This window comes from Geotrypetes seraphini, chromosome 6, assembly GCF_902459505.1.
Source record: "Geotrypetes seraphini chromosome 6, aGeoSer1.1, whole genome shotgun sequence".
Lineage (NCBI taxonomy): Eukaryota > Metazoa > Chordata > Amphibia > Gymnophiona > Dermophiidae > Geotrypetes > Geotrypetes seraphini.
The window spans coordinates 226,431,011-226,542,552 of NC_047089.1; the positions used below are offsets into that span (position 1 = coordinate 226,431,011).

At 43.2% G+C, this 111,542-nt stretch overlaps 1 protein-coding gene across 2 annotated transcripts; it reads left to right on the plus strand.

Moving 5' to 3' along the window:
* The first annotated feature begins 18,568 nt into the window (after window positions 1-18,568).
* On the plus strand, window positions 18,569-81,607 carry LOC117362699 (P2Y purinoceptor 8-like). 2 transcript variants are annotated; one of them, XM_033949518.1, is made up of 4 exons: window positions 18,569-18,657; window positions 71,493-71,575; window positions 73,466-73,589; window positions 79,519-81,607. In XM_033949518.1, exon 4 carries the CDS (start codon window positions 79,564-79,566, stop codon window positions 80,638-80,640), a length of 1,077 nt encoding a protein of 358 aa, XP_033805409.1. In that variant the 5' UTR covers window positions 18,569-18,657; window positions 71,493-71,575; window positions 73,466-73,589; window positions 79,519-79,563; the 3' UTR covers window positions 80,641-81,607. The 2 variants fall into 2 exon arrangements, with proteins under 2 accessions (XP_033805409.1, XP_033805408.1); XM_033949517.1 differs by lacking the exons at window positions 18,569-18,657; window positions 71,493-71,575 and adding an exon at window positions 73,110-73,276.
* Window positions 81,608-111,542: the final 29,935 nt, after the last annotated feature.

Genomic DNA, 111,542 nt, shown 5'->3' on the forward strand with positions numbered 1-111,542 from the left:
TATGAGACCAATGACGATTAGGGATACCAATCTTCTGTATGAACTAAAAGTTTAGCGGCATACAGACGGAATCACTGAGGTCTGTGAGCTATAAAGTATTAAGATAAGTCTATATGAGATCTTCCTATTGCTATGGATGTTGGTTAGAAACATAGAAACATAGAAAGATGACGGCAGAAAAGGGCCATAGCCCATCAAGTCTGCCCACTCTATTGACCCACCCCATTAAGTCTGAATGCTAATGACCTAGTTCCTTAACTCGACCCTCGTAGGGATCCCACGTGGATGTCCCATTTATTCTTAAAGTCGAGCACGCTGGTGGCCTTGATCACCTGCACCGGAAGTCTGTTCCAGTGATCTACCACCCTTTCTGTGAAGAAATACTTCCTGGTGTCACCACTAAATTTCCCTCCTCTGAGTTTGAGCGGGTGCCCCCTTGTGACCGAGGGTCCTTTGGGAAAGAATATATCGTTTTCCACCTCGACACGACCCGTGACGTACTTAAATGTCTCAATCATGTCACCCCTTTCCCTGCGCTCCTCTAGGGTATAGTTAGATTGTAAGTGTGCTTTACAGCATTTGAACTTTATTCAAATCCTTATTTGTGACGTTCACTCTGAGAAGTCTTTTCTTTTTGTGCTACACGTGTTCATTTTGACCTCTCAGCTCTTAAAAATTTCTTTTGAACAATCATCCTCACCTTTACCTATTTTTGACTTAGCCTACATTTTAATGTACATCGCCTAGAATCCTTGATAGGTGATTAATCGAATCGTTAAAAAACTTGAATAGTGTTTTTCCTTTCTTTATCTAATAAACACCTATAGCATCCACAAAGCAACAGCCACTAAACAAATTTGTGCCCTTTTGTGAATTTTTAGCAGCGTGTTATCCTCCTGTATTACCTAAGTAGAGTCAGGATACAGCATAAGTGTTCCATCCAAATCTACATAGAGTTGGTGGCATTACAAACAAGAGAAAAATCCAACAGGGAGCTACAGCAAAACCAAGCGAAAAGCAAAAACCAAAAACAACTGCAGACTATGTACAAGATACAGGCACTGTTTATTTCAAACTCTAATGGTATATACAACGTTATTACCAACCAAGGGACCCGACACGGTCCGTGTTTCGGACAACAAAACCTTCCTCAGGGGTCCGTGGTAGATAAGGTTTTGCAACAAACAGCATTAAAGGAAAAAAAATCTCCATTGAGATTGCAATGCTTTTTACAATCCAGCACTACATTCGTTCGGGCACTTAAGGTTTTGCAACAAACAGCATTAAAGGAAAAAACAAGTGCCCGAACGAGTGTAGTGCTGAGATTTTTTTTTCCTTTAATGCTGTTTGTTGCAAAACCTTATCTACCACGGACCCCTGAGGAAGGTTTTGTTGTCCGAAACACGGACTGTGTTGATCCCTTGGTGGGTAATAAGGTTGTATATAACATTAGAGTTTGAAATAAACAGTGCCTGCATCTTGTACATAGTCTGCAATTGTTTTTCGACATGCAAATTACAGCACAGAGACACTACTAGGACACAGCTAGACAACACCTCAGCACAGGCAGAAAAATGTTGATTATACAACTGGATCTCACCGCAGTATCTGACCTGGTGGACCATGACATCCTACTACAAGTATTAGATTCAATAGGAATCACATGTAAAGTACACACATGGTTTCAAGGATTCCTACAATCCAGGACATACAGAGTAAAGACAAAAAAAAAAAATCAGAGCCATGCGGCGCACCCCAAGGATCACCTTTATCCCCAACACTCTTCAACCTCGACATTGCATCCCTCGGCACTTGCCGAGACTAATTAGGCTTATCCTCTCCTTTCTTTTGATCAACCAACGCCCTCCATGACAGACACACTACACAAAACACTAAAAATAGTAGCAATATGCAGGGCAGGATTAATTCGTCGAGGGCCCCTAGGCACACAATTACACTAGGCCCCTGCCCCACCCCACCCCACCATGCGCCCAGGCGGAAACAGGAAGCTGCGTCAGAGGGAAGCTTTGGGCAAGCAGCACCGTTTGCACAATTACAGTTCCCATTACCTTTCTTACCTGCGTTGCTTGCTTGTCTTACTTTCCGTCGATGGGGGGGCCGCGTAGCCGATCGGGGTGGGGCCCGCGTTGCCGATCGATGCTGGAGGGGCCCATCGCTGTTTGGAAAAAACAATGTTGATGCCCTCCTTCATCGTGCCCCCCTGACCATTTTGGGCCCTAGGCACGTGCCTACCTGGCCTATGGGTTAATCCTGCCCTGGCAATATGGATAAAGATCACAAACTGAAACTGAATCCAGACAAAACAAAATTCATACTGCTCGAAAATAACAAATCCCCAACCATAACAAACCTAGCAATAAACTCTATCACTTACCCCATTCAACCCACTCTAAAACTTCTGGAAATGATGAAAGACAGATGCTGTGCCATGCAGCCACGAATTAATAAAACAATACAGAAATCATTCACAGTCATGAGAAACCGAAGGCAAGTTCGAAAATTTTTCGACAGAACACAATTCCAGCTCTTGGCCCAGTCCCTAGTCCTAGGTCTTCTAGACTACTGCAACATCCTCTATCTCCCCTGCCCTCCAGTGTTCCCGCTAAGCTGCGCTGGCGTGCGCTGGCGCACAAAATGTTACATCGCAGCGCACAAGTTTCACGTCACAGCGCACACTCGAGCGGAGGTGAGAGGAAGCGGCGGCGGTCTGCCCTGATCGCCTAAGATGCAGCAGCGGCGGCATCCCCGTAATTTACGGGGATCATGAAAGGAGCCGCCGCTGCTGCATCTTAGGCGATCAGGGCAGACCGCCGCCGCTTCCTCTCACCTCCGCTCGAGTGTGCGCTGTGACGTGAAACTTGTGCGCTGCGATGTAACATTTTGTGCGCCAGCGCACGCCAGCGCAGCTTAGCGGGAACACTGCCTGCAACCATGATAAAACAACTACAAACAGTACAAAACACAGCTCTGAGACTTATCCATTCACTGAGGAAACACGACCACATCACAGCGGCATACCTAGAATCACACTGGCTCCCAATACAATCAAGAATACTATTCAAATTCTACTGTCTACTATTTAAAACCATTACTGGAGACAGCCCATTTGAAAAACCGCCTAATCCAAGCTACCACTACCAGACATAGGAGAACCCACACACCATTCACGCACCCTCCAATCAGAGACGTCAAACGAAAAAAGCTGTACGATGGCCTTCTAGCCACACAAGCAGCAAAACTAGACTATCAACTCTCCAGTTTACTGATCACGACCCCAGACTACAAAACTTTCAGAAAAGAAATAAAAACCATGTTATTCAAGAAATCCTTAAGAACATAAGAAGTTGCCTCCGCTGAGGCAGACCAGAGGTCCATCTCGCCCAGCGGTCCGCTCTCGCGGCGGCCCATCAGGCCCACTGCCTGAGTAGTGGTCTCTGACTAATTTTACCATTTACCTCTAATCCTATCCCTCTAACCTTACCTCTACTCTTATCTGTACCCCTCAATCCCTTTGTCCTCCAGGTACTTGTCTAGACCTTCTTTGAAGCCCTGTAGCGTGCTCCTGCTTATCACATCCTCCGGTAGCGCGTTCCATGTATCCACCACCCTCTGGGTGAAAAAGAACTTCCTGGCATTTGTTCTAAACCTTTCCCCTCTCAATTTCACTGAGTGCCCCCTTGTACTTGTGGTTCCCCATAGTTCACAAGAATCATCTGAATCCCCTGTAGTAACCGGCTCCACTCTGTAATACCTCTGGAAATATCTAGATAACTTCTTATGTAATCCGCCTTGAATCGCAAGGTAATGACGGAATAGAAATCACTAATGCAATGTAATATAGCCACTGTCCAAATAACTATGCGTTGTAATTATAAAAAAAAAAACAGTCTCCGAAATTAAACTATACAGTTTTATGGATAGCTGATGAATTTTGTGGCACTCCATAGAGCCAGTGCCAGTCATAGTCACTACATATAGTGGTACTGAATATACCGAATGTACTCGTAGTGCTTGTATACTGTATTTAAAAGAAATCACACAAAAAGTGGGGGTTAAAATATTGGACTTTCAATATCAAAAACAGTTTATTAGACAAGACTGCTTGTGCAATATGAGAGTTTTGAGGCTTCATTGATTATTTCATTTAATTTTGTGGTATGATTCCTTTCCACCCAAAGAGTTTCTTCGAACACCATTTATCTGCATAAACATTTGATATACCGCTAAATAAGGCCTAAAAAGACATCTCAGCGGTTTACAAACAATATGAGGGGGTGCTGAAAAGTTCTCAGCCCAGCCAACCAGCTTTCTAAATGCTGAGCGTTATTTTGCCACTGTAGCTGAAAAGAGCATTATTTCATGAAGTGTCAATTTGTAGAAACAAAATTCTATAATTATTATTATTTTTTTTTTTTTACATTGTTTCAGATTATTGATTGAGCCATATCCATGTCATTCTCTTCTTGGTTGGGCCGAGAACTTTTCAGCACCCCCTCATAGTGTGAAGCGTTTCAGTCTCTGGTAACCAGAGCTGAGATTGTGATGTCATAATGCCTCATTCCACCAATAACAGCCAACCTCATCAGTGATGTCACAATGGCTTGATTGCCCTAGACTTGGCTCACTTTTATTACATACCACAGGGATGCTGGAAAGTTCTCAGCCCAAACCGACTTTCTAAATTCTGAGCGTTATTTTGCCACTGTGGCTGAATAGAGGGTTATTTCGTTAAGTGCCAATTTGGGGAAATGAAATTCTAGGTTTCAGATCATTGATGGAACCGTATCCACGTCATTCTTTTCTTGGTCGGGCAGAGAACTTTTCCTCACTCCCTCGTAAAATAGAGAAAAGATGAAAAATGATCATTAAAAATGAACAAGCCCATACACTTATCTCTTCATTAAGGGGGCCATTTAAATATTTAAATATTAGCGTACGCTAAATGCTAATGCGTCCATAGAATATAATGGGCACGTTAGCATTGGTGCTTGCTAATATTTAACGCACACTAAATCGGTTAGCACGCCTTAATAAAAGACCCCGTAAATATATATAGGAACATAAGAACTACCATACTGGGGCAGATCAAAGGCCCATCAAGACCAGTATCCTGTTTCCAACAGTGGCCAACCCAGGTCACAAGGGGAAGGGGTAAAACACGAACCTCGCGGATCTAAAACCACACTATGCAACATAGTAGGTAAAAGCAGTGTGCCTGACAATATGACACAAGACCTACGACAGCTGGAACAGTGGTCGTCAACTTGGCAGTTAAGCTTCAATGCTAAAAAATGTAAAGTGATGCACCTAGGGAAAAAAAATCCACACAGAACTTATACACTAAATGGTGAAACCTTGACCAGGACCATGGTGGAACGTGATCTAGGAGTTATCATCAGTGATGATATGAAGGCTGCCAATCAAGTGAAGAAGGCTTCGTTCAAGGCAAGACAAATGTTGGGCTGCATCCGTAGGGGTTTTGTCAGCAGAAAACCTGAAGTCATAATGCCGCTGTACAGATCCATGGTAAGACCTCATCTGGAGTATTGTGTTCAATTCTGGAGACCACACTACCGGAAAGATGTGCTGAGAATTGAGTCGGTTCAGCGAACGGCTACCAAGATGGTCTTGGGGCTCAGGGATCTCACGTATGAAGAAAGGCTAAAAAAACTGCGGATGTACTCACTGGAGGAACGAAGAGAGAGGGGAGACATGATTGAGACCTTTAAGTATATTACGGGACGTATAGAGGTGAAGGATGATATCTTCTGTCTTACAGGGCCCTCGGTCACCAGAGGGCACTCGCTGAAAGTCAAGGGAGGGAAATTTCATGGTGATGCCAGGAAATACTTCTTCACCGAAAAGGTGGTCGATCATTGGAACGAGCTACCTCAGCAAGTAATTGAGGCCAACAACGTGTCAGATTTTAAGAGAAAATGGGATATCCACGTGGGATCTCTAGGGGAGTAAAAGTCAGGGAGTGGGTCATTGGTATGGGCAGACTTGATGGGCCGCGGCCCTTTTCTGCCATCAATGTCTATGTTTCTATGTTTCTATGTCCTTAAAAAATCTAAGGTCCGCGCCACAATGTCCGCGCTAAAATGTCATAGAGGTCTGTCAGAGCCACGGACCTCAGATTTTTAAATTTACTGGGGCTGCAGGAAACCGGTTTAAAGGATTCATTTTAGAGCCGCTCCAGCACTAGTCTCTGGCTCTGACAGACCTCGATGACAATTTAGCGCTGACGGATCGGTCTCAGCATAGGGGAGGGTAAAGTATTAGGATCCGTCAGCGCTAAAATCTCACCGAGGTCTGTCAGAGCCAGAGACTAGTGCTGGAGCGGCTCTAAAAGGAATCCTTTAAACCGGTTTCCTGCAGCCCCAGTAAATTTAAAAATCTGAGGTCCGCGGCTCTGACAGACCTCCATGACATTTTAGCGCTGACGGATCCTAATACTTTTCCCACCCTATGCTGAGACAGATCCGTCAGCGCTAAATTGACATAGAGGTCTGTCAGACCCAGAAACTAACTACAAGTGGCACGGACCTTAGATTTTTAAGGACGTGCGGTTTTCGATCCGTGAGGTCCGTCAGGTCCATGGGGTCTGCGTTTTACCCCTTCCCGGTCACAAGTACCTAGCTAGATCCCAAGTAGTAAAACAGATTTTATGCTGCTTATCCTAGAAATAAGCAGTGGATTTCCCTAAACCATCTCAATAATGGCCTATGGACTTATCTTTTTTGAAATTATGTAAGCCTTTTTTTAAACCCCGCCAAGCTAACTGATTTCACCACATTCTCTGGCAACGAATGCCAGAGTGTAATTACGTATTGTGTGAAGAAATATTTTCTCCGGTTTGTTTTAAATCTACTACTTAGTAGCTTCATCACATGCCCTCTGGTCCTACTATTTTGGGAAAGAGTGAACAAGCGTTTCAATCAACCCTTTCCACTCCACTCAGTATTTTATAGACCTCTTATCATATCATCCCTGAGCCGTCTCATCTTCAAGCTGAAGAGCCCTTATAGGGAAGGCGTCCCAAATCTTTTATCATTTTCATCACCCTTCTCTATACTTTTCTAATTCTGCAGGCAGGGAAGGAGATGGGCTGGGGACAAGAGAGAGATAAGGAGGTGGGGAAGAGTGGGAGAGGCTGAAATCAAAGAGGGAGGAAAAGAGAGAGAGATGCTGGGACAGGGGAGCTGGAAGAGCAGAGGGAAGAGAGAGAGAGACATAGAGAGATGCTTGCCCTGGGATGTGGGGTGTAGAAGAAGAAAAGGAAAAGAGGGGGGAAACTGGACAGAAGGAGAGGCAGGGCCTCAGGGAGAGGAATGGGGACACAGTGGATGGAAGGGGCAGAGAGAGAGGGCAAATGCATGGAAGGGATAGAGAGGACAGACGCTGGGTGGGAAGAAGAGAGGGAAAAGGATGATTAAAGCAGAAACAACAAAAGATATAAAAAAGAATTTTGTATTACTTTATTGTAGCTGTATTAATAAATGTTTTTAAATAGAAAATGGAAATAAAGTAAACCTTTTTATTAGACTAATTTTAATACATTTTTCACTAATCAGGTCAGGACAGGATACTGTAACAGCAATATGCTGTACTCATCCGAAGAATGAGATTTTGACCTCTGAAAGCTAGGGCTGCTTTTATCAAGCCGCGCATGACATTTCATCACACGCTAACCCCCGCGCTGGCCAAAAACTACCGCCTGCTCAAGAAGAGGCAGTAGCGGCTAGCACGGCCAGTGGTTTAACGCATGCTATTACTCGTGTTAAATCGCTAGCGCGGCTTGATAAAAGGAGCCCCTAATTTTAAAAATGGATTAGTCCAATGAAATGGTATTTTCTTATTTTTCATTTTTGTTTTATTTCTGTTTGTTAATTTGTAAAGTGGTGATTGTTATTTATTTATTTAAAAATGTATATACTGCATACAACTATACGGTTTCCATATCACATACATAAAATCTTGTTTCCCAACGATTATCACATATAACATAGACATGTCTAAACAAAAATCATTAATCATCTCTGTTATTTCTCAGTTTTTCAAATTTACATCCACTTTCTTTATATTTTACACAGTATTAGGGGACATATGTTACTCTTTCTGTGGTGTTGTGTTTGTATGCAGAGTCTGGCTTCTTGGCTGTTTAGTTTAACTTTTGTCTACATATTTCTATCTTTAGCTTATTCCATACTGGGCGAGGGTCTATCTGTGTTCCGTGTGTATGAAAAGGACATGGTTTTCTGTAAGCGTTAACTATGCAGGATCGATCTGTATTCATCTGGCTTGTTTAATTTTATAATAAAAATTGATTCAACATTAAACTGAAAAAGCTTGTGCAATTGAAATTGAATCACATCGAAAAAGTGATTCAATAGGCCAAACCAAATTGAAAACATTTCGCTGAATTGGGCAGCTCTAGTTAGAGCCTGTCCTGCCCAGTTAAATCACTTTGAATATCAATCCCTTAAAAATTACCATTTTATCAAAAGTCAGTAGAAATCCATGGTAGCTTAGGATGAAAGCAGCAGCCTACATTTAGGAACAGAGCTGCAAGAAGACCAGATGAAGAACTCAAGCATGTGCGAGCTGAAGAGGAAGAGGAGAAGCACGCATTCCAAGCCAAGAAGAAAAACCTCAAAGCAGAGGATGAGAATGCCAAGTTCCCCAGTTCCAGGAAGGAGGCTTTTTTGTTTTGCAATTATATCCTGAATCTAAAAAAACCCCGTTCTGATACAATGTGGTATTTGACCTGTCGAAATCAGTGCCAGTGGTCCTATAATGTATCGAGATAGGGTTGTCAGCAGTGGCATAGTGAGGGTGAGAGGCGCCTGGTGCGGTGGCCCTCTCCCCCCACCCCCTTCTCCACCTCCCACCCCCATCCGCTCCTTCCCTTCCCCCATACCTGTGTATCGTTCCTGTGCCAACGTCAGCTCTTTCTCTGACGTGACTTCCTAGGCGCGGGTCCAGGAAGTGATGTCAGAGAAAGAGCCAACGCTTAGGCGAGCAGAAGGTTGGGGTTGCTGTTCGCGCTGGGAACATTGAAGAGATATGGGGAAAGGGTAAGGGGCGTGCATGTGTGGTAGGGGGGGTAGAGAGGAGTAAGGGTGCCAGCACCCCCACCAAGACGGCGCCTGGGGTGGACCACCCCTCCCCCCCCTTACTATGCCACTGGTTGTCAGAAATTCAGGACTAGCCTGAAATCTCATGTCTGGAACTGGGTAACTTGGCAGCTCAGAGAACTTGTCAGCAAAAAGAATCTTATACAGTAAAACCTTGGATTGCAAGTAACTTGGTATGCAAGTATTTTGCCAAACAAGCAAAACATTTGATTAAATTTTAACTTGATATACAAGCAATGTCTTGCAATACAAATACATACAGTATACACATCACAAATGAGCCGATGGTTCTTTTCTCAATGACGCTACAGGAGTGTAGTGACTGTTCTAAACGAGCGAGGTCTTGCAATACGAGTACATGTTAGCATTTTGTATTAAAGTTGAGTTGTGGAACGAATCGTCTGAGTTTCCATTATTTCTTTTGGGGAAATTTGCTTTGATATACGAGTGTTTTGGATTACAAACATGTTTTCGGAACAAATTATGCTCGCAAACCAAGGTTTTACCTGTATTAGAAACTAAAATGCAGATCAAGAAGAACTAAAAACCCAGATCAAGAAGAACTCAGAATTTTTTCACCTTCCCCCCCTCATAATGGTACCCGACGTAAGAAACTTTACGACAGCCTTCTAGCAACTCAGGCAGCGAAAATTGACCCCACCATCACCAAACTGATGATCAAAACAACAGACATCAAAGTGTTTCGGAAAGAAATCAAAACATTTCTTTTCAAAAAACACGTCCTTACTTAATATTCCCCTCCCCAATCGCACATGCACTCTCCCCAGCAAATAACACACTAGTCATCCCCTTGAACCTCATTTACGAAAAATATCCAAACTCCTAAATAAGCATCTCCCTTAGGTATCCACTTAACTGATTCCTTCAAAGTTAGGTTTCTTTCTTCAGTTGCCTATATTGTTTTCCCCACTGAACCTTGTAACTACTTGAACCCTGTCAAGTTATTCTATCGATAAATCCAGATATCTTATACTTGTATTTCTATACCACAACATGTAATTTACTTAAATCGTTGTAATGTAATTCTCTCGGTAATGTCCTGATCTCTTTTAACTGTAATCCGCTTAGAACCGCAAGGCACAGGCAGAATAGAAATCACAAATGTAATGTAATGTAATGTAAATAACTTGAATATAACTGTATTTCCAGGGCCGGATTAATCAATAGGCACACTAGGCACGTACCTAGGGCCCGAAACTGTGAGAGGGGCCCGCTGAAGGAGGACAACTCACCTTGCCATCAACGGCAACGGGCCCCCCCTCCCGGCATGAACGGCAACAGGCCCCCCTCCCAGCATGAACGGCAACGGGCCACCCTCCCGGCATCAATCGCAACGGGCCCCCCTCCTGGCATCAACCGCAATGCAGCCGGATCTGTTACTAGAAGGTCCCGCAATGACTACTTCTGCCGGTCCATCCCCCTCCGACGTCATTTACTTGCTCCAAAAGAAGTGACATCGGAGGGGGATGGACCGGCAGAAGTAGTCATCGCAGGATCTTCTAGTAACAGATCCATCTGCATTGCAGTTGATGTCGGGAGGGAGGCCCATTGCCGTTGCTGCAGGGGGGGCTGTTGCTGTTGCTGCGGGGGGGGGGTACCGTTGCCGTTGCTGCAGGGGGGCCATTGCCATCAGCTGTTATAATGCTGCTTTCGGGCAAAGGAGCTCAGAGGGCAGAATCAGCAGCAATGTTTGGAGGGGGAGAAAGGGGGCAGGGTGGTATGAAAGGGTTGTGAGAAGGATGGTATGGAAGGGTGGTGGAAGAAGAGAAAGGGGCAGGGTGGTATGGAAGGGTGGTGGGAAGGATGGTGGGACAGTGTGGTATGGAAGGGTGGTGGAGGGAGAGAAAGGGGCAGATGCTGATGGAATTGTGTGCAGGGAAAGGGAAGGATACTGGATGGAATTGGGTTGGAGGGAAAGAAAGGGGGCTGATGCTGAGGGAAGTGGGGGGGAAGGGAGAGGAGAGAGTGAAATGCTAGACCATGGGGGTGTGGGAGAGGGAAGGGAAGAAGAGAGGAGAGAGATGCCAGACCATTGGAGGAGGGAATGGAAGAAGATGGATGCCAGACCAATGAGAGTGAAGAGAAAGATGGAAGGGGGAGGTATACAGTTTCTGGAAGTTTCTGGAAGTGGCACAAAAGGACAAAAGATGAAAGGAAGATATTGAGAAGAAGATGAGGAGACCAGAAACCAGATAAGACAAAAGTATAAAAAAATATTTTTTTTTTTTTTTTTGCTGTTTCTGTGGTGTTGCATTGTATGCAGAGTCCAGCTTCTTGGTGGTTTTATTTAATCTTTGTCTACATATTTCTATTTTATCCCCCCTTTTACAAAACTGTAGAGCATTTTTTTAGCACGGGCTGTGGCTAAAAACTATACTACAATTTTGTAAAAGGGGGGAGAGGTTAGTTTGTGAATCCATATTCCATACTAGGTGAAGGTGTTTTCTGTGACCTGTTTGTATGAAAGACATGGTTTTTTGTTAGCGTTGACTAGCCTTGTTTGGCGAAATGCATCAGGCATGGTTCTTGGGAGCACCTTGAATTAACCTGATTTGAATCTCCTTATTTTTTGCCAATCTTCTTTTGTTTCATGTTGGATTCTTTGGTGGACTGCTTGCCTTGTTTCGTTGCAAGTTAACATACATGGAGTGGAACGTATTAGAGGAGTTACAGATTTGGTTGTTTAAACATATGGGTTACAGTTGGTTGATGTAAAGTGAGGCAGTTGAGAGGCGTTGTAAACTTGGTTATTAATATAGACTTATATTTCAGATGGTATTACTGCTTTACAAATATTCGAACACTTTTATATATGCATGGAAAGGGTTCAGAGTTAAAGTCCTGGGTAAGTAGGTGGGAAGGGAAGGAAGGGGGATTTGTTCAGAGATGTTTGGGGGTTGCATAGAAGAAAAACTGTGCACTGGTATGCTAATCTTTCTTTGTTTTGAATTTTAAAAAAAAGAAATACAAGTGGAAATAAAGAAGTAAATAAGAAAACAGATAAATGGGGGCGGGACGTGGGTGAGGTGGGGGCGGGGCATGGGCGGGTTAGGGGCAGGGCTAGGGGGACCCAGTGTACTTGTGTGCCTAGGGACCCTCGAAGAATTAATCCTGCCCTGTGTATTTCCTTCGTCACGATGGTGCTGGGACTGACCAGTTCAGTACACTGTGAATGAAAAGCAGCAACATTCTGAAGAAGGAACAGAGCTGAGCTGCTTCTGATGCCAGACTGGTAAAGGGTTTTGGCAGTGACGGACTGAGACTAACGCACTAGCCTAAATCCAGGCTCTCTAAACTCGAACCCCAGAGCCTAAATCAGCTATGGCTCCTTGAACTGAGCCATGCTGAAAACCCATTCCTTCACTCCTTGGGAGCAGAAATGCTAAGGACTCCTTTTACAAAGGTGTGCTAGGGCTTTTAGCTCACGCACTGGATTAGCGTGCGCTGTAGCACGCGCTAGCCGAAAAACTACCGCCTGCTCAAGAGGAGGCGGTAGCGGCTAGCGCGCAGGGCATTTAAGCGCGCGCTATTACGCACTTTAAGGCCCTAACGCACCTTTGTAAAGACGGTACCCTAAATGCTGCTTTCACATTTGACGGCTATTGCCAGTGATAGAGCAACCTTAAGTCTATAGAAAGCTGCATCTTATTCTTTCAGCCACAAGAGGTCCCTGTACATAGGAGGAATTTACTGCAAAAAAACTAGGAGGTTGCACATGGAAGCTGAGCTCTCTGCAGAAGAAAATACATAAACGAAAGCAAAAGCGCAAACCTGGCCACCATCCCTGGAAGTTTTCCAAGCCCTTGGAACACTTCATCAAGTTCACACCAAACCTTGAAAGGTAACTACAAAAGTGTTTCTCCCACTTATATTCTTATGTCTCTAGGGGTGATTATGCTAATATAGCCTGAGTTGTAGTAAAATGAACTGTCTTCACAGTAACCTATGTGATATCTCCTTTAAATTAATTAAGTAATTCATTTATTTTAGTATTTATATACCACTTATAATTTAAGTGGTTTACATTCCGGTACTCAAGCATTTTCCCCTATCTGTCCTGGTCTATCTAATGTACCTGGGGCAACAGGAGATAGGCCAGGGTCACAAGGAGCAGTGTGGGATTTGAACCCACAACCTCAGGGTGCTGAGATGGTAGCTCTAACCACTGTGCCACTCGCTCCCCTTAATGAATTGGATTGGTGCTCTGGAAGTGAGGAGTGATGGGTAGGGGGGGGGAGGGAGGGTTGAAATGTCTTGTGTTGGTTTCCTCAATCTGTTGCATTACCACCTCTATCTCCCCTCTTCCAGCTCCTTCCCACCAGTCTCGCTCCAATCCCATCTCCCCCAGTCTCTCTTTCCTACCATTCAGTACTCTTTCTTTCCCCAACCATTCTTTGCCCCCAGCCCATCCCAACCAATCAATGTTTTTCTCTCCTTCGGCCTGGTCCATCAGGTCCATCATCCTCTCTCTCTCATTTCAACAGCCTATAGACTTTTTCATCTTTTTGCTGAGCACTGCTGCCTCTTCTCAGCAGTTAGGCAGGTGGTGCAGGATCACAATGCCAATAGAAGGGAAAGGCCATGACCAATCCTGCAATTAGCTCCTGCTGTCTCCCCTCCTTTGCTGGTGGGCCTGTGGCAGTGCAGACTTTGGGACAAACCACACTAATCCCTGGTATCCCCTCTACTTGTATTCTAAACTAATAAATAAACTCAGGTCCCTGGCAGCAGGCCACCAGCAATGCAGGTTTGGCACTGGAACGTAGTAGCAGGCATGATTGGCTATTCCTGGCTTCATTTCTTCAGTCTTGAGCAATAGAGTTTTTTTCTTCAGGCCCAGAAAAGAAGCCCTGTGTTGCTTTTCTCCCCGTCTCCGTATATAACTGCAGGAAACCATCTTTTAGTGTCTATCTCAACCTCAGTCCTTCTACACCAGCATTCTTCAGTGCAAGGCTTGAGAGTCAGTAGTTGTGCCCATTCATACTCTGATTCTTATGTGAGCCAAATATAGGATAATGAAGCCATTGTGACATCACTGATCGAGTTGGCTTTTAGGCATTGGTGGAATGAGGCATTATGACATCACAATCTTAGCTCTGGAATGTTGCTACTCTTTGGGTTTCTGCCAGGTACTTGGGACCTGGGTTGGCCACTGCTGGAAACAGGATACTGGGCTTGCTGGACTTTCAGTCTGCCTTTAGTGTCTCTCTCAATTTCAGTCCTTCTACACCAGCATTCTTCAATGCAAGGCTTGAGGGTCAGTGGCTGTGCCCCCATTCATACTCTGATTTTTCCCTTTCTGTTTAAAGAATGCCACGGGGATTGTTTCTCACGATTAACAATGGGGACAAATTTTGTTCCTGTGTCATTCTCTAGGGTCAGAAAAAATAGACTCCTGCAGAGGGCTTCACACAGTTTTCCTCTTCCTCCATAGACCTTTCTTCAGTGAAGACTCCAGTGAAGACTCAATGGTTGGGAGATAGTGGGGCTGCAATGGTTGGGTGACCCTGGCTTCTTTTTTCTCTGGGTTGGAGTTCTGTGTGCTGACTCTATCAACTCTCCCTTCAAACAAGCATGAGGACCCGTCAGTACACCTGCAACAATATGTCCAGATATTCACCATCATATGTACCGTGGCAGATACAGATGATCAAGGCCCAAATGGTTTCTGGGTCAGTGAACTAGCATGACCTGTCATAGAATTATGCCCTCCTTAGATTCTGTTATGATCTAATCTATTATTCTTTTCTCGCTGTAAGTCGCCCTGAGCCTCTTTAGGTATAGCTCGACGCCCAAATAACAGATTAGAATTACCACCGTCTCCCAGATTCTATAGAGGTGATTGAATTTTGTGCACCCAATTTTGGCAGCAATCCTGAGAAGCACACACAACCCAATTAGGTAATGATCCCGTTAACACCAATTGTTAGCATTAATTGGCAATTATTTGCCATTGTGCATGCTTCTGCCTGTATGCTAGTTTATAAAGTTGCACGCTGACATTGTTTCATGCGCAACACAATAGGGGGTGTGGCAAGGGGAGGGGCATGGGCAGATCAGTGGCATTCCCATAATTTAGTACAAGCAAAGGCAAAGGAGGCATCTTTTCAATCAATGATCAAGTCTTTATTAGAATCAGTGGTTCTAACAAGGATCCCAGTTTCGGCATATAGAAGACGCCTTCCTCAGGGGACACTGGAAAATATACAACATATAAGAGAACATTCAGAAACCGTAAAACATAACATAAATACAAAATGAACTAAAATGGCGCATGAACTGGAGAAACAAGCCCAAGAAAGAAATCAAAATGCTCAGACAATGCAGAACCTAACCACATCATATTCCGGAAGAAACTGAAAACCCGTCTATTTGACACTTCATTGCCTTTATCCTCTCCTTCTCTCCTATTTCCACTTTTTCTCCTTCTTCCCCTATCCCCCTCCTACCTATCCTCTTTCCTCCTCTCTCCTCCTCTCTTCCCGCCCCTCTCCCTCATTTTCCCCTCTCACCTCTCTTTAAGTCGCCTTGAGCCTGCATAGGTATGAGCGACGCACAAATAATAATAATAATAACAATTTATATACCGCAGGACTGTGAAGTTCAATGTGGTTTACAATGATTACAGATTGAGTGGAATAAACAAAGTACAGACTTAGTGATTAACAGTTCTAGAGATCGTTTGTTGAGGACTAAGATTGTATAGGTTGGTTTCCTAAGTATTTCAGGAACAGATGTGTTTTTAGGCGTTTCCTGAATTCCCTATAAATAGACGATTAGATTAGAAATGTGCGGTATCTTGGGCTTGTTTCTCCAGTTCATGCGCACTGTTTTCCGTATTCGTATTTCACTTTGCTTTACCCAATTCAGTCTGCCATCAGCTCCTTTATCATGCTACATGGTTAATTTTAATTTGGCTTTTTTAAATTTATTTTAAAATTTATTTACCGCATACAATTATGCGGTTTCCATATCACATACATAAAATCTTGTTTCCCTACGATTATCACATATAACACAGACATGTCTAAACAACATCATTAATCGTCCCTGTTATAAACAGGAATAGAGTGCAAATTCATCATTTCAGAAATACAAGCAAGCTTTAAATCATACATTGCTGAAAAAAAAAATTCTAAAAGGCGATTATCAACGGAAATATACCTTAGCATAAGAAGGTTATCATAAGAAGGCATTGGAAAATAATTGAGTTTTCAGCATTTTCTTTAAATTCATCCTCCCCATACAAAACTGCAGGATACCAAGCAAGGCATTCCATAGTTCTATGCCAGCCACAGATATCATTGATGCTCTGATCCTAGCATGCATAATTGACATTCTACCCTCCAAACTTAATTTCATCCAATTTACATCCCATTTACATTTTCTGTTCTAAGTTTTATGGCTATCACATGCATTATTCTTCTTATGATGTTATGATTGGTTTTTATGTTTTATGTATAAAGATGTTTGGATATTTTATGATTTTATTTATTTTTTTATGTGTATTGCTATTGCAGTATGTTGTTTGTTATTTGCTGATTTTGCATGTTTACATTGTCCCCCGCCTAGATTTGTAGATAGGCAGGCTACAAATAATTTTAAATAAATAAATATCAAATCTGATCATTTTATGATCACTGTTATCAAGTGGCACCATTACCTCCCTCATCAGTCCATGTGCTCCACTAATAACTAGATCTAGATTTGCTTCACCTCTTGGCGGTTCCTGAACCAGCTGCTCCATAAAGCAGTCCTTGATTTCATCAAGGAATGTTATCTCCCTAGCATGCCCTTATGATACACTTACCCAGTCAATATCGGGGTAGTTGAAATCACCCCCTTTGTTATACCTACATTCTTAGATTTAACCTTTATTCAGATTGAGAGCATGAGGTAACACCTCCCAGCCATATTTGTGTAGTTTTTCTTTTTTTCTTTTTTGTATTTAAGTATTTTTATTGATTTCAATATAATATCAAGTAAAACTTGTACAGAAAGCAAATTTAACCAAGCATATTACAATCATATAAATCCATACTTAAAAAATTAAGCAGTTTACAAGAAAAACTGTTATGGTAAATTTAGCTCAAGTTTGCTTTAGATCCAAGATTTTAATTGCGAGAAAATCAAGAGAAACAATCAGAAAGGAGTACGGTAATAATATATCTATAGATCGGTAAGGGAGTTACTATTTTCTTTTAGAGCTCAAGCTTAAATTTTCTCCTTGTCCAGGCGGGACATAGCCAGAAAATTAGTCAAATGTTGGGGCTAAAAAAATACATATTTAATGGAATGATAACGGACAATGCACTTATAAGGATGTCTTTTAAATAAAAAGTAGCCCCCGGTTTCAAAAGAAGAAAATCACGTCTACGTTTTTGAGTTTCCCTTGAAACATCAGGGATTTGCGTAGTTTTTCAATGATGACATTCCTTATGTGCGGGCGAGCGTTGTGAAGAATGAGTGGCCCGGCCAAGAGCAACTGAGGTCAGACTTTGTGCATTTTTCTGCGCATTTTTTGCAAAAAAAATCACGATAATACACTGCTGTGACACTTCTTCCACATGGAACTTTGTCTGTGATGATGATGCCATCATGATCATAAGCAAAAATCATAATTTGTTTGATTTTTGATTGAGGTCATCAAAATTTTTTGGGTCGTGGGGAAGATGGAGCTCTCCACTCGTTGGACTGTGATTTCAGCTCCGCGAATACGGCTGGGAGTTGTTACCTCATGCTCCCCTACAGTCCAGACATGAGTCCACCAGACTTTGACCTTTTTCCAAAGTCGAAACAAGCTATGCGTGGACATCGTTTTGCATCTCTGGAAGAGCTTTCTTCTGCCGGTACCCGAGCCATTCGGCAACTGAACAAAAACGGTGTCTTGGATGGAATAATGAAGCTTCCCAGACGTTGAGACTCGATCATTTACAAAGCAGGGAGACTATATGGAAGGTTTGTAAAGAAATACTTGAAAAAAAAAATGAAACATGTAAATTAAAAAAATTAGTAACACGTAAATTTTAAAAAATATTTATGAAATGACCCTCGTATATAAATCATGTTAATTTATAACTGTGATTAGGAGAGCAAGAAGCAATGGTTGCATACAGTTGAGCAAGAAGAACCACATCCTTACCTTTGGCTTAGAACAGCTGGGCAGGAAGCATGTTACTGAACTTCCTCATAATAGAGAACACAGCCCAGACACACATATGCCCAGTATGATGTCTAGATCTATGCCAGCTACACACTTAAAACTCTCTGCATGACAACCGCGGCTTGCTCGTAAAGGAAATGGGTTTCAATGGCAGACTAACTGAAAGACAGGCATTAATCTACATAAGAGCCTGAGCAAATTAGGACCTAAACCATGCAGATACAGTTAGGAAACGGTTATGCGTTTCGCAACCAAAGTCCTGACAGCTTGGGTTTCTGCTGTTTGCAAGTTGCAGGTGCCAACGCACTGGAGCAGGTAGGCTTGCACATTTCAAACGTTCTGATTTTTCATGTTTTGCTTGAAATTTGTTCTTTACAACCGAGGTACTCTGAAGCCAATAAATAACTATGCATGCAGTGTTAAATGTAAAAATGTATAGAGCTGGCACAGCATATCGCAAAGGCTGAAGAAGGCACTTTGACATAGCATAGCTTTGTCTTGTGTTCGGGTGCTAAGAAATTGGGGGAAGAGGGAAGTCAAAAATTTCTATAAATTTATTGCTCAGTAATATCAAACAGAAAAACTTTTTCCTGGAGAATAAAATTGAATGTGGAATGTTTTGCTTTAAGGGGGCTCACTGGTAGAGCTGCTGCCTCTGCATTAGAGAATGACACGAGGATAAATTTGTCCCTGTATCCGCAGGAACTCAATTTCTCCATCCCATCCCTGCTAGTTTTGCCGCCGTCCCTGCCTCATTCCTGTAAGCTCTGCCTTAACCGCTCAAGCCTCGAACACTTATGATTTTAAAGTGTTTGCGTCTTGTGCAGATGAGGACGTAGCTTAGGCATTGGTGGAATGAGGCATCACGACATCACAATCTGAGCTCTAGAATGTTGCCACTTATGATTTTAAAGGGTTTGAGGCTTGTCCAGATGAGGACGGAACTTAGGCATTGGTGGAATGAGGCATTATGACATCACAATCTGAGCTCTAGAATGTTGCTGCTTATGATTTTAAAGGGTTTGAGGCTTGTGCAGATGAGGACGGAGCTTAGGCATTGGTGGAATGAGGCATTATGACATCACAATCTGAGCTCTAGAATGTTGCTACTTATGATTTTAAAGTGTTTGAGGCTTGTGCAGATGAGGACGGAGCTTACAGGAATGGGGCTGGGACAGGAAAAGAACTTGTAGGGATGGGACGGGGAGGGAAAATGAATTTCCATGGGGACGGGGAAAAATTTGTCCCCATGTCTTTCTCTACTTGCCACCTACCGAGTTAGGTGCCGTTTATAGAACATAAGAACATAAGAATAGCCTTACTGGGTCAGACCAATGGTCCATCAAGTCCAGTAGCCCATTCTCACGGTGGCCAATCCAGGTCACTAGTACCTGGCTCACGTGCTAACCAGACACTTTGGGGCTGATTCTATAAAGGAAGCCTAACTTAATTGGTAAAATGCCCTTAATAGCCTCAATAATAATTTAAAAATAATAATTGTGCAATAGGCATCTATCGCATGACACTGACGCCTAAGTAGGCGTTTCTAAGGGCAGAGCGTGACTTAGGCATCGCTAAGTGCGATTCTCCAAAAACTTAGGCGCCTGAAATGTAGGCATTTAAAATGCTCACCTACATTTATAGGTGTCTAAGGGCTCCTTTTACAAAGGTGCGCTAGGATCTTAACGCACGCAATAGCGCACGTTAAATTCCTGAGCGTATCTTTGTAAATTCCTAGCGCACCTTTGTAAAAGGAGCCTTATATGTTAATGTTTGATTTTATTTGTTGTATTGAATTATGTATGTAACGATATGTAAACCGTTTAGGTTTAAACGGTATATAATATTTTTAAAATTTTTTTTATTATTTTATAAACTGCAACAGTGTATTACATTTGTTAAAATACAGAACAATTTTTCATTCAATACACCATTTCATACAATTAATATAAAAACCATAACTTTACCCACCCACCCTTCTATCAAACAATGATAATACCAAGTAACTTTATTACAATTAAAATGAAAATTTAATATATTTTTTTTTCAATTACCTCCCGCCCTCTCCCCCTCCCGGATGTGTAATGATAAAATCTTAGAACAACAAAAATTCTTAATGTGAATCAGCAAATAAAGCCAATGGACCCCATATTTTGTTAAATAAAGCACTGTATCCCAAACATTCAACATTCATTTTCTCATATTTGTATGTATTACATACAATTGTCCACCAAAATGTGTAATTTAATCTATCATAATTTTTCCAATTTTTTGTGATCAATTGAACAGCTATTCCAGTAAAGATCAGGAAGAGACGACTTTTATATTTATCGAGGGGAGGTTTAACGTGTAACATAGTACCACATATAATGGCTTCATATGTTAATGAAATATCAGATTCTAATATAATATTTATTTGTCCCCAAATCGACTTCCAGAATTTAAATATCAGTGGACAAAAAAATAACAGATGATCTAAGGTCCCTATGTCAGTATTACACTGCCAGCATCTATTAGATTTGGAACTATCTAATTTTTGCAAACGAACTGGGTCCAAAAAATCCTATGTAATAAAAATAACCATGTTTGCCTCATGGATGCTGACGCTGTATATTTCAACCCCAAGACCAAATTTGTGGCCAATGAGACACAGAAATGTGGAGGGGCATAATCGAAAGGGACATCTAAGTCCGTTTACGTCCATATTGCAAGTCGTCCAAAGTTAAAAAGAGCCTAAGACACATTTTCGAAAGATACGTCCAACTTTTTTTTACTTTCGAAAATCGTCTAATTATACGTCCTGCCGATCTGATCGTCCAAGCCACTAAATCGTCTATCGTTATACCACATTTCTGTCCAACATTCCGTCCAAGTCCAAAACACCTAGAACAAGCCCTGTTGGACGTGGGAGGGGTCTGCAAAGTGATGGACTGCACACCCAGACATGTCACCTAAATAGTGGGGTACCTTACAGGGCACCACTGTGAACTTCACAAAAAGGGTGCCATGGCTTCTCCTCACTACAGCTCCCTTATAGGTGACGGTGAGCCCCCCAAACCACCTCCAGAATCCCCTAGACCCACTTATCTACCACCCCAATAGCCTGTATGGCTGCAGGAGCCACTTATATGCCAGTAAAAAAGGGTTTTGGGGATGTATAGGGCAGTGCACATGTTTCAGTATCAATGCAGTGATTACAGGGGCTTATGGGCATGGGTCCCTAACTCACCCCTAAGACAACTTCAGCTGCCTCTGGGCTGGATGACTAAGCTTTCCTATGCCAGGCGGCCAGGTGATGATGGTCTGGAGACTGAAATTTAAAGTTGTGAATAAAATTTTTATGGGGGGGGGGTTGGTAATCACTGGGGTAGTGTGTGGGGGTCTGTGTTATGTGTTTGCTGTGCTTATCTGGTAAGTTTAGGTGGGTGTTTGTGACTTAGACTATAATTATTTTGTGGACCAGCACCGGTCCGTGGACTAAGTTGTGGGCCAGACCCCACCCATCTCTACCCAATCTCCGCACCAGAGCCCTTCCCCATAATAGTACTAATTGTAACACCATTTTTTCCATTCATTTTTCACAGTCACAATATAATCGTATTAACAACACATAATGGTTAACTCCAAAATTAAAATACACAAAGCACACTGTATGCTTCTCAACATTCATTCCTATCAGAAAACAGATAACCCCATGCAAATGCAGGACCAAAAACTAAAAGTTCTAATATTTACAAACAAACCCTAAGATGCAAGACTCTGCAAGCAGTACAACCCCAGAGAAAAAGAAACAAATGGATTTCTTCCTGAACAGACAGCAGATGTAAATCGATCACCAAATTAAAAAATAAAATCATTCCTCCTACCGTTGTCTCCCTCCCTCCCTCCATGCTGTGCCTTGCCTTCTGGCCTGCTCCATCTTCCTGAGTGCTGCAGTGCACAAAGCTGTGAGAAGAGGCTCCTACATGCGTCCTGCACCTCATCTGGAAGCCTTCCCTCTGATGTTGCGACGTCAGAGAGAAGGCTTCAGGTTCAGGTGCAGGACGCGCCTAGGAGCCTCTTCCCACGGCTTTGTGCACTGTAGCACTCAGGAAGAGGGAGCCGGCCCGAAGACAATGCCGCGTTGATCGCACCATGGACCGGTATCGGAAGAGTACTGAATGAGGCCCGATGCACATGCCGGCCCTGTGGACCGGCAGGAAATTTCTGAGGACTTGCACCGTTCCACGGACCGGTGGTTGAAGAACATTGCCCTAGAATTTTTTTTGCCATTTTCTCATCAACTGCTTTGAGAAATTCTACATTTATTATTTACTCATCACACTTACATATTACTATTAAACAGCATTTACCCCATCCCCCCTTTTACAAAACCGCAAAAGCAGTTTTTAGTGTTAGCTGCATGCTGAATGCTATGCACTGCTCTGACACTCATAGGTGATAGGCTCCGGAGTAATCTAAGAAAATACTTTTTTACAGAAAGGGTGGTAGATGTGTGGAACAGTCTCCCGGAAGAGGTGGTGGAAACAGAGACTGTGTCTGAATTCAAGAGGGCCTGGGATAGGCACGTGGGATCTCTGAGAGAGAAAGGGATAATGGTTCCTGCAGATGGGCAGACTCGATGGGCCATTTGGCCTTAATCTGCCATCATGTTATAATGTTTCTATAACTATAAAGTTCTATGACAGCACAATGCAGGTGTAAAGAGCTTTAGCCTATAGGAAGAGGAGATGCAAATGTTAAGATCCTTAGCCAATAGGGAAAGGAGGAGATAATGATTACTGCGGATGAGCAGACTAGATGGGCCATTTGACCTTTGTCTGCCATCATGTTTCTATGAGCGTTGGAGCAGCGCATGGCATTTAGTGCGCCAGCTGGCGCTAAAAAACGCTTTTGCGGTTTTATAAAAGGGAGAGGGGGGTAATTATCTTAAGCTAGGTTGATGTTACTGACATTTTAGTGTTACTACCTAGCAATTTTTGTACATTAAAAAATGTTTTGAGCTAAAACACAGTAAAATAACATCATTCAAACGATACAGTGTTCTAATCACCCTGAATGCTCAAAGTTTCCATCCCTAACTTTAATATAGGCCTTCAGTTGCTTTGAAGTTTTAACAGCCTTGTCCTTCCGTCCCTGGGGTGGTGCCAGATCATCTGCAGTGCTTTCTTCAGTTTGGCAACTGTTTAAGGCTTTGGGTGGAGCTTGTAATAGGCCTCCAACATTTATTTATTTAAAAAAATTTGTACACCACCTAAATCTAGGCAGTTTACAAATGACAATACATAATATAGGCCTTCTTTTACTAAGCTGTGCTAGAGGATTCTACTGCGGCCCGGGGTATTAGCATCAAATTCTATAAATGACATCCCGATGGTAGATAGTGGTAGGCGTCCTACCACTATCTAACCAGCCAATCGGGACGCACGTTTTCTAAAAAAACAAACAAACCAAAAAAACCCGAGGCAAGCCGCTTACATTATAGGTGTCTTTTGCGAGTGCAGGGAGGTGCCTTGGACCGCTTAAGCTTGCCCAAGGCTGGACGTGGAAGTGGGCGTGGTTTCACCCGGATGTAGCCTTGAGCGAGTTTAAGCAACCCTAGGCGTCTCCCTAGGGCTGCGATAGGTGCCTGAAATGTAGGCCAACAAAAAGCTGATCTACATTTCAAATAGACGAGGCCGCTATGCCAAGCAATGAAATCTCACTGCCACAATCAGCTGAGCGGCCACAGCAGGGAACTCGCCCCCCTCCCCCCCCCCCACATGTAGTCAGCCAGCAGGAAGGATGCCCACTCCCTCCTGCCGCCACCCCCGAACCTCCACCTGACACTGTCTGCGGCAGGAGGGATGCCCACTCCCTCCCACCACCATTCCCGAACCCCCCAACACTGTCCACTGCAAGAGGGATGCCCACTCCCTGCTGCCGCTGACCCCATTGACCTGCCAACCCAATGACACCCCCCCCTCATCCAATTAGCTGGAGGGATGCCCACTCCCTCCTGCCATAGCCCCATCTATCCCTTGAACCCCAGACACTCCCCAATACACCCAGACACCCCTCAACACTCACTCGACACAAGGACTCTATATAGCCCCCCCCCCACACCTAGATATTGTTATAGAATAGTCTTTCACTGCATGGTATTTGGATGCATAAAAGAAAGCGTCCACTTATAGACTGTGCCCCTAGTGGCCAAAATGCCAAGGTCTTATAGGGCCTCAAAGCGAATATGAGAATAATTATAATAGGGAGTTATCCACAAAAGTAGAAGTGACACATTGTTCTAACCACCAAACCATTTCTGGACAGACACAGTTCATCTTTAATCACTGGCTCAAGATGCAGCTATCAGCCTTTATTTACTTACTCACCCAAGGCGTGTACAGCAGGTACAGCCTGACTAAGCTTTTAACAGCATAACAAGAGTAACATGCACGAATACAAGCAATGAGGTAAACTTGGACATAGATTGAACCCTAACGATAGGATAAATATGATACTGCAGTATCAGAAACAGTGGCGTAGTAAGGGGGTTGGGGGGGGTGGAACGCCCAGGCGCCGTCTTCACGGGGGATGCCGGTGTCACCCTTCTCCCGCACACCTCCTTAAAACATTAACCAGTGCGATTATCATCTTGCACTTGCTGCTTGTTCCTGCCTCGGCTCTGTTCTGACGTCACTTCCTGATCGAAGAAGCTTTGCATGACCACGAATAAGCGAAAATGCCCATGAATAGTGAAAATCTGCACCCAAATTTGGATTCCCAGCTTTGGATAACTTACATAGAATCCGGTGGGTTAAAACAGCACAGTTGAACAATGATATAACAGAAATATGATCAATGTCAGCAGGGTACTAATGTTATATTATAACAGGGAGCACCAGTGGCATACCTAACATATGTATATCTATAAACAACTCAGATGTATTGAAAACCAATGTATGTATAAACTACACTTCCAATAGGAGACTGGTGTGGTCATAAGATGTTATAGCAATAAAAATGTACTGCAGAAGCTCTGAGAAACCAATATCAATTCTTTATTGCTCAAAAAGAAGGAAAAAGCCTCAGAAAAGGCTCTCCCACCTCCACAATAGTGGATCTCAAAGGTGGTTAAGCGGTAACCTCATAGGCAAAACCTTCTTACAAAAGTGAGCAATTGAATCAAAAACTGTGCTTCACATAAATAATGAATTAAAGATAGAAGCAAAAAAACCACTTATCTTAGAGCTGATCGGCACACCGACGGAGGCCAGCGTTTCACCGACAGGCTACATCAGGGTGTGACCCGACCGATCAGTCTGCAAAGAGAAGAAAAAACATAGGAACTTAGCAGTTTCACAATGAGTTTACTTCTTACTATAACAAAGCAAAAACGTACCTAAACAAGAGCGAATACCAACGCTTCAAAAAGTCCAAAAAATGGCTCCCCTGGGGCGGCTCCGGGATTTCGGTTTTTAAAATCTTCCCGGTTGGACACGTCACCAACCGGAAGTGAATGAAAGGATAACGTGACAGCTGAGAGAAATCTAACAAAAACAATAACAATCTTCTCCACTCCAACAAAAATAAATGTAAAAGTAAATGTAAAAATGAAAATAGAAATGAGAATAAAAATAAAAATAGATATAAAAATGAAAAATATGTAATTCAAAATGAAAAATGTTAAGTGTGTGAAAATTTTTTATTTTTTATTTTTTTCTTTGTTCTTTTTCTATTTTCTTCCTTCTGGTTTTAATTTAGATGTTGTACTGAAATCTTAAAGTACTAATATAACGTACTCCAATCCAGTCTCTGGTTTAGCCCAACAGGCTCTTCACTGTTGAGTAAGTGAATCCAAAATTGCTCTGCTCGCAATAAACGAATAGGGCGATTGTTAGTTCCTTCTTCTATATGATCTATGACAAAACAACGCAGATCTTCAAAGGTGTGATTCTGTTCCAAACAATGTACTACCAGGAGAGCTTGTAACTTGTTATTATGCAGGCAACTCTTATGTTCTGTAATACGCGTGTATTGGGGAGTGTCTGGGGTTCAAGGGATAGATGGGGCTATGGCAGGAGGGAGTGGGCATCCCTCCAGCTAATTGGATGAGGGGGGGGTGTCATTGGGTTGGCAGGTCAATGGGGTCAGCGGCAGCAGGGAGTGGGCATCCCTCTTGCAGTGGACAGTGTTGGGGGGTTCGGGAATGGTGGTGGGAGGGAGTGGGCATCCCTCCTGCCGCAGACAGTGTCAGGTGGAGGTTCGGGGGTGGCGGCAGGAGGGAGTGGGCATCCTTCCTGCTGGCTGACTACATGTGGGGGGGGGGAGGGGGGCGAGTTCCCTGCTGTGGCCGCTCAGCTGATTGTGGCAGTGAGATTTCATTGCTGTGATTGGCATAGTTTGTCCTACGTAGATCTTTAAACAAGGGCAAAAAATAATATATACTACGAACATTGTAGAGCAAGACGTAAGATGTTTGAGCCTGTAGATTTTTCTTGTACCAGGATGTACAAAGTGATCAGCAAACTCCGCAGTGATAGCACATGTTAGACACTTTCCACACTTGAAATGTCCTGTTGATTCAGTGCTTAAACCTTTAATTTGAGATGAAACAAAACTAATGTCAGCAGGACTTAGTAATTCCTTCAGATTTTTCTGTCTGGTGAATGCTATGCGAAGATGAGTTTCGGTATATATGGGATGTACTGCCAACAAATCCCAATGTTTCCTCAAAATCTTGGTAATACCATTCACACTCGGGGAATATTGCAAAATGCATGTGGCTATGTTATCTTCTGTCGTTTTGTCTCTAGGGAGGAACAAAAGGTCCCTGTTTAAATATTTCGCTCGCTTGTAAGCTTTTCTGAGGGTATGCTCTGGATAACCCCTGGTTTTTAACCTGGTGTACAATTTTTATTGCTATAACATCTTATGACCACCCAGTCTCCTATTGGAAGTATACCTAACATATGTGACACCTGGGGCCCATCATTTTTTGGCACCCCCCCCATCTGTACGAAAAACATGATTTTTAGTAACAAGCCACATGTCACACATGAATACCTAGAAAAAGGCAGCATCTTACATATGCAGTGAGCTGTACAACATCAATACACCCATTGTAAAACTAAACAAGCCAGACTAGTACAGATCAATCCTACACCGTCAATCCTAACAGAAAACCATGTCTTTCGAACACACAGAACACAGAAAACACAGATGGAATATGTCATCACAAACTAACCCCTCCCCCTTTTACAAAACTGTAGTGTGGATTTTAGCCACGGTGGTAACAGCTCTGACGCTCATAGAATTCTGGGCATCAGAGCTGCTACCACCACGGCTGGCGCTAAAAAACGCTCCACAGTTTTGTAAAAAGGGGGATAAAATAGAAATACATAGACAAAGGTTAAATTGAACACCACAGAAACAATGACACATGTCTCCTAAAGCAATAAATAAATAGAAATTTTTTTCTACCTTTATCTTCTCTGGTTTCTGCTTTCCTCATCTTCTTGTTACTCTCTTCCTTCCATCCACAGTCTGCCATCTCTCTGTCCCTATATGGCATCTTCTCTCCTTCGATGCCCCTTCCAGAAACTGTATGCCTCCCCCTTCCATCTCTCCTTTCACCCCCATTGGTCTGGCATCTCTCTCCTCTCCTTCCCTCTCCCACACCTCTCTTCTGCAATCCCTTTCTTCCCTCATTTTCCTTTTCAATTTATTTTCTGCATCCATCTAGATTACGTTCTTACTACCATCTCATCAATTTCCTTTTTTACTGTCTACCTACAGCTCGCCACCTCTTTCCCTCAGCCCCTCCAGTATTTCCCTAACTCAATACTTTTATTTATCCCCTCCTTCCATCATTTGCCCTCTTCTCTCTCCTTCTCTCCACTTCCATCATCTGCCCCTTCTCTCTCTTTCCTCCCTCCTTCCATCATCTACCCTCTTCTCTCTCCCCACTTCCATCATCTGCCCCTTCTCTCTCTTTCCCCCCACTTCCATCAGCATCTGCCCCCTTTCGCTCCCTACAACCCAATTCTATGCAGTATCGTTCCTCCTTATGTCTCTTTCCCTGCAATTCCATCAGCATCTGCCCCTTTCTCTCCCTCCACCACGCATCCATACCACCCTGACCCCCTTTCTCACCCTTCATTATGATTCCATACCACCCTGACCCCCTTTCTCACCCTTCACCATGATTCCATACCACCCTGATCCCCCTTTGTCACCCTTCAGCATGATTCCATATCACCCTGACCCCCCTTTGTCACCCTTCAGCATGATTCCATACCACTCTGACCTCCTTTCTTTCTCCATCCCAAAGGTCCCACGATGACTGCTTCTGCTTCTGCTGGAAGAGGTAAGTTACGTCGGAGGGGGTTGGGCCGGCAGACGCAGTTAGTTGCGGCAAGATCCCGCGATGACTGCGGCTGCCGGTCCACCCCCCCCCCCCCCCCGACGTCACTTACCTCTTCCCAGTCATCGTGGGACCTTCTTCACTTCAGCGCGGCTGCCGACTCTGCTCTAAGTACGGCAGCCGCTCAGAAGTGCCGTTTGAAGCAGCACGGGAGGTTCCGTATCCGGCCGGCTGTGCACCCCCTTGGAGCGTGCACCTGGGGTGTACCGCCCCCCCACCCCCATCTTGGTACGCCACTGGGATGCACAGAATAACATTGATATAGCACAGATATAATATTTATGTTATTGGCACAGCACAAATGAAACTCATAATAGACAAAGTATTAGAATGTTCATATGACAGAGATATGGAAACACGATGTCATAACATAAGAATAGCCTTACTGGGTCAGACCAATGCTCCATCTAGCCCAGTATACCCTCTTCATGGTGGTCAATCCAGGTCACAGCATTCTATAAATGACATATCCTGTGGCCTGATCTTCTGAAAGTGTGAAATGTGCTCTGAGCATGCCAGCCTGTGTGATTACTCCTCCCTTCCGTTCTCACCACATATTGCACAAAGGGAGCTACACCACCTCCCAAACTGTCAAAAAAAACCCAAAACAACCCACAAAACCTCACAATGTTACCACTTTAACAGTCTGCAGTTTGGTTTATGACATGACCCCCAAGTCACTTAATTATACCAGTAATGGCAAAGAGATAATTCACAGAATGGTATCAGTCATAAAAAATGAGATGCCTTAATTATAAATAATTAGAGATGCAAATTTAATAGAATACATTTCCTCTGTTAATTCACCTCTAAAAATATAGTGTTTGCAAATTAATTTAATGTGCTCTAACCTAAAATTACCATATATACTCGAATATAAACCCATCCAAATATAACCTGAGGTAATAGAAACTCACAGCAGTCTCACAAGGTTACTGTGGGAGCTCACATCAGCCATTTGGAGCAGTGAGACTTCACAGGGCAGGAGCATAGGAGGATCACTCTTGCCTTGGCTCACCACAAGACCGGTGAACAAATTTGAAAATAGAGTGTCACCACTAGACCAACAGGGCTTAAGGTAGGCTCAGGGAGAGGCCTGCGATGGGTCAGAGAGGGGGAAGACTTGAATATAAACCGAGACCCCCATTTTTGGGTTGTTTGACCCAAAAATAAACTACATTCATATATACCAGTGGTTCCCAAACCTGTCCTGGGGGACCCCCAGCCAGTCAGGTTTTCAAGATATCCCTAATGAATATGCATGAGAGAGATTTGCATATAATGGAAGTGACAGGTATGCAAATCTCTCTCATGCATATTCATTAAGGATATCTTGAAAACCTGACTGGCTGGGGGTCCCCCAGGACAGGTTTGGGAACCACTGATATATACATTCTGAACAGAATGTTACAAAACAAGTTAGTACCTTAGAGCAGGGGTGTCAAAGTCCCTCCTCGAGGGCCGTAATCCAGTCGGGTTTTCAGGATTTCCCCAATGAATATGCATTGAAAGCAGTGCATGCACATAGATCTCATGCATATTCATTGGGGAAATCCTGAAAACCCGACTGGATTCCGGCCCTCGAGGACCGACTTTGACACCTGTGCCTTAGAGCTACAAAAGGCTGTCCGTGTGGACACGTGTTCTGGTTTGAGAAACAGGAAAGAGCTCCTTTCAGAAATATTTTAGAGAAATGCCAGCCTCTGTGGACCTCCATTAAGGGGGCAATGTTTATACTGCCTGCACTGGAGGTAGCAGAATTTGTCACATCCCCATCCCCGCATTTAACCGCAGAAAACCATCCCCATGCCATTCTTTAAGGAGAGAAGGAAGAATCAGAGTATGAATGGGCCCAGCCACTGACCCTCAAGCCTTGCATTGAAGAATGCTGGTGTAGAAGGACTGAGGTTGAGAAAGACACTAAAGAATGATACTGGATGGTTAGAACGTAAGACCATAACCGTTACCATACTGGGACAGACTGAAGGTCCATCAAGCCCAATATCCTGTTTCCAGCAGTGGCCAACCCAGGTCCCAAGTACCTGACAGAAACCCAAAGAGTAGCAACATTCCAGAGCTTAGACTGTGATGTCATAATGCCTCATTCCACCAATGCCTAAGAGCCAGCCTTAGCAGTGATGTCACAATGGCTTCATTATCCTATACTTGGCTCACATAAGAATCAGAGTATGAATGGACACAGCCACTGACCCTTAAGCCTTTCACTGAAGAATGCTGGTGTAGAAAGACCGAGGTTGAGATAGACGCTAAAGAATGACACAGGCTAGTTTCCCGCAATTATCTGTGAGGACAGGGACGGTAACAAATTTTGTCACCATGTCATTCTTTATGTTAGTACCCACTAGAAAAGTGAAAGTAGGAAACATTTAAACAAAACAGTCTTGCACACTTCATACCCCAAAACCACTATTAAAGTAGATCTTGTGGGAATGATTCCAACTGTCCAACTAACTGCTAACTGCCTTGAATGAACCCACTAACTGCTCTTTCTGCCTTATAGTCCCACCAACTGTTCCTTCCACTCTAGAACAACAAACTCCAAAAAAAAATTGCCAACGAAACTTGAAAGAATCCAACAATGAGGCAAAAAATGGTCAAAGGTTCCGTGAGTGATTGCAGAACAGCAAAACCACCGGCATACAAAAAGCTCAAAAGAAATATGTATACTAAGGTAATAATAAGAGTGTAAGGTACCCTCAGTGCGCAGGATAAGCGACGGGAGAAAAACTCCAACGCTTCAAGCGAAAAGGTAGAGGCTAAAAAGCCCCCACCTACACACCATCATGGGGTACCTATAGTGCATTTTGAAATTAAATAACACAATACCAAACAAGTGCACAATGAACACAAGTGAAAAAATGGAATCACAAACTGCAATCACTCAGGGAACCCCCCAGCCAACTCCCAGCAAAAAATCAAAAAAGCAACTTAGCTTGAAGAGTCTTCATTCAACATCCAAGGGTGCGGGAATAGCGTAGATGAAATACCGCAACCAGGTTCAACCAAGCCTGATTTCGGGAACAACGTCCCTTCCTTAGGAACCCATGAATCAAGAATCCAAACGGACCTCAAGGCAGGCTGGAGAGAGAGAGAGGAGCTGAAGGGGGGGCAGCGCAAAAAGGCCTTAAAAGCCATCAAGAATGACATCAGCAGCCAATCCACTCTAGACACATAAATAAAACATATTTGAGACCAGCCTTCTCCAGGGCATCACATTTCAAATTATCCTTCAAACACATCTGCCATAGTTTTATTTTCTGTGACAAAATCCTTGTTTTGTTTAAGAACTATTACAAGCATAGAGATGGTTTCTTTTGTGGCCAAAGAATGAGGTGGTTAAGGTTACTCAGGTCAGGAGAAATGCCTTTTTACAGTTTAGGCGTAAGGTGGTAGCAACCGGAGCCACCTTTTGTTTTCCTTGCAAATGTATCATTCAGTTTACTGGTCGATATTCAAATCGATTTAACTGGGAAGAAGAGCTTTCTGCTTGGTTTAATCACTTGAGCCTACCTAACTGCAGATATTTGGCGGCACTTACCTGGACAGTGAAATTAGCACTAGCCATCACTGCAGTGTTCAGTTAGTGCTGGGGTGGTCTGTGGGCATTACTTAATCCATTAGTGGCAATATTCTGATGACTAGCTAGTTAAGTAACTGACTACAGTTAGCACAGCAAAAAGGCTTGCCTTGTACTCTCTGAGCTAGCTGGGCACTAGTCTAAATATTGGCTTGTTAACTTCAAAGTAGCAGGTTCATAGACAAAACCGCCGAAGACAAAGGCGCGCACCGACAACTGAGCGCAAGATGGAAGCGCGCGCCGAAGAAAAAGGGTGTTTTTAGGGGCTCCGACGGGGGAGTTTTGTTGGGGAACCCCCCCCCACTTTACTTAATACAGATCACAGCGGCGTTGTGTGGGCTTTGGGGGGTTGTAACCCCCCCTCATTATACTGGAAACTTAACCGTTTCCCTGTTTTTTAGGGAAAAAGTGAAGTTTTCAGTAAAATGTGGGGGGTTACAACCCCCCAAACCCCCCACAACGCCCCACAACGTGGCGCGATCTGTGTAAAGTAAAGTGGGGGGGCCCTTTAAAACAGTCATTTTCTTCGGCGCGCGGCTCCGCGTTGCGCTCATTTGTCTGCGCGCGCCTTTGTCCCGGCGCGCTTTTGACCTGACACCAAGTAGCAGCATCATGCATTCCGACGTCCCCCTTCCTCCCCCACGATCCTGAACCTCCTCCCTCCCACCCCTGATGATGAAGACTCTCACCATTCTGTTTTGTCATATAGAATTTTCAAATTTTAATTAAATAATTTCATGGACTGATATCTATATTTAATAGGACTCCTGAGGAAGGTGTTGCCCATGTTGGGTCCTTTGGTTGATAATAAGGTTGTATATTACTGCATTTAAATATTAGAACAATAAATTTTGCCTGCACCTTGTGCATAGCCTGCAGTTTTTGTTTGACTCTGACCGAGTCCCCATCCCTATAGGCCTCCTACCATATCTTGTATATCCCTGGTGGTCTGGGGGGTTCCCTCAGGAGCAGTGATGCCCACTCACTCCAGCTGATCATGGCTTTGGTCACCAAACGGCACCACAGCCCTTACCAGCAGTCTCAAGGTACTTACAAGTACCACAAGACTGCTGCTAGAGGCCACAGCGGCCATTTTGTGACCAGTTTCAAGTTTATTATGGCTTGATATTCCACCTCAATTTCCAAAGCGGTTTGCATTATACAAATTCTAATAAAACTCTTTTTTAAAAAAAATAGGGTGAAGAGATACATGTTAAAAATCTTAATGGACTAGACATGATCAGGTTTATTTAAAATTTGATGCTATCGCTTATAATAATTTCTAAGCAGTATACATAATAAAATCATGGATATAGTAAAACATATATACGGTAACATAGACAAGAACAGCCATGGACTAACCTGCCACATAAGGAATAAGGTTAGAACTACAATAAATGAAGAAAAAGACACAAATAAGGGAGATACAATTGGGAGAGTAAAATATAAAAATGATGCATCCTATATATTAAAGAAAAAATGCTGGATCATGGTAAGTTGAAGAACTGGGATCCAGGTTTAATCTTCAAAAGTGTCCTTATACAAAAAGGACTTTAAAGGGCTCTTGAATCTATCAAGAGCTGATTCCCCTCTTAGAAAAGAAGGCAACTGGGGAGCGTATATTGAAATGATCCCCTTTGCGTCTGGTATTAATTATTTTTAGGGAAGGGATTGTAAATAGGTGGGAAGGATAAGGGAAGTAACCTGAGTAGAGCTCTTGGACTAAATCTCGTATGCATCTTTAAAGAGAGAGGTTTTGAGATTAGACTTGAAATTATTAGAATTAGTTTCCTGTCTCAAAGTTATTGGGAGAGAGTTCCATTATCTAGGTGCTACCACTGAGTAAATGGTTTTTGGTTTTTTATTTTATTTTAATTAATTATGTTTAAATCTATTTTATTAAATTTTCAGTAAACCAGCCAATATACAAACAGTCAAAACAAAGCAATACACAGTATACAAAGCCCCACCTACCCACCCACCAACCACCCCCCCCCCCCCCCCCCCCTCCCCGGGAACAGCCACACCACCAAACAAAGCATGTGAGTAAATCAGTATAACAAGCGATTTCTAGCTGTGGGTGATAAAGTAGAACAGAAAGGCATCCAACAACAAAGAAATAAAGTACCCTGCTTAGAGTCCAGGTCCGGAATAGCCTGGCGTTCATATCCCACCAGATGGATCATATGGGTCCGCCAGTGAGAGACAGTAGGAGTCTGCGGAGTCAACCAACATTGTAAGATAGTCTTTATACCCACAAAAATGGCCCTCTGAACAAAGGCAGTAACACCCGGTTTAACCGGGACCAAAGAAAGCTTCAAAGTAAAAAGAAAAGTCGCTGTAGGGGTCCAGGAGCTATTTTAATTAATTATAATTTTTTCACAAGTATAACAACTTGTTTAAGGAAATACAGAGCCATAATCCAACATGAAAATAAATCTAAATACAAACTGAGAAGTAATAACAATCTTATGGAAATAGCTCTTCCTTAGACCACAAATAGAAGGAAAGGAGGAATCTAAATTACCGAGAGATAAGTTACAGGAAACTATTTAGGAAAAGCCTTAATACGTCAAACTTCCTAGTTACTAATTATTTGAACCAGACACTCCGTCTCTGATAAACCCCTTGAGGTCCAAAAAGGATCTTAGCTGATCGGGCGCATAAAATATACTATATTTCAAACCCATATATTTAATAATACACTTGCAGGGTTAGGTTAGCATAAAGGTAGCACCCAATATCTTTGTCTCATCTCTCATTGCAAGAAATAACTTGCGCCTTTCTTGGGTTAATTTTGTTACATCATGATATAACCACATTTTTTGGCCACAAAATTGTGAAACGGAGCTCTTGAAAAATAATCTCATTATAGAATTAAGATCTTGCTCAAATATAAAACTAACTATCAGTGTAGCTCTCTCTTTAACATCAGAATACGAGCTTTCCAAAACTGCCGTTAAGTTCTGTAAATCAGTGTCAGCAGGTAAACTATCAGATGCAGGTTAATTCATTGGTCTCAAAATTTTTCCTTGATGCAAGCAAATAGAACAATTTATTTATTGGTGGTATCTGGTCAGCCGGAAACTTCAAATTTTCTATAAGAAATTTTTTAAAGAGCTCAGGGTAAATGGTTTTATGAGTTGCGTCGTAGAATAACTGTTGAACGGAGGGAATTGTGAAAAGATGGGCAGGATGAAGTGGGCATCATTCTTGCCCATAGGACCCCTAGAGAGCAGAGAGAGCTCATTTGGGCAACCCCAGCCAGACCACCTTATTTATTTATTGGGATTTATTTTATTTTAACACCTTTCAGCTTAGAATGTCTGGTTGGGATTGGGGTAGCAAGGCATATTTTTAGGGGTGGTACCTGCTTCCCTATGCCACTTCATAGTGACCTCTATGGGTGCAGGACATTTATGTAAATTCATGTCACTGAAAGCCCCTTGAATGGTCCAAAACATTTCTATATATTTAATTTTCTATATTGTTCTCCCAAGGGAACTCAAGATGGTTCACATGAATTTATTCAGGCATTTGAGCATTTTTCCATGTCTATGCTGGTGGTCTCACAATCTATCTAATGTAACTGGGACAATGGGGGGATTGAATGACTTGCCCAGGGTCACATGGAGCAGCGTGGGTTTGAACCCACAAACTCAGAGTGCTGAAGCTTCAATCACTGTGCCACACTCCGCCTCCCTTACCTGCAAGTGTGTGTAAAATGAAGCATACTTCAAAGTCTGGCCTCCGATATCTGTTATCTCATTTGCAAAGATCCAGGTCCAAAGATACAAGCAAACAGGAACTTGCACTTAATCACTGAGTGAACACAATCATTGCAGTTGTACAGTTTACCCACAGATATTGCAACAGAGCCAGCTTTTCAATTAAGCAGACCTAAGCAATCACCTGGCGTGCAGCAATGCTGAGGGCAATCCCAAAAGTTTCAGTATGCATGAGTATACAGTACCTGATGGTACTAAAAGGGCTTAGAAAACATATCTGTTCGTTTGATGTCTCTGCAAAGCACTGATTCTCAATCCAGTTCATTGGACCCACCTAACCAATATGGTTTTCAGGACCCACACCCCCCAATATGCTTAAAACGAGTGCTTACTCATAAATGCTTACTCATTGTAGATATCCTGGAAACCTAGTGGATCCTGAAGACCATGTCTGAGAAACACTGCCGTAATATAGGAGATTATAGTGCAGAAAAATGGTGAGGTGATATCAGGGCCAGCCCAAGGTTATTAACCACAAGGCAAGCCTTAAGTCTTGCAGCCTCCCCATAGACCAGCCTCTCTTCTTCCTACCCTCCCTGCCTCCTTCCCTCCAGCATCTCCCCTTTCCTATCCCCATACCAGATGTCTAGCATCTATTCTTTTTTGTCCAGTATCTCTTCTTTCCCCTTTCTCTTTGTCCAGCATCTCTGTCCCTTTTCTAGTATATCTAGCATCTTTCCTTCCTTCTGCCTTATCCAATGTCTCTCTTCCCCTCCCTCCATGTCTAATCTAATCTAATCTAAACCTTAAGTTTATATACCGCATCATCTCCATGAGAATGGAGCTCGACACAGTTTATAAGAACTTAAAATAGTGGGTAGAGAAGAAGAAAAAGGATTACATGAACTTATGTGTAGAAGGGGGGAGAGAAAGGGGGGAAGGATAGAGCTACAATTTGCTGAAAAGCCAGGTTTTCAGTTGTTTGCGGAATAACTGAAGGGAGCTCAGGTTCTGCAGCGGGGTGGTGAGGTCGTTCCAAAGACCTGTGATTTTGAAGAGAAGGGATTTTCCCAGTTTGCCTGAATAGTGGATGCCGCGTGGAGAGGGGAAGGCTAGTTTAAGCCTTTGGGCAGTTCTGGAGTAGTCGGGACTGGAGGAGTTGAAAGACAGTGGGATAAGAGGAGGCAGGATTCCGTGAATGATCTTGAAAGCCAGGCAGGAACATTTGAAATGGATTCTGGAGATTATTGGGAGCCAATGAAGTTTGGCAAGGAGTGGGGAGGCATGGTCAGACTTGCGTTTTGAGAAGATCAGTTTGGCTGCAGTATTCTGGATTAGCTGGAGTCTTAGAATACTTTTTTTTGATAGATTTAAGTAGATGGCGTTGCAGTAATCTAGTTTGGAGAGGATGATGGATTGGACAAGGATGGCAAAGTGTTGTTGGCTGAAGTAGGATCTAGCTTTCCTCAGCATGTGAAGGCTGAAAAAGCATGATTTTGCCAAGGAGTTGAGGTGGTCATTGAGGGAGAGAGAGGAATCGATAGTGATACCAAGGACCTTGCATGAGAACTCGAGCTGTAGTGTATCGCCTGTGGGTAGTGTGAAAAGTGTGGGCAGGTGTTTGAATTTTGGGCCGAGCCAGAGTAGTTTTGTTTTAGATTCGTTTAGTTTCATCTGTACCGAGAGGGACCAGGCACGGAGTCTCATTATGCAAGCTGTAATGTTTTTGTGGAGGTTGGTGAGGTTCTGGTCAGTTCCAGCATCTCTCCTCCCCAACATCCTTCCTTGCCATGTCCAGCACTAATCACCTTTCCCTTTCTTCTTTTGCCACTGCTACCGTCACCCTGCCTGCACAGCAGTAGGAAACATTGCATGGGGCCTTTAAGTGCACATGCACCGCTCCAAAACGGCAGGATCTTACTCCCTCTGATACCACTTCTGTCAGAGCGGGGATGAGACTGCTGACCTTGATGAGTTTTCATGTCGGCCTGTAGGTGCTGTTCTGTGCCCTTGTCTTGCCACACTGCTTACACAGCTGGCCACTGACTTCTGAATCATGTCAGCCTGTAGGTGCTGTTCTGTACATCCCCCTCCCCCCCAATAGGTGAATACATAAACAATCTAGTGGAGGACTTGGTGATGTTTCTGAAATCTCCACTCTTTCATTGATGGTGCATGATGGTTTGTATTTTGCTTTCTGGGGGGGGTAGGTTGCAGAAGGGTTAATTCTCATGCCTTCACAGTAGTGGCTGTAGCTCTCTGGGGGTAGCCAGATTTGTAAAAGTGTGAGATAAATAAAATGAAATAATCAATAACAAATAATGTCCCCAGCTGGGTTGGGTTGTATATTGTATAGATTCTCAGTCTTACTCAAAAGACTGAAAAAGAAATATCCTCAGTTCATAGCTCAAACCCTACACTTGTTCTAGTCTGGTTTCCAGAGGTCTTTGAACACGATTAAATAGGTGATGTAGTGAAATGTGCTCAGGGAATTTTTAGATTAATTTCTATATTAGCCATGTGACTCAACATATGTGTCCACCATCCCCATTAAGTGGTTGGCTTCTAGAGTACATTCGAAAGCCCGAATTCTATAAACGGCACCGTAAGATAGGTGGCGGTAGGCCTACCACCCCCTAACTTAATTGTTTTAATTGGTGTTAATCGGTGCAGTAATTGACCATGCCATTTAAAACCAATAAAATTGGAGGCACCTGCAAAGAAAGGACACTGTAATTGCGTCTACGGAGATGCCTAAGGGCGTATAAGATCAAAGTAGGGTGGTTTACGCCGGAAATGACCTTTGGTGTCGATAGGTGTAAACGCGATTCTCTTCTAAGATAGGTGCAAGAAATGTAAGCCTCTATAAGCTTGGCCTATAAGTCCGGCGCCTACCTTTTTACGTTGGATGTGATTCTGCAAGCAGCGCTGTAGCGTAACTGACACGCAATTGGTGGCATTTGTGTAGGCGGCCGCAGATGACGGCGTCATTTGCAGAACCTGGCTCACGGTCTCTACTCATAGTGGGCAGAAATATAAGAAAACCAGTTCAGTCAAAACCTCAGATCGGTTGTTCCGGTATTGCCAATTTTGTGTAGCACAAACTTTCATAAACCAGTTTTACTGGTCATTCCCTCGTTAAAAGTTATTAACACGAGGCGTCACACTATTTTTTCAATAACCGCTCCTCAGTCCTGGAATGCCCTCCCATTATATATAAGAGAGGAAAAGAATTTGGACAAATTCAAGATCAAACTTAAGAGTTTTCTCTTTAAAGATGCATTTAGTGAGTAAAACGAAATGCTTTTGTCTCCCTTCACCCAATACTTCATTATAAACTACATTTGTTTCCCCTCCTATTGTTTTTACCCTAAATATATTGAATTAAACACTGATTGTAATTCCTTAATAATTTTCCCTTTTGTTTTGATATCGTATGTATAAGTTATTATATTTAATAGATTTAAACTTTGTATAAGGAATGTTTGTATCTGTTGTTTTAATCTATTTAGATGGTGTCAGGTCAAAAGCGCGCCGGGACAAAGGTGCGCCCAGACAATTGAGCGCAGCGCGCGCCGCCGCGCCACTCTAAATTACTGTTTTTAGCGCTCCGACGGGGGGGAGTGGGGGGGGAATCCCCCCACTTTACTTAATAGACATCGTGCCGCGTTGTGGGGGGTTGTAACCCCCCACATTTTACTGAAAACTTCACTTTTTCCCTGTTTTTAGGGAAAAAGTTCAGTTTACAGTAAAATGTGGAGGGTTACAACCCCCCAAACCCCCCATAACGCCGGCGCGATGTCTATTAAGTAAAGTGGGGGGTTCCCCAACAAAACCCCCCGTCGGAGCCCCTAAAAACTGTAATTTAGAGCGGTGCGGCAGCGCGCGCTTTTGTCTTTCGCGCCGTTGTCTATGAACCATTTAGATTTGTGAGGTTATAAAATTCGCAGATGATACCAAACTGTGCGGCAGAGTTACGACCATGGAGGAGTGTGAGGACCTACAAAGGGACCTGGACAAGCTGGAAGACTGGGCAAACAAATGGCAAATGCGCTTCAACGTGGACAAATGCAAGGTCATGCATATAGGGAAAAAGAACCCGTTGTTCAGCTACAAATTAGGGGGGTATTGTTGGGAGTCAGCAGACTCGAGAGAGACTTGGGTGTGCTGGTGGATGCATCACTGAAGCCATCTGCACAGTGCGCAGCAGCCTCGAAAAAAGCCAACAGGATGCTGGGCATCATAAAGAAGGGCATAACAACCAGAACACGGGAAGTCATCATGCCATTGTATCGAGCGATGGTGCGTCCACATCTGGAATACTGCGTTCAGTATTGGTCGCCGCACCTCAAGAAGGACATGGCGGTACTTGAGAGAGTCCAAAGGAGAGCAACGAAATTGGTAAGAGGGCTGGAACACTGCTCATACGCCGAGAGGCTGGATAGGCTGGGGCTCTTCTCTCTGGAGAAAAGGAGGCTCAGGGGAGATATGATAGAGACCTTCAAGATCATGAGGGGCATAGAGAGGGTGGATAGGGACAGATTCTTCAGGCTGAAGGGGACAGCAAATACGAGGGGACATTCTGAGAAACTGAAGGGAGACAGGTTCAAAACAAATGCAAGGAAGTTTTTTTTCACCCAAAGGGTCGTGGACACTTGGAATGCGCTACCGGAGGAAGTGATCAGGCAGAATACGGTACAAGGATTCAAACAGGGATTGGATGGATTCCTGAGGGATAAAGGGATCGTGGGATACTGAGGGAGGAGCTGGGTAATAACACAAGTATAGGAAGTAAATCAGGTAATGAGTATAAACTAACCTGGTCGTGCATGTGCAAGACCGGAGGGCTAGGACTTAGATAGGAAGGCAGGACTTAAATGGGGAAACCAAGGTGGCAAGGGAGCCCCTTCTGATGATTCAGACAGGTCTTGACCTGTTTTGGGCCGCCGCGGGAGCGGACTGCTGGGCGGGATGGACCTGTGGTCTGACCCAGCGGAGGCACTGCTTATGTTCTTATGTTCTTATGTTCTTATTTATGTTTGTGTGATTTGTTACTCATATCTGTTTATTTTAGTTAATGTACATCGCCTAGAATTTGGAATAGGCGATTAATCAAATTTTATAATAAACTTGAAACTTAATTCTACAAGCTTCCGTAGTGAAAAATGCAGACCAACAATTGTGCAGAGTTATAGCGGCACAGCACAATGCTTCTACCTCTCTCCAATTGTAAAGTGTGATCCAAGATGTCTGCATGCTGAATCCCTCATTAAGCAGGTGGAGGAACTGAATCATCATTAGACAAACTCAAACGCGGCTTGAAAAGCATTCTTCATAAAGATGCATTCAATACATAGATAGAACATTCCAATAAACGCTGTACCTAGTCCTCAAAGAATTAAAAGAACAGGATATCAATATGGAAATTATAAGTGCTTTTATAATCTAATCTTCTTACTTTTCTCTTCTTTTAAAAGGTCATTAACATTAATCTTAGTCTTCTTACTTTTCTCATGCTAAAGGCCTTTTACGCTTAAACTGATCAATCTTTCTCAACATTATCTCTTTTTTTTTTTTCTTTTTTGAACTATTTCAAAATAATTAACGCCTTTCCAATCAATTCTTTTTATATTCTCTCTCAAATGACTCTGTCCTTGTGTGTAAACCTTAAATGTTCCTTTTTTAAAAAAAATTTTATAATTGTATTTCTACCCTTTACCTATTTGTTCCAGTTTGTATCAATAGAACAAAATGATTACTCTGTATAATTATGTCTCATTTGTATTTGTCATCCCTGGCTTTTATTGTATATTAGAATTATGTAATACGCATTGAAATACTGGATATTGCGTACAATCAAAATTTATTAAACTTGAAACTTGTGGCAATGCTGAGAAGCTCCCGTGGCAATGTGAAATACATGTGCTTTGACTAAGGCTCATGAAAAAAATAAAAATGACAAGATTCAAATAAATTGTAGCAGTAGTAGCCGCCGAACGAGCCTGTATTTCCACAGGAACCAAAAGTCAGCGCAAAAGGGAAACCCGTCGTAAAAGCGCTGGGCTTTTATCTGTTTTTACGGCTACAGCCGCACGTGTTGCGTGCCTATGGCGTGTGCATATATTATGCTCCAAAAAGGCATGCACTTGACATGTGTGCTTACGACGTTTTTATTGTGTGGTTACTTTTCCCGGCACATGCACACATTTACGCCTCTTTTGTGGTGTATTCTGCGCATGTGCCGATCGCTATCACCAGCGGCTCATCTCAAGTAAATTTAGCGAACCTCCGCTACTCTCTGCCAACTTCATTTGCAATGGTGTTTTATAAAGAATGACTCACTTTTTTTTTTTTTTTTTACATCGTTACAATAACGGCTGCAACAGCAGCCTGTCAGTTTTTACCGCAAAGTTTTGAGAATCTTCCCCTTAGTCACCGCCAGTGAGAGGGTGAACTGGGAACAATTGCTGCAGCACTCAAATCAGCAAGAAAAGCGGCAGGCAGAAAAAAAAAAATCTAATCTTATCTAATCTAATCTGGCATTTGTGCGTCACGCAATACCTGCATAGGTTCAAGATGACTTACAGCAAAAAAAGAGAACTAAGGACGTATTTAAGATACATATGAACAGGGAGTGTGAGAGGGGGAATTAGCGGAAGAAGGCATAGGACCATATAAACGATGCATCTTCAAAGCCCTGGTCATAACACAAGAGATTCTACCAAAACCCTCCAGCCTACATAGCATCCAAGCTGCTCCCTCTGCTCCAAAGCAGGGAGATCCCTCCGAATGAGTACGGCATACAAAAGATCCTACAGCCATTTCCTACCTCAGCTATGGAACCGACTACCCACACAGATCAGGTCACTAGACTCACTAATGACCTTCTGCAGAGCAGTAAAGACCATCCTCTTCCACCAAGCGGGCCATTAAAAGCTGCCTCCTTAAAATACTTCTCCTAGTACTCTTCGTTATGACCAGTCTGGTGTCTAGAATAAGCTCTGTTATTGTCTACTGTAACCTATTTGTTGTCATGACTAGTCTGTTTTCAAACGATTGTGAATGTCTACTTATAACTCGTTCTGAGCTTCTGGGAGAACGGGATAGAGCATAAGAACATAAAAATTGCCACTGCTGGGTCAGACCAGTAGTCCATTGTGCCCAGCAGTCCACTCATGCGGCGGCCCCTAGGTCAAAGACCAGAGCCCTAACTGAGACCAGCCCTACCTGCGTACGTTCCGGTTCAGCAGGAACTTGTTTAACTTTGTCTTGAATCCCTGGAGGGTGTTTTCCCCTATAACAGCCTCCAGAAGAGGGAGCTATTTCTAAGGAAGGGTAGAGAAGCTGGGTTAGGATTTTGGACTGGAGATAGAAGAATGTTCTCATTGATATTTCGTTTAGCTGTCGAATATCGGCTTGGATGGGAGAAGTGGAGCTCAGGCATCAAAAAGAAGAGTTTTAAGTTTCTTCTGGAATTTGATGTAATTAGGTTCTCTTCTGACAGTTTCTGTGAGGTCGTTCCTACGAGAGAAAAAAAACCCAACTACAGAAAGCGGCACATACTTCAGGACTCACTAGTATACCCAGTAGATGTCACCGCTGACATCAAATCTTAAAGGCAGGGTCTCTCTTCCACCAGCTCTGCCACATGAACAAATGGAAAGTATTGCTTAACCTAGGTAGAGGTTAAGCTTAGGTAGAGGTAAAGGTTGCAGTTTTGAAACCAGGGTCATGTTTCGGTCCCAGTTAAAAAGGAGGCTGAGAGCAGTATTCTGGGTTCCTCGATCTGAAAAGATTTTTATTTCACAACACAGCCTATGACACACAACCTGCCACCATGACTCATGGTTATCAACCACTGTTGGCCATTCTTCAGTAGAGCAACCATTTGTCACTACTTCTGCAATTTAAGGTAGGCCTATTCTTAGCAAGTGGTTTTTCTACTGAAACCTGTATTACTTCTGATTTCCCAAAGAGTGACATGGATAATTAATCAAGATATTAAAATCAGTTCAAAAACCAGTGTGCCTGTTTCATAATGATATGTTTTCATGATGATGTACCGTATTTTCTCGCATATAACGCGCGCGTTATACGTGGTTTTTACAAACCGCGCATACCCTTGCGCGTTATACGCGTGAGCGCGTTGTACAAAATTTTTTTTACATAGTTTCCCCCCCCCCCGACGCCCGATTCATCACCCGGAAGGAGCACTCGCACTCCCACCCCGAAGGACCGTTCGCACCCCCACAGCCTCCCCCCTCCCCCATGGAGAAGCTGTCTACCTTGTTTCCGGATGCCAGCCCAGCTGCTTCCTCTGCCGGCGGTCCTGCCCCTTCTCAGAGCCCTGTGCTGCGCTGCTTCCTCTTCAGGCGGTCCCGCCCTTTCTCTGATGTCAGAGAAAGGGTGGGACCGCCGGAAGAAAAAGCAGTACAGCAGGGCTCAGAGAAGGGGCGGGACCGCCGGCAGAGGAAACAGCTGGGCTCGCTGGCATCCGGAAACAAGGTAGATAGCTTCTCCATGGGGGAGGGGGCGGAGGCTGTGGGGGTGCGAGCGGACCTTCGGGGTGGGAGTGCGAGCGGTCCTTCAGGGTGGGGGTGCGAGCGGTCCTTCAGGGTGGGGGTGCGGGTGCGTGCGAGCGGTCCTTCGGGGTGGGGGTGTGAGCGGTCCTGCGGGGGGGTGAATCGGACGTCGGGGGGGGCATCAAGCTTTCAGGGTAGGGACAGGACTTCAAGGAGGAAAGGAGAGTCGGGGCGGGCGAAAACAGAGTCAGGGTCTCCAGAGGAGAGTCGGGGCGGGCGAAAGGAGAGTCGGGCAGCATGCGCGGTATACAGGTGTGCGTCGTATATAAAAATTTATGTACATAAATATGTGTTTTTTGCGCGCTATACCCATGTGCGCGTTTTACACGGGTGCGCGTTATCTATGTGAAAATACGGTATTTCCCAAAGGGTTTCAAGACATCTATACTTGTCTTCTTGACACACAGCAGTCATTCTGCCTCAGGGCTAGCATTAGAAAGGTGAAAACAGGGCATTTGTCTTGAGCCCTCATGGCTCTGGGGTAGAGAATGACACATGGACAAATTTTTCCTCATACACGCGGGAACTCATTTTTCCCATCCCGTCCCAGTGAGTTCTTTTCCTGTCCCTGCCCCATTCCTGCAAAATCAGTCCTCATCTGCGCAAACCATCAAACACTTTAAAATCATAAGTGTTCAAGGCTTATGCAGTTAAGGCTGAGCTTACAGGAACGGGGTAGGGACCGCGACAAAACTCGCTGACGGGGAAAACTTTGTCCCCGTGTCATTCTCTACTCTGGGGGCCTCCAGTCTGCCTGGAGTTGATGAAAGTGCAGCCTACCAGTTGGCTTTGAGGTTCCCTAAAAAAAATTACTGACCTGGGCTCTACCGTGTTTAATATCAGTACTATTTAACTGTAAGTTATTCCAAATCGTATTCCTGAATTCTTAGCTTCTGCGCATTGCTTCCACGGCTAATTTCTGCTTTCTGGAGAAGAATAAGCCAACCAGTTGTTTTTTTTTTTTGTTTTAATTTGTATTTTTACAGGTTCTTTCTCGTTTGCTTTTTGGTTTGGTTGTTGTGATGGTTCATTGATTAGCACTGTAGGTTTATATTCACGATTTCCCTTCATTTTCTCATTATGTTTGCCAAGTATTTTCAGAGCAGTTGTACAAGCAACTTAAGGGATCCCTTACTAAAGGTTAGCGCATGTTATCTGCAGCAGGGCCCATAGGAATACAGCAGGGCTGTGGAGTCGGAAGATAAATGTTCCGACTCCGACTCCTCAGTTTTTTGTACTTCAGACTCCAACTCCAGGTTCCCGAAATTTCCTCCAACTCCGACTCCTCGACTCCGACTCCACAGCACTGGTTAATTTTCAGATCGTTAAAATGGAATGTCAAGTTGAGAGAAATGAGCATTTTCGACACCACCTTCTTTTTGCTTTTAATCAAGGTTCTAAGGCCGCAGAAGCTGCTCGCAACATTTGTGCTGTGTATATAGTGGGTGCTATAGCTGAAAGAATCGCTCGTGATTGGTATGCCAAGTTCAAAAATGGAGTCGGTAGATAAATGTTCTGACTCCGACTCCTCAGTTTTTTGTATTTCTGACTCCGACTCCGACTCCAGGTACCCGAAATTTCCTCTGACTCCGACTCCACAGCCCTGGAATACAGTGGCAGATAACTTGCATTAATCTTTAGTAAAGTACCCCTTAGTAAGCAAAAACCCAAGGTTTATATATGTAAAAAATGAAAAGGCCCAATTTTCAGCCAGTGCAGTGACAGAATACGTTAAATACCAACAACGGTGTTTAGCTGAATTCATTTATTCAGTGCTGCCATCCATATTGCCCTTTTATATCGCTTCCGAGGCACAGGTCCCAGAAGTGACATCAGACAGAGAACCAATGCCGATGCGGGCAGCAACCTCGCGCCAGGGAAGTAAAAAAGGTACAGGGAAAGGCAAGAGGTATGTGCACGTGGCAAGGAGAGGAGGAGGGGGCTACGTTAAAATGTACGCCTTTCAGCGCTATAGAAATAAGAGCATAAGAATAGCCCTACTGGGTCAGACCAATGGTCCATCAAGCGCAGTAGCCCGTTCTCACGGTGGCCAATCCAGGTCACTAGTACCTGGCCAAAGCCCAAAGAGTAGCAACATCCCATTTAGAATCCTAAAGAATAGCAAGATTCCAGAATCCCAAAGAGTAACAAAAGATTCTGGAGCTCCAAAGAGTAGCAACATTCCATGCTACCGATCCAGGGCAAGCAGTGGCTTCCCCCTTGACTTTCTCAATAACTATGACTTGTCCAAACCTTTCTTTTTTTTTCATTTCATTTTTCAATGACATATCAAGTATCCACTTGTACAGAAAGGTAAAGTCAAGCCAAAAATAAATGTAATACACAATACAATACTAAATAGATTATCTGCTATCTTAATAAGAAATGTATATAAAGCTTAACTTTAACTCAAGTCCTCTAAATAAAGAAAGCAAGATGTAGAATCAGCGAGTAAATATAATATAATATTAGAAAATAAAATGGGTCACGAGCGGAGTTCCACAGGGATCGGTGTTGGGACCGCTCCTGTTCAATATATTTATTAATGACCTGGAGACGGGGACAAACTGTGAGGTCATTAAATTTGCTGATGACATCCTGTTAAAGCTCACTCTAATTTTACATAGAAACATGATGGCAGATAAAGACCAAATGGCCCACTAGTCTGCCCATTAATTTTTCTCATTCTTCATGGTCAGGCTCCAGGTTATATGTTTACTCTTACTGCCACTTGTTTCTCCTAGAAACTATAATATCGAGTCTAGACATTATCTAACTTTGCAATTTCCTATAGTTAAAAATGTTGTATATAAGTGAAGTCTATCCCTATCAGTCTGCGACATGGTGGAATTCCTTACCTGAACGTATAAGATCTGTGTGCAATTATAGAGTATTATTAAAATGACTGAAGACATTTTTGTTTTAGAAATTTAGATATTGTTGAATGTTAGTTTGGTAAATTTTGGAATTCCCTGGGTTTGCTTGGTTTCTTTGTAAATTGCACTGAACTTGAGAGGTTAGTGAAGCTTTTAAGTACCCAATGTAATATAATGTAGCTTCTAGTAATTTCAACATGTGTGCTGCCAGTAGTGATCCTACCTACATCCACAGTAGAGAATGACACGGGGACAATTTTGTTCCCGTCCCTGCAGGAACTCAATTTTCCCATCTCTGTGAGTTTTGTCACTGTCCCATTCCTGTAAGCTCAGCCTTAACCTCACAAGCCTCGAATAGTTATGATTTTAAAGTGTTTGAGGCTTGTGCAGATGAGGACGGAGCTCAGGTATTGGTGGAATGAGGCATTATGACATCACAATCTGAGCTCTAGAATGTTGCTACTTATGATTTTAAAGGGTTTGAGGCTTGTGCAGATGAGGACGGAGCTCAGGTATTGGTGGAATGAGGCATTATGACATCACAAGCTGAGCTCTAGAATGTTGCTACTTATGATTTTAAAGGGTTTGAGGCTTGTGCAGAAGAGGACAGAGCTTAGGCATTGGTGGAATGAGGCATTATGACATCACAATCTGAGCTCTAGAATGTTGCTACTTATGATTTTAAAGGGTTTGAGGCTTGTGCAGATGAGGACGGAGCTCAGGCATTGGTGGAATGAGGCATTATGACATCACAATCTGAGCTCTAGAATGTTGCTGCTTATGATTTTAAAGTGTCTGAGGTGAAGATGGAGCTTACAGGAATGGTGCAGGGACAGGAAAAGGACTCACGGGGACGGGGACGGGAAAATGAGTTCCTGCGGGGCCGGGAAAAAATGTGTCATTCTCTAATCCTCAGTTCTGCCATCACTCAGTCAATCCAATGGCTCTACATGAGCAATTCTATGCCATTTTGGGGTGGGAATGGGGGGTCCTGTTTACACATTTTTGTTCTATTCTTCTGGATATTTGTAGTGGGTTTATTTTTAATCATCTACGCCTTTACGCCTGAAAGAGTTTATACTTACTACATACTATAGAAACCTTTTCTATAAGTGAAATTCAAGTAATTGCTAATTCAGTTATCCTATGGAAGCATTAGCGGTTAGCGCATGCGTTGATGTGGCGTGTGCTAAATCCACGCTAAAACGTTTCATGTGCCTTTGTAAAAGAGGGCCTAAGCCATTCTAGATTATTTATATTCTTCTATATTTATGTACTATTCTTACATTATTGTAAACCTAGTCGAGCACCTTTTGGTTGAAGCCCCGGTCTATAAAATTAAGTTTTGGTTTTAGTTTTCAGTTCAAAGTCATGTGGATGACAGAGTGTGTAGAGTCATAGAGGTTGCAGGATGTTTTGTAGTATCGAGGATTAGTTTTCTGTGGTGAATATGGTGTTTTTGTATTCATGGGAAGTTGGTTGTTTTTTTTAGGGTCCATGATTGAAATCTGGAACTGATAAGTCTCAGACTTAACTCTTTTGATTTCCATCAGTCTCTGAGCAGGTTTCTGAGACCCTTTTTCCTCCTGTGCAGTTAGCATCTATTACATGCTGGTATGCCATTCTTTTGTTTACGTGTAAGGCCTTTGTATTTTACCCTTTACCTTTGCATTTTTTTTCCATTTGATTTGCATAAGGGTTTCTCCCTCGCCCTTGTGGCTATTTTTAAGAACCTTCAGTATAAAAAGCTTAATATACTGCCTAGCCTGACGGGATTCAGGCAGTTTACAATTATATAAATATAAGATAGAATAAAGGAAAGAAATGCCATAAACATAAAAAGGAAAGACCTAAGTCAATGCACGCCAACAGAGAAAGAAAGAAACACACACACACACACATCCCACTTCATATCATAAATAAAATACAGTAAAATCTTGGTTTGTGAGCATAATTCGTTCCAGAAACATGCTTGTAAATCAAAGTACTCGTATATCAAAGTGAATTTCCCCAAAATAAATAATGGAAACTCAGACGATTCATTCCACAACCCAAAAACTTTAATACAAAATACTGTACTATATAAAGTAAAAATATATACAGTAAAACAAATAAGAACACAACACACAAAAATAGCCTTACTGGGTCAGACCAATGGTCCATCAAGCCCAGTAGCCCGTTCTCACAATGGCCAATCCAGGTCACTAATACCTGGCCAAAACCCGAGGGATTGCAACATTCCAGAATCCCCAAAGAGCAGCAAGATTCTGGAATTCCCAGAGTAGCAACATTCCATGCTACCGATTCATGGCAAGCAGTGACTTCCCCCATGTCTTTCTCAATAACAGACTGTGGACTTTTCTTCCAGGAACTTGTCCAAACCTTTCTTAAAACCAGCTACGCTATCTGCTCTTACCACAACCTCTGGCAATGCGTTCCAGAGCTTAGCTATTCTCTGAGTGAAAAAAAATTTCCTCCTATTGTACCTTGAAGTATCTCCCTCAATTATTCTAATATCTGCTTTTTCAGCTCCTGGTCAATAAAGGGCTGGACTTTGTAGCCCAGTAGACTAGCTCCCTTTGAATCAGATATTTAAGGTCACGATGTATTCTACAAAATCTGTACTTGCAAGACCTCGCTACGTCAGAGAGAGAAGAACCATCGGGTCAGCTGTGACACATGGATGCAGTGTGCACTTGTACTGCAAGACCTCGCAGCGTCAGAGAGAGAAGAACCGTCGGTGATGACGTGACGCGCGTATACTGTATGTACTTGTATTGCAAGACCTCGCTCGTTTTAGAACAGTCCACAGCATCAGAGAGAGAACAACCATCGGCTCAGTTGTCATGTGTGTATACAGTAACGTCCTCGAACCGCAAGGCAACGCTCGTTTATCAAGTTAAAATTGAATTAAACGTTTTGCTCTTCTTGCAAAACACTCGCACACCAAGGCACTCGCAATCCAAGGTTTTACAGTACAATCAATATCAAATCCACCTATATCAGGTAGTTGATGTCAGAATTCTACCATAAGTAACAACGGATAAAGTAAAATTCTAATGCCCTGTCCCGGCTAAATTCACCAGATTTTATTTCTTGCGCATACCAGAGCAACAGAACTCAAGTCACTTTGTCAATGCATTCAACAGAAAGATGCCCTTTGAATCTGAAACTGTCATCAACCACACCCTTCCTATTTCTGTTTCATTTTGGGTGAAATCTAGTTTCTACAGATACTGGCATGCGTTTCAGCTTCTCTCTTTTTGTCAGTCCAGGCTGCTCTGATGGTAAAAGGTAGCACACAAAGCGAGGTGACATAGCGTCGGCCTGTTGGCGCAAAGAGAATCCAGTCACCCATTCAAGCCAAGATTCAAGTTCTTGCTGCAGGAAAAGTAGCTTCCTACATTTATTGCAGTTCGTTCTTCTAGTCGTTGTGGGGCTTCTTCCTTGCACAGGTCTTTTGAACTGCTTCAAGAAGGTTTCATGAGTTATATAAAGAAAACAGACTAAAGTGAAGGCCACAAGCTCCAAAAAAGACGAAAAAAACGATGGTGAGTGGTGGTTTCCAATAACTGTTTCTTCAGTTTTCTTGAACCTTGTTGTGCTGCCCGCTAGCATAGTATCTGTTTTGGGTTGGGGTTAAAGGTAACTTCCTCCTAGCTTTCTTTGTGCTCCATAGCCCTCTGAGCTTCTACACTAATATTTTGTTTTTAGTTTCAGATCCTTTTCTTTTTTTAAATGGACAGCTATTACAATGGCCTGGATTCTTTTGTCACATAAATTGCAGTTAAAGTCTTGAGCTAGGAAGCCTGCAAAGTTTACCGACAGACCACACTTGACACCATATTGTACATGGTACACAGGGTCACAGATATGAATCCTGGAAAACCTCACAGCATGCCATCAACAGTCTGTCATATAAAGGTTTTTGGGCATGGGGGAGGGTAAAAGGCTTACCGTGTATCCCCCCAAAATAAGACCTACCCTAAAAATAAGCCCTAGTATGATTTTTAAAGATGTTCCTAATATAAGCCCTACCCCCAAAATAAGCCCTAGTTAAGATCGACCCCGCAGCCCCCCATGAATGTCCATGACACTCCCCGACTCCATTCCTAGTTTAAGAAAAAAATCCAGGCTTCCACTATTTCTGGGCTCCCATCCCCCTGTGCAGCAGAACCCCACCAACCCTGCCACCGTGAGACTGACATACCTCCGAGGCATCCAAAAAAGGCGGCGGCAGCAGCACTCTGAAAGGCCTTCCTCACCAGGGCCTTCCATCTGCCACATCACTGTTGGGTGGGTTTTTGCTGCATAGAGGGATGGGAGGGAGGGATAGAAAGATGCTGCACAAGGGGGAGGGAGGATGGAGAAAGGAAAGAAGAAGAATTGGGGTGGAGGAGAAGAAGGGAAAGATGATTGTTGTGCATGAAAAAAAATAAGACTTCACTGTTGGGTGGGTTTTTGCTGCACAGAGGGATGGGAGGGAGGGATAGAAAGATGCTGCACAAGGGGGAGGGAGGGTGGAGAAAGGAAAGAAGAAGAATTGGGGTGGAGGAGAAGAAGGGAAAGATGATTGTTGTGCATGAAAAAAAATAAGACATCCCTGAAAATAAGCTCTAGTGTGTTTTTTTGACCCAAAATTAATATAAGACACTGTCTTATTTTTGGGGAAACATGGTAATTCTACTACAAAGCTTAGGGTGGCTTTATCGCAATTGATGTGTCTTGGGGGAAGGAAATTCAGCTGTTTTGAACATTTTCTGACGAGATGCTCTGCAACAGGTGTAACGCATGATTATACCAACAACAGGAAGCTAATGAATATATCAGACAAAAAAATTGAGACAGGACGTTTTTCATGCAGAAAAAGCAGACATAACACTGTCTGCACATAACACCACTGTTCCAACAAGAACCCAAAACCTTCTTCTATCTTTCAAACCCCCCCCTTCTCCAGCAAATTCTCCATGTTTTTTGTGATTCAGTTCACTTTCCACATCAATCATAACCTCAGAAACTAAGCATGCAAAAATGCCAGATGTATTGAGGCTTGAAGAACTACAGATGGGCCTTATTGAGAGTACAACAAACACAAGCCATTCATAGTTGTTGTTTTGGTTCCAGGTTTTTTTGGCATGATAGAGGAATGGTTTGCCATTGCCTTCTCCCAGGGCTTGGAGGGTGAAGTGATTTCCCAAGGCCACAAGGAGCTGCTATGGGATTTGAACCCGAGCCTTGTCAGCAACTAGCCTACTGCTCTAACCATTGAGCTATTCTTCTGCTCCTGCAGTCGTTAGCTATGAGAAAAGACATAATTCAGGATAAACTGACAATTACCATTTGATATTCACTGGCCTATTAGAAATAGCAGCTGATACCAAGTTAACTTCCAGGTAGATGGGCATGCATGCCCTGTGGCATAGTGGAGGTGGTAGGCGGTGACACCTCCCATACCTTTTTAATTTCCCCAGCATGAGCAGCATCTCCAACTTGCTGCCCACGCTGGCTTCAGCCCTACCTCTGACATCACTTCCTGGTCCCGTGCAGATCTGCGATTAAAAATGGCTGCCGCAAGTTCCCACGTCAGTCTCGCGAGTTCCCACAGTCTCACTAAACTGCTGCGGTAACTTGAGGGAGCCATTTTTTTAACAGCGGATCTGCGCAGGGCTGGCGCATAGGAAGATCGCCACCGGGGCTTTGAAGTTAAGCTATGGAGGAGTGGGAGGCAGAAGGGAGTCAGGATGGAGTCCCTAAAGTTATTTGCACATTTTTAAGATTCGCAAGGGAGCTGTGCCCCCCTAACCCCACAAATATGGAGGGAGATGTGTACAATGAGTTGCATAGCATTTAGCGTACATTAGTCATTAGCACATGCTAAATCCATTAGCGCACTTTAGTAAAACATAGAAACATAGAGTATGACGGCAGAAAAGGGCCGTCTGCCCACTCGAATAACCCACCCCCCTAAGCACTTCCTCGAAGTGAACCCACATGTTTATCCCATTTATTCTTAAAATCGAGCACGTTGTTGGCCTCTACTACCTGAAGTGGAAGACCATTCCAACGATCAACCACCCTTTCGGTGAAGAAATACTTCCTAATGGATCCTAAAGTGTGCTAAGCATTTGGGGTTAATAATTAAAGTGAGTTGAAGAACTGACTGTCTCCCAGAGTATGCCCAGTGTGTATGAAGTTGACAGATCAAAGCTGCCAGGACGTCCTGGTGCTGATGTTGCTGGACACAAAAGGGAGATCAGAAGCTGTAAAGATATTCTCAACATAGGAACCTGGAAAGTACGAAGCATGAATCATGGACAACTGGAAATTATTTAAGATCAAATGGAAAAAAAATCCAAAATTGATTTGATAGGGATCAGTGAGCTCAAATGGACAAGACAGGGCCATTTTCGGGCAAACGAACATTGGATCTGCTACTCTGGTCATGAAACTCACAAGAAAAAATGGCGTGGCATTCATCCTCAATAATAAGCTTTCAAAGACGGTACTAAAGTACAATGTTATCAGTGATAGAGTCATGTCAATCCATCTGCTGGGAAAGCCAATCAATGTCATCTTAATCCAAGTATATTCTCCAACGAAAGACGCAGAAGATGAGGATGTAGAATTGTTCTATGAACAGCTTCAAAATGTAATAGATCAAACGCCGAAACAAGATCTACTGATCATTCTGGGGGACTTCAATGCAAAAGTAGGAAATACATCTGAAGATGCAGTGGTTGGAAAGCACGGCATAGGAGAAAGAAATGAAGCTGGTGATAACTTTGTACAGTCACGCAAAACAAATCAACTGTCAATCATGATTATGCATTTCCAACACCACAAATGTCACCAGTACACATGGAAAGAATCCAACAAAACTGCAGTGAAATATCGAATCAAAGAACAAAAGGAAAAACTGCAGGAATGGTGTACAAGATGCCAGTACACATGGACCTCTCCAAATGGCATGTATCGAAATCAAATTGACTATAACTGTGTAGGACAGAGAGGGAAATCTGCAGTTTTTACTGCAAGAACTAAACCATGAGCTGATTGTGGAAGTGACCACAAGCTTTTGACATGCAAGATCAAGATGAATCTTTACAAGAAGAAGATCATTAGAGACCTCCCAAAATATGACTTTGAAAAAATTCTATCAGACTATTGGATAAAACTAAACAACATAGAAATATGATGGCAGATAAAAGCCAAATGGCCCATCTAGTATGCCCATCCGCAGTAACCGTTATCTCTTTCTCTCTCCGAGAGATCCCAGGCCCTTTTGAATTCTGACACAGTCTCTGTCTCCACCACCTCTTCTGGGAGACACTTCCATGCATCTACCACCCTTTTTGTAAAAAAGTATTTCCTTAGATTACTACGGAGCATATCACCTCTTAACTTCATCCTATGCCCTCTCATTGCAGAGTTTCCTTTCAAATGAGAGACTCGACTCATGCGCATTTACATTACATAGGTATTTAAACGTCTCTGTCATATCTCCTGCTTCATATAGGAGATAGAGAGCCCAAAGAGTTATGGAATGACATTAAAATTGTAATTAGTGATTAAGCTTTTAAAAAAACAAAATAAAAACACTCCAGAAGAAAAAGAAAGCCAAGAAATCACTGGATCTCAGAAGAAACCAGAAAAGTAGCAGAAGAAAGCAGACAAGCAAAACTATCCAGTGATAGAGAAAAAGTATCACAAATGAACCAAGTGTTTCAACGTCAAGTTTGGCAAGACAAAGAATGCTATCTCAAGGATATTTGTCAGAAAATTGAATCAGGACATGTAAATAGAAAAACCAGATTTGCTTTTCAGAAGATTAAGAGATTGCAGCAGAAATTCCAACCTCAACTGGGGATGCTTAAAGATGCAGATGCGAGTTGTGGGCGCTTGGAATTCTCTGCCGGTGGATGTTGTGGCGGAGACTACTGTTCTGGGTTTCAAGCGCAAGTTGGATGCACACCTTCTTGCAAATCATATTGAGGGATACGGCAATTTCGGGTCTCCAAAAACGAGTACCTAAATGGGCCGCCGCGTGTGCGGATCGCCGGACTAGATGGACCTCGGTCTGATCCGGTGAAGGCATTTCTTATGTTCTTATGATCCAGAAAGCATTAAAAAGAGATGGAAAGAATATACGGAAAATTTATGCAAACAAGGCAACGAGGATAACATTGGGGAAATTGAACTGGAAACTGAAGCCGAAGAAGAACCAGATATTTTAAAAGAAGAAGTCATAGCATCTTCAGAAAAGCAAATTTGGAAGAAGAGAGTGTCGGTTTCAAAGTTGGTGGTCGAAATATAAACAACCTGCGCTCTGCAGATGATACAATGCTCATCGCCACCTACCTACCTACCTTTTAGTTCAGTGGGTTTACACTGAATTTTGTTCCTGCATCAGGAGTACAAATGGTTCATAGTCGCGCGCGACACCAGTGCGCTGACAATTCGGCGCAAGAAAGAAGCACGCCACGGGAAAACTTAGTTTTAAAGAGCTCCGAACCGGGGTGTGAGTAGGGAACCCCCCCCCCCCCACTTTACTGTATAATGTTTGCGCTGCTGTTGGAGGGGTTTGGAACCCTCCATTATAGAGAAAACAGAACTTTTTGCTGGGGGGGAGGTGGGCGGGGGTGCAAAGGGAGAGGCTGCATCTCCAAATGAACTTCCAAAAAATGGCGCCTATGCGGTTTTAAAAACCTACTCACACTGGCACCTATTTTTTTTTTTTTACGCAATCCACTCCCCTCAGCGACAAAACCTGGCTATGAAAATTCTTTAAACCTCCCCCCCCCCAACAATTATAACAACTATGGGCTCCTTTTACTAAAGTACGCTAGCGTTTTTAGCGCATGCAGGAAATTACCGTGTGCTACGCTTCTAGAACTAACGCCAGCTCAATGTAGCGTGCGCTATTCCGTGCGTTAAAGCCCTAACGCGGCTTAGTAAAAGGAGCCCTATGTGTTCTGCCTCACAGCTCACATATACAAAGCTGAACAGGTACTCGATATCCTTTCTTGCAAAATCTCCAGGGATACTCTCCTCCTCTTCCTTGAATTTCTGTGGTCCCTTTGGATGGTTATGTGGCTTTCTGACACCCAGTGGACCCATGTTTATAAATTCGGATTGGCTCTACCAATCGGTCCAAGCTCCAGAAAACTCACATAAAGATTAAAAAAAAATAACTATAAAATAAAATGCCGGTATAATCACGTTATTAAGTTAAATGCATGTATTCTACACTGGCTAAGTAACAGCTCTGGATGTATTGTGAGCCCACTGGGACAGATAGGGAAAATGCTTGAGTACCTGATTTGTAACCCGTTCTGAGCTCCTTTGGGAGGACGGGCTAAAAAAAAAATCAAATAAATATAAGTTATGTTACATTACATTACATTACATTAGGGACTTCTATTCCGCCTATACCTTGCAGTTCAAGGCGGATTACAAAAGAGCTAACTGGACATTTCCAGTGAAGTTACAACAGTTTTGTTTTGGGGGTTTTTTTCGGTTACAAGGGAGGAGAGGTACCTGGATTAATTCTGGAAGAACTTGCAAATTGGATATTAAATTGACTGTACGTTACTGTGTGATATAACAAATAAGATTACATTTCAGGGATCTGAATACTTGGTTGGTGTTTTGGGGAGGAAGAGATTATTTAAGTGGAGGTTTTGGGGGAGAATTTATCTAGGAGGAGGGGGAAGGGTTGGGTTAAGATATCTGGATAAATTTTTTGAAAAGTAGGGTTTTGATTTCTTTTCGAAAAGTTTTGATGTGTTACCATGTAATTGAAAACCACTGAATAGATAATTCCCAGCACCACCTCTGTCCCTCCTCAACCTGCCCTCTTTCTACACAGTTTAGAAAGACTGTTTAGTGATTTAAACAGCTCAATATTAGGGGAAAGGGGGCTTTTATACTGCTTTTTTGTGGCTTTGGCATTCAAAGAATCACAAGAAGCAGCACTGGGATTTGATCTCACAACCTCTGGGTGCAGAGGCAGCGGCTCTACCAGTGAGCCACAGGGGAGTTATGCATTTGTCACCTGCCAGCAAACACATCACTTGATCTGAATATCAAGTACATGTCATGCACCTGTTTCTTCAAATGCTTGAACCTCTTTACTCCTTACTATTTTACATCACAGGACATTTTTGGATTTTAGGATAAAGCACCGGTTGGACAGCTCTCTCCCCCTTTTCTCATGGCTGGGTACCACTTGATACGCACCTGGTACATACTACTCCCGCAAAGGTCTTCATTCACTCATAGAACTCAGATTCAGGTCCTCTCTTCCCATAAGAGGAAGAAGGGGAAAACCGACAGTAGACCAAGAGAGAGAGTCGATGGTTCGGGAACCGATATACCCGGCGGATGCCGTGCAGGAAGATAGAGGGGAAGACTCAACGGATCACAGGCAAGACAGACCGAAAGGGACACAAAAGGGAAGGAAATGCAAGAAAGGAACAGGCCCCAAACTCAAGTGAATGTACACGAACGCAAGGAGCCTTAGGAATAAGATGGGTGAATTAGAAGCTGTGGCACAAAAAGATAACGTTGACATCATCAGCATCATGGAAACATAGTAGACTGAGGAAAATGTCTGGGACACTGTGCTATAGGGATACAAACTATACCGCAGAGACAGAATGGCTCAAAAAGGTGGGGGCATTGCCATATACATCAAAGAGGGAATTGAATCTACTGGAGAGAACATGCCACCAACGACAGACAAGTTAGAGTCCCTATGGGTCAAAATTCTGGGAACAAATGGACTTGAAATGAAAATCGGCATCTACTACTGACCCCCAGGGCAGTCCGAAGAAATTGATGAAGAAATGATGGATGAGATTAAATGCAACTGAAAGGGAGGCAACGCAGTTATCATGGGCAACTTCAACTATCCAGGGATAGACTGGAACCTAGGAACCTCCGGCTGCGCTAGGGAGGCCAAGTTTCTGGATGCTGTAGGCGACTGCTTCCTGGAACAACTTGTCAAGGGAAATACAAGAGGAAATGCAATTCTGGACTTAATTCTAAATGGACTGCGAGGACTGGCACAATGTATAGAAGTAGAAGGGATGCTGGGAAACAGCATATGATCCGCTTCGACCTGGACACAGGGGCGAAACATCGGTCCAGAACGACGGCCATGGCACTGAACTTCCGAAAAGGGAATTATGAAGGGATGAGACTCATGTTGGGGGAAGAAGATTAAGAAGAGGATAAACACTGTAAAAATGCTAGAGCAAGCTTGGTCCCTTTTTAAGGACACAGTCACCGAGGCACAAAATCTATATATACCGCTTATCAACAAGGGAACCAAGAGGAAAAAAAACAAGGAACCGGCGTGGTTCACTGTTGAGGGGAAGGAAGCGATTAGAGACAAGAAAACCTCGTTTAAGGAATGGAAAAGGTCAAGAATGGACGAAAACTGGAATAAGCACAAACAACATCAATGCAGGTGCCATAAGGCAGTAAAAGGGACCAAAAGAGGCTATGAGGAAAAAAATAACCAAGGAGGCAAAAATCTTCAAGCCGTTCTTTCGATATATTAAGGGGAAACGACCTGCGAGGGAAGCGGTTGGATGACCATGGAATAAAGGGAGTGCTAAAGGAGGACAAAGCAATCGCCGACAAACTGAACACATTTTTTGTGTCTGTATTTACCAAAGAGGATATACACAGCATACCGGAACCCATCAGGCTATATGCTGGAAATGAAGATGGGAAACTGACAGGGTTGACTGTCAGTCTAGAAGAGGTATGCAGGCAGATAGATAGGCTTAAAAGCCATAAATCCCCGGGACCGGATAGCATCCATCTGAGGGTCATCAAGGAACTGAAAGGGACTATAGCTGAACTGCTTCAACTAGTAGCCAGCCTGTCGATCAAATCGGGAAAGATTCCGGAGGACTGGAAGGTGGCAAATGTTACGCCAATCTTCAAAAAAGGTTCAAGGGGGGACCCTGGAAACTACAGACCGGTGAGTCTGACCTCGGTACCGGGAAAGATGGTAGAGGAGCTGATAAAGAACCGCATCATTGATCACCTTGACGGACACAGGCTGATGAGAACCAGCCAGCACGGTTTCAGCAAAGACAGATTTTGTTTGACGAACTTGCTGCACTTCTTCGAGGGAGTAAACAGTCGGATAGACAAGGGCAACCGAGTCGACATTGTATATCTGGATTTTCAGAAGCCGTTCGACAAGGTTCTACATGAACGACTACTTCAGAAAATTGCGAGCCATGGAATCGAGGGTGAAATACTCACGTAGATTAAAAACTGGCTGGAGCATAGGAAACAGAGAATGGGGGTAAATGGACAATACTCGGACTGGAAGAGCGTCACCAGTGGGGTGCCGCTGGGCTTGGTGCTTGGACCCATGCTCTTCAACATCTTTATAAATGATCTGGACATTGGTACGATGAGTGAGGTGATTAAATTTGCGGACGATACGAAGTTATTCAGAGTAGTGAAGATGCAGGGGGGATTGCGAAGATTTGCAACGTGACATAATCAAGCTCGAGAAATTGGCAATTAACGTGTAATAAGTGATCCTAATTAGAAGCTACATGCACAACTTTCTAGGCGCATTCTATAAAGTGATGTGTGTAAAATCTAGTGAATCTCATAAGGGGGCGTGGCCAGAGGAGGAGCATGGTCAGATCGTGGGTGTTCCTAAATGTTAGGCGCTTTGTTATAGAATTTGCGCATAGCTTAGGTGCGGGTATTTAGGCCTGGTTTTTATTGGCCTAAAAGGGTGTGCCTAAATGTTAATCATGTGTATGGGCGCTAAGGGACAGATTCTGTGGGTGCCTAAAAAGATAGGCACCTAAAGTTAGGTATTTATTTCATGTTAATCTCACTTAGGCACTCATTACAGAATCGTGCCTAATTAAAAATTAGGTGCCTAAAATATAGGCCAGGGTTTTAAAAGCCTAAGCACGAAAGTATTTTAGAGAAAATTGTGCCTAATAGCGCCTAAGTCCTTCTCCTCCCCTAAACATACCTACTGTGGTGTTAGGTGCCGTTAGGTGCCATAAGATAGGTGCCAGTGGCGTAGTAAAGGGGAGGAGACGGACCGCCCTGGGCACTGTTTTGGTTGGGGCACCGGCACCTCTCCACCACCCCCCCACGCCACACTCGCGTCCTCCCTTCCTCGCCCCATACCTCTTTAATATCTTTGCCAGGTGAGCAACTACCCTAGCCTGCAGCTTGCACCGGCCCGGCTCCCTCTGAAATCACTTCTGGGTCGCGGGGCAGGCAGTGACATCAGAGGGAAAGCCAAGTCTAGCACGAGCAGCAGGCCAGAGAAGCTGTTCACACTGGCAAAGATTTTAATGAGATATGGGGTGGGAATGGAGGGCGTAAGTGTGGCATGGGAGCGCGGAAGGTGCAGGGGGTTTGGCGCAGAAGGAGCGGGGAGCAGAGAGGAGGGCATGGGGGTTTGGCATGGAAAGAACAGGGGACGTAATGGGGCACCACCATCCTAGGCACCTCCTACCTTCGCTATGCCATTATGTGCCTATCTTATGTAGATGACAGGTGTCTATCACTCAATTCATTTTTATTTTTTTCAATCATGAGCTTATTAAAGCTCATAATTGAAGCCAATATACCCACCACTCAAGGGAACTTAGCGAAAGAAGATGTACGACGGCCTCCTAGCGAAGCTGGACCCCTGTGTCTCCAACCTGTTGTCAACTACAAGTGACTTTAAATCATTCCGGAAAGAAATCAAAACCCTTCTATTCAAAAAAACTATACAGCCTTCTATCCCCCCCCCGCACCCTCCCCCCTCCATGCAAACTACCAGCTGAGCTCCCCATCGACCAACCCCAATCTTCATCTTCCCCACTAGTAATCCTCTTTTCTACTCCCATCCTCAATTTTTTCCCTCTGCCTCCTCTATTTAACGTCCCCCAAATTGTAATCCCTCTGCATCTACTGTGTAAGCGTCACCTAAAATTGTAACTGTGTAAATGTCCCCTAAAATTGTAACTCCCCTGCATCTACTGTGTAAGCGTCCCCAAATTGTAACTTCCTGGAAATGCCCAGCTATCTTATACTGCATTCCGCTTAGATCTGTAAGTATCCCATAAATTGTAACTTCCTGGAAATGTCCAGCTATCTTATACTGTAATCCGCTTAGAACTGCAAGGTACAGGCGGAATAGAAGTCACTAATGTAATGTAATGTAATGTAATTAAATTATTCATGATGGTGCCTATTTGGCACCTATCTTTAGGCACCTTATATAGAATTTCCCTCTAAGTGTGATTCTATATATGGCGAGTGCCTTTTATAGAAAAATGCTAAGTGCTGTTTTAGTGAGCTCTGATTTTTTTAGGTCCCAAATATAGAATTTGGGGGGGTAAATGTTCAATGATAATCTAATCTAATATTTGTGTGTCACGCACACCTAAACAGGCTCTAGGTGACTTGAGGAAGGGAGGGAGGAAGAAGGAACAGGAAATGTAAATCCTAGCCGAATTAAGTAAAGGTCAGGTGCTTATGACGATTTTAGAAGAATGATTATAAGGGTGTGAAGAGCACGTGTGATCCATAACTTTGGAATGCCCTTCCTAATCATATGCAACTTGAAAACGATTCAAATCACGTGTAAAATCTTTTCTTTTCAGATGTATTTGGTTAGGGCAGGGGTAGGGAACTCCGGTCCTCGAGAGATGTATTCCAGTCGGGTTTTCAGGATTTCCCCAATGAATATGCATGAGATCTATTTGCATGCACTGCTTTCAATGCACATTCATTGGGGAAATCCTGAAAACCCGACTGGAATACGGCTCTCGAGGACTGGAGTTCCCTACCCCTGGGTTAGGGTTACCAGATTTTACGTACATAAAATCCGGACCCATAGACCCGCCCAGTTCCACCCACACCACGCCCCAGCTTTGCCCCTAGCCCCGCCCCCCCAGCCTGCTCGGCGGGAGGGAGGGCATCTATGCATTCGCCGATGTGACGCGATGATTTCATACGCACATGTGTGTGTGCATGATGTCACTCCGTTGCATGCGCGGATGTCCCCCCCGATGCAATCTGCTTTTCAAAACCCGGACAAAGTGCCAGGTTTTGAAAAGCTGTCCGAACATGCCCTCTAAAAAGAGGGTAAATCTGGATGCCTGGTAACCCTACATTTGGTTAACGGCTTCTGTTCAATTGGTTTATATTTCAGGCAGAACCCAATGAGGTTCAATATGGATCTAGAAGCCCACACTTAAGTTTTACAAGAAACTTCATATTTTTTTCTTATTGGACTGTAATTTCTATATTTATTGTAATTTTAACTTTTTATTCTAAACGTAAACCACATAAATGCATTTGCCAATGCAGTATGAGTATATCAAGCACAAAATTAACAAATCCCCAACTTTGACCAACATAGAAATCAACTCGATCAATTACCCCATTCAAACCACCCTAAAACTACTAGGTATGACAATAGACGAATGCTGCATCATGCAACCACAAATAAACAAAACAAGTTTCAAGTTTATTGGGATTTGTTATCTACGCAATATCATATATTTCAATGCGTATAACAATTGTTTTTTAAAATAACAATTAAAAAATTGGGGAGGACAAAACAAGATAATGTAAACAAATTTTCACATTCTATTACAAACTGGTACAAAAGGCAAAGGGGTGAACTGCAATTTTTAAGGAAAGAAAAAGAAACATTTAAGGAAAAACACATATGGTGGGATCACATAACCAGAATATAAAGTAAAATAAAGAATATTTTGGCGACCTACACATAAAACTCATTAAAAACTAGGATTTAGTACTTGTAGATAATGTTTTCTATGCTTTGAAAGCGTCCTTGTACAAAAAGCTTTTAAGGGAGCGCTTGAATTTTTCTAAAGAAGGTTCATTACGTAAAAATAGTGGTAAATTGTTCCAGAGCTGGGGTGCTATGACCGAAAAGATAGTGGATCTCCTGGTCCCTATTATTTTTAAAGACGGAGTAGTTAGTAGATATTGTTGTGTTGATCTGAGTGTCCTGGATGAAGAATATGGTATCAAAAGACTGTCCAAATCCTTTACTGTTATGAGAAACCTAAGACAAGTCCGTAAATTCTTCGAAAGAACACAATTCCAGCTCATAGTACAATCCCTTATCCTAGGTATGCTAGATTACTGCAACATCCTCTATCTCCCCTGCCCTGCAACAATGACCAAACAACTACAAACAATTCAAAATACAGCCCTAAGACTCGTCTACTCTTTAAGGAAACACGACCACATTACTGAAGCATTCATCAACTCACATTGGCTCCCATTCCAGGAAAGAATACTATTTAAATTCTACTGCATACTATTTAAAACTATAAACAGAGACAGCCCAACCTACCTGAACAACCGACTCATCCATAATACCTCAACCAGACATAGAAAATCTCACACCCTATTCACACACCTGCCAATCAAAGAAGTTAAACGGAAAAACTTTACGACGGCCTCCTGGCCACTCAAGCAGCAAAACTAGATAATCAAATCTCCAATCTACTGATAACAACCATAGACTACAAGTTATTCAGAAAAGAAATAAAAACCATACTCTTCAAGAAATCCCTGAATAAGTCTTAACATCACGAATTCCTCCTTCCTCCTATCTTCTTCCTGACTCTCCGAAACTACTTGCTCTATTCTTTACCTTCCCTAGTCATGACTGTCAGCATAGCTATTGCTAGCATTCAGCATTTTCAGTTGGCATAACTAATGTAAGCAAAGGCCTATGGGAAATTATATCAATCTGACTCTGCATGACCACTGATCTCCTTTTGTAACAGACCAACCATAAATCTTTTGTAATCCGCCTTGAACCGCAAGGTAATGGCGGAATAGAAATCTCTAATGTAATGTAAATAAACTTGGAAACTTGCAAGCACATAAGATTTTTTTGATCTGTGGTGGTCTCTTCCTAAATCTGAGTATGTATATAAAAATATTAGCATAAATGGTCATAATTCTTTATTTTTTTTTAATTTAAATTGTGCACTATGGGATTTCTGGAAATGTATTTGGCAGACTTGGAAACTTCCACTACAAACATTTCAGTACACTTTATTTTCTGCTCATGTTGTCCGGTAAAACCAAATGATTTATGTATTTAAATACTGCCTATCAATAGAGGTTATCAAAGTGGTTTACATTCAAGCATTTTTCCCTATCTGCCCTGGTAGGCTCACAATCGATCTAATGTACCTGGGGCAATGGGGGGATTAAGTGACTTGCCCAGGGTCACAAGGAGCAGCGTTGTTTTGAATGCAAAACCTTAGGGTGCTGAGGCTGTAGCTTTAACCACTGTGCCACTAGAGAAATCAAAATGTAGTAAAAGTGAGCCAAGTATAGTACAGTTAAGCCATTGTGACATCACTGATGAGGCTGGCTTTTAGGCATTGGTGGAATGAGGCATTATGACATCACAATACCAGCTCTGGAGGCTGAAACGTTTCACACTATCTATTTATTCAATTTTCTATACCATTCTCCCAGAGGTGCTCATAATGGTTTACATGAAGTTATTCCAGCATTTCTCCATATTTTCCCTGGCAGGCTCACAAACTATCTAATGTACCTTGGGCAATGGAGGATTTTATTTATTTATTTTATGTAAAATATTTATTATCTGCCTAAAACCTAGATGGCTTGCAATAAAACATTCATAATCAAATAAACATTAAACAAATACCACATCATTTACATCACCCTTAAGCAGTAATAATGATACAGAAAACTCTTCAAGTTCATAGTTCTTCTTTTCAATTAACTGCCTGGACAGCCCACTCCCCCCTTCTATAAGTGACAAGAACATAAGAATAGCCTTACTGGGTCAGACCAATGGTCCATCAAGCCCAGTAGCCTGTTCTCACGGTGGCCAATCCAGGTCATTAGTACCTGGCCAAAACCGAAAGTGTAGCAATATTCCATGCTACCGATCCAGGGCAAGCAGTGGCTTCCCCCATGTCTTTCTAAATAACCTACTGTGGACTTTTCCTCCAGGAACTTGTCCAAACTTTTCTTAAAACCAGCTACGCTATCCGCTCTTACCATATCCTCTGGCAACGCGTTCCAGAGCTTAACTATTCTCTGAGTGAAAAAAAATTTCCTTCAATTGGTTTTAAAAGTATTTCCCTGTAACTTCGTATGAGAGGAGTTCCATTCCGTTTACCATCTTGTTCACTCTTCTTTGAACCTTTTCTAGTGCCACTATATCTTTCCTGAGATAGGGAGACCAGAATTGAACACAATACTCCAGGTGAAGTCGCACCATGGAACGATACAGGGGCATTATAACATTCTTAGTCTTGTTAATCATCCCTTTTTTTTAATAATTCCTAGGATCTTATTTGCTTTTTTGGCCGCTGCCGCAAGGAGCAGTACACGGCTTGAACCCACAACCTCAGGGTACTGAGGCTGTAGCTCTAACCACTAGACTATTCCTTCCACTAAGGTTTCAGTTCATTAAATAGGAAATAGCACATGAGCGGATATGTGTCAGCAGATCCCCTTGCATACTCCAGGTGCAATGCAAGGCATGAGGGTGAAGATCAAGTGCCATCAGTCCACAGGAAGTGTGTCAAAATCAGATACATCGTAGAGCATATGCTACTGCACTTATGCAAGATTTTTTTTTTCAAGACTACAATGTCAAAAAACATTTCTTTAGGCAACTTTCAATAGTCTGCATCGTTGCAAAGTATTGTGTGGCAGTGGTTTTCAACTCAGTCCTCGGGGCATACCCAGACAGTCAGGTTTTCAGGATATCTCTGGTGAATATGAATGAGAGATTTGTATACAGCGGATGGAGGGCATGCAACTCTGTCTGGTCCATATATCATTGTGGATATCCTGAAAACCTGATTGGTTAGGTGTACCCCGAGGACTGGGTAGAAAATTTCTGCACTGTGGGGTACTTTTGTAACCACAGACTTGGTTTTAAAGGGAAACAACTTGGATGGTTGTCCTTCAACTGGTAGTTTCTCTTTAAAAATTGCCTACAAAGTATGTGGGGTGGCAAAGGAACAGAGCCATCTGAAAGGGTGAATAAGTTGGGTGACCTCTTAGACTGCAAAATCCAGGGGAGGGGAAGAGGGGAATGCCCATGTCCAGCCTTTCATTCTCTCTGCAAGAAACTCTCCAACCCCTGTCTGTCCTGTCTGTCTGTCCATATTAGAATTCTAAGCTTTTCAGAGCAAAGACTGTCTATTACATGGTAAATGTACAGCACTGTGTACGCCTTTCAGCGCTATAGAAATCATAAATAAATAGGAGGAGGAGGAGGAGGGGGCAGTACCAAAGGAAAAGTATAGTGCCTTTCAGTTGCTGGCTCCTCCCATTTTCTTTCCCTCCAAGGCCCAAACTGTTCACTCTTCAGCTGTTTGGACTACTTGGGGATCCATACATACTGTAGAGAGTTCTCCATGGTTTAAACTGCATAGGCGAACCTCGAACCTCCCAACTCTCAAATAAAAATAAGCGATGTAATTGATTCCTCCAATGCCAAAAACTTGGAGATTCTTTCTGCAACCAAAATTGCATGATACATTTATGCCCAATCATACAGGCTTTCTGAAATAAAAGATATTTTAGTTGGCCAAAAACCCCACAAGCTGATGCTTTACCAAAAATTATTCCCCTAGGACAACCCATTATCGAATTACCCCATAAAGAACCCAAAAATAATAATTTTATGGACGTTTGGGATCCTTATATTCAGAATCTTTCACCAAAAATACAAAGTTTGGTTATCAATGATTTATTATGAAAATTAGGTTTAATAATTACATTCCAGTTATTTTTGTCAACTTTCATCCAGGGTGAGGGATTTCATTTAGGGGAAGATAGTGGGTAGGGGATGGAATTAAGGGGGGGTGTAGATAAGATTGAATTAATTCATATGGAAATTAAATTTGAAAGAATGATTTAAATTTGTATGAAATATTATTGTAATTCTTATTGTATTGAATGTATTTTTGTATTATCCTATTGTACTGATTATTTGATTCTTTCAATAAAAATTGTTATACATAAACTGCATAGGCTGCAGGAAAGACAACATAGTTACTAGAGCTTTTCCAGACCTGGGGAAGTGTAGAACTAGAGGACGTGAATTGAGGTTGCAGGGGGCTCAGGAATAACGTTAAGAAGTACTTTTTCATGGAGAGGGTGGTAGATAGATGGAATGCTCTCCATGGAAGGTGGTGGAGATGAAAATAGTAACAGAATTCAAAAATGCTTGGGATAAACACAAAAGAATCATGTAGGAAAAGAGAATGGAATCAAGCAGACTTAGCAGTACATAGACGTCAACTCTAGTAAGTGAGAAATCAAGCCAGCACTGGGCAGACTTCTGCAGTCTGTGCCCTGATCATGGCTGACCAGATCTGGATCTAGTGGCATGGAGCTTTGAAGAGAGCTTCAGTAATTAGAGAACAAGGCCATTGCTAGGCAGACTTCGACGGGCTGTGCCCTGAAAATGGCAAGGAAAAATCAAGATCACGTATGCATATGTAGTATCGTATCATACCTTATTTATTTATTCAATTTTCTATACCATGTATGTAATTAACCAAAGATAGAATGTAAGTGAAATTTGCATTGATTATCTGATTGAATATGTACTTACACTTTATGTAATTTTGAAAATGAATAAAAATTTGGAAAAAAAAAAAAAAAATTTTCTATATCATTCTCCCTGGGGAGCTCAGAATAGTTTACATGAATTTATTCCAGCATTTTTCCCTGTCTCTCCCGGCAGGCTCACAATCTATCTAATGTACCTGGGGCAATGGAGTTTATCTTGTTAGGCTGACTGGATGGACCATACAGGTCTTTTTCTGTCATCTTTTTCAATGTTATGTTACTATGTAAGAGGAGCAGCTGTACAGCATTACTGGGCTGGATCCCAACGGAGAAAGATAAGGGGTTAAGGAATCAAGGAAGAGGGATTTATGCTTTTAGCATGCTCTGGCATGATCATTCGTGCATTACTGCACCATCGGAAGTGGACATCCCCTCTCAGACCATCAAAAACGGGGTGGCCTAGTGGCTAAGGCTGCGGCCTCAGCACCCTGAGGTTGCAGGTTCAAGACCAGTACTGCTCCTTGTGACCTTGGGCAAGTTACTTAACACTCCAGTACTCCAGGTATGTTACTTAGATTGTGAGCTGACTGGGACAGATAGGGAGAAATACTCGAGTACCTGATTGTAAGACACAACAGAGGAGTCGTGAGGATAAGATACCATACCATACTGATTCTTGTATCCCGCAAATGTCAACTAGGAACCATTGTAGCTTACATAATATTAGAAATGATACAGAGGTATAGTCCACATACACATGAATACCTTATAACAGGTCAGTGCAGTGAGGAGAATAGATGTGCTTTCCTGAATTGGAAGTATGTGGTAAGTTGTCGTAAGCTGCTTGGGAGTTCATTCCCGACTTTGAGTCCTTGGAATTCAAAGGTGGTCTCGAAGAGAGCTTTTCTCCGGACCTGGCATGGGGAGGAGAGTGGTAGCTTCCAGCGTCGAATTGTCCTCGAGTCATTGAGGGACTGTAAGACCGGGATAGTCGAAGTGAGTCCAGCTCAGTTTTCTCCATATATGGCTTTATGGACCATACACGTAATTTTGAACTGAACCCTGCTTTTGACTGGTAGCCAGTGCAATTCCTTAAGTAGTGGACTTGCCCTCTCATATTTGGTTTTGCGAAGGATGAGCCTTGCTGCTGTGTTGTGGAGTACCTGCAGTCTCTTGAGGTCTTTCTCTGCGAGGCGGCAGTAGAGGGAGTTACAGTAGTCCAAGTAGAGGAGGAGCACCTTGGCCTTCTGTTTGTTCAATTTGAGGAAGCGCTGGCGAGACCATGAATATAGGTCTTCTATTAGTGTAGTAATGTACTAAATTGATGTCACGGGTATACAGTTCAAAGTACACTTTGGGTACCTAAGTATTGGTGGCCTCTGCAGAATTGGCCCCCCCCTCCAAGCTGATCCCCACCCTAACCTAACCAAACTCCCAAGAATGACTTTTTTTTCTCCATCTAAAACAGTGGTCTCAAACTCGCAGCCCGGGGGCCACATGCGACCCGCCAGGTACTATTTTGAGCCCCTCGGTATGTTTATCATAATCACAAAAGTAAAATAAAACAGTTTCTTGATCATCTGTCTCTTTAGCTATAAATGAGAATATTATTATTAAGACTTAGCCAAAAGGAAAGATTTATAAATTATGAAGAGTTTTACCTCATGCCAAATTGTCATTTCTTTAATAAGACATTAACGATTTTTTCTGAGGCCCTCCCAGTACCTAGAAATCCAAAATGTGGCCCTGCAAAGGGTTTAAGTTTGAGACCACTGATCTAAAAGTATGTGTAATGTGGAAACCACACACACAATTAGCCGCTTCAAGGTGGACAGTTTTGTACCAAGGGCAATCTAGCCATAGACTACTTAGGGGTCCTTTTATCAAGCCACGCTAGCGGGGTTAGCACGTCGGACATTTCATCACGCGCTAACCCTCGTGGCTGGCTAAAAAACTAACACCTGCTCAATGCAGGCGTTAGCGGCTAGCACGGCAGGCGGTATTACGCGTGTTAAACCCCTACCGCAGCTTGATAAAAGGACCCCTTAGTTATGGGGAGGGGTTGGACACACACACGAAGAGGGGTTATTGTTATTGAGACTGGTGAGAGTCATACTGAGGGGGGATGACTGTAGCTGTGGATTTGAAGAGGATAATGTTATAACAGGGAGACTAGGCGAACAGGTCAGGAAGGTGCCTATTGGCAGTGGCGTAATGAGGTTGAGACGCGCCTGGGGTAGTGGCGCCCCACCCCCATTCGCTTCTTCCCCGACCCTCCTGCCACGTGAGGTCCCCTTCCCTTCCCCCGTCCCCTCCCCACTACCGCACGTGCGCTGCTTCCCTTCCCCCGTACCTTTTTCATGTTCGCGGCGCAAACGGCAACCCCGTCGGCTCTTCCTCCGATGTCACTTCCTAGGTGCGGGCCCAGGAAGTGACATCAGAAGAAGAGATGACACTAGCGCGAGCCGCGGGTTAGGGTTGCCGGGAGCGCCGCGAACATGAAAAAGGTACGGGGAAGGGAAGCAGCGCACGTGCGGTAGTGGGGAGGGGACGGGGAAGGAGGGGGTTGGAAAGGAGCACGGGTGCTGACACCCCCATCAATAGGGTGCCGGGGGAGAACCGCCCCCCACCCCCCTACAATGCCGCTGCCTATTGTAGCCTAGTTTATAAAGGCACATGGGTTCTGCTTCTCAAAACTGCATCGTAAGTTAGGCGGTGATAGGCGTAACGTATATGGGACACAGACCATGCAAGTCTGCCCAGTATCGGCCTTAGTTCTTTAATTTATACCATTCATATTCTAATTAGAGATCCTCTATATTTATCCCATGCCTTTTTGAATTCCATCACCATATTCCTTTCCACCACTTCACTGGGCAGGACATTCCCGACATCCACTACCCCCTCCGTGAAAAAGAATTTCCTAATGTTAGTATAAAAGTGGGGCAGACTTGCACGGTCTGTGTCTGTATATGGCTGTTTGGTGGGGGATGGGCTGGAGAGGGCTTCAATGGCTGGGAGGGTGTAGATGGGCTGGAACAGGTTTTAACAGAGATTTCGGAAGTTGGGACCCAAGCACAGTACCGGGTAGAGCTTTGGATTCTTGCCCAGAAATAGCTAAGAAGAAAAAATTTTAAAAAAAATTTAAATTGAATCAGGTTGGGCAGACTGGATGGACCATTTGGGTCTTTATCTGCCGTCATCTACTATGTTGGTTTATAAAATATGGATAGATATTCTCTTGATAGTCTCTTGGTCGAGCTGACATGTGATTGAATTGAGATAAGAATTGCTGTTTATGTTTTTTTTTTTTCTCCTGCTTCATTTGTATCTTTTCAGGTCTCGTGATTAAACTTTGTTCACTGGCTACAGATTCGGCTCTGCCAGTCATGCTGTGTGAAGATCCATTTTACTGCTTTCAGGTTTGAACCTCATATGTTATTTTATTTAGTAAAGCAGAGTGCACGGTTCCTATGCAATATCCTGATGTATTTTACATTTCTGTGTGATAGTTTACTCTTCTGAGGGGGATAAAGTAATGGGGCACCTAAAAAATGTGAATAGTGTGCCTATTATATACTAATTGTATAAAAGCAAAATGTGCACAACCCCTCCCCCGCCAACACACTCAAACCAAATTTTAAATGCTTAATGAATGTTTTTAATGGGGGGGAGGGGGAGAGGCACTATTTTCTTCTTGTTCCTTCTGGCTTACAGCTCATTTAGAGCCATGGCTGTCATCTGGTGCTCTGAATCTTTATCCATAACCACCGGGGATTCTTCTGTGATTTTATAGCTCTCCTGAATTATTTTAATCTAGCCTTTGTAGTGAAGGTTTGTTTTTTTTTAAGAAGAGAGAAGGGTCAGTGCACCATGACCTCTTTTGGAAGCCTGCCATCATAGCCCTAAATTCAGCCACTAGATGTCACTGCTGCATAATGACTGGTACTTCCTCCCGCAAAGGTCATGAACGTTGACTCTGCAGCAGGAGTGTCAAAGTCCCTCCTCAAGGGCCGCAATCCAGTTGGGTTTTCAGGATTTCCCCAATGAATATGCATGAGATCTATTTACATGCACTGCTTTCATTGTATGCTAATAGATCTCATGCATATTCATTGGGGAAATCCTGTAAACCTGACTGGATTGTGGCCCTCGAGGAGGGTACTTTGACACTCCTGCTCTGCAGCCTTCTAAGCTCTATATGGCCTAGGGCAGGGCTGTCCAAGGCCAGTCGTCGAGAACTACTGACAGACCAGGTTTTCAGGATATCCACAATGAATATACATGAGAGAGATTTGCCTGCACTGCCTTCTTGGTATGCAAAGCTCTCTCTCTCATGCATATTCATTGTGGATATGCTGAAAACCTGGCCTGCTAGTAGATCTCGAGGACCAGACTTGGGTAGCCCTGGCCTAGGGAGCAGAGGATGATCAGCGAACTAAACCTAGGTCCTTCGTATAGCAGTGCACAGTACAACCACCAAATTGTTAGAGAGCTAATAACTTGTTTTCGTTGTGTAAGCCTTGGGTACCTCAGTGTCTAGCCACAGGGTTTTAAAGCGGGCAGGGACAGACATCACACTTACCATGCTGGGCCAGGTGCAATCACAGGCACTCCAAACAAGAAACAACTGTACAGTCAGGCTTAGGGTTACCATATAGCTCCAGAAAAAGGAGGAAGGATTGAGACATCCGGGTTTTACATCCATTGCTTTAAATCAGGGATAGGGAACTCCGGTCCTCGAGAGCCGTATTTCAGTCGGGTTTTCAGGATTTCCCCAATGAATATGCATTGAAAGCAGTGCATGCAAATAGATCTCATGCATATTCATTGGGGAAATCCTGAAAACCCGACTGGAATACGGCTCTCGAGGACCGGAGTTCCCTACCCCTGCTTTAAATGGAAGTAAAACCCTGATGTCTCAATCTATCTTCTTTATTTTTGTTGAAAGCAATGGACGTAAAACCCAGATGTCTCAATCCGTCCTCTTTTTTCTGGAGCCATATGGTAACACTACAGGCCTGTTAAAAGTATTTTCCTGATGAGTTCTTGTGTCTCAGATTCAAATGCAACAAGTGATCTTTAAATACCATCCAGTCTAGAACTTCAGAAAAGGAAATCAGGTCAGAGCCTATTGAATTCTTGTGTCCCTCAATGTGTATTCCTTTTTGTTCTGACATCCACTCAGCTATAGCTAGTGGAAGCTACCCTCTGGGCTCCAGTAGGCTTGCAGGCCCTTTGCCCTGGTTAATTAGTTAGTTTACACTTTGCCAGCTTCCTGCTTTCCAACGACAATCTTCTCTTCCTTGTAGCTCTTTGAACCATGGATTCAGGACTCATTATAAGACAAATCTGACTCTAAAGATTCTCCTGATAGGACCCTCTGCCTCCAGCCCTGACTTCTATGGACCATAGGATCTACTCCTCAGAGCTCAGGTACTGCTGTTGACCATTCTGCAGAATTGGTAAAGGTGAAAAGAAACCCTCCTCCCTAAACCCAACCCTGAGTTTTATTAGCTTCAGACTGTTCCCATGGAACCTCCCTTTAGGGCAGGAATCTCAAAATCCCTCCTTGAGAGCCGCAATCCAGTCGGGTTTTCAAGATTTCCCCAATGAATATGCATTGAAAGCAGTGCATGCACATAGATCTCATGCATACTCATTGGGGAAATCCTGAAAACCCGACTGGATTGCGGCCCTCAAGGAGGGACTTTGAAACCACTGCTTAGGGCGTGTCATCAAAACTATGGGCTCCTTTTACAAAGCTGCGATAGCATTTTTAGCACATACAGAATTTAAGCCCGCGCTAGGCGGCTAGAACTAACGCCAGCTCAATGCTGGCGTTAGCATCTAGCGCGCGCGGCAATTTAGCATGACAGCTTTGTAAAAGAAGCCCTATGTGCTTCCCATTCCCAATTTGGGGTGTGCAGCCCCCCCCCCCCCCAATTTTTATTTTGTATCATTTCCTGTATCATTTAAAGGTTTAATTTTTTTGTATTTTATATCAGAAATATAGTGTGCACTCTTTCTTAACAAAGCGCTTACTCTTCGGAACGAGTAGTTTATGGTTTATTTCATTTGATATACCGCCTTTTGCGGAGACTTAGAGGGGACATGATAGAGACTTACAAGATTGTGAAGGGCATGGAGAAAGCGGAGAGGGACAGATTCTTCAAACTTTCAAAAACCTCAAGAACGACATTCAGAAAAATTAAGAGGGGACAGATTCAGAACCAATGCTAGGAAGTTCTTCTTCACCCAACGGGTAGTGGACACCTGGAACGCGCTTCCAGAGGGTGTGATAGGGCAGAGTACGCTATTGGGGTTCAAGAAGAGATTAGATGATTTTCTGAAGGAAAAGGGGATTGAAGGGTATAGATAGAGAATGACTATACAGGTCCTGGACCTGATGGGCCGCCGCGTGAGCAGACTGCTGGGCACAATGGACCTCTGGTCTGACCCAGCAGAGGCACTGCTTATGTTCTTATATTCACACACCGGAGCAGTTTACAATATACATTAAACGGACATTAAAACGAAAAGTACCTCGTCATTTAAAATAAGAGAGATAAAAATAATATAAAATAGATGCGGTCATCCACTTCAAAGCCCATGACTTCAACAACTGTTGAAGAGCTTGATCTAAGAGGTGGGGTTTAAATGCCGATTTAAATTTTAGAAGCGAAGGTTCTCATGGAGTGTCAATGGCAAAGTATTCCAAAGAAGGGGAGTGGCACAAAAAGAGGCCGAATACCAAGTATATTCCAAATTTAGTGTCCAAGGCACATGAATTTGTAAACAGCCATCATGCAATGATTTGGGTGCCATTGATGTGGTATAAAATGAAAGAAGGAAGCGTTCTGTGTTCCAAAACAAGTAGTTTAAATTGAATACTAGATGTTATTGGTAACCATTAAAAGAGGACATACATGATCATAGGGTTACTATATGGCTCCAGAAAAAAAGAGAACAAACAGCACAGTGGGCCTCCAGATAAGGATGATTATTGAGAGCGTCTATACTGCTACTAATGACTGGGGAGTCAATTCAGAGCGGTTTACATGAGCCTCCGCAAAGACGCTACACTACATGAGCTTCTGTAAAGGTGTTATAATACATGAGTTTTTGTAGAGATGTTACCATAAGGAGTTGTGAGGTATTACAATGCATGGGCTCTATACTGAGAGACACAGAGCTCTGTGGTGGTGTTACAGAGTTATTAATACCGGCATAGTTATGCCAATAATCCATCGTCCTACTTATATGCACGTTTATACCAAATCAGTTGTCCTATGTACGTAATACTAGGTTTACAATTGGAGCTAAATACACTACACACTTTTTTTTTTTACACATATCTCTTAAGAAGTTTGGCCATTTCAACTAAATATAATTTATTTACGTTCATCCCTGAAAGTTCTAGTTTCCTTTCTCGGTCAACTTCATAGTTTCAGTTGAAGTAGTAGAAAAGGATAGTCTTTATTTCTTTCTTTAATTTTCCAGTGTTCTTTCTAATCAGTGTTTTATTGAGAAAAGACCTGACATGGCCCGTGTTTGGGCGTGTTCGCCTGCGTCAGGGGTCTATTAGGTCTGTACAATCAATGCTGATGTGTCACAAAAAAAAAACACCTTTCAAATGGCAGCTCAAAATGCAATCACAAGTTCTCCCAAACCAGATGTACAGCGCGGTGTGGCAAGATGGCGGATTGAGGTTGCAGACGCTCCGAGGTTGAGATCTGCTGAACCGATTTTCCTCTTACTTAACTCCATGCCTCATCCAAAACGCAAGGGAAATGTGAAGGCGAATCCGCTGCTGACGCCTTCACAAACTTCATCCCCAGTTCAGCAATCCCTGGACCGGTATGCAGTTAAACTTTTCAGCAAAATGCTGGTTGGTGCTCCTGTTAGCGGTTTGGAGGAAGGAGCCTCCACCGCTTTGGCACTTGACACATCGCTGTCTCCACTGATGATTCTTCCACCACCATGCCTGGCTGAGGAACGGGATGAGACGGTACTCTCGGGCCTACGGAAGACATAGAGCTCGAGAGCTTTGATGGCGGAGTCTCACCCAAAGAGCCAAATATTCATCAGAAGAGCTCCAGTGAATACCCGGCCGATGGAAAACACGGAGGTGATCCTCGACGCCATCTGGAAGGTGATTCAAAAGCTAAATGATTCAGTTACTAAATCAACCCAAGATACTACACTTCTTGTGAATAAGTTGAAAATTCTAATAAGCAAGAAAATTTGAAACATTTCACACAAGTAGATAAAGATATTAAAAACTTGAAGGAATCAACTCCAGCCCTCATGAAGGATAATAATGTTATACACCAAAAAATTGAATGAATTGAAAACTTTAACTGAAGGTTAAATTTAAGAATCTTGAATTTTCCAAAAATGACTGCGATGATTCCAGTAGATTTACGTATTTTAAAAATACCTGGTAGAAATTTTGAATTTCTCAGCAGTGAATATTCCCCCTTTAAATAAAGTTTTCTACCTACCACTTTCCTCAAAAAAAAAGTTCAGCTTCAAGAAAATCGAGATGTAATTCAAGATTTGTCAGCTATATTGGAAGAGTCTTTTACAGAAATCTCAGAAAGATCTACACTGTTGGTGTTGTTTGCGTTTGAAAATGATTTGAACTTGGTCATGAAACAATTTTTTCGTAAATTGCAATCATTATTCTACGGACAAAAGATCTGGATATAACCAGATGTTACGAAAACCATGCAAGATAAAAGGAAGTTGTTTCTAGTTATGAGGGAGGAGACTAGATCCCTGGGAGCTTCTTTTCTGTTGGTATACCCATGCAAATGTGTGGCGAAGTACCTTGGGTTAAAATACCCCAACAGTTGAAAGCCTTCATAGATATGAAAAAGATCACGAGGAAAGGAGAGTCAACTAAAGAATGATCAGATATTCGCTTAATTGTTCTCTATCATTAGCCTTTCCTTTAAATATTTCCTTTTGTCTTCTCCTTTTGAGACAATAATTACATGACCCCTGTTTTGTGGTCTAAGGAGGATTCCCATATATATATTTTCTAATTTTTTCATATTGTTGAAAATGTGGAAAAATTTCCCTTTATTTGTTTCTTCCGTGTTTCTGTATCAAGAGTGAATCTTGTTAATATACAGTGTTCCCCCGCTCATTTGCGGTTCGTGAATCGCGGACTCGCTCATTCGCGGTCTGCTCCGACTGCCTCTTTCTGTAGTAAAGTCGGGCTACACCAGGGGTAGGCAATTCCGGTCCTCAAGAGCCGAAGCCAATAAATATGCATGAGATAGATTTGCATCTCAAGGAGGCAGTGTATGCAAATCCATCTCATACATATTCATTGTGGATATCCTGAAAACCTGACCTGGCGCCGGCTCTCGAGGACCAGAATTGGCTATCCCTGGGCTACACCAATCAGGATCTGCATGTCAAAGCAGCTCCTGATTGGTGTAGCTCTACTTTACTACAGGAAGAGGCAATTGGAGCAGACTGTGAGTGATTTCTTCACCCGCCAGCACTCCAGCTGCCCTCTCCTGCCTCCCCTGCCTTTTGACAGGCGAAAAACCGCATTTGCGGTTTTTCAAAATTCACAGGGGATCCTGGAACGGAACCGCCGTGAATTTCGGGGGACTACTGTATGTTTAAAATGATAAATTAAAAAATAAAAAAAACCAAGTTCTCCCGAACCAAAGCTGATGGGGAAAGCCGCGCCAAAAAACGTGACACATCAGCATTGATTGTAGAGACCTAACAGAGTCCTGATGCAGGCAAACACGTGTCAAGTCTTTTCTCAATAAAACGTTGATCAACATTATCTGGAGGCCCACTGTGCTGTTTGGTTTTCTTTGTCATGTGCTTTCTTTTCCTCTTCATTTTGAAATTTGGAAAAAGGGGGACAGGACAGATTAAGACATCATATATTACCTCACTATAGTAGGTCTTTGATTAGGAGTCTGTTTTGGTTTATTTTTGTGCACATCCAGGAAAGGTTGGGGGTGGGGGCTATTTCTGTCCTAATTTGACTTTTGAGTATGTCCACCTGGGGTGGGAGGAGGGTGGGAGGATATTTTTAATCTGAATAGGGTAAGGTTATTGGGATAGTCTATGTTTCTGTATTTTATTGAATAATCATTGGGTGGGGGGGAGATAATGGTTCATTATGCATATTTTTAAGTTGAATGTGCTTTTATTAACTTATTATATGATATATATTTGTGTGTTGCACTTTTGAAGTTTAGAAAATCAATAAAGAATTTTTTTTAAAAAAAGACATCTGGGTTTTACTTCCACTGAAAGCAATGGAAGTAAAACCCAGATGTCTCAATCAGTCCTCCTTATTCCGGAGCCATATGGTCACCCTATATGATCATATCTTTTTGCACGGGATATCATTTTCACTGCAGTATTTTGCACGGATTGAAGACACTGTTTTCGAAGAGGGCACTATCTTTTGGAAACAGTATGCATTCCTTTCTGATAGCGTTTTCACATTGTCGGAAAAGAGTGCATCCTCTTTGCGAAAAGCGCTTTCTCTTTTGGAAGGTTGGGGATTTCAAAAAACAACATGAAAAGACGTGCTGTTTCAAATGAATGGAGATCCCTATTACCAAGGCTTTTTTTTTTTTCAGCCGGTGTGGGGGTGCAGAGTACAGCACCTTTTTTCCTTCCTTCCAAAGATATCCTTATTTTTGTAATCTATCATTCAGTTCGCATGCTGACAATGGTTGGAAGATTTACTAGCATGCTGAGAGATTTGCATCAGTGAGTTGTTTTTTCAAAGACCCTCTCCTCTTCCTTCTTTTTAAGAACGTATGAAGTCCTATCTTAAGTTTATGGCGTTCTTTTTCTTACTTAACTATATATTTTAATATAAACTGCCTAAATCCATGTTAGCCTAGCGGTATATCAAGTTTTTAAATAAACTAAATTAATCACTCCAATACATCTCTCATTTAACATCGCCCAGCTTGGGGGGTTTGTTTGTTTTTCTCATCCCCCTTGATGCACTAGCCAGCCTAAAACCTGTAACCCTGACTGGACCACCAGGGATTTAGGTAGGCCTGAGAGCCAAATAGGAAGTGGAGGGAGCAGGTCGTCGGGAAGATAGGGGTTGTTTGCTTTTAACAGATGGGTGGAGGAGGGATGTGGGAAGGGGGCAAGAAAATGTCCCCCCCATGATGACAGGGGCAGGGAGGAACTCCCCAAACAAATAGAACATTTCCTTAAATGACACGGGAAACAGCATGAAACAAAAATGTTTTGACTGTCCATCCCTACTTCTTAGCGCTAAAGATTCAGGCATATATTGGGTATTTTTTTGTCACAACCTTATTAATATTCCCTTTTTATTTTTACTTCCTAGATTTAAAGCCACCTGTGGTTACTGTCGCAGCCAGCCTCCTGCAATATGATGTCTTCCAATATATCTCAGCTTGATAATGAAACGCTGGAGATGCTTCAGAACAAAGCCATTTCCACCACTCTGCCGATAGTGTATTCACTGTTTGTAGTCATCAACATCCCCTGCAATTTAGTGTCATTTTACGTGCTGTGCTTTCGTACCAAACCCAAAACACCCTCTGTCATCTTCATGATTAACCTCAGTTTCACCGACATCGCAGTCGGTTCGTTTCTCCCGTTTCAAATCGCCTACCACACCAACAACAACCACTGGATCTTTGGGAGTTTTCTTTGCAATCTGCTCACAGTGTTGTTCTATGCTAATATGTACTCTTCCATACTCACAATGACTTTTATCAGTGTAGAGCGCTACATAGGGGTAGTCCATCCTATGACATCAACCAAGTGGAGGAAAAACAGATACGCAATTGCAGCCTGTATGTGTATGTGGGCCGTCTTGTTGCTTGCCCTTTACCCACTGGAGAGCACAGACTTAACCTTTGAGGTGAAAGCTCTAGGGATTATAACCTGCTTTGACGTCCTCAAGTGGAGCATGCTTCCGAACATTGCATCATGGGCGATTTTTCTTCTCACCTTGTTTGTTGTTCTCTTCTTTATTCCATTCATCATCACGGTAGCATGCTACATTGGCATTATTCGGAAACTGATCCAGACTTCCAGCAGGTACGGCAACGGGCAGAAGAGAAGGTCAATGTACCTGGCCGCTATAGTTCTCATTGTCTTTGTCACTTGCTTTGCTCCCAATAATTTTGTCCTTCTTGTGCACACAGTTAGCCGTCTCTTTTATGACAAGAGCTACTATCATATATACAAGCTCACTCTCGCCCTCAGTTGCCTAAGCAGCTGCCTGGATCCATTCATCTATTATTTTGCTTCCAAGGAATTTTGCCAAAATTTCAAGAGGCTAGTTCGAAAGTCATCTAGTGAAGCCACAGAAACAAGAAGGGACAGCTTTTTCTCTGCCCGTTCTATGTCAGGTAGGTCGACATTCTCCAGTGGACATGGGGAAGGCTTAGAAGGAGGAAAAAAGCCTATCTTCCATCGACAAGAAAGTATTTTGTAATATACGGCTGAGGTGCAAACAGCAGTGACAGTCTTCAGGATGGAAAAGAACGTTTACCGTGGAGCGAGCACAGCCTCGACGTACAAGCCGTGAAAGAATTTGAACGACTTCTTTAAAATGATCAGAGATCACTTCTCCTCTACAACTGTGTTGGATGATATCCCCTGAAGAAATGCTGTGATCATGTTATTAAAATCCAAAGTCAATGTGAAAAAATAAAAAAAGAATTGTGGCTAAGGAACAAATGGGGAACAGTAAAGCCCTGCAAGAGAGAGAGAGAGAGAAAATCAAATTATGCATCTAGTTGGGGAAAAATTAACAGTATGAAATGGTCAGCACAAAGTACAAAGAGGGAAAATATCAAGTGTAAAAAATTATATGACTTTTTTTTTTTTTGCAAAGGAGTACAGTGTGCAAATGCAAGACCATAAATGCAATCAGTATAGGAGTATTGGACAAAAAACATCACAGAACCTCGTGTTTAGCAGGAAATGTTACAGGCTGATTTCAAAGTGGTGGTTTTCTCATGACTTATTTGAATAAGACCAAATAGTTATTGCGCGTTCGTACATTTGACATAACATTGGGGCCCCTCAGAGATCTGGATAAAAGAAAACTGTCATCTCCGAACTGTGCAATATTTCAGAAGTATCACGTAGCCAAGCGGTGTAGCACGCAGAGCAAGCTATATCGCGTAAAAACATTTTCTCCCCGATTCCGTATAGATCGCCCAAAGCTGGGCTCCGGGCCCAGATGAGCGTGTAAACTATTTAGTCAACCGGGGCATTAACAAACTATTTATTGGTGTTGAGCGACACTAATTTGGGTTCACGCGCACATTTCTGTAAATGCTGTTCTATCGTTGATGGTGTATGTAATGTTTGATGTAATGTTACAGTTCTGTATATAAGTTTGTAACCCGACCTGGGTAAGGGCGGGATATAAATGAATAAACAAACAAAAACGCCGCATGCCTAAAATGTCTTGCATGTGGCCCGTAAGGGGGAGTGGCCATGGACAGGGCTTGGGTGGGTCAGCAGCATTCTCAACATTTAGATGCAGTGTTATAGAATGCTGGGGTTAGGCACCCAAGGCCCCCTATGTTCTTTATCTGCCTTCGTTTTTCTGTGCTTCAGTATGACAGAATGGAGGGGTCCGTTTTTGTATGGCTGGAACCCCCTTCCCAATTGCTGTTAAGGTACATGATATAGGGATCTGCCTAGATGGATCCTTGTCCATGACAAGCCCGATTCCCTTAGCAGTCAAAAAGATTTTGAATAATTGCAGTCACTCAGGCAGTTACAACATCTGTTTCCTCAGGATGGCCTGATGACACTGGCTTTTGCTTTGGCAGTCTCCCCTTCCAGCCGCTGTAATGTCGAGTTGTCAGAAAAGAGCTCGACTAGACGTCAAGGTGTTCAAAACACAGCTGCAAAACTTCTAGCCAGTGATGGCTGCAGAGATCATATTACCCCTATTTCCCAACTGAGGATTGGTGTCAGAGATAAGACCAATGTCCTCTGTTCCATCCTACCCCCTCAGGTCTTCACAAGAAGCCTTTGGGCCAGATTCATTAAGGGCATGGATCGGATCCGTTAGGGATCCGATCCGTGTTCGGGGGGCTGATTCATGAATCTCCCTCCTGCAAATGAGGGCGATCAGAATCACGCCCCCAACTGAGCGTCCGGATCGCTCTATAGCGATCCTGACGCATGCGCAGACCATCTGTAGATGGTCTGCGTATGCACTGGTCCTCTGTGCCCAGCAGAGCAGGAAACTTTTTTTTTTTTACTTGTGGCAAACCTGTGGTTTTAACCCACTGTAAGCCCGCAGGTTAAAATCACAGGCTTGCACTCCGGGAAAGGGCAGGAGAGATTCGGGGCTGAGAGCAGGAGATTGGGGCTGGCAACAGATTGAGGCTGAGAGCAGAGAAGCAGGGCAGAAAGCAGGGCTATAGAAGGCAGGGCAGTCGGAAAGGACCTGAGCGACTGGTCCTCAGCAGTTGCTTATTTTGGATTGGTCAGACCAGTCGGTGTCCCCTTTTTTTTCTTGTTAGTGAATCGCATCCTGCCTACGTTTGAATGCCGTTCCCCCTCATTTGCATGCACAGATCAGAGGATGATCGGAACAGAGGTTAGTGAATCGGGTCGGAGGGAAATCGGGTCACAAAGGGGTCGCAAACTGATCGGTTTGCTTAGTGAATCTAGCCCTTGGTTATTAATCCCTGTGCCAGCTCAAACAAAATTAGTAAAATTAACAAATAGAGCCTTTTCAGTAATAGCTTTGCGTTTGTGGCAGATAAAGACTCAAATGGTCCATCCAGTCTGCCCAACCTGATTCAATTTAAATTTTTTTAAAAATTTTTTTTCTTCTTTGCTATTTCTGGGCAAGAATCCAAAGCTCTACCCGGTACTGTGCTTGGGTTCCACCTACTGAAATCTCTGTCAAAACCTACTCCAGCCCATCTACACCTTCCCACTCCATTGAAGCCCTCTCCAGCCCATCTTCCCTCAAACGGCCATATACAGACCATGCAAGTCTGCCCAGTACTGGCCTTAGTTCAATATTTAATATTATTTTCTGATTCTAGATCCTCTGTGTTTATCCCATGCTTCTTAGAACTCCATCTCCGTTTTCTTCTCCAACACCTCTCTCAGGAGCGCATTCCAGGCATCCACCACCCTCTCCGTAAAGTAGAATTTCCTAACATTGCTCTTGAATCTACCACCCCTCAACCTCAAATTATGTCCTCTGGTTTTACCATTTTCCTTTCTCTGGAAAAGATTATGTTCTACGTTAATATCCTTCAAGTATTTGAACGTCTGAATCATATCTCCCCTGTCTCTCCTTTCCTCTAGACTTATACAGAGACTGGAAGCCCTGAATATGTATATCCTAGAGGAAAGGAGAGACAGGGGAGATACGATTCAGACGTTCAAATACTTGAAGGGTATTAACGTAGAATAAAATCTTTTCCAAAGAAAGGAAAATGGTAAAACATAATTTGAGGTTGAGGGTGGTAGATTCAAAGGCAATGTTAGGAAGTTCTACTTTACGGAGAGGGTGGTGGATGCCTGGAATGCGCTCCCGAGAGAGGTGGTGGAGAGGAAAACTGTGACTGAGTGTCTTTGCAAGAAACCTTAAAACCCCTTTCCAAATGCTTAGACAGATCTTTGAAATTTTAAGTTAATGGTTGTTTCTTAGACCAAAAATACAGCCTTCTGTTTAATAGTAGCTTAATTTTGTTGATTCTTAGTTAAAACATCTATTAATTTGACACACATATCCCTTTTAAAAAACCGCGCAAGAGGTTTTTAGCACCAGCCGGCGCACCGAATGATTTGTGCTGCTCCGATGCTCATAGGAACTCAGTGACCATCAGAGCAGCGCAGAGCATTCAGCATTCTGGCCGGCGCTAAAAACCGTTTGCGCGGTTTTGTATAAAGGGGGGTTAGTTTCCTTTTTTGATGCGTTGGGGGAGGACTTTCACTAAGCTGCAGTAAGCTCTAATGCATGATACCGCAGGTTAAAATGCACTACCACAGCGTCCGCGGTAGATTTTGCACATGTTGGGGGGCAGAGAGTGGGCGCAGTAAGGGCTCACGCGCTAATGGTGAAATTAGCATGTGGCCATTACGGAAAAAAACAGGAAAATCTGTCTTTTAATGGCAACACTTAAAATGGCCTCAGCCCAAAGGCTACACCCGCACTGGGGGCTACCGCAGGCCACTCTTTAGCTTTGTTTGGTAAAAAGGCCCCTTTGCATAAGATATTGTTTATTTGATTATTTATTTCTGTTTATATGACTTTGCTATCAAGAAAACGTGAACGACATATTCAATAAATGAAAACAAATAGCCTGTCAAGAAAGCGTAATTCTGTAACAAGGCGCCTCTAAAAATTTAGGGGGGCCTTCAAAAAAAATAGGCGTTACGCATGTTAGGCGTGGGCGTGGCTACGTGTTAGGCGCCTCCTTACAGAATCGCTGCTCTTAAGTGTGCTTAAGCGCTCGCACGGGCGCCTAACTTTAAGTTGTGCCTAGAGTCGGCCTATTTCCTGGGCGCCTCCACAATAGGTGCCGCTCAGCGTGATTCACTAAACAGCACCCAATTCTGCTCGAATCGCGCTGAACGGTGCCTATATCAGCGCCTAACTTTCTGGCGCTTATAAGCACATAAGCATTGCCTCTGCTGAGTCAGACCATAGGTCCATCACGCCCAGCAGTCCGCTCCCGCGGTGGCCCCCCAGGTCAATGACCTGTAGTGATCTATTTCTCTACTACTCTATTAATTTACAGCCTTCTGTACTGTATAGTAACCCTCTAATTGTACCCATGGATCCCCTTTTCCTTCATGAACTCGTCCAATCCCCTTTTGAACCCCAAAGTCGTACTCTGCTCTACCACCTCCTCTGGAAGCGTATTCCAGGCGTTCACCACCCTCTGCGTGAAGAAGAACTTCCTAGCATTTGTTCTGAACCTATCTCCCTTCAATTTTTTTGAGTGCCCTCTAGTTTTTGCTGCCCCTGCTAGTCTGAAGAATATGTCCCTCTCTACCTTCACTATACCCTTCATGATTTTATGAGTTTCTATCATATCCCCTCTAAATCTCCGCTTTTCCTGGGAGAAGAGCCCCAGCTTCTCCAGCCTCTCAGCATATGAGAGGTTTTCCATGCCCTTTATCATTTTTGTCGCTCTCCTCTGGATTTAGGTGGTGCTAAGGTGGGACTTCATCAAGGGACGCTGACCGATTTAGCGTGCTCTGTGTTGGCATGTGATAAACGCTAAGGTGCCAATTATATTCCTATTGGCATCTTGGCATTTAGCACCCCTTGACGAATTCCCCCTTATGTGCTCCTGCGTTAACTCTGCATGAGTCAGTTAGCACATGTTAATCAAAGCAGTCTAGCTGGTTAACACTTCAGTACCCATTCCTCGCCCATCCCATGCCCCCCTAAGAAAAACATTCTGAAAAATTTAATAACACACAGGTTAGTATGCAGAAACAGGAAAAATATCACAAAACATTTAAGGCATTTCTGAGGTAGCCTATTTTTGATTGGTATCCATGTGTTAGGGGATTAATGCCGATGTGCGGAGAATCGAGTCGGTTCAGCGAATGACCACCAGGATGGTCTCGGGACTCAAGAACCTCCCATATGAGGAAAGACTGAATAAACTGCAACTATACTCGCTCGAGGAACGTAGAGAGAGGGGGGACATGGATTGAGACATTTAAATATATCACGGGCCGCATCGAGGTGGAAGACGATATCTTCTTTCTTAAAGGACCTTCAACCACAAGAGGTCATCCGCTGAAAATCAAAGGCGGGCAATTTCATGGCGACGCCAGGAAGTATTTCTTCACCGAAAGGGTAGTCGATCATTGGAATGAACTTCCATTGCAGGTGATTAACGCCAGCAGAGTGCTCGATTTTAAAAAGAAATGGGATATGTATGTGGGATCTCTAGCCGGGTGAAGTCTGGGGTTGGGTCATTGGCGTGGGCAGACTTGATGGGCTACAGCCCTTTTCTGCCGTCATATTCTATGTTTCTATGTTTCTTTAGTAAAAGAACCTTAAAAGATCTTCAACAACTGCACCTGTATGGTGTAAGCAACATATTACACTGTCTTGTCTGTGTGGATACTTCCATCTATAAATGCAAATTTTCCAGTAGAATCAGTATAGGTTACAGTCAGCAGAAATGCAGAGCTCTGATTTAGCAATCAACCTATCTCTCTGCAAGGGTTCCGTCTCTAAAATAACAGGAAATGGAGCATTCTGGGTACTTGTCAACCACTTGGACTTATTTTGACTGCAGTCCCCAATGCAGCGTTTTGAGTCTAGTCAGAAGCACCTGGGGCAAAATAAGAATGGCAAACAGCATTGGCTAAATTGATTTTACATTTTTAAGCATAGACAGATTTACCTCATTCTTCACACAGAGCTGCTTAAGTAAATTCCTAAATTGCTATACATGTACTCCACAAATACAAAATAACAGTGTAAATTGAAGAAAATACTGCTTACTTTATAGATATCTGAACAGCTTTCAACCTATTAAAAAAATTAAAAGTTGGGACAAAATGGAAATATTAGTTCTGCTTGGTAATGGAGATTATATTGCATTATATTGTCAATAGGGAGAAGGTTTAATTAACAGAAGATGGCAGGAGAAAGCTTAAGAACATAAGCAATGCCTCTGCTGGGTCAGACCTGAGGTCCATCGTGCCCAGCAGCCCGCTCAAGCGGCGGCCCAACAGGTCCAGGACCTGTGCAGTGATCCTCTATTTATACCCTTCTATCCCCCTTTCCAGCAGGAAATTGTCCAATCCTTTCTTGAACTCCAGTACCGTACTCTGTCCTATTACGTCCTCTGGAAGCGCATTCCAGGTGTCCACCACATGCTGGGTAAAGAAGAACTTCCTAGCATTTGTTTTGAATCTGTCCCCTTTCAGCTTTTCCGAATGCCCTCTTGTTCTTTTATTTTTTGAAAGTTTGAAGAATCTGTCCCTCTCTACTCTCTCTATGCCCCTCATGATCTTATAAGTCTCTATCATATCCCCTCTAAGTCTCCTTTTCTCCAGGGAAAAGAGACCCAGTTTCTCCAATCTCTCAGCATATGAAAGGTTTTCCATCCCTTTTATCAGACGTGTCGCTCTCCTCTGAACCCTCTCGAATAACGCCATATCCTTCTTAAGGTACGGTGACCAATATTGGACGCAGTATTCCAAATGCGGGCGTACCATCGCCTGATACAACGGCAGGATGACTTCTTTCGTCCTGGTTGTAATACCCTTCTTGATTATACCTAGCATTCTATTTGCTCTCTTAGCATCCGCTGCGCACTGTGCTGTCGGCTTCATTGTCATGTCCACCATTACCCCCAAGTCCCTTTCTTGGGTACTCTCATTCACTAATATCCCTCCCATAGTATAGTTGTACCTCGTGTTTCTGCTTCCCAGATGCAATACTTTACATTTCTCAATGTTGAATTTCTTCTGCCATCTCGTTGCCCATTCCCCTAGTTTGTTCAAGTCCCTTTGCAATTCTTCGCAGTCCTCTTTAGTCTGAGCTCCACTAAATAGTTTGGTGTCGTCTGCAAATTTTATTGTCTCACACTTCGTCCCTGTTTCTAGATCATTTATGAATATATTAAATAGCAGCGGCCCGAGCACCGAGCCCTGCAGAACACCACTCGTGACCCTCCTCCAGTCCGAGTAGTGGCCCTTCACCCCTACCCTCTGTTTCCTACCCGCCAACCAGTTTCTGATCCATCTATGTACATCTCCGTCTACCCCATGGTTCTTCAGTTTCCGGAGTAGACGCTCGTGAGGCACCTTGTCAAAGGCTTTTTGGAAATCCAGGTATATGATGTCTATGGGGTCTCCTCTATCCATCTGTTTGTTAATTCCTTCGAAGAAGTGCAATAGGTTAGTTAGGCACGATCTCCCCCTGCAAAAACCATGTTGGCTTGTTTTCAGAAGTTTGTTTCTTTCCAAATGTTCATCGATGTTTTCTTTTATCAGTGCTTCCACCATTTTCCCCGGAACTGAGGTGAGACTCACCGGTCTGTAGTTTCCCGGGTCACCTCTTGATCCCTTTTTAAAGATGGGCGTGACGTTGGCTATCTTCCAATCCTCCGGAATCACTCCTGTTTTCAGGGATAGGTTGCAAATTTGCTGCAGTAGTTCCGTTATCTCCTCCTTTAATTCTTTCAGAACCCTTGGATGGATTCCGTCCGGACCCGGGGATTTGTCAGTTTTTAGTTTTTCTATCTGCCTGCGCACATCTTCAAGGCTCATTTCCATGGATGTTAATTTTTCTGCTTGATTTCCATTGAAGAATTGCTCAGGTTCCGGTATGTTGGTTGTATCTTCGTTCGTAAATACAGACGAAAAGAACATGTTAAGTCTTTCCGCGACTTCTTTCTCCTCCTTCACTACTCCCTTCCTGTCTCCGTCGTCCAGCGGTCCCACCTCCTCCCTAGCCGGCTGTTTCCCTTTAATATATCTGAAGAACGGTTTGAAATTTTGTGCCTCCCTGGCTAGCCTCTCTTCATACTCTCTTTTGGCTTTTCGAACCACACGGTGACATTCTTTTTGATACTTCCTGTGCTCTTTCCAGTTCTCCTCAGTTTTGCCCTTTTTCAATTTCCTGAATTAATTTTTCTTATTGCCTATCGCTTCCTTCACTATTTTAGTGATCCATACCGGATCTTTTGTTCGACTCTTTTTGCACCCCTTTCTGAATCTGGGGATGTACAGATTTTGCGCCTCGCTCACCGTGTCCTTAAAAAATGACCAGGCATGTTCTACCATTTGGCATTTCTTGGAAGTGTTCCTAAGTTTCTTCCTTACCATTTCCCTCATTGCTTCGTAGTTTCCTTTCCTGAAGTAGAAAGTTGTAGCTATGGTTCTCTTTCCTTTCGCTATTCCTACTTCAACCTTGAACTTGATCATATTATGATCGCTGTTTCCCAATGGTCCCAGTACTTCCACTTCCTTTGCAGGTCCCATTAACCCATTTAGGATTAGATCCAGAGTGGCATTTCCTTTCGTCGGTTCTCTAACAAGCTGCTCCATGAAGCAATCTTGTGTAGCCTCCAGGAATTCTGTCTCCCTAGCGCATCTTGAGCTTCCAAGACTCCAGTCTATCCCGGGGTAGTTGAAGTCTCCCAAAATAACTGTGTAATCGCTTTTGCATTCTCGCTTCATCTCAGTTTCCATTTCTTTATCGATATCTCCTGTTTGCCCGGGTGGACGATAGTATAGGCCCATCTTTATTTCACGACCTTTCCTACCTGGTATTTTAATCCATAGCAATTCCAGCTTGTTTGTCGTCTCTGCTGTGTCTGTTCTTGTCAATTGTATGCTTTCTTTTATGTATAGGGCTATTCCACCTCCTTTCTGTCCTGACCTGTCCTGGCGATAGAGCTTGTACCCCGGCAGCGCTGTATCCCATTTGCTTTCCTCATTCCACCATGTTTCAGAGATTCCAACGATGTCTATGTCCTCTGCATTAGCCACGGCTTCTAGTTCCCCCATTTTGTTTCTTAGGCTCCTTGCATTAGTATATATGCAATTTAGATCCTGACATTTTGTTGTCTTCATTTCCTTTCCCTGTGCTTCGGTCTTTAGTGTCTTCTCTTTTGCTACAATCTTTCTAACCTCCTCTTCTGGGTTAGTTGAGTCCGGTAATTTGTCCCTTATTTCTTCCCAGCCTTTTTTCCCCTTAGTATTTTCATGGGATACCTTCTTCCAAATCGTTGACAATCGTCGGCTTTCCCCTTCCTCTTAGTTTAAAGCCTGTTCTATTCCTCTCTTGACGTTGTTTGCTAGAAGTCTTGTTCCCGCCGCGCTCAGGTGCAGTCCATCTCTCCTGTAGAGCTTGCTCTTACCCCAAAACATTGTCCAGTTCCTCACGAAGTGGAACCCTTCTTCCTCACACTATCTTCTGGGTCCTCATCTTCAGCTTCCTTCCCAGAATCCTGAACTGTTCTATCAGTGTGCTTCTTCTGTAGGCTCTCCTGCTGACATCATTCGTCCCGATGTGGATCATTACTGCGGTCTCTTCCGTCTCCGCTCCTTCCAGGATCTTCCCAATTTTGTCCACAATGTCCTTGGTTCTCGCTCGCTTGACCTGTTACCTGATGTGAAGCCAGAAGGTGGAGCTTGTCACCATATTGAGTCACCCAAAACAGCCTATTAGAAACCAAGCAGGTTTACTTGACAAGAGACTGCACCAATCAGACTGTGTGTTGAATGTATTAAGATGGTGGCAGCTTAAGGAGATGACTTCAGTGTTGTCACGTGACACCATCTCCTGTTAATTAAGTCTCTTTGGTCGACAGAGTACTTACAGACTCCAGAGGTAAAATGAACAACTGAATAAGAAAATATTGTTATTATATATTAAAGTATATGTGTATGCGTACACACACAATCGCAAAAACACCCCATTAATTGAAATGCAAAAGCTAGTTAGCTAGAAGAAAGTTTTTTCTGCCTGTGATGCTGGGTTGGTAGAGGGTGGTAATACCTCACCAATCTGAGGCTTTTTCTTTCGCCTGTAAGTGGTACTTAGTTGCCTAACTAGCTTTTACTTTTCAATTAATGGGGTGTTTTTGCAATTCTGTAGTGCCACGCTCTACCCCCATTCCTCTCAATTTGTAGCTTTTGTCTACTACATTACACACACAGATAGTACATTTTTGTAAGAAGACTTAAAAAATGAATTTCGTGGTGACTGCTGAGAGCAATTGAATTTCAGGAAGGGAAATTGTGTAGGTATCTGCCACGAAAGGCAAATGGCATGGTTGTATGTGGTGTGGAGATAACAGTTGAAATATTGCTATAATCCCTACATGAAATCAGCTGCCAAGTATTTGATGCCAGCTAATTATGCAATTCTGTGTCCAGTAGAGCCTGAGCTGACACACCCAGGCAAACTTTTGCAATTTCCTTTTGTTCTAAAGATTAGTTGGCCCCAAAGGATGTTCCCTTGAAGACTTGCGTATATTATAATAGATTGAGTGTGATTAAATGTTACTGCTTTTGAGCTATCCAACAAGGCTGCAAGAAATGCTATGAAATAGTGATAAAAAAATTCTTACCCGCGGTGAAACTCCTTATCATTCTGTTGAGGAAAGCACATCTCTCCTCCTCCAAACACATTGCCTGCACCATCTTTCCTACTGTCATCCCCGCTATCGCTTTCTACTCTGACTGTACCTGAAACCTTCAAACATGTCATAGTTAAACCGCTCCTCAAATAACCATCGCTGAAGCCTACCTGCTCCCCAATTATCGCCCCGTCTCACTCCTCCCCTTCCTATCCAAGTGAATGACCTGCTTGAACATAAGAATAGCCTCACTGGGTCAGACCAATGGTCCATTAAGCCCAGTAGCCCGTTTCCACGGTGGTCAATCCAAGTCACCAGTATTCGCTAAAACCAAGGTGTAGCAATATCCCATGCTACCGATACAAGGCAAGCAGTGGCTTCCCCCATGTCTTTCTCAATAACAGACTATGGACTTTTCATCCAGGAACTTCTCCAAACCTTTCTTAAAACCAGCTACGCTATCTGCTCTTACCACATCCTCGTGTTCCAGAGCTTAACTTTTCTCTGAATGGAAAAAAATTTCCTCCTATTGGTTTTTAAAGTATTTGCCCGTAACTTCATCGAGTGCCCCCTAGTCTTTGTAATTTTTGACAGAGTGAAAAATCGATCCACTCTAGTCTACTTCGCTCAGAATTTTGTAGACTTCAATCATATCTCCCCCTCCGCCGTCTCTTTTCCAAGCTGAAGAGCCCTAACCGTTTTAGTCTTTCCTCATACGAGAGGAGTTCCATCCCCTTTACCACCTTGGTCGCTCTTCTTTGAACCTTTTCTAGCGCCACTATAACTTTCTTGAGATAAAGGGACCAGAATTGAACGCAATACTCCACATCAGATTGCACCATGGAGCGATACAGGGTCATTATAACATTCTTAGTCTTGTTAACCATCCCTTTTTAATAATTCCTAGCATCCTGTTTGCTTTTTTGGCCGCCGCTGCACATTGGGTGGAAGATTTCATCGTATTGTCTACGATGACACCCAGATCCTTTTCTTGGGCGCTAATCCCCAAGGTGGACCCTAGCATCCAGTAACTGTGTATTTTCAAGTTTCAAGTTTATTAGGATTTTATATACCGCCTATCAAGGTTATCTAAGCGGTTTTTACAATCAGGTACTCAAGCATTTTTCCCTCTCTGTCCCGGTGGGCTCACAATCTATCTAACGTACCTGGGGCTATGGAGGATTAAGTGACTTGCCCAGGGTCACAAAGAGCAGCACGGGGTTTGAACCCACAACCCCAGGGTGCTGAGGCTGTAGATCCAACCACTGCGCCACACACTCCCCTCCCCCCCTCCCTTTTCAATGTAACTTTACTTCTTTTTCCCCCTTTTTCCTCTTGGTCTCATGTTAGTTTGGTTTAGTCTATGAATTCCCCCCCACCCCCCAATTTTAATAGAGTAGTTTTTATCTTTTATCTTTTTTACTTTATTATAAATTGTCTAGATATATGTGATAGAAACTATTAAACTCCTTGTGACCTTGGGCAAGTCACTTAATCGTCCATTGCCCCATGTACATTAGAAAGAGTGTGAACTGAGCGGGACAGAAAGGGAAAATGCTCGAGTACCTGAATGTAAACCACTTAGGCTATAAGTGGTACATAAATACTATAAATAAATAAAAATAAATAAATACTTGAATGTGTGATCTAGCGCCATTGTCTTGATTTTCTTTCACCTCGAGCTATTCTTAACCCCCCTTCAATCGTGCTTTCACTCTCTCCATTCTACAGAAACCACCCTTGCTAAAGTCTCCAATGACCTGCTCTTGGCCAAATCCAAAGGCCTCTAACTCTGTCCTCATACTCCATGATCTATCTGTGGTGTTTGACACTGTAGGTCATCGCCTACTCATCAATAGGCTGTCCTCGCTTGGCTTCCAGGTCTCTCTTATCTCATGGTTCTCTTCCTATCTTTCCCATCACACTTTTAGTGTATGCTTCAGAAGGTTCTCCTCTGTAGCCATTCTGCTATTGGTCAGCGTACCGCAGGGCTCAGTCATGGGACCTCTTCTCCATCTACACTTCCTCCCTTGGTGCTCTAATCTCCTTCCACAGCTTCCAGTACCATCTCTATGCTGACACTCACAAATCTACCTCTCTACGCCTGAAATTTCTACCTAAATCCAGACCCGATTCTCAGCCTGATATTGTTACAGTACCTGGTTGTCTTGCCGCCATCTAAAATTAAACTGAACTCCTTATCTTTCCTCCTATACCTGCCTCTCCCCTTCCTCCATTCTCTGTTTCAGCAGATATCACTATCATCGGCTCGCAGCCTCGGGCTCATCTTTGACTCATCTCTCTCATTCTCTTCACAAATCCAACAGATCGCCAAAACTTGTCGCTTCTTTCTGTACAACATTGCTAAAATCTGGAGTTTCTTTTCTGACCATGTTGCCAAGACATGCCATCCATGCTCTCATCACCTCTCGCCTAGATTACTGCAACATGCTTCTTGCAGGTCTTCTACTAAGCCTCTCCCGCTCCCTTTCAATCTGTTTAGAATTCTGCTGCATGCCTCATATTCCTCCAGGGTTGTTATACTCATTACTCCCATCCTCAAGTCACTTCATTGGCTCCTTGTCCACTTCCGCATACAGTTCAAACTCCTCTTACTGACCTACAAGCTGACTCTGCAGCTCCTCAATATCTCTCCATTCTTATCTCACCCTATACTCCACCCCGGGAACTCCGTTCATCAGGTAAGTCTCTCATGTCTGTACCCTTCTCCTCTACAGCCAACTCTCAGCTCCGTCCCTTCTGCCTTGCTGCGCCGTATGTCTGGAACAACCTGCCTGACTCAGTACGTCAGGCTCTGCCTCTGGTGATATTCAAATACAGGTTGAAGGCCCACTTTTTCGGAACTGCGTTTAAGTCTTAATCCTACCAATTTATAAAGTACCACATTTGTTATTCCCTCTGTAGCCCCCCCTACCCTCTCTACCTCTTCTCCTTTTGTATTTCCCTACATGAGCAGCATAAATTGATTCACCATTTTTGTCCAGAGAGAGTGTTGCATAGTAATTAGAGCTACAGCCTCAGGTTTGGGGTTCAAAACCCACACTGCTCCTTGTGACCCTGGACAAGTCACTAAATCCTCCAATGTAACAGGTATAGTAGATAGATTTAGATAGATTGTGAGCCCACCAGGACAAATAGAGAAAATGCTTGAAGTACCTGTACTGTAAACCACTTTTGAGTGTGGTTGTAAAACTACAAAAAGGCAGTATACAAATCTTATTAACAATACATAATGGTTAACCACCAAATTAATCTACACTGTATGTTTCTCAACATTCATTTCTATCAGATCACCTAGCCTTGGTCACACAGGCAGAACACAGATAACCCCTATGCAAATACAGGACCACAAACTAAAAGTACTAATATACACAAACGAAACCTTAAGATGCCAGACTCTACATGCAGTACACCACTAGAAAAATAGAAAATAATTTCTTCCTGAGCAGTGCAAACTGTAGACAGCAGGTATAAATTCTCAAAACTGACACATTTCAATCACTAAATTGAAAATAAAAACATTTTCTCTAACTTTATTGTCTGGTGGAGTGGTTAAAGCTATAGCGCTGAGGTTGTGAGTTCAAATCCCATACTGCTCCTTGTGACCCTGGGCAAGTCACAATGCCCCAGGTACATTAGATAGAGTGGAAGCCCACCAGGACAGATAGGGAAAAATACTTGAGTACCTGAATGTAAACCACTTAGGCTATAAGTGGTATATAAATAATAAAATAAATTTTTCTAATCACCTTTTCCCAGGCTCTGATTGCACTTCATTCTGTCTGTGCTCTTAACTGTGTTTCCAGGGCCTTCTTATCCATTTGCTGTTTTTCTCTTCTTCACTTTATGCCCTACATCAGGGGTGTCAAAGTCCCTCCTCGAGGGCCGCAATCCAGTCGAGTTTTCAGGATTTCCCCAATGAATATGCATGAGATCTATTTGCATGCACTGCTTTTAATACATATTCATTGGGGAAATCCTGAAAATCTGACTGGATTGCAGCCCTCAAGGAGGGGCTTTGAAACCTGTGCCCTACATCCATCTTTGGCATTAAGTTTTAAAATTCAACTTTCTTACATTTTTCTGCTTTCTTCTCAAACTATCTTCTTTTCCATGTCTTCGCTTCCCTACCCATCTATCTAAGTGTACCATCTCCCTCTTTATTCTCCCCTATTCCCATCTATCTATAAGAAACATTTCTTCTATTTCTCTTTCCTTCCACATCCATCGCTGTGCATCGTCTCCTCCCTCTCTCTCTGCGTCTCCTGTGGTCTGACATCTCTATCTTCTCCCCTTCCCTCCCTCCTATGGTCTGGCATTTTTATCCTCTCCTTCCCACAGCCTGGTATCTCTCTCCTCTTCCATGGTCTGGCATCTCTCTTGCCCTTCTTCCATCACCCTTCTCTGGAATCTGACATCACCCTTCCTTGAGTCATCTCTCCTTCCTCCCAATGTAACATCCCTCCCTCCCTTCCTCCTTTCTGCCCCTTGCAGTGCGTTATCTCCCCTCCCCCAGTCTGTGTTTTCCCCCCCACCCCGCTCTCATCCCTCCCCACCCCTATCCCTGGGCTAACTTAAAACAGCTCCAGGGGGCTTCGCAGTCCAGGCATCTCTTCCCCTTCTGTCCATCTCCTTCCCTCATTTCACCTTCCTGGTCTCCTTTCAAAATCAAAATATTTTTCAGAGGGGCCCTAGTGCAGCAGCGATTCTCACAGCCATTCTCTGCCAAGATCCGCCCAGGCAGTAACAGGAAGTTGTATCAGAGGGAGGCGGATCACAGCAGACGGAAAGCTTCAAGATAGCGCCGGTAACCTGTGAGAATGGCTGCCACACCAGGGCCCCTCTGGAAAAGAAAATTTTGATTTTGAAGGAGACTGTAAAAGCAGTGGCATTATTTGACACCCGGAGCTGATCATTTTTTAACACCTCCCTCTACCTGTTTATAAAATATACAGACAGGGAAAAATGCTTGAGTACCTGAATAAACTCATTTAAACCATTCAGAGCTCTCCTGGGAGAACGGTATAGAAAATCGAATAAAAAAATAACAGTATACTGTACTGACCTGAAGAAGGAGGTTTTGGCCTCAGAAAGCTAATTGAAAAATGGATTAGTCCAATAAAATGATATTTTTTTATTTTCCATTTTTGTTTTATTTCTATTTGTTAATTTGTAAAGTGGTGAATGATTGTTATTTGTCATTTTTTTCAAATTTACATCTGCTCTCTTTATATTTTGCATAGTATTAGGGGAATGTGTCAGTTTCTGTGGTGGCTTCTTGGCAGTTCAATTTAACTGTTGTCTACATATTTCTACTTTTAGTTTGTGATTACTTATTCCATACTGGGCGAGGGTGTATCTGTGTTCTGTATGTATGAAAAGGACATTGTTTTCTGTTAGCATTGACTGTGCAGGATTGATCTGTATTAATCTGGCTTTAGTTTTACACTGGGTGTATTGATGTTCTAGTGTCCAGCCTTTTCCTAGGTGCATCCTTGTTGTGTGACTCATGGATTATTACAAAATATATATATATATTTATTTATTTTTTGTACCTGGGGCAATGGGGGGATTAAGTGACTTGCCCAGGGTCACAAGGAGCAGCATGGGTTTGAACCCACAACCCCAGGGTGCTGAGGCTGTTGCTTTAACCACTGCGCCACACATTCCCTGTTATGATAGCCTGTCCTAAGGAAGGGGATTTTGACTCCAAAAGTTAGTAAAAAGTAAGTAATAAAAAATGTATTAAAATTAGTCCAATAAAAAGTTTTCCTTATTTCCATTTTCTGCTTATAAACATTTATCACTACAATTACAATACTATCTTATTCTAAAGCAACAAAAAAGTCTTTTTTCTACCTTTTGTCGTTTCTGCTTTAATCGTCTTCTCTTCTTTCCTAACTTGGGCACCAGCGTTTAAAACAGGTTTCAACAGCTGTATGTCTGGTGCCAAAAGTTAGTTGTGAGCTAGTATTAAGCAGGATTCTATAAAGGGCCATTATTAGGATGGACTAAGCCATTATTAAGACGGAGTTGGGAAAATCCACTGCTTGTTCCTAAGATAAGCAGCATAAAATCTGTTTTACTACTTGGGATCTAGCTGGGTACTTGGGACCTGGGCTGGTCATCAATGGAAACAGGATACTGGGCTTGATGGACCTTAGGTCTGTCCAATATGGCAGCTCTTATGTTCATACGTAGTAGAGAATGACACGGTGACAAAATTCATCACCGTTCCCGTCCCCGCGGATAACCGCGGGAAACCATCCTCATGTCATTCTTTAAGGAGAGAGGGAAGAATCAGAGTATAATTGGGCACAACAACTGACCCACAAGCTTTGCTTTGAAGAATGCTGGTGTAGAAGGATTGAGGTTGAAATAGACACTACAGAATGACAGTCTCTGGTATCCAGAGCAGATATTGTGATGTCATAATGCCTCATTCCACCAGTGCCTAAGAGCCAATCACATCAGTGATGTCACAATGGCTTCATTATCCTTGGCTCACATAAGAATCAGAGTATGAATGGCCACAACCACTGACCCGCAAGCTTTGCTTTGAAGAATGCTGGTGTAGAAGGACCGAGGTTGAAATAGACACTAGAAAATGACATGGGATTATTTCCCACGGTTATCCGCGGGGAAGGGAACGGTGATGAATTTTGTCACCGTGTCATTCTCTAATACTTAGCACTGATATTGTCCACTGCTGATTCTTGAGCACCAATTATAGAGCCCTTCCCCCTCCATGAAAAGTGACACCTAGGCTAGTGCCTAAACCAAGTAGCTTGCCACTGGTTGCTATGCGTATGGCATCCATATGATGGAAAGGCACAACAATGCATATTGTCTTATGCAGTACATCCTTTCAATATTTCACATTGAAAGAGGCACCTAATGATTTTATTATTCCTTCCAAACTAATTGAATGTTTGAGAATCACTCCATTAAACCATCTAAGTCATAATCACAAGCTGAGACAACTCAAACATAAGCACACACACTTACATGGGATCCAGACAATTGATAGGAAAATCTTACCTATTGTCTTCCTACAAATTATCTTCTTATCAATTGTCACCCTACCTATTCATGCCCCCTTCCCATGGTATTTTTTTGTACCTCTCTCCACAGGCCTACTCCGTTGGAACATGAGGCTCCAAAGGGGGCCTCTCCCGTGGTATGTACCTGTTTGTGTCCCCCTCCCATAGGTTTTTGGACCTCTCTACCTCTTTGTGTCCCACTCCCACAGGTGTTTTTGTACCTTTCCACATAGGCCAGTGGTCTCAAACACAAACCTTTTGCAGGGCCACATTTTGGATTTGTAGGTACTTGGAGGGCCTCAGAAAAAAATAGTTAATGTCTTATTAAAGAAATGACAATTTTGCATGAGGTAAAACTCTTTATAGTGTATGAATCTTAATAATAATATTGTCATTTATAGCTAAAGAGACATATGATCAAGAAACTGTTTTATTTTACTTTTGTGATTATGATAAACATACCGAGGGCCTCAAAATAGTACCTGGTGGGCAGTGAGTTTGAGACCACCGACGTAGGCCTACTGCATTGGAACGAGATGTGATATGTAATTCTTCATGTCCCCCGAGAAGGAGTAGGCCTACGCACTGCTTTTTCTTCCTGGGGGGGTGTCTTCAAGAGGGGTTGCCACCAAACTGCTGTTTCTTCTGGGGGGGTTGGGGGCATGCCCCCCCCCTTATGCCACCAAGCTGCTGCTTCTTGGGGGGGGGGGCAAAGGCCAGTTTCCTATTTCTGACAATTGGTAGGGCAACAGTTGGTAGAATCTTCCTACCAATCATCGTATTCCACAAATTGTCTTCCTACCAATTGTCATTGAAGGGTTGAAAAGAATTCGATGAACCGTGATCTACTTGCTTTTACTACTTATTTAAAGCCAAAATGTTTATTTGGCAGGATGCCTTGAAGTAACTTAGGCCCAGTGGCGTACCTAGGGTATGTGGCACCCGGGGCCCATCATTTTTTGACACCCCCCCTCCCCCCCCCCATGTAAAAAAATTTTTTTTTTTTTTTTTTTGCAATAACCATGAAATGGAATAAATGGTCAGAATAGAAACAGGCAGTGAAAATTTTCTTTTATTGAACCTCATATATGTAACCATTATTCCAAACATAACATAACATAAATTATGTCTAAATTGTCATGACATTAGAAGTACATATGGAGTAGTTGCAGGTGATGCTTGGGACAGTTCTGATTGTGTTAGTTCAATTTTATGTGTTTTTTGAATAGAAGGGTTTTCATTTCTTTTTTGAAGGTTTTGTAGTCTGTGGTCGAGGTCAATAGGTTGTAGAGTTGGGGGTTGAGTGTTAGGAGGTTGTCGAACAGTTTTTTTCTTTTGACGTTTTTGGTTGGAGGGTGTGTGAATGGTGCACAAGTTCTCCTATGTCTGTTTGAAGTGGATTGAATTATTTAGCTGAAGAAATTAGTTACCCCCCATTCCACACACATTAATTCTCTTCCATTTTTGTTCCCATTATAAAAAACACTGATAAGTTCCCAGAAAAAAAATACATTAAAATAAGAAGTGAAAACAAAGGCCCCTACAGATGAGAACATAACATAAGAATAGCCTAACTGGGTCAGACCAATGGTCCATCATGCCCAGTAGCCCATTCTCATGGTAGCCAATCCAGGACACTAATACCTGGTCAAAACCCAAAGAGTAGCAACATTCCATGCTACCGATCCAGGGCAAGCAGACACTTCCCCCATGTCTTAATAACAGATTATGGACTTTTCCTCCAGGAATTTGTCCAAATCTTTCTTAAAACCAGCTACACTATCTGCTTTTACCATAACTTCTGGCCACTTCATTTTTAAGTTTAGATCTTTCCTTTCAAACAGAGACCTTGCTAGATGTCAAATACAGCACAAGGTAACTTCACATGGACTTAGCTGTGCAGGAAATGTGAATCTCCTCATACACCCACCATATAGTGCAAAAATGTGCAAAGGTCTGTTTTTTTCTTTCGATCACTACATAGCCTAATGCCACACAAGCAGCGCTGTTACAAACATATTCTGTAGGTCAATGCTAAGGATAACAAAGTTTCCTTCCTTGGACCAGAAGGAGATAAACCACTGGAAGAGATCCCAAAACAACACCCAAAGACCCACTCAGTGTGTGAATCAGTTGAGTGGAGTGGACTAACTGGGGGGTGGAAATGGGCCCGGAGTTTGCTCAGCAGAATTTCCCAGACCACCTCTTCCTCTCAACACATTGACACGCTGCCACCATCACCACTAGGAACACCTCACTGGGTAGGCCAGCTATGCTATAAACTTTATAAAACACATTATTATATTTTCTTATAAAGCACATATTTTAACTGACCTCTCTGACATCCTCAGCCTTTCCATTCACAAAAATAGAAGGAAGAAAAGTTCCCATTTCCTGCTGTCTCATGTCCCCGGCCTATACAATATTTTTTTTCTGCAGACCCTTCAAAAGTCTGACCAAATCCTCGTTTCACTTGCATTATAAAGTACTGAGGATGCCATCTCTCCCCAATCCCAGGTCCTAAAGTCTAAGACAGTAGCGCAAACTAATGCTGCCAGATACAGGAAAAAAAAAATTTTGATTCGATTCAGCCCTATTGAATTGGTTTTTCAATTCGATTTTCCTGCCCAGTTGGGTGATTTTTTTCAAAACTTCTGGTGGGTTTTATAGCTTTTTCCCCCCCTTTGGCTTCTCCTAACCACACTGGCGCTGTGGTGTAAATAAAATAAAGAAACAAAAAGGACTTTTCCTCTTTCTGTTAAATCCTAGCTCACGTTTGCAGTCCAACACCAGCTCTGGCAGGATACACATTTCAAATCTGACATGTTATAATCACAAAACAGAAAATAAAATTAATTTTTCTACCTTTTGTTGTCTGGTTATATTTCAAATCTTGTTGGTCCAAGGCTCTGGTTTTCTTCTGATAACTTGCTTGCCAGGGTCTCCTTCTTTCTGCATGCTAACCATCCATCTGCCAACTCTGTCCTCCCTTTCCATTTCCCTTCCCTTCCCAGGAAGTCTGGTATCTTTCCTTTTTTCATCCCCCTCCACAGATCCACCTTTTCTTAAATACCCTTTCATCCGGCATCTCTCCCTCCTTCCCCACCATCCCAGAGTCCACCATCTCTCCGTTTCTTTTCCTAATTACCCTCCTATCCAGTATCTCTATCCCTCCTCCACACCATCCCTTGTGTCCAATTTCTCTCCCTTTCTGTTCCTTCCCTCCCTAAATCCCATGGTCCATCATCTCTCTCCCTCTCCTCTATTTTCAGACCCATTATTTCTTCCCTCCCCCCAAAGTTTGGCATATGCATGTCTCTTTGAACACCCCCTTCCCTCCGTGTACTTCTAAATCATGGTCCCCCCCCAAAGGCCTGTCCCCCCTTAAAGGTCTGCCTGTCCCACCTTGAAGGCCTGCACCCCCCTTGAAGGCCTGTCCCTTCCCCTTGTAGGCCTGTCCCCCCCTTGAAGGCCTGCCTGCCTGTCCCCCCCCTTGAAGGTCTGCACCCCCCGAAGGCCTGCACCCCCCCGAAGGCCTGTCCCCCACTTAAAGGCCTGTCCCACCCCCTTGTAGCTTCTCCCCCCCCCTTGTAGGCCTGTCCCCCCTTGAAGGCCTGCCTGCCTGCCTTTCCCCCCTTGAAGGCCTGCCCCCCCTTGAAGGCCTGCACCACCCCCCTCGAAGGCCTGCACTCCCTTGAAGGTCTGCACCCCCCCCGAAGGCCTGTCCCCCACTTTGAAGGCTTGTACCACCCCCTTGTAGCTTCTCCCCCCCTTGTAGGCCTGTCCCCCCCTTGAAGGCCTGCCTGCCTGCCTTTCCCCCCCTTGAAGGCCTGCCCCCCCTTGAAGGACTCCCCCCCCCCCCGAAGGCCTGCACTCCCTTGAAGGTCTGCACCCCCCCGAAGGCCTGTCCCCCCCTTGAAGGCCTGTCCCACCCCCTTGTAGGCCTGTCCCCCCCTTGTAGGCCTGTCCCCCCTTTAAGGCCTGCCTGCCTGCCTTTCCCCCCTTGAAGGCCTGTCTCCCCCTTGAAGGGCCTGCACCCCCCTTGAAGGCCTGCACCCCCCTTGAAGGCCTGTCCCCCCCCTTGTAGGCCTGTCCCCCCCTTGAAGGCCTGCCTGCCTTTCCCCCTTGAAGGCCTGTTCCCCCCCCTTGAAGGTCTGCACCCCCCCAAAGGCCTACACCCCCCCCCGAAGGCCTGCACCCCCCCTGAAGGCCTGCCTGCCCCCCTTGAAGGTCTGCACCCCCCCCGAAGGCCTGTCCCCCCTTGAAGGCCTGCCTGCCTGTCACCCCCTCCCCCTTGAAAGCCTGCTTGCCTGCCCGCCCGCCCCACCCTGAAGGCCTGATGCCCCGACCCACCCCGAAGGACCGCTCGCCCCCCCTGGCCTCCCCGCACCACCTATGAAGCAGCCGCAGCAGGATCGCGAAGTCAGCGTCAGCGATCCCTGCGCTGCTTCCTGCGCCACGGTCCCCGCCCCTCCTCTGACGTCAGAGGAGGGGCGGGATCGCGGCGCAGGAAGCAGCGCAGGGATGCTGACGCTGACTTCGCGATCCTGCTGCGGGCTGCTTCACAGGTGGTGCAGGAAGGTCAGTGGGGCGAGCGGTCCTTCGGGGGTGGCGGGGGACTGAACGGCAAGGCCGGGAACACCCCCTTAGGGCTGGTACCCGGGGCGGCCCTCCCCCCCCCCCCCTAGGTACGCCACTGCTTAGGCCACAGTGTAAACTCTCTGGGCCCTTTCTAACACTTAGGAAGGCATCTGCAATTTACAGAAGGTGTGCAAAAACAGATTTAGTTTCAGACTGCTGGTATGAATATGTTCACAAAGTTCTTGTTTGTATTTCTGCCATCTGATAAGCTGTTCCTTTACATTAAGTCTATCTCCTCCCTTCCGTTATATAACCCACTTTTTCAAGCCTAGTGTAGGCACCTTTACTAACACTGTGCTTATAGCTATGAAGGCAAATCACTTTGATTTTTGATGAGGTCTATTGTGGCCTCTCTCAAAACATACATCCCTGGATCATATTTTTTTTTTCAAATCCTACTTTAGTCTTGAGGATCTTTTTTTAAACTTAACAAGCTACAGCTTCCTAAAAAAAGGATCTACCCTGTGGGGGAAATTCTAAAACTCTGCAACACAATTTAGGTACACCAATGCCATGGGCTGAGCACCAATTTTATAATGGCATCTGGGCACCAAGAAAACTGTTACAGCAGCTCCTGATTGTGAGTTCCAGCCTCCAAGAGCAATGAAGAGAAAAATAGTAATGAGCTGTTCTATATTGTTTGCATCTCTTTATTGTATAACCTGCTGACCTCATGTTAACATTTGTTATGATGTATAAGTTAACATGCATTATTGCCCTTCAATTTGTGTTATGGGGCACATAAAGCGTGATAGGGTCATATTACATCTTTAATAACTACCCTATTAGTGTACCCCCTTTTCCAAGAAGTGTTGCTGCCAATAAGGACGAGGGATCCTGAGAATGAGTGGCTAGTCTGAGGCCGAGCAATAGGGTTCTAAATTATGTCTTAAGAAGGTGTGGGTCAATATTTAGTCGTTCTTTAAATGCTGTCCATTAGTTGCTTAATTAGACTTCAGTATTCAGTGCCGAGCCATATCTGGGCACCAGTATTAAATATCCAGGTCATTGGTGGTGCCTAGAGTTATACAGATACATCCAGTATTCAGTGTCATACCTGCAGAGCTAACCAGGTAAAGTTAGAACTGCCTTTGCATGGCTCATTTAGCTTTACTGGTACTGGATATCACTGGTACCTACATAACTCCTGGCTCCTCTCTGACTCCATCCTCAGACTGCCCTTGCATGAACTGGAAAGTGCCAAAATTCAGTGACACTGCTCCTAGTAGAGTGGCAAGCAGCTATTTGTAGTAGCTTGGTAATCGGTGCTGTGGTCCCTAGAGAAGGAGACCCAGGCCCATATTCCACCCTAACTAGTACACTTGTGGTGGAAAGTGTGTGCCCACCAAAACCCTTCTGTACTGATATATAGGTGACACCTGCAGGCATAAGGGCTATTGGGGTGGCAGATGGGTATAGTAGGTTTTGGAGGGTCCCCCTTACAATGTAAAGAATGTAAATGAACGACTGCTATAAACAGAAGCACAATGTTGTACAGTTACCCTGCAAAATAAAAGTTATGATGAGGTGTATACCTTTTATGTGACGTTCATTGCAGTGCCCCAATACTCAGCTAGGATGTCTGTGTGACCAGTATACTAAAAATGCTGACCCCCCCCCCCCCCCTCCTATCTCCCGATGGCTTATTTTGTGCATTTTGCGTTTGGATGTTGTTTTTCAAAAATGATCAAAAAAAGATAGAGGCACTGAAGGTGAACACATCTGGAAATGGTCATTTTCAAATTAAACAAGATAAGACATTTTGCGGTTTTAAATAAAAAAGGACATTTTTCTCTACCTCTTCCCCTAATATTTCCCCTTCATTTGACCCTCCCAATGTGCCATCTCCCCTTCCACAAAGCTCCCCTCCCCCCCCCCCTACCCCCCCACCAGCCAGCAAACTACAAGCAGGTTTGGTGGGTGCAGGGCAGGAATGATCCACAGTTGCTCCTTCCCCTTCTGGCATTGGGTTTAATATGGTACCAGCAACCCCTAGCAGCAGTTTCATGGTACTATCCGTGGGAGTCAAGCTGCCATATAAAACTCTGTCCCTAGAGGCCTATTGCCTGAGTCAAGCAGGCATACCAGTCAATCCTGGCTATGGATTTCATACCCTGTTAGTTTATGTTACTCTTCTTACTATTTTACAAATTATTTCTGTCCAATTTCTTTATGAAATTGTATTTCCATTTGTTGTAAGCTAACCTGATTGGGCTTTCAGATCTAATTTTTTTTTTTTTTTAATCTTTATTGAGTTTCTAACGCTAACAAAAATGCAATACAATATCTATACAGATAATAGTAATCATATATGCACTTATAATCAATCAGAATCCATACAACATTAAAAAAAAAAACAACCAATCAACATTTTCATAAGGGAATAGAACCATACAAAAGAAATACCCCCCTCCCACCCTCCCTTCCCCTGGGTATGTGTGTATTATACCAACAGAAATAAAGGAAAAGACAACTATAATGAATCCATAAAAGACGTCAATGGGCCTCAAATTAACTTAGTATGCCCCAGCGTATCCGCATTCATCTTTTCATACCTATAACTTAAACATAAATTTTCCCACCAAAAAGTAAAGTTAAGTAACCATTTGAATGGCTATCCCGGTCATAATAAGGAAAAGCCGACCTTTATATCTGTCCAATGAGGGCTTCAGATGTAATATCATCCCACATATGACTACCTCATATGTCAATGGAATAAAGATAAGGTATAAGATTAAACAGATTAGACAATACATCAGTTTGGCAACACATTCAAAATTGTCATTCTAACAGAGTCATCTAAATAATGAAATCAAACACTGCCCTCGTGTGGTCCAATAAATGAATGACTGCTATAAACAGAAGCACAATGTTGTACAGTTACCCTGCAAAACAAAAGTTGGCATTTGATTCCAATAGTTTGCACTATGAACAAAATAACAGCAACATTAATACTGTATGTGGCATTAGTGCGATTTGTTGCCCTGCCCTAGCGATATCTCAGAACAGTGAAGCTCATGATCCTCCAGCATCCCATTCACACACCTTCTAGGAAACACCACTTGCAAGGATGGTGACCTTGTTTCTATGCATTGACATTTAGAATGCATCAATGGTGAGGGTGCCCTGGTCAGGGGAATGTATGGTGTGTGTTTCACGCTGTGTTTATTGTTTTAACAGAGAGCCAAGGTGCCTGGGGGTATGAATATGTGACAGGTAATACTACTCGGCCTGCTCACATGATGATCACTTATTTATTTATTTTAAAATTTCAATTCAGCTTAAGACCAAAGTGGATTACAATAAAACAAACACAAAATATAAAACATAATCTTCATAATCTAATCTTGTATTTGTGCGTCGCGCATACCTATGCAGGCTTAAGGCGACTAAGAAAAACAAACCTACCGTACATCACTCCCTGTTTCAGTTATTTAAGTACATAATGATCTCAAAACATTGCACTCTAAAAAAAGGTTTGTACAAATAAATAAGTTTTCAATTCCTTTTTGAAAGACTTCAACTCCTTATATAATCTTAGATAACCTGGCAAACGATTCCATAATCGTGGACCTGCAACCGATATTGCTGTTGTCTGAGTTCTCTTATAATGGATCTCCCCAGCTGGCTCAATTGAAAAATTTTAGAAAAATCCATAATGCTTCGCTGTTATCTAAATATTTTTCTTACTTGAAAATGTTATAACTTTATTTCAGGGACACACAAAGTTATAGGGAAATACTTTTAAAACCAATAGGTGGAAATATCTTTTCACTTTGAGAATAGTTAAGCTCTGGAACGCATTGCCAGATGTGGTAAGAGCGGATAGCGTAGCTGGTTTTAAGAAGGGTTTGGACAATTTCCTGAAGGAAAAGTCCATAGTCTGTTATTGAGAAAGACATGGGGGAAGCCACTGCTTGCCCTGGATCAGTAGCATGGAATGTTGCTACTCCTTGAGTTATGGCCAGGTACTAAGGACCTGGATTGGCCACCGTGATAACGAGCTACCGGGCTTGATGGACCATTGGTCTGACCCAGTAAGGCTATTCTTATGTTCTTAAGATGGCAGAAAAGACCATCAAGTCCATTCAGTACATCCTGGATGCTATTCACAGTGGGGGCCGATGCAAAAGCGTCCTACACGGTTGCTATGGATTTAATCTTGCGTGGTTGCTATGGATTTAATCCTATCTTACCGCGGGATAGCAATGCAGAAAGCATTTCAGCATGGGTGTTAACTTATATGGAAGCCTGACTGAATACCACATTAAAATGAATGCAACGCAGTGATTTGCTGTCCCATCGCAAGAAAAAAAAATAAAAAAGATTTAGACATGTGGCTATTATAAGAAAAACTTTCGCCTGGTCTGGGGAAACATGGAAAGGTTGGTTGAGAGGAGTATCAATTGGCACCCCTCTCTCCCAACCCTACAATCCTGCCCTGGATACCCGGCATCACCCTTCCCCCCCACTAATCCAGTGTTCTCTCCCCCCCTTCCCTGATGACTCAATCTTCTACCACACCCACAGTTAAAAATATTTTTCCCAGGTAATCTAGTGGCTCCAGAACTCAACCCCCCTTTACCACATAAAAAATAAATTTCTGCAGTCCAGTGGCACCCTTCCACAGGCCTGCCCTAGACCAGTGTTTCTCAGTACTCCAGGACCAAGTTGAGAAACACTGCCCTAGACCACCCACCATACCTTAAAACAGGAAGTAGGATGGATGTCCACTTACTTCTCCCTCCAGTGTTATCTTGAAATATGGTGGGATGCACAGATGGGGTCCGACTGCCATGAGCGGGCATCACTGCTGCTTCCTAAACTAAACTAAACCTTAGGTTGTATACCGCGCCATATCCACAAGCGTAGAGCTCGGCACGGTTTACAGGGTTAGGTTGAAAAGGAGCTACAATGAAGGGTTATAGGAAAGGAGCTAGGAAGATAAAGAGGGGACAGGGTGCCAAAGAGCGGAGGTGTTAGATTTTTGAAAAGAGCCAAGTTTTCAGGTGTTTGCGGAAGGATTGGAGGGAACTTGAAACTCTGAGCGGGGATGTGAGGTTATTCCAGAGTTCTGTGGTTCTAAAGGGGAGGGATGTTCCTAATTTTCCTACGCGGGATATACCTTTTGTAGAGGGGAATGTTTTAAGGTACAGCAGATGAGCTTGGATGAGCCTGACGGAGGGATTAGGAGAGTGCCACTACCTTTTGGGGATTTTTTTTTTCTTGAGGAAAGGGGAGTTGGGTCAGGAGGGGGCAATCAGACTATCAAGGATTAGAGATTCGGTTCAGAGAGGGAGGCCAACACAGATGCTAGTATATTCCTTTTTATATTAAATGTCACCCTTCCTGTCAAAGCGTGAGCCAATCACTGTCCATACACTGACAGGGTGGCATTTAGCAATGAGTTGCCTGATTGCTGTCACAATTTTATAAAATGCAGTGGTGTTTTTGGAACGATAGTTTCACAGAGCCTGTGACTACCTGCATGATTTCACCTTTCCCCTCGTGATTATTTTAACTAAGCATTATAACACATGCGCCTAGCAGCAGACTGATCATTATAAGAGGAAGCAATTCACATTTCTAGCAATTTAAAATGGTTTAAATAGCTGCAACCAAATCCCCCTGCAGACAGTCAATATTCAAATAAATTCAAAATGTGGCACTCCGTTCAGCTCTGTTCTTCACATCCTTAAAACTAAAAGTCGTGTAGACTTGTGGCAAATGTTTAACAGATAATTTGTATAGAGCCAGACAGCTTTTATAATCTGTCCATGACCTTAGACCTCTTGCAGCGCAATCCAGATGAAGTTTAAGAGTTCATAGTTTAATCGGAGGGGAAACGAAAGATGCTGCAGAAAGTGTGGCCTCTAGTCTGTGAAATTCAGAGATCTGAAAATAAAGATGCACAGGTGTTAAACTCCAAAGAATCCAAGTTTATTTCTAACTTTGATACACCACCCATTGACATTGGTTATAAGCTGCTCAGATAGCAATCTTAAAATAAGAAAAGAATTACATGATATAAAAGGGTAGTTAAAAAATAAAAATAATAATTTCGTAAAGCAATAAATCTTTCCATTTTATAGATATGGCATAAAGAATTCCACCAAAAGTTATAATTTAATCTCTTCCAATCCTTCCAATTATATGTAATTTGTTGAATGGCAACCCCAGTCATTATTAGTAATAATTTATTGTTGTTAGCAGAAATCTGACTTTTTGCTCTCATTTCCATACCAAATATCACAGTATCATAAGATACACAGGGGATACTTTAAGAAATTTCAGGATGTGTGGAAACCATTAACAAAATATTGTAAGGATTAAGTAAAATTATTTCCCTTTTAATTATCAGTTCAGGATATAGGGAGGGAGGTATGTTTTCTTATTACATATATTATATAATAATGGAAGATAAGAGATGGGAGGGGATGGGAAAGGGGAAGGGATAAAAATTTATATAATGTACCAAATGATTGTTTATAAGTGATAATATTTATTGTTACTGTGAATGAATATATTTTACACTTAATGTAATTTTGAAAATGAATAAAGAATATTAAAAAAAAAAAATAATAATAATAATAATTTCACAGGCGACCATCTGCTGTTCAGGCCAAAATCAAGCTTTGAAGAACGCAATTACTCCATAAAAGATATGAAATAAGGGCCCCTTTATCAAGCTGTACTAGAGGTTTTTAGGCTCCTGGCTGCCATTTGTAAACCATGCTGATGCTAAAACAAAGTACGGTCAAATATTTTAATAAACAAACATTTGATGTGGACTTCTGCACAAAGAAAATGAGTAGTATTATCCCCTGAAGCAGCCAAGGATTTTGGTGAAACAAGGTTCCTTGTTGGGAATGTGTTTGGGATGGTGAGTGTGAATGAAACCTGTTGCTCTTAAATGGATGTTGGAGTGGGGTCCCATATTTAAGTTCCTTTGTGTGCACCTGAATGGCGTATTTTAATTTTTGAACCTTGATGTAAGTGTGTGTGGGGGGGGAGGGGTAATGCCTTTTTTCCCCCTTGCTCTTTGTGTAACAAGGTTTGAGTTTTTTGTAAAATGGAAAAATGTGCCATTTTCCAGCTACGGCACAAGTGGCCTCAACGTGTGGGAACCCATGTAAGCTGCATGCTAAGGCCACTTGTGCTGTAGCTTTTGTAAAAGTTTATAAACTGCTCATTTATTCAGACTTTTAAAAGCAAACACTAAAATTTTGTATTGAATAAAGAGTAGGAGAAATGGGATTGAATTTTGACAACCACAAAGGACAGAAGCTATAGCATTTTGTGATATCTGTAAGGATTATAATATAACTAGTCTTTAAGCCCATTACATTAATGGGTGCTAGAATAGATGTATGTGCCTGTATTTCTTTCTTTCTCTCTCTTTCCTTGGCCGCTTTCTGTCTGTCTGTCATTCTTTTTCTCTGTCTCTTTCCTCAGCTGTTCACCACCACCCCTTGCCTGCTCCTCCTGTCCAGCAGCACCTCTTCCTGCTCCCCTCTGCCAGCAGTAGGCCTTCTCACTTCCTTTTACTTCCCCCCCCTGTCCAGCAGCACCTCTTCCCTGCTCCCCCTGGCCAGCAGTAGGCCCTTCTCCCTTCCTTTTACCTCCCCCCCCTGTCCAGCAGCACCTCTTCCCTGCTTCCCCTGGCCAGCAGTAGGCCTTCTCCCTTCCTTTTACCCCCCCTGTCCAGCAGCACCTCTTCCCTGCTCCCCCTGGCCAGCAGTAGGCCTTCTCCTTTCTCTGCTCCCCCTGTCCAGCATCCGCTAGCCCGGGCAGCCTCAGGGCTTTTGCCAGGCTGGCCCACCTCGCATTATCAAAGTGGGCTGGCCTAGCAAATGCCCTGCGGCTGCTACGTTTGCTGGTCGGAGGGTGAGAAGAGGCGTCCCGGCAGTGCAGGAGTCAAACTGCCACTGAAATCGCCGTCGCAAGCCGCCCCACACTCCAGAAATCGAATTCGGCATGGACGGACACAGCATGGTGGCAGGGATCACAAAATCCTAAGTGCACATGAGCGCTTAGGGTTTTATTATAGAGAATAACAGCTTTTTCATCAGTGACATGCCTTACTAAACAATGCAGCCCATAGATCAGGCAAAATACTGTTGCAAACATATTCCTTGCCACCATCTTAGGGACCCCTGATGAAGACGTGTTGATCGAAACACGTACCGTGTCGGGTCCCTTTACCTACCAGGTGGTTTATTTGTGCACAACAAATTGTTTATTTTCATAAACATTTCCTGCATCCTGTACAGTGCTCTGCAGTTGTTGTTTTTCATTAAGATTATAACACAGCCTTGTGATTACATATAGTGCTGGAGAAAATTAACCAAGGACCATAGCTGCCAGCACTGTGGATGCAGTGGGTGCTGAACAACCTCCGTCATTTGACCCAGGAGAGGGAATTTATGTTGTGTTGCAATTACCACCTCTAATAATCTAGAAGAGTTAGCACCTATGCCAGGAATGCTTATACCCAGCATGGTGGATTAGAAAAGAGAAATGTGCAGGCTGAAAACAATAGCCGATTGCATTTTCCAAGTGCCAATTAACAT

Excerpts from the sequence above, each read along its gene's own strand:
- LOC117362699 (XM_033949518.1), top strand. The coding sequence starts at position 79,564 with ATGATGTCTTCCAATATATCTCAGCTTGATAATGAAACGCTGGAGATG.